General features: G+C 32.9%; 4 protein-coding genes across 5 annotated transcripts; 1 reads left to right on the top strand and 3 right to left on the bottom strand.

Moving 5' to 3' along the window:
• On the top strand, positions 40,184-47,229 carry LOC18586950 (probable disease resistance protein At4g27220). The gene is made up of 4 exons (XM_007010562.2): positions 40,184-42,087; positions 42,805-44,563; positions 45,050-45,793; positions 47,104-47,229. Exons 1-4 carry the CDS (start codon positions 40,184-40,186, stop codon positions 47,227-47,229), a joined length of 4,533 nt encoding a protein of 1,510 aa, XP_007010624.2.
• LOC18586952 (serine/arginine repetitive matrix protein 2) lies at positions 73,198-74,154 on the bottom strand. The gene is made up of 2 exons (XM_007010564.2): positions 73,620-74,154; positions 73,198-73,527 (listed from the first exon to the last, which is right to left on the bottom strand). Exons 1-2 carry the CDS (start codon positions 73,970-73,972, stop codon positions 73,404-73,406), a joined length of 477 nt encoding a protein of 158 aa, XP_007010626.1. The 5' UTR covers positions 73,973-74,154; the 3' UTR covers positions 73,198-73,403.
• LOC18586953 (serine/arginine repetitive matrix protein 2) lies at positions 88,646-91,638 on the bottom strand. Its single transcript, XM_007010565.2, has 3 exons — positions 91,110-91,638; positions 90,675-91,022; positions 88,646-89,232 (listed from the first exon to the last, which is right to left on the bottom strand). The coding sequence occupies exons 1-2, from the start codon at positions 91,460-91,462 to the stop codon at positions 90,899-90,901; spliced, it is 477 nt and encodes a 158-aa protein (XP_007010627.2). The 5' UTR covers positions 91,463-91,638; the 3' UTR covers positions 88,646-89,232; positions 90,675-90,898.
• LOC18586954 lies at positions 94,546-101,219 on the bottom strand. 2 transcript variants are annotated; one of them, XM_007010566.2, is made up of 7 exons: positions 100,800-101,219; positions 100,225-100,462; positions 99,997-100,142; positions 97,698-97,785; positions 97,461-97,607; positions 95,128-95,277; positions 94,546-95,049 (listed from the first exon to the last, which is right to left on the bottom strand). In XM_007010566.2, the coding sequence occupies exons 1-7, from the start codon at positions 101,045-101,047 to the stop codon at positions 94,966-94,968; spliced, it is 1,101 nt and encodes a 366-aa protein (XP_007010628.2). In that variant the 5' UTR covers positions 101,048-101,219; the 3' UTR covers positions 94,546-94,965. The 2 variants fall into 2 exon arrangements, with proteins under 2 accessions (XP_007010628.2, XP_017984891.1); XM_018129402.1 differs by having other exon boundaries at positions 97,698-97,788.

Here is a 144,179-nt window from a genome sequence, read left to right on the forward strand (position 1 = left end):
ATTCAGCTTAATTCATCAAATATATTCACATGCCAACATAGAGTATAAATCATAAGCAATGCTCAAATAAACTTAGTAGGTAACATTCATAAATGCATGTCAATCATAATCATTCAATAAACATTAGAATCACACATTGTGATGGTTTGACCTTTATTAACTTTGGATTGGCAATATAAAATCCTCATTGCACCTTAGGTCAGCAATGTATATTCCCTATTGCACTTTGGGTGTTTATGATTAATAATAGGAGTAAAGTCGTCATTTGCACCCCGTGAGAGTGGAATCAATCACACTCAATGAATTCTCGTACTCATAACATTTGGTATGCGGAATGTTCTTCATATACATGCTTACTCATCTCGTAAGATATATGGAATTTTACATCATATACACAACACATGGCATTTCTCATGCCTACTCAATCATTTTATGTAGTATGTGAAACATACATCATATACAAAATCTCATGACATTCATCATGCTTTCTCAATCATCTCATGTAGTATGTAGAATATACATCATATACATAACCTCATGGTATTTATCATGTTTTCTCAATCATTTCATGTAGCATATGGAATATACATCATATACATAAACATATCAATCTTAGATGAAAAAGAAACATTATTCAATCCATCGTGCATCACATGTTTCAACATAGCAAGCATTCACATCATAATGTTCATACACTACTATAAATGATTTTTGATACCCACACTAGTTCGAAAACTAGAATAATCGAGTGCTACAAATAATAAGGTACTTGTGCCCCATTGTTGAAAATTAATACATAATAACATATTTATATATAGTAGATTTCAAAGCTATTTTCAAAATGTTTTTCACATCCACAATCTCATTTTTTATTTCACAAATATTTGCAGAAAATCATATTGATGAATAAACCTCAAATTATGCTTCAACTTTACATATCAAAATAGTTTTGAAAATGGTGTATCCACTCACTTCGATCGAAGATTCAATCACAACCTTTTTCTGGTGATTTCCTTAGAGTTTTCAATCAATCCTATCACAATAATCATAGAAATCAATTTCTAAACTAAAAATCTAGGAATAATAATTCTAAAAATATTCAAAGGTTACTTGTTTTTGACTAAGTCTATTTTATCTAACTAAACCCATTCCAAAATTCATAAATCCACTAACCTTACCTTAGATGAGCTTAGCTAACTTGAAAAATCCCAAAAGCCTTAGCTTTGATGTTCCAACAAAATTTCTGGGCATATAAGCATAAATTTTAGAATCAAGAAGATGGGCTTTAAAGGTTTTAAAGCCTAAAAATGACATTTGTATCATTAAATCTCAAAACTAAGATCAAAATCATTGAAAGTAAAGATTTTTGACAAAAAAACAAGTTGAAAGGGTTTAGTAAAGGGGTTTGCCTTGGAAAAAACAATTGAGGGTTGAGAAACCCTTATTTATTGTGACATATTTATAGTTTGAAAAGTGAAAATACGTTTTTACCCTTTTTACTTTTGTGAAAATATATCATCTATTGATAAATTAGGGCTATTTATCAATAGATGGGCTTTAGAACCTTTTTCGAAATCTTTTTGGTTGCTATCTATCAAAAGATGGGAGCTATTTATTGATAAATTTGTCTATCTATGGATAGATCTGGTAATCTATACATAGATGTTCTTTAGGGCAGCTTTGAAACAAACCTTTTTGGATTGTATCTATCGATAGATGAATAACATCTATCGATGTATAAGCTCTAGCAAGCAAAAATAAACTTTAAAAACAAGTCTAATTGGACTGCTTTTAACACAAAACTTATTAAATCATCTCAATGCATCAAAACATGAATTTTCCAAGATTAAAACTTAGTTTTGAACGCTCTAAGCACAAAGTCATCTCAAACATTAAAACATTAAATTTTCTTAGTGTAAAACTAAATTTCAAGTGTTCAAAACACAAAATTTAACTTGCTCATCTAAGGATTTTCTAACTTAGAAATCCTACTTTAGAGTGGGATTTCACATTCTCCCTTTTTAAGAAAAATTCGTCTATGAATTTAACTAACGTATTAACCTTTACTAAACAAATGTGGGTATTGTATTCGCATGTTGTCCTCGACTTCCCAAGTGACCTCCTCGCTCATGTGGTTGTGACATTATAGCTTGACTAAAGCTACCTCATTGGACCGTAACTTCTTCACTTGCCTATCCACAATTGTTATCAGTACCTTATCATACCTCAAATCATCCTTTAGTTGCAAAGACTGATAACTTTATGGTATATAGTTATTTGGGCTTAATTTTGATAGTAATTTAGCTTAGTTCTTGTAGTAATGCATAGAAATTAGTAGGTTTTATTTAATTATTTTAAATTAGTTATTTTAGGTGAGTCAATCTAATCTTAGTTAATTTTATGCTTAATTTAGTGTTAAAGTAGTTAAAAGAGGTTGTTATTGATTTATTTGTGCTTTTGTAGGTGTTTGATGAAAGAAAAATTTTAATGGAAGAAGAAGAGTAATTTCAAGGTGCAAACCTCCACTACACATGTTTCGGTATTTTGGTCATAACTTTCTTTAAAAAGCTTCAAATGAAGAGATTCTTAGACCATTGGAAAGATAAGAGAAAAATACAACTTTTACATTTATCAATTTGCCTAGTTCGGCTTGAAAGATGGTCAAAAATCTTGTCAAAGTTGATGTACTGTAGCAGTCCTAGAGCAATTACGATTTCTATTAATTAATTGGGCAAGGTTGCGACCCAAGTAGTCTGATGAGGAAATCCTGATTAGAATTGACTTCTTTCTTCATCAAAATTGGCCTAACTTCAAAGCCTATAAAATAACCTTTCGGAGGACTTTTAAAAAAAGAAAAGGAGACACTAGAATGACAGTTGAGATTCGAGCCATAAAATTGTTGAAGAACAAGTCTCATTAAAGCTGAAAAGAAATTGAAGGATATTTGGAGATCAAGAATTTCACTTTTGGAGTTTCTTTATTCTTTATTTTTCTTGGCTTAAATTTCAAGGTTTAAACTTATTTTGATGATAATGTGTGACTTGATGAGGAATTAAATTGTTTATCTAAGATTATGATTGAACTCAATATGTAGTCTGATTTATTTATCTCTCTTTTACTTATATTTGATAGATTTAAGTTGTTTATTTTATTCTGTTCTTAATGCTTCTAGTTGCCTGATCACCAATTAGATTGAATTGGAAACCTAGGTTAAATCTTGACGAAAGAGATTTAAGTAGATGTTGAATAGAATAACGTATGATTGAATGCACTTAGTTGACTAAGTAGTTTGATTTGCATATAGGGTAGACATACACCTATAAGCCATACATAGCCAAAATTAGAGCACAAACTTAATGAATCTTTCTTCAATTTAATTTGCAAGGACATATAGTAAATTAATTGAGAGAGATATTTTTACGAGAAACTTGACAAAGACTTGTAAATAATTTAGGACTCTAGGTTAGCAACTTAATCCATTAAATTGAGTTAAGAGAGAAAGATAATAATCAGATGAAGTATTGAGGAATATCATAATCTTAGGTCTAGTAGTTAAGTGAGTTTTATTCACTATTTAATTTTAGTTTCAGTTTATTAGTTTTAATTTTTTTTATTTTAATTGTTTAGATAAAATTAAGGTGTTATAATTTTAGTAGTTAACAGTAGGAATTAAATAATTCTCTGTGGGAACGACACTCTTCTTCATTACTATATTACTTGTTAACGATACGTGTACTTATGTGAGAAATCAACAACAAAGACTCGTGCTGAATCACATGAAAAGGATTTCATTTGTACTTTTATAATATTGAAACGTGAAACACAGGGTGAACATTAGCAAGATTTGGTGGTAATGCCAGCCAATATGCTATCACTAAAACCTTCTCCAAAACTCAAATGGTCCAACAAACTCAGGCTCAAGTTGCCCTTTTTACTAAACCTCATAATGTCTTTGGCTGGAGAGACCTTAAAAAACACATGATCACAGACCTCAAACTCTAACTCTCATCGCCTATGGTCTGCATATGACTTTTATTGACTTTATGCTTTCAACATCCTCTTTCTAATCAATTGTATCTCATCGATGGTTTCTTAAACTATTTCTGATCCAAGCAATTTCCTCTCATAGAGCTCAAACTAAGATAAGGGCAATCTATATCTACGTTCGTATAAAGTCTCATAAGGTGCCATTTGAATGCTAGCTTGAAAATTGTTATTGTAGGAAAACTCAATTAATGGAAAGTATCAGTCCCAAAGAACTCCAAAGTCTATGACACATGCCCTCAACATGTCTTCCAGTGTCTGAATGGTTTTCTTAGACTGTCTATTTATCTTTGGGTGGAAAACAGTACTAGAATTTAACTTAGCCTAGAACTTCTTAAACTTTCCCCTAAAACCAACTGGTAAACTGTGTGCCTCTATCCGACATTATGGTTATTAAAACTCTGTGCAATTGCACTGTTTCATCAATGTATAACCTAGTGTATTATGCCATTCCATTAGTGGTCCTCACTTGTAGGAAATGTGCAAACTTAGTCAACGTATTTATAATCACCTAAATAGAGTCATATTCCTTACTTGTACGAGGTAGTCTTGTCACAAAGTCCATAGAGATGTGTTCCTAGTTCTACTCGCAAACAAGTAAGGGTTGTAATAATCTAGCAAGTCTTTGATGGTTTGCCTTAACCTGTTAGCACACTAGACACTTGGCTACAAGCTCTACCATATCCCTCTTAAAGCCTTCCTTTCTCAAGTGATGGTACATCTTGGTGGTGCTTGAATGAACAACATATGCAGTTATGTGTGCCTCCTCTAGAATTTTTCGTCTTAATTCATCAATATCTGGCACATGCACTCTAGATCCATAAATGAGTAATCCATCTATACCTCTAGTAAGCATCTGCCCATATGTTGCTTGAGGATCCTTTAAAACTTTAGCCACAAATTCATCTTTATCTTGAGTTTCCTTGATCCAATCCATCAACATCAATCTAACTCTAAAGTGGGCTAATAATGCATCAATATCATTAACCTCAAATTGAATTCCCATTTTACCCAACTCATGCATACATTAACATTTAAAGCATAGATTCAATTTGAGCTAAGCTCCCCATAGATTCTAGCTTAAAGCATCCGCCACCACATTAGCTTTACCGGGATGATATAATATGGTACAGTAATAATCTTTAAACAACTCCATCCATTAACGTTGCTTAAGGTTGAGATCTCTCTATTCAAAAATACACTTGAGACTCTTATGATCTGTATAAACCTCACAAGTCTCACCATACAAGTAATGTCTCTATATCTTCAAGGCAAAGATTTAGCGGCCATCTCCAAATCATGTGTGGGGTAATTTTGCTCATGTCTCTTAAGTTGTCGACACGTGTACACAATCACCTTGCCATGTTGCATCAAAACAAGCCCTAGTCCTACTCGAGATGCATGAAAACAAATTGTATAACCCTCTGAACCACATGGCAAACTCAACATTGGAGTTTTTGTAAGCAAACTCTTGAGCTTTTCAAAGCTCTCCTTACATGCGTTTGTCCGTATAAAATGGACACCTTTTTGTGTAAACTTAGTCGTAGGAGCTACGATATTGGAGAAATCCTTAACAAATTTCTTATAGTGCCTGACTAACCTTTGAAAACTCCGTATCTCAATCACTAAAGTAGGACTTGGCCATTTCTTTATTGCCTCAATCTTGTTTCAGTCTACCATTACCCCATCTTTAGATACTATGTGGCTCAAAAAGCGAACATTGTTAAGCCAAAACTCGCACTTGGAGAAGTTGGCATATAACTTGTGCTCCTTCAACATCTATGATAGAATCCTTAAGTATTATTCATGTTCATCATGACTCCTTGAATACACTAAGATATCATTGATGAACACGACCACAAACTTATCTAGATGTGGTCTAAATACCCTGTTCATCATATCTATAAAAGCTACAAGGCATTAGTTAATCCAAATGACATAACCAAGAACTCATAATGTTCATACCTTGTGTGGAACGTAGTCTTAGGTATGTCCACACCTCTAATCCTCAAATAGTGATACCTCGATCGTGGATCAATCTTAGAGAAACACTTGGCCCCTTGCAACTGATTAAACAAATCAGCAATACAGGGGTGGGGATACTTATTCTTGATGGTCACTTTGTTCAATTGCCTGTCGTAGATACAAAGACTTATTGAACCATCTTTCTTTTTTACAATAAATTCTGGCGCACTTCATGGCAAAACACTAGGGCGAATGAAGCCCTTATCTAATAAATCCTCCAATTGATCCTTGAGCTTAGCTAGTGCCATTCAGTATGGTTGTATAGAAATTGGACTGGTGTCTTGCACCAAGTCTACGTAAAACTCTATCTCTCGCTCTAAAAGCAATCCAAGTAACTCATTTAGGAATACATCTATGAACTCCCTCATAATAGGCACATATGCCACACTAATTGCCTCCACTTGGGTGTTTATCACCATAATTAAGAATCCTCGACATCCATGTCTCACCCAGTGACTAGGAGTCATAGCCGATATCATGCTACTTGAGGCCATGTTGTGATCTCTCTATAAATAGAAATATGTTTTTTGATATGGTCAAACCTAACTCTTTTATGGTGATAATCCACATTAGTGTAGTTGAGAGATAACCAACGTATCCTAAGAATCACATCAAACTCTATCATGTCCATCAACACTAGATTTTCTTGAGTGTCCCTCTCTTTAACTTAGACCACGCAAGCTCTATACTCATATTTTTCCAAAAATATCTCCTTTAATGGTGTGGGAACTACCAAGTCTTACTCTTTCTTGGAGTGCTTGATACCCAATCTAGATGCAAAGTATGGAGAAACAAAAGAGTGCGTCGCATTAAGGTCACACAACACACATGCATTAATATAGCAAATAGGTAAAATACTTGTAACAATGGCATTGGATGCTTGTGCATCCTATTAAGTCAAAGCATAAACTCTAGCTTATCCATGAACAGCAGTACCATGTGCTCCAAATCTAGATCTTGAAGCTCTACCATGAGTAACTGTACTAGTACCTCAGCCTTTACCTCATTTAGTGCCTCTAATAGGCTATGTAGTAACATGTCGAGTTAGGAAAGGTGCTAGTGCAAGCCCTTGAGTATTTCCTTGTGACAAACGACTCAAAAGGCACTATTTGGCAAAATATCCAAGTTATCCACTAATATAACATGAGGTGGAACCTTGCAAGCATTATCTTCTATGCTTGTTATTGCAAATGGAACATTGAGAGAAAGAAGAAGATAACTCTGCCTAGCACCTTATTAACCTTGAGGTAAAGCCACTCCATGATTTTTTCTAGCTCTACCCCCTTTTAGTACCTTTTTTCTGATGGGATTCTTGTGAACCCTAATGATGGCCCTAATAGCTTGAAGAATCTCTACGATTTTAGTAGTATCCAATCTTGGCTATTTTGGGCTTAAGTCCATTTGATCGACCTTCCACATGCTTAAGCTCCAATCTTTGAGCACAATTCATTATTTTAAAGTAACTAGTGAATTCATGTGATGCCCTATACAATGGGCATAACAATCCATACACAAACCTTTGAGTCCGTATAGCCTTTGTAATGGTCAAGTATGGAGCATACCTAGCCAACCCAGTGATCTTTATAATGTACTCTGCCATTAACATGCTTGGTGTTTGCATTAGAGTCTCAAACTCGTGTGTTTTAGCCTCTTGCACTCTATCCGGTAAAAAATGATCTAAAAATTCTATGCTCAACTCTTCCCAAGTCATCGAAGTAGCATCAATTGCCTTATCACTGCATAAAATCTCATACCACTTTTAGGCTACTTTGCCAAGTTTAAAGACGACAAATTGAACTAATTTGGTGCTTGTGTAACTTAAAGCATTACATATCACTAATATCTCATATAAAAACTCCTGAGCATCCTTTATCACATCAAATCCTGAAAATTGTGGAGGTCTTAGCCTCATAAACTTTTACAACAAAACCTCATATCCAGCTCTAGCAATCTCAGATTACTAGTTGTCTTCATGTTTCTGTGCCTCGGGAGAGGCTAGAACAGTAGGTTGGCCCTTGCTTTGTCTCCTCTGATTTAATATCTCCTGAGCTAATAACCATATAGTCTGATTGACTCCTTGTAAGCCAGCAGCTAGGTCCTTTAAGGTCACTGCTTAAGTAGGTGGTGTTGCAACCTCGAAAGCCTACCTCTCAACTGCTACCTCGAGACCTATTTGTGCACTAATGGGGGTGTCAATCTTCCTCGAATTGGTGGCCCTACCCTGTTTATCATTGCCTCTGGTAGTAAGTGTGCATGGTCTAACTGTAGTATCTACAGGAGCTTTGTGCTTTACCATATCTCTAGCACTAGCTCGTGTCCTAAGTAGCATATCTTACTTAGACAAGAGCAAATTATATAATAAAACTCAACACTATAAACTTATGACAATACTATACGTGTCTCTTCATTATAAAGGGGTTATATAGACAAGGAATTATATATGGGTCTCTCGTTCTCTGTTTGTGTCCAAGAACACAAAACAAAAATAAGATCCTTACACAGGACTCCAACATTCTATTGACAACCAAAAAAATTCTAGGACTCTATACCTAGTGCTCTGATACCAATTTTGTCACATTTCATTTCTTAGAAAGATTGTGATCAACGCGTGGACCTGAAAGAGCATAACACGCTAGGCCCAAGCAAACCTCTCATCATAAACATCATTAAGCATTCATCATTTAATACGAAAGCATCTTATAACATCCATTAACATACAATATCATCATGCAAGCATTCATAAACTCATTGCACAATTAAAGAACTTCTCAACTTAATTGTATGCATTGTAGAATTTATTTATATATATATATATATATATATATATATATATATTAACNTATTATTATATATATATATATATATATATATATATATATATTAACAAGTGTCACTGCCAAATGCTCAATAACTTTGAATGTCAACAACACCCTTGAGTGTCCATATAAGTTCTTAAGCCATCGTCATAATCTCATTCATAATATCATCAATGTAAAAATGCCCAAACATTGACAACATCAACATAAACATATTTATAGTCTATGAATATAAATTTAAAGTACGATCGACACATCAGTAGAATGTGACTAACTTTCTAGGCATCAAGTGGCTGCTAGACACTTAACAAAGAATGAAGACTAGACACTTGTATCCTCGACATTGGTTGTTATCAGAATACTATCATTCGTAACCATTGAAATATAAAGTTTGTGACAAATCAGGGGATAAAAGTGTTTTGTAAACATGCACTTATAATCTCATGCCATTCGTAACCATTGAAATATAAAGTTCATGAAACACGGTGTTTAAACACATTTTAAATAGCATTTGTGTGATAAACAAGTTGCATAACCTTTGGAAACCTTTTTACCTTTGAAAAACTTTTGAAATAAACCAATACATACAATTTTGTGACTCATCTATCAATAGAGTTGGGACATCTATCGATACATTTAAAGCAAAATGCTTTTTATTGCACTCTGTCTACTATCTATTGATAGATATTCTACATGTATTGATAGAAAGCCTTTGGAACTTTGTTTTCCAAGCAAAACTCTTCATTTTTGCCATTATTTAGGTTCCCTTATCTTTTAGGACTATTTGTAAAGTTTACTTCGTTTCACCAAATATATTCTCATACCAACATAGAGTATAAATCATAAGTAATGCTAAAATAAACTTAGTACGTAACGTTCATAAATGCATGTCAATCATAATCATTCGATAAACATTAGAATCACAAATTGCGATGGTTTGACCTTTATTAACCTTGGATTGGTAATATACAATCCTCATTGCACCTTAGGTCGGCAATGTATAATCCCCATTGCACCTTAGGCGTTTATGATGCATAGTAGGAGTGAAGTCATCACTTGCACCCTGTGAGAGTGGAATCAATCACACTCAATAAAGTCTCATACTCATAGCATTTGGTATGCGGAATGTTCTTCACATACATGCTTACTCATCTGATAAGGTATATGGAATTTACATCATATACATAGCTCATGGCGTTTTTGTCACGACCCAAATTTCAGGCCATGACCGGCACATGGATTCAATGGACATAGTCCACTAAGCCCAAGCAAGCCTATTTATAAAATCCTACTTATCTTTTTGTCAACTATTCTTACATTTACATCTCATAATCTCAACCCTTAAGTACTTTAATAGTAAGTTATAACAATCAAAAATTGCATTTATATTAATTCAAAATAACATTAACCACTGCCACTCATGGTGGCTTTATCAATCAAAATATACACATATGGTTTAAAGCATACATCTTAGTACTTTACACCACATGTACGTATTTACAAACATAAATGACTCTGGACTTCCAGCGGAGTGACCAAGGTGAAGGTGTGGCTACGAAATGCCAAGATACCTACCAAAGAGATGAAACTACGTGGACACCTCGACCTAGGTTCCAATTGCCTCCTGATCTGAAAACATGAAGTTGAAAACAGTGAGTACTAACTCAGTGAGTGAACATAAGAGGGAAACGAGCAATTGATAAGAAAAAGTTTAAGACATCATGATGCACTTATTTTCAAAACATTGCAATTTAGTTAATTTTTATTAAAAACCCTTCATTAAACCCTTAATTGGTTAATCACTTGATGATGAAGGATCCATACATAACAAAGAATTTGAAGAATGAAAGCTTTAGGAACATTCACGCAAGTCAAATGAAATTTGGGCTTAAATTATTAGCTGGACGAGGGTTTATCAACTAGTCGAGGGTTTCTCTCTAAAACCCCTCCTTTCAAACTTAATTAAATAATTTCCTTAATGTTGGGAGTCCATGATCAACTGTGGTGTTAATGAAATGGAAAATGGGGTAGCAACTAAACAAGGTAGTATGCATGACAGAAAGTTTCTCGCTTCAGCGAGAATAAATTCTTGCTGCAGTGAGATTCAGGCAGTAAAACAAAATGTTTCTCTAATTGGTAATTCAGGCGGCAAAACAGAATGTTATTTTGTTTTAAATTACTTTAGGAGTAGTATTGGTAATTTCGCTAATTGCTTGTGTAGGAAGTTTAATGAAAAAGGCTCATTTGATGAAAATCTGAGCAAGTATGGTGATGGCTTCATTCGTATATGTTGCTGTATTTTGACCATATCTCTATCTACGGAACTCTAAATTAATTGATTATTGAACCAATAGACTATAAGAAGAAGGGATACACTTTTATGTTTACCACTTCATCCAGTTTGGATTGTAACATGGTCAAAATATTTGTCTAAGTCGGAGCACTATAGCAGTACTTATTGATTAAACATGATGCAGTATTTGGAGCATATCTTTCAATCAACAAGTCCAATTGACATGATTCTTAATCCATTAGAAATTTAAAAGACAAGGTTACAACTTTTATGTTTCCCATTTTTTCGAGTTTGGACCAGATTAGGGAAAAAATCACATTCAAAGTTGATAAACTGCCACAGCACTAGGAGAACAAGGTTGCAGTGTTGGGGAAAGGAAGCTCACCATACAATTTTCCTAAGAGCTCAATGCTGCAGCGCTAGAGAAGTAGCGCTATAGTGAAACTATAGCAAAAAAACTAATGTTGCAGCACCAAGAAATCAAGGCTGCAATGCTGGGCGAGTTTCCAAAAATAAAAATTTGACGAGATTTTGAAAATTAGGTTACTTGGAGCCTATGTAAAAGACCTTTTTCAAAGGTTTAAAGAGTGAGGCAGCAACCAACTATTCTGGAGATTTGGAGCCAAATACAAAGCAAGAAAATAAGAGAAATTATGAGAGAATTGAGATTTCAAAGCTTTAACACTTAGTTTCTTTCTCTACTTTTGTGCTTCTTTTATTTTCTTTGACTTGGATTTATGGCTAAATTTCTTTGGATGTTATTTTTATTTGTTATTATGAGCTAACTTATCTTTCTGGAATTGTGGTGGATTTCAACATGTAGTTTGAATATTAGTTTCTTTTTTTTTTATTTATCATGAATGCGTGTAGTTTTGCTTATTCAAATATGTTCTTAATGCTTTTGATTACTTGGCCAACAATTAACTGATTTGTGAATCTAATCGAGACTCGATAGAGAAATTTTAAATTGGAATAAGGTTTGAATAATGTATGTTCACGTCACTGAGGTGATCTGTTCGTAATTCAGGTAGACATACGCAAATTGCCATACATAGCCATATTAGGACACTTGCTTAATGAACTTAATTTAATTGATTCCTATAGACATATAATGAACTAATTAAGATAGGTATTTGTACAAACAACTCGACGGAGACTTGTCCATAGCTTTGGATTCTAGGTTAGTAAAACCACCAAGAAAAGATAAATAACAAGAAAAGCTAGTCTCAAATGAAATGTTGAATGAACCCATAATCTTAGGTCTTTAATATATTACTTTTCTTAACTTATTTAGTTTGTTAGTTTATTTAGTGTTGTTTTTTAATTGTTTTTAATTAGTTTTTCTTTAGTTTTTGGATTGCTTAAATAAGATTAATATGTTTTATAATTTTAGTATTTAGTGAAACTTTAGAAACAAATGTCCATGGGAACGATACTATACTTCATCACCATGTTACTTGTTCGATACGTATACTTACGTGTGCAAAATCGACAACATCTATTTTAAGGCATAATCTTTAAAGTCTTTGTATAAATTACTTAAATAATTAAGTAATACACTGCAACTAAATCGTTAGTCTAGAATATCACATTTAATAAATTTGGCCTAAAACGCTTATAAATTTTAAATGCCTATTTCTTCGACATTCTGCAATGGAAGAAAATGTTTTAGGTATCCAAAGGATACCTTGTACAACCACCCACTTGCTAAGGAGTTTCGATGAAAAATTCTCTAACCATGTTTCCACCTTAGAAAACCATTTGTTAAGCCAACCACAACCTTTATCTTTGAGCTCTTTAAGTAGCTTCTTATCCTCAAAGGTTAACAGAAATTCTTTAGGAGACAAACTCCTCATAAGTAGCCCTAAAATGCCTTCCATTTTAAATAATGCCATTAAATCTACTAACTATGAAATACATTATGTTGTTACCCTAACACTTCTCTTCTGCCAAAGTATGTTTTCCATGCTCAAGTTATTATACACCTTTTAAGGCATTGAAGATCATTTTCTCTCTCTTCATTTGAAGCTCCACCTCTTTCAAAAGCACCCCTTCAATACTAGAGCATAAGACAGCTTAGTGAATAAGGCCAACTTCTGTCTTAATATTTGACTATAGGTTTTATTCCTATCGTCGTTAATGCTAAGTGCAAAAGAAGCTTTGTTTCTGCTTCCTCTTTCAAAAAGAATCATAGCTTCCATAGTTGGCTATATTGACCTTTAGCCTTTGGTTAAAAAGCCAAGCTCCATTGAAATTTTGGACTGGGCTTCTAGATTTATTAAAAGATCCAAATATGATAAAGCTATACCTCTTACCTCATTCGTTTCTGTTTCTCCTTATAAATATATTGACAATCTTTTCAAATTGATCAAAAATCTTTTAAAGCCATCTTCAATGGACTCTTGCAAGAATATAATTCACAAAAACTAAAAATACCCTAACATAATTATTATCGATGAGAAATGAGTAAGAGCTTGGATTATTGACTAGTGAATTAAGTACAAGCTTTTATTTAGTATGTGCAGAGGCAATTCAAATCTTTAATGATATTATAAGCAATAATCTTCAAAGTCTTTACTTAAATTACTTATATGATTGAGTAGTATACTAAAACCAAAAGGTTGGTTTAGAACATCACTTTTAGTGAATGATTCCATTACCTTTGACGAATTTTGATTTAAAATTGTTTATAAATTATAATGTCTATTTTTCTTTTTTCCTTGTAACATGAGGCATTAATACTTTTGTTTTACATTCTATTGCTTTAATTGTTTAAAAAGGCATCACAATTGCTTGAGGAAGATGTCATTGAAAGGTCTACCACTACTCAAAATGTATTTACATTAAGAACATATATTGGTGTAGCAGCATGAGGGGTATGCTACCACCTTACATGGAAGAATGATGAGATGATTTTAGGGGAAGCTGCAACGGCATATCTAAAAATAAATGATTAGGTTGATGTTGTCAACTAAATGATTTTGTGGGCTGTTATGGTAGAGTATGATTTTTGTAAGCCCAGTTTTTGATCAAGGGCATTGTTTAGAATGTTAATGATTTATGCTGCCAATATATTTATGGGCAACAGTGAACTGTTGTAATTGTTCAGGTTCTCAAAACCTATTGTTGAAACTCTATTAATCAAATAGCTTATCGAAGAATCAGTGAAAGAAAAATGAGTGATGAAGATGAATCTATTGTAATTCCATTCATCTTGAAAGTAATTACAAGCAGACTATTTATAATAATCTTGTAAGAGTAAAGTAAGTGTAACTACTAATTGATTGACTAAAGTAATAACTAAGGTAACTAACTAATTACCACATGAGTAAAAGTAAAGAAAGTAAAAGATAAAATATAACTATTCACAAAATAAGACTATTTACCATAAATAATCACATGATATGCACGTGGTCCTTTCCTTTACTAAACTTCAATCTTTACTGTGTCAATCATCAGCCTTCAGGAAGGGTTTAGCTACTCAATCAAGTCTAATACCCCCCTCAAGGTGAACTATGTATATTATGCACATTCATCTTGCTAAGGAGGCGTTGAAAATCCTTTGGTTACATAGCTTTAGTAAAGAAATTTACAAGCTGACACTCAATCGAAACATAGTCTAGTTGAACCAATCTTGTAAGTATTTTTTCTTTGATAAAATGATAATCTAGCTCTATGTGCTTCGTATGCTCATGAAACACAAGGTTTTTACTAATGTAAATGGCATATTGACTATTGCAATATAACTTCACTACATCTTTATGACAAATACCAAAGTTTGCCAATAAGGATTTCTGCCATATAACCTCACAAGATGTTGCTACTACCATGGAATGATATTCAACTTCAGCTGAACTACAGGCAAGAACAGATTTCTTTTATATCTCCAACTAACCATAGAATCACCAAGAAACAAAGCATATCCAGTAACATATTTTTTAGTGTTGGGACAACTTGTGTAATCACTATTGGAATAAGCATGAAGCTACATATTGGATTGTAAGTGCATCAAAATTCCTTGATTTGGTGCCCCGTTTAAGTTCTTCAAAACTTTAAAAACTGTAGATAAATGTTCATGTGAAGGATTATCCATAAACTGGAATAACACTTGAACAACATGACATATTTTGGTTTTGTGAATGTCAATTATATTAGCTTTCCAACCAACTGTTGATAAATTGTAGGATTTGACAATTTATTTTTTTTTGTAGCCTGCTGTAGTTTATGTTTATAATCCATAGGAGTATAAATAGGTTTGGTACATAATAAACCATATTCTTCAAGCATATCTAAAGCATATTTGCATTGACAAACTGATATTCCTTTAGGTGACCTAGAAATTTCTAATCCCAAGAAGTATTTGACTATCCCAAGATCTCTTAACTTGAAATGGGAACTCAAAAACTCCTTAACCTTTTCAACTAACTAATCAGATGTACTGCCAATAACTATATCATCAACATACACAAGTAATGCAACAAAATTTCCATTGTAGCAGTCATGGTGAATAAAGAGTAATCTGACAAGGATTGTTTGAATCCATATGTTGTGAGGAAACTAGTAAATTTGGCATTCCATTGCCTAAAAGTTTGCCTGATTCCATATAAGGACTTGTGTAGCTTACAAACAAGCTTTGCATCAGATGAATGTTACCTTGCACTGAATAACTTGGAGGTATTTCCATGTATACCTCTTATTCAAGATCCCCATAAAGAAAAGTATTGTTAATGTCAAGTTACCTTAAACACCACCTTTGTGCTATTGCAATGGCTATGAATACACTAACTAATGTCTGCTTAGCAACAAAGTTGAAAGTTTCTTGATAGTCAAAGCCCTCAAGTTGACTATAATTCTTAACTACTAAACATGCCTTATATCTTTCTAAACTACCATCAGCCTTCATCTTCACCTTGCACACCTATTGATAGCCAATAACATGATGATAACTCTATGATATAGAGTTATTTGGACTTAATTTAGATAGTAATTTAGCTTAGTTCTTGTAGTAATGCATAGAAATTAGTAAGTTTTATTTAAATTATTTTAAATTAGTTAATTTAGGTGAGTCAATCTAATCGTATTTAATTTTATGCTTAATTTGGTGTTAATGTGGTTAAGATAGGTTGTTATTGATTTATTTGTGTTTTTGTAGATGTTTAATGAAAGAAGCATTTTAGTGGAAGAAGAAGAGCAATTTCAAGGTGTAGACTTTCACTGCACATGTTTCGATATTTTCGCCATAACTCTCTCTACAAAGCTCCAAATGAGATGATTCTTAGACCATTGGAAAGATAAGAGAAAAATATACAACTTTCATGTTTATCACTTTACCAGCTCAGCTTGGAAAGTGGTCAAAAATCTTGTCAAAATTGACGCACTGTTAGAGCAATTACTATTTTTGTTAATTAATTGGGTAAGGTTGCGACCCACGTAATTTGATGAGGAAATCCTGATTGGAATTAACTTTTTTCTTCACCCAGCTTGGCCTAACTTTAAAGCCCTATAAAAATAACTTGTCGGAGGACTTTTGGGGAGAGAACAAAACACCAGATTGATAGCTAAGAGTCAAGCCATAGAGTCATTGAAGCTAAAAAGAATTTGAAGGATCCAAGGAGATTTGGAGATCAAGAATACAATTCTTAAGTTTTTCTATCTTTTTTATTCTCTTATTTTCTTGGTTTTGTTTTTAATGTGTAATATTTATTAAATGATGATGTGTGACTTGATGGGGAACTAAACTTTTTATCTAAGATTATGATTGAACTCAATATGTAATCTTATTTATTTATCTCTTTTTTGCTTATGTTTGATGGATTTAAGTCGTTTATTTTATTATGTTCTTAACGCTTCTAACTGCCTGATCTCCAATTAGATTGAATTGAAAACCTAGGTTAAACCTTAACGAAGGAGATTTAGGTAGACTTTGAGTAAAATAACGTATGATGGAATGCATTTAGTTGATTAGGTGGTTTGATTTGCATATAGGGTAGGCATACACCTATAAGCCATACATAACCTAAATTAGAGCACGAACTTAATGAATCTTTCTTCAATATAATTTGTATAGACATATAATAAATTAATTGGGAGATGTATTTTTATGAGAAACTCAACAAAAGCTTGTAAATAATTTAGGACTCTAGGTTAGCAACTTAATCCATTAAACTAAGTTAAAAGAAAGAGATAATAATCAAATGAAGTATTGAGGGACATCATAATCTTAGGTCTGGTAGTTAAGTGAGTTTTATAACAAATTTACCATTTAATTTTAGTTTCAGTTTATTAGTTTAATTTTTTTTAATAATTTTAAATTTAATTTTTTAGATAATATTAAGGAATTACAATTTTAGTAGTTAACAGTAAGAAGTAATTCAATTCTCTGTAGGATCGACACTCTACTCATTACTATATTATCATTGCGATATGTATACTTGCATGAGTAGAAAATTAAACAACACATGATAATGTGAGGGCATGTGCACCACTGACCATGTTTTATTGTCTTCTAAAGCTTGCAATTCAAGAGTCATGGCTTCTTTCCAATGAGAGTATTGCACAACATGATGATATGATGTAGGTTCATGTATTTGAGATTGAGTAGAAATGAAAGACTTATGTACATATGACAATTTATGAGAGACGGGTAATCTATTATATGATGTGAAGTAACACATGTTGAGCTCGAAGGCAAGTCAGTATGGTAGGCTTCTAAGTACTTAGGAACATGACCAATAACTCTTCTCATTTTCTAGTTAAAGAAGTGGCATTAGGTTGAATAGGAATAAGGCTAGTTCGAACATTGTCAACGGAAACAATAAATGTGTTTTGTGTGTAATCAAGTAATTCCGATATCAAATAATTTTCTGAAGAAATATCATGTGTATTTGACTGAGAAGTAACTTGTGGAATAGATGAATTGTCCAAAACGTCAAAATTAATATGAAAATGATCAAAGATAGGGGTCAGGTACACCAAATGTTTGACGAAATGTAGGAACTTCACTATTGTGTTTAACATACATGAAAGGAAAAATATTTTCATGAAAAACAACATTCTTTTATGAGCATCAATATCATATACCCTATACCCTTTGGCACCATTAGGATACCTCAAAAATACACATTTACTAGCTCTTTTATCAAAATTTTTTCTGTGTTAAGACAAGGTAGACATAAAGCATAGGCAGTCGAAAACTCTTAAGTGACTGTAATTAGGAAAAATATGATAAAGTAGCTCAAATGGTGTTTTATTGAGATGATTTTGGAAGGCATTCTATTTATAATGTGAATTGTAGTTAAGACAGAATCACCCCAAAATGATATAAGCTGAAGTGACTAATGCAACAAGATCTTGGCCACTATCCAAATGTTGGTGTTTCCTTTCAACCAACCTATTTTGTTCAAGTGTCTTATTGCAAGACAATTGATAAATGACTCTTGTTTTGACAAAAAAAACCACTTAACCTGAACTCCAAGCCATTATCTGATCTTCAAATTTTGATTGATGTCTGAAATTAGTTTTAAACTAAATTGTGAAAAGAAGGAATGGTGCTTGAATCATCTAATTTACATCTCATTAAAAATATCCATGTAAAACAACTAAAGTCATCAACTATAATGAGAAAATATTGTTGACCAGTCAAGGTGCGTGTTTCATAAGGCCCTCAATGTTTACATGAACAATGTCAAAAGGATGCTTTAAGCTTTGAGTATGTATAGGAAATGGAAGTTTTTTCTGTTTAGCCAAAGGACATATTTCACAAAGTAGGTTATTTGAACATTGAATATTAGAAAACTATTTATGTAACACATTTACCCTCTGTATAAGAGCATGACTTAGTCTAAGATGCCATAGGTCAAAAGTTTTTGCAATTGAAATACAATGATTACTTGAAAAAGTATTACAAGTAGTAATTGACGATACAATTGAAAAATCATTAAAAATTTCATAACTAAACTTTGATAAGTCTATTTCATCTTTGTCATCTTGCATGAGATAAAGGCCTAAATGATATAGACTTTATTAGTGAAAAACACAAAATTTGATGTGGAATTAGTGAGCTGAAAAACTGATATCAAAGCGAACTTGAAACTTGGCACATACAACACATTTTTCAAAGTAAGAAAAAGAGTTATTTTGATTTTGCCAATGTGTGGAACAGGGACTTTGGTGTTATTTGGAAGTTGAACATAGCAGTTATCAACAGGTTTGGCATAAATGAATTTTTCTAGAGTACAGGACACGTGATCCATTGCCCTTATGTATATAATCTAGGAACTTTGTTTAAGCATGAAAACATTCACATTTTTATACTTAACATGGAGGTTATTAGCTGCATTAAAACAAGAAATTCCAAAAATAATACCTACAAATGAAGAATTGCTTAGAGAATGCTTGGTTTAATAGTTGCTTATTGAAAGGATTGTTGAAGGACTTTTATCATCACTGATGTTCATACCACTCTCACTTAGAAGATCCATCAACTTATGAACTTGATACATAATTATAGACAAATGTGTCACAAAACCCGAAACTTCAGCTTCATCTTCTCGATCAAATTGTAAATATTCTACATTAGCTCCATTTCCAGCAAAAATATGATTCACAACAAACGTTCTTTTCTTATAAGCACTTCCTTTTCCTTTGGTGAACTTGAAATCATTAGGGAATTCGATCAATCTATAATAGCTTTCTTTGACATGGCCCTTCTTATTACAATGAGAGCAAGTAACATCTTTTTTAAATTTCTTTTTCCCTTTTAACACTGTACCCATAGCTGCTGAGGGCTCTAAAGTTGATTATGTTTGAACTAGTAAACTTCTCTGAGTTTCCTCCCTTAGAACTAAACTAAAAACTTTGTCCAAGGAAGGTATTGGATCCATTAAAATAATTTGAGACCTAATTCTCGAGAATAAATCATTCATAAATCTGAAAGTCATATCCTTTTCATATTACTCAAAGTACTTTTTGAAGCAATTTGGGTTACACTTCCCACATTCGCAATGTGGTAAGGGACGAAAATCCCTCATTTCTTCCCAAACTCCCTTCAATTTTATGAAGTAGGTGTTTATAGATCTAGTGCCCTAAGTTATATTGCCTAGTGTATAATTCAGGTTGCACACCCTAGTATCGTCTGGTTGTGCAAAATTCCATTTCAATGTGTTTCAAATTTTTGTAGCATTGTCCATATAAAAGATTGTTGAAGCTATAAATGTGGTCACAAACTCTAATAATTATACCATAATCAAGTCATTACACCTATTCTAAGAATCAAATAAAGGATCTACAAGCTCTAGTTTGAGCATATTACTATTGACGAAGCCAAGCTTATTTCTAACAAAAAGAGCAAGCATAAAGGATCTACACCGAGGCACATAGTTGTCTGTTGTCAATTTAAGGTTTATTACAAGTGATCTAGGATGATCACTATGATGTAGGTAAAATGGTAATTGGGGGTTTTCAATCAATGAAGCATTGGTCTCTGAATTTCCTAGATTTCTTGTTTAACAAACATTCAGAGGAAGAAGAATTTGATCTAATGCTCGTCATTCCAACCAAAAGATTTCACAAGAATCAACAAATAAGGATTAGAACAATCTTCGAGAGAAAAATCAACCATTGATTTGAAAAACAATAAGAGGAATTAACAACTGATTCGAAAAGTAAGAAGAGTAGAGTACTTGTTTGAACTGAACCAGAGATGATCACAACAGGATCATGGCTCTAATACCATGTCAAAACTTTGTTGATCAAGTAGCTTATCGAAGAATTAGTGAAAGAAAAATGAGTGATGAAGATGAATTTGTTGTAATTCTATTCATCATGAAAGCAATTACTAGTGGATTATTTATAGTAGTCTTGTAAAAGTAAAGTAAGTGTAACTACTAACTAACTAAAGTAATAGCTAAGCTAACTAACCAATTACCACACGGGTAAAAGTAAAGAAAGTAAAAAGTAAAAAATAACTATTTACAAAATTTGACTATTTACAATAAATAATCACATCATATGCATGTGGTCTTTCCGTTATTAAGCTTTAGTCTTTTCTCCAATCTCAAGGGGTTAAGGTCTGTTAAAGGAACCAGAACCTTGGGAGACATCTACAGCAGATGTAACACGGCTATGTCAGAACCTACCAGTTACATAGAAGCTGATGCAAACAGTTACTAGAAAGCTACTATGGACGCCGCTGAAATCAACATGATTAAGAAGAATAAAACCTGGATTCTGGTAAATAGACCAAACAACCACAACGTCATTGGAGTTAAATGGATTTTTAGAACTAAATTAAATCTAGATGGATCTGTCAACAAATACAAAGCCATATTAGTGGTTAAGGGCTTTGCACAAGTTTATGGAGTGGACTACATGGAGACTTTTCCACCTGTGACCAGACATGATACCATTAGGTTGCTGGCAGCTCTGTCTGCAAGAAAAGATTGGCAGATTTACCATTTGGACATTAAGTCTGCATTTCTAAATGGTTACTTAAAGGAAGATTTCTTTGTTAAGCAACCAGATGAATCTGTAGAAAAGGGTTCTAAAAACAAAGTTTGCAAACTTATCAAAGCTTTGTATGGTCTCAACAGGCATCTAGAACTTAGTATGAGAGGACGAATGAACATCTAAGGAACCAAGGATTTGACAGAAGCTCTACTAAAGCAACTCTTTATATAAGTCAAGCAATGCAGCTGAGCTTATTGTGGCCTTGTATGTAGATGATTTACTTATTACTGGTCTTGAGAATGACTGTTTGGCATAATTCAAACTGCAGATGCTGAAAGTTTTTTAGATGGCTAACTTAGGACTGATGTCTTATTTTCTTGGAATGGAATTTATTCAAACTACAGATCAGATTATTGTTCATAAGGCCAAATATTCTCATGCTTTATTAAAAAAGTTTCATAGGGATCACTGCAAAGCTATCAAAACTCCATTAGCTACAGAAAGCAAGTTTTGCAAAGATGATGGTTCTACGAAAGCAAATGGAACACTTTTCAAAAGCCATTGGCTCCCTACTATATCTTGCTACAACCAAACCAGACTTGATGTTTGCAACAAGTCTCTTATCTAGATTTATGCTAGCTCCTTGAGTACTGCATTTCACTACAGCAAAACGTATTCTCAGGTATGTTAGAGGTATAGCAAACTTTGGTTTAAAATGTCTGAAGGTTGAGAGTGATGAGCTTCAAGGCTTTACTGATAATGACTAAGCTGGCTCCATTGAAGACTCAAACAGCAAAGGTGGTTACTGTTTTTCTTTTGGAAGTGGGGTGCTTACCTGGGTTCAAAGAAGCAAGAAGTAGTGGCTCAGTCATCTGCTGCTGAAGCTGAGTACATTGCCACTGCTTCAACTGTTAACCAGGCACTGTGGTTAAGGAAGATTCTAGCTGAATTGGGATTTTCTCAAAACAAGGTATTTTGCTTAACGTGGATAATCAATCTACAATGGAAATTGCTACGAATCCAATGCGACACGGTCGTACAAAGCACATTAGGGTGATGTTTCATGCCCTAAGAAAAGCTATGAGAGAGGGTGAAGTGGTACTGGAATACTGTCAAACTGATGAACAAGTAGCAGATATATTCACCAAAGGTTTAAGTGTTAACATTTTTTGAATTTTTGAGAAACAAATTGGGTGTTTACCCAACTGGAATCAAGGAGGTGTGTTGAAGACTCAATGATTCCACCTGGTAGAAGAAGAATGTTTGAATTTGAATGCGTATCAACTGTTGGTCGAAGGAAGAAGAAGAAGGCTTGTACCGTGTCGTTTTTATCCTTACTTTATTAGATGCTGAAACGCGACTTTGTCCTATCGTTTGCTTGTGTTTCTTATGTTGGCTTAAACGCTGCTTTATCATGTCATTTTGTTTTCATTTCTTGTTCAGTCGCGTGGTTTTTCTTTTATTGTTTGGGCTCTCATAGCATTTGCTGGCACAAAATTCCATGTCGGGAAGACTGTGTTCAGCTATATTCTTTCAACGTGTTTGCTTTCCTCAATGCCGATTAACAAGGCAAAATTAGTTTTATGCCATATATACACTGAACTCAAAAATGAGAAAGTGAGCTGTTGATTCCTTTCAAATTTTCTATTCATCATCTTCTTTTCTTCTCTGTTTTCCTGGAAAAGTTGTTGAGTGTTCATATTCTCCTAAAAGTTCTACACGCTAAAAGTTCTATTCATCATGCCAATGGCTTCCACGTTTATTCAAACAAAGGGTATATTTAGATCTTCATAGCAGATCCCTCGATTGTAAATGTTGGATCTCCTTCAACTACCAAGCCTCATCACTTACTGTCCAAATTGACTTCTTCAATAGTTGAAGATTGTCTCAAGCTAACTATGACTTTTCCTGTCAATTACGGATTTTTCTTTATTTGCTATGTGTTACACTACTTGTTCTTTTATGTCCCACATTGTTTGGTTTTGAAGGCTCCCTGTAGGATAAAAAATGCTGCATCAGGAGAATCCAGGTACAGTTTAGCAAGAATGTAAAACTGAATTTTATTAGCTGCTGCTGCATGTAAGCAAATTAACAAGTATTCTCATTTCTTTCTTTCATCTTTAATTGTTAATTTTTGGGTGGTTCATTTGTATTGACATCCTAACCATCTTTACTATTTATATATCAATAAATAGGTGGTTGATCAAGCATTCAGTTTGGAGCCATTCATCCAATAGATTTGTCCATGTGACATGATATTTGCTGTCAATATCTTTCTGGATTAATAAGTTTTCGTTTCTTTTTTTATTTTATTTTATTTGGTTTTTGGAGTATTAATCTTCATAAAATATATTTATTCTTATACAAGGATATTTAGAATAATTTAAAGAACAATATTTTATACATTTTCAGTTTAGTTTCTAAACTACAAATTAGATTAAAATATTGTCACATATCATTTTATTTAGGCATAATACTTAAAAATGTCTTTAAACAATTCAAGAAAATTCAAATCATTAGTCTTTATTTTTTTATTACTTCAATTAAGTCTATAGATATTTATTTTGAGCCAGTTAAGCTCTTATTTTTTTTATTTTGAGTCAAATTAGCTTTTGTAATTAATGGTTGATTTAGTTAAAATATCACTTATCATTCTATATTACACAGCATTTACGTGACATACTCAAATATCATCATTAATGATAATGTGTTGAAAAATGAAAAGATTAAAAAAAAATATCCCTTGTTTTTTAAGCAGGGCATGACTCTGTAAAACTTTTGTATTTGGTGGAGAATTCATGTCCACCTGATTATCAATGATTGCAAACTTTTCAAAAAAAAATTGATAATCAATTGATTTCATTTTCACACTTTGTTTAAGAAGTAGTAGCCTAATCTCACCCATTTACATGAATGGAAATAAAATAAGGGCATTTACTTGGTCAATTGATTGTTAGCCAACTTGATGGAGAGTTTTGCATTTTCCTGAATATATTATTCTAGTCATTCTTTGATGATCTCTTCTTGGTGAACTGGTTGCTCAAAGAAATTACTCAACATGAAAAGAAGACAATTGGTAAGGCCCATGAATAAAGACTAATTAAACTAAGAAATCAATTACAAAGGAAATCACTCTTTACACATCAAAGGAAAGCGATTTTGATCAGTTAAAATTCATATTTCACTTTCTTTGAAATAATTAACTATATATCCTGGCATTAATTGCTATAAATTATTTTGCTGAGCAACCAGTTTACCAAGAAGAGATCAAAGGATGACTAAAATAATAATATATCCAGGTAAATGCAAAAGTCTCCATCAAGTTGGCCAACAATCAATTGACCAAGTAAATGCCTTGTTTTCTTAAACAAAGTGTGAAATGAAATCAATTTGATTATTAATAAAACAAAGTTATAGAAATAATGACGTTGTTCATCTGCCAAGCTTTTATTTTGTATTGAAGTTGTGAAATGAAAGGATCTCTAACAATGTTTTGGATCGTAGCTGGAAAACAATAAATAAAGCAAACTTTCTCTATGTATGCAAGTAGCTTTGGCATTGTAGCTTTCTCAATGGGATGACGTTGAGCCTAGTTGCCAATATTTTTCCATATGTCCTACATCTACTCTTATTAATAATCAATACGTTATTAATCACCAAGTTGCCAATATCTTTCCATTGTTTGTAATTTGAATATTAGTGTTCTAAATTTTCTATACATACTCTTACTACTTTGTCTTCATAGAATTTCCATTCAAGCATCTTCTTCTATCATCTCCACATCTGCAATACACTACCCCAAAGAGATTGTTTGAGTTCTGCCTTACTATCCCATTTCATTATCCTTTATTCTCCCACTTCTCTTTTAACTCAAAAAAGAAAAGCATCTCTGTTGGTTTATTTCCATTGGTTTCTACTTTCCTAATCTTCTTTTAACTCCAAAACAAAAAAAAACAAAACAACTGTTCTCTTGAGTTACTTTTCTTTGATCCCCGCTACTTTTCCTTTCTTTAGCTCCACAAAGGCCAAAAAAAGAAACCACCCAAAGCTGCTAGCTCTAGTATTTTGGTTTCTCTGCTTGCTATCTAAAAGCAAAAATCTTTGCTTTGGCCTGTATTTCTTCTTTTTAATAGGCTGGTCATGCAGCTTTAGAAGATCCATCCCAATTGAGGTAAGCTTCATTAAAACATATTATATTCTCCATATATAGTGTTCGCTATGCTCAATTTCTGTTATTATTATTATTATTTTGCTCAAACAATATGAATTTTTCATTAAAAAGGAGCTTAAACCAGCTCACACATTCCAAGTCTCCGGAATAGTACAAAAATAGGATCGACAGCACCCCCCCTACAATGATTCATGCTCTCAAAACTCATCCATACATCCCTGCAATCATCAGCTTAAAATAACAAAACCAGAATCATAAAATCATTGAAACAAAAACAGCTAAACTAGTTCTCATCACCAATGCAAAAACATAGTCCGTGAGAAATCAAGCAGCACCCCTTGTCCCTTATTTGTACATCACGTTTTTGTATCAGCATCATCAACTACCACACAGCCCAAAACATTTCCGCCTTCTCTAATCCCAGCCTTGCTAAAGCATCAGTAACACCATTAGCTTCTCTCTAGACATGTTTTAAACTAACTCCTCCAATGATCTCTACTAATCTGTCCACTTCTGCAAATGTCTTCCATTATGCCTGTCATAACGTGTGAGTCTGTAAAATCAACCATTCGACGTAAAAGAAGAGTTGCCACCAATCTTTTTTTGTTTATATGTGATTCGTCACCTAGGAGAATTTATACTTTTTAATGAGTTCTTAAACTTGCCTTAGGTTTATTTAAAAGGATAGGTTTCGGTCTATGAAATAAGCTAGCTTCATAAATACAGTTACATGTGAAGAAGGTGTTAGCACCCTCACAGCGCCCACTTAACGTGGTACCTAATTAATTATACCTTATCCTTTTAGCCTTAATAAATCAATTTCAAATTCGATATCCAATTTTATTTTTCTTAATTATTGTTATATTTTATTTTATCATTTTACAACAAAGAAAAATCCTTTCATATTGAAATTTCTTTTGAATACCCCAATATTTATGTCAGAATTTAAAAAAATTTCTCACTTACAAATTTTCTTGAAGTTAATACTTATAACCTTCTCGAAATTTCATCATTGGAGAATTTTTATTTACTCCGTTATTTGTTTTATTTATTTAATTTATATTTATATTTATGTGTTTCTTAAAATAAATAAAAATCTCTTGATATTGAAATGTCTCTTAAATATTCCAATACTTATGGCAGAATTCAAAATAAATTTCAATAGAAATTTTCAAGAAAATTATCCCTTATAACATTCTTAAAATTCCTTCATCGGAGAGTTTTTATTTACTTATATTAAACTTATTTTTCATGTTTATTTTAATTTTTTATTATTTTGAAATAAATAAAAATCCTTTAATATTGAAATTTCTCCTAAATTCCCCAACCCTTTTGGTAGAATTTAAGAAAAACTTTCTTACCTAGAATTTTCAAGAAGATTATCCGTTATAATATTCTTGAAGTTCCATCATCAAAGAGTTTTTATTTATTTATTTATTACTTTTTTAAGCTATGCCCACAAGTGAATATCATGGTAAAATTTCACATTACTAAATATCTCCACTATTTATTTAGTTATTGATGTTTTTATTTTTATATTTGTTGGTTTTATTATTACCATGAAAAATGAAATAATAAATAAAAAAAAACAAACAAACTAAGAATAAAATTAAAATAAATACCAAAATGAAATGATAAAGAAAAGAGAAAATGAGCTTATACCTTCTTTATGTGATCTAGGTCTACCCCCTTTTAGCACCTGTTACTTCAAATGGGCCACAAGCTAAAATTGGATTGAAATGGACCTCAATCAAAGCTAGTCAACACAAGTCAATGGTGCTACTTTGAACAGGCCATAGGTTAAGATTGGACTGAAATAGACCTCGATCAAAGCTAGTCAATGCAAGTCAATGATCAACACCAACCTCTTTAATATAAAAAATGGTGCTATTACTAAGGTTCAAACACAAGAAATCCCACTCATCAAACTACATTTCGACCAACCAACCAAGCTATGGCACCCACACAAAATTACATTCCAAGCAAGCAACCAAGCTATGGCACTGATTGATTATTATTTTTCTATTTTGATTCAGACAGTGTCATTTAACACTCTCACTATATAAACCCAAAATATAACCCTAACTCCATATTTACTCAAGCTTTTCTCTCTTTAGTGGCATAGCACTCTTTCTCTCTTCTTTCCCCTTCCTTGATTGGAAACCTTTAGATTTTCCCAAAAACATTCTCTCTTTCTCTCTCTCTCTCTCCATAAAAGCAAAGTTTTTGCTTGCCAAAAGGCTTTCTTTCTCTATCTTTTCCCTCCATGATTCTTGGCTAATGGATGGGTATTTATATCCTTTTTTGTTTTAATCTTAACCTGGATTGGGATTCTCTTTTTAAAATTGAATTTCGAAATTGGTAGATTAAGATCGCTTTCATTCAAAATTTTTTGCTTTTTTCTCTCTTTCTTTTATTTTTATCATTATTTTTTTAAAAAAATTATTTTATTTTTTTTTCAATTTTTTACTTATCTTTATTTTTGTTGGTGAGACACCTCGAACAAAATAGGGGTATCTATAGCTACCCCTCTTTGTGCATTTCTTGAGAATCAAGAATTGTGCAAAGATGTAAACACCATTTCGGTCAAGCATAGAAAAAACTCATCATCTTTAAACGAGCCTACACAATTTGGAAAACTTGCTCATCTTTAAACGAGGCTATGTAACTTTGAAAATAATTGGAAAAGCTCTTCATATCTAAATAAGGCTACACAACTTTGGAAAACACTCTTCATCTCTAAACGAGGCTATTGTTGTTGAATTTTAATGCAAATGCACGCTATCGTAAACAAGTAATATAGTGATGAAGTAGAGTATCGTTCCCATAGAGATTTGTTCCTAAATCTTTATTAAGTACTAAAATTATGACAAATTAATCTTATTTAAGTAATTAAAATTTTTAAAAAATTAATTAAAATAAAATTAAAATAAGCACTAAATTAACTAACAGAAATTAAAATCACTTGAAAAAGGCAATAGACTAAAACCTAGGATTATGGGTTCATTCAACACTTCATCTAATACCAGCTTCTTTTATTATTTACATTCATGGTATGTTTTATTAACCTAGAATCCAAAGCTATGTGCAAGTCTCCGTCAAGATGCTTGTACAAATACCTAACTTAGTTGAGTCACTATATGTCTATAGTAATCAATTAAATAAGATTCATTAAGCTAGTGTTCTAATTTGGCTATGTACTGCAATTGACATATGTCTACTTGAATCGCAAATTAGATCACTTGAGTGACGTGAACATACACTATTCAAACCTTAGTCCAATCTAAAATCTCTTTGTCAAGTCTCAATTAGATTTACAAATCAGTTAACTATTGGCCAAACAGTCAAAAACATTAAGAACATATTTGAATAAGCAAAACTATACCCATTCATAGTAAATAAAAGAGAAAGTAATATTCAGATTACATGCTGAAATCCACTACAATCCTAGAAAAATAGTTTAACTCATAATATCTAATAAAAACAATATCTAAAGAAATTTAACCATGAATCCGAGTCAAAGAAAATAAGTAAAACATAAAAATAGAGAAAGAAACTAATTGTTGAAGCTTTGCAATCTCATTTCTCTATCAAATTCTCTTGTTTTCTTGCTTTTTTCTTGGCTACTTTTCTCTAGAATAGTTGCTTGCTACCTTCTCTCTAATACCTATGAAAAAAAATCCCTTAAATAGGCTCCAAGTAACCTAATTTCCAAAATCCCATCAAATTTTTATTTTTGAAAAATCGTCCAACGTTGCGGCCATGATTTCTTGGCATCGTGGAGCTGCCTTTTTGGCTACAATAACACCGTGGCCTTCCTCTCTTGGCGCCACGGTGCTTTAGCCTCTGAAATTTGTATGGTGCCCTTCATTTCACCAGCACTGCAGCCTTATTCTCCTCAACGTTGCAACCTTGGCTTCCTCAGCACTGCAGTCTTGAGTAACTCAAGGCTGCGACCTTCCTCAACATGCTGCCTAGTGCAGAACTACAGCAGTTGATCAATGTCCAATGCTTTTCACCTCGATATGATCTGAACCAGATGAAGTGGCAAACATAAAAGTTTTACCCCTATCTCTTAGCTTTCCAATGGCTCAAGAATCATGTCAATGGGGCTCCTGGAGTAAAAGATATACTCCAAATACCGAATCATGTTCAGTCAATTCATACTACTGCAGTGCTCCGAAATAGAACTAGATATTTTAACCATCATCCAATCAGAACTGGATGAAATGTAAATATAAAAGTTGTAGCCCTTCCTCTTAGCATTCTAGTGGTTGAAGAACCATCTCATTTAGAGTTATGTAAAGAGAGATATGGTCAAAATATCACAACATATATGAATAAAGCCATCACCATACTTGCACAGATTTTCATCAATTTCTATAAAACCAATAAAAAAATTAATAATAACTACGCTTAAAGTAATTTAAAACAAAATAACATAAAATTAAACTAAAATAACTTAAATTAACTACTCAACATGTAATCAAACTTAAACTAAAAAAAAAACCTAAAATGCTAAAATCTAAACATAAAATCCTAAAGATCTATCTACTTAAGCCCCCAAAATATGTCAAAATAACTCTATGTAATAGAGTTATCAACTCCATAACTTTAAAAATAATTGTAAAAGCTCTTCATCTTTAAACAAGGCTAAAAACTCCTCATCTCTAAGTGAGGCTAAGTAATTTTAAAAATAATTAGAAACTTTTTTCATCTCTAAACGAGACTACACAACTTAAAATGGTTGGAAAAACTCATCATCTCTATACGAGACTACGTAACTTAAAATGGTTGGAAAAGCTCATCATTTTTAAATAAGGCTATGTAACTTAAAATGATTGAAAAAACTCTTCATTTTTAAATGAGGTGATACAACTTTGGAAAAAGCTCTTCATCTTTAAATAAGGCTATGTAAAATGATTGGAAAAGCTCATCATTTCTGAACGAGGCTACACAACTTTAAAATGATTTGAAAAGCTTCTCGTCTATAAATAAAGCTATGCAACTTTAAAATGATTGAAAAAGCTATTCATCTCTAAATGAGGCTATACAACTTTAAAAAGATTGGAAAAGCTCTTCATCTCTAAATGAAGCTACTCAACTTAAAATGATTGAGAATTTTCCTTTTTAATGCCTAAGGGAATATCATCCTTTGAATGCATGTGATGCAAACTATTATGATATGCAAATGCTTATCTTCTAAGATGATGTCATGCATCCATATTTTTCAAAGTTTTAGATTTCCATTATTTACAACCTTTTGTCATCTCTTTTTGACACATTATTCGATGATTTGATCTTCTCTTCAGTGCATCTATTCCATTTTTTTAATTTGGAAATCTCTGAACTCCTTCTGGATTTAATTTTGAACTCCTTACCAAGCTTAAATCATATTCAAAGTAATATGATAATCTTTTATGTTTGTTATGGTCTATTTAATTCGTTATCATTCAAAATTTCATGACAAATATGATGCACTACTATTAGTTAAAATTCTATTACACAAGTATACGTATCGAATAAATAGTATATGAGCAAGCAAAATATCGATCCCACAGAGAATTGATCTAAAATTTTACTAATTACTAAAATTAAAACAATTTAGTTTTATTCAAATAATTAAAATCTGAATTCTAATTAAACTAAAAATTACTCAACTAAAACTAATTTGATTAAAAATTAAAGCAACAAAATAATGGGGTAAAAAGAAAATTAAGTAAGCCTAAGACTACAATATCCCTCACACTTCATCTAAATTTTACCTCTGTTCCTTAACTTATTTTAATGGGTTGAATTGCTAACTTAGAGTCCTTAATTATTTATAAAGGTCTCCTGACTCATCTTATAAAAATATCTATTTCAACCAAAGCACTATATCCTTATGTGAATTGAAATTTAAATAGACCTATTAAGTTCAAGCTCTAATCTAGCTATATATGGCCTATAGATATATTCCTATCCTATATGCAAATCAATCAATATGATCATATACTATCTCAATTTTAGTCTACACAAAACTCCATTTCCCAAGTTTGTTTAGGTTCCTAAATCAATTTAATTGGTGATCAAGCAATTAAAAGCATTAAGAACAAATTGGAATTAAAAATTCAAATCCCATTAAAGATAAGCAGGAAAGATATTAAAAATTTAAATTACATGTGAGTTCAATTGCAATCCTAGAAAAATAAATTTAGCTCATAATATCTAATAAAAACTTCATCCAAAGCAAATTAGCTATTAATCCAAGTCAAAGAAAATAAGAAAAACACAAAAGTAGAGAGAGAAAACTAATAGTTGAAGCATTGTGATCTTGATTCTCCCTCCAATTCTCTTATTTTCTTGCGTTGTTTTTGGCTCCTTTCTCTAGAGAAATTACTTGTTGCCTCCCCCTAGAAACCTCTTAAAAAGGACCTTTAAATAGCCTCCAAAAGCCCTAGCTTCCAAAATCCCGTAAGCTTGTTATTTTTGAAAAATATGTTGAGCACTAGGGCTCTCGTTTCCTAGAGCTGCAACTCTCAAAGGTTCTGTCTCAATTCTATTCTTCTAGTGTAATGCTTTCATTTCGACAAAGATTTTGACCACATTCCGATCAAAATTGGGCTAAGTGGTATGTATAAAAGTTGTAACCCTGCCTCTTAGCTTTCTAATGGTCCAAAAATCATGTCATTTGAACTTTTGTAGTGAGAGATATGCTGAAAAAAACTGAAACATATGAAAACAAAACACCAGTCCATTATACACCTTTCTTCACCAATTGAAATTATTTTTGATCCTACTCCTACAAAAATAGAAAAATAAATACAAATAACATAAAAATAACATTATTATCTTAAAATAAATATTTAAACATAAATTAAACTAAACTAATAAAATAACTAAAAACACTTAAATCTAATCCTAAATCTAGTCTAACTTAGCCTAATTAGGTATTTAATCTCTCATTAAATATACGTATTTGATGCACACATCAATTGCAAATTTTGTTAGTTCATGAGACAAGGAACTTATAGGATTATTAAGAGCGGCATAATTTCATCCAACATAGTAGAAAAGTCCAAATGAAATAAAAAAAGGTTCAAGATTCTAACGAAGAATATAGTATCCAAGTCATGAATATAAAATCAATCATGAACAAGCTATCTCTAGAGGTCTTTCAAAGTAAAAACATTTGTTGATGTGCTTGATTCCTTTTAAACATTTCTAATTGGTCTTTACCCTTGTCTTGTGGCATTTGCACATCATGCTGCCCCCATGCTATCAAACTTTCTACCTAAATTGCCTTTTCAAGTTTTCAACTTGGATATCTCTTTTGGATTTAAACTGCACTTTTGAATTTTCACCTTGAACTTTCTTCTTCTTTTTTTTTTTAACTTTTTCTTCCTTCTTTTATTAGAATTTCATCGATTGTTCCATCATGCACTTGAAGAATTCAAAACTTTTCCAATCCGAAAGATAACTTTAGCAAGCAAAAAAGGCCAAAGCCATGATGGCTATTTGACAATTTTTTAAGAGAAAGCTTTTCAACATGAGTACCCATACTTGATCGAAATGGACTTTACAAGTACGTAATGTAAGCCAAGATTAGGGATTCTGAAAGAATGGATTAATATGCCCAAAATGTGTTTTTGAAGGTATTTAAACAAAGAATCATTTATTCTCATGTGAAGGATTCTCTCTAAGACATGAATCCATCTTGTTTTTTTCTCTTTTTTTATGTCACAGCTTCCCATTTTGATGGATTGAGTTCAAGATTTTTTTTATTTTTTATTTTTTGTAAAACTCAAATTACTTCACTTTTGCCCTTTTAATATAAGGCATTCTTTCTTTGTACTTGAAGCAAGACTAGATTCATGCCTTTTGAAGGTTTTCCTTTGTAATTGCCCCTTAATATAAAGGATGATCCTTTGTTAAGGTAGATTTTAAAAATAATTCATCAAGTTCAAAAGGGTCGTAAATCAACAAATTTTCATTTATGAAGGAAAAATGAAAGATGGTCATTTCTCATCTCAAACATGATTACTTACATTGAAAAGCAAACTCTAGAGGAGATAAATATGAAACAAAGGATGATTTTATTTCTTTTTCCTTTTTTTTCTTTTTTGCTTTTCTTTCTTTCTTTTTTTTGTTCTCTCTCTTTTTTTTTTCTTTTCATTCCTTACATCTTCCAAATCATTATAAGGTTATATCTATTTTCTTTTTACTCAACCAACCTTAGCAAGTCATGAGACAAGAGACAATTATCAATATTCTCTTCATTATCAAGCTCATCAACACATGTATTTTTTCCAAAATCAAGTCCAGAATTTTTGTCATTATTGTTCTCATATTCATTGGTTGGAAACTTGGAGATGGGTAAAATTTAAGGGATATAGGGGTATGGAAATTTATATTGAAGAGATACGAAAACAAAGAAATTAAAATTGAAATTAATGAACATAAGAAAAATTATAAGAATGCATCATATGTGTCATTTTTTATTTAAATGATATGGAATAAAATCCCACTGTTCAGAAAAACTTTCCTTAAGCTCTTAGACATAAGCATTAAGGATTTCAATCCATCACTTTGTAAGGGACTCAAGAGAGACAAGCAAGTCAATGACAATTTAATTATTCCACTTCAAGCTAAGGGGTCCTAGATATTCCAATGGCATTTCTCAACCATTTTTAGGTTGTTCTTTACCCACCATGTGCACAAAAAGTTTAGAGCGAATGGTTGTGCTTGATAGCATTTACAATAATTTCTCTTGAAATCACCACGTCAACGAAATTTTTGGTAGCATTGCCAATTAGCCTTTCATAGTATGGAGTATGCAAAGTATTGATAAACAATATTGTTGCCTCCTTGTCAATGAGAGGTGTTGGACCTAAACAGCCATATCTCTTTATTTCTGAGCATACTCCCTAAAACACTGTGGATTTCTTCTCCATGTTCTACAAAGATAGTTTATCTAAGGCCATGTCTTTGACGTTTCTATATTGAGTTATTAAAACTCTAGCAAGATCTTCCAAGACGGGATTCAATTTCTATCCAATTGACATACCATCTAGTTGCGAACCCTGTAAAACTATCTTGGAAGCAATGAACCAAGAGTTTATTTGTATTTGTCAACATTACATAATGATATGGACCATTGGACATTTCATCCCATCATAATTTTCAAAATCTAGGTTCTTGAATTTCGGTGGGATCACCACACTAGGCATTAATCATAACTCTGCAACATTAATACTAGTATAGAAATCCAAACCTTCAACAACTCTGAGACATTCCTCTAAATGGTCATACTTTTGTAGTGCCCCTGAAACTATTTTCAACTTTTCTTGCTCTGGGATCGTCCAAATCAAACACAGGGATTGGGTCATAAGAATTGGCACTTAAAGCTAGCATAATGTGTCCTTAAGCTTATGTTGACCTACAAGTGGTTGGAATTGATATGCCTCAATTGGTGGCCCTAGCATCTAATATTCCTGTTGGGGAACATGCATCTGAGCTCCCTTTTATCATCACTTGGAGCAAAAGGTTCTTCAACTACCCCTTTCCCTTTACAAGTGGTCATCAGTTCCATCAATCTTGCCATCTTTTCCATTATCACTTCTTGAGTTTTCTCAATCTTATCTATTTGACTCAAGTGTTCATCCGTCATTATCCTATTATGAAACTTGGTATGATACAAATAAAGAACAGGCTACCTCAAGGTTTTCGATGATCAAACTATTCTTTAACCTTCTTATTACCATAAACATGGATCAAAATGTGCTTATGCCATGAAAAGAGATTGCATTTTTTTACATTTTTTTTGCTCAGTCAAAATAAAATTTTATTATTCATCCCTTGTTGGGGAAAAACTGGTGGGAACAAATGTTAAATGAGTAGACTCAAGAAAGATCTGCCAGCCTCAGCATAGTCCCTATAAAAGTGATGCCTATATGATTGTTAATGCAAATATATACACCTAAAATCCAAGCCTACAAGCTTTACAATAAAACTAGCCAGGTTTTGCATCCTAATTATCGAAATGAACACAGCACATTTAAAAGTTGTCAATACAACAAAGCATCATTAAAAAGCAGTTACAATCAGCATCATTAAGCTAGTAGCTACAAGTCACACATAAGAGTCACCACCATGTCGAGAACCATGGTTTCTTTGTCCACACTGTACTAATGTGTTCGCAAATGAATTACCCTGCCTAAAACGTGCTGAAAAGTGACATCCCTAAAGTGTTAATCAATATTAAGTCATCGAAGGAGAAAAGGTCACAACTTTATAATACAATTCATGTGAAGTCCAAATCCCTTAAACTAGGATATATTTGTCCTTATCAACAATAACAATGCATTTTTTACAATTATTGAACTATTTACAAACACAAAATGAATATGCATGCATGCTTAGTGAATGATACATGAATGAATGCATTTCAAGATATTTATCACATATACCTAACTTTGGGTGCTTTTTTATGCAATGGGTTGGCAAGGCTCTAATTAGATTTGACTTTTTATATCCTACTTTATGTTGGGTAAGGTTTCACACATATCTAAAGGTTTCCAAATAGCTCCTTGCTGGCATCCATTCTAAACTAGTAAGACATCCTAATCCTCACCCATTACAAAACAACTAATGGAAGTGGTTCAATTTGAGTGGAAGTAATTTACGTGACCACAAAGAGGTTATCACCTCATGAAAATAGGGTACTCTACTTCTTCATAATAGGAAAGAGCCTAGGGTTAGGGCTCATGCTTGCATGAATAAGTGTAGTGTGTGCAAAAGGACATACAAATCGTAAATAATAAATATATACACAAGCAAAGTGGCTAAAATCAAAATTAAGAAAAACAAAATAGAATATTGAACTAATTAAGGCTTTAAGATATCACATAATTAATTATAGGCTTGACTCACGAATTCCTAAGTGGAGTCGCCAATCTATCATAACGTGTGAGTTCGTAAACTTAACTGTTCGACGTGAAAAGAGAGCCATCACCAATCTTTTTTTTGTTAAGTGTGATTGGTCACCTAGGTGAATCTATACTTTTTAATGAGGACTTAAGCTTGACTTAGGTTCATTTAAAAAGATAGGTTCCAATTTATGAAACAAGCTAGGTTTAGAAGTATAGTTACATGTAAGGAAAGTGTTAGCACCCTCACAACGCCTATTTAATGTGATGCCTAATTAATTATATGTTATCCTTTTAGCCTTAATAAATCAATTTTAAATTCGTTATTCAGTTTTATTTTTCTTAATTATTTTTATATTTTGTTATTTTATTTTATGATAAAATACTATCATCTCCTAACTTTTAATCATAATTTCAAATTGGTCCATAGTTTTAAAATGGACACTTCACTTCAAAAATGTAAACACCATTAATAGAAAATATAGAATAAATAAAATACCCTTGGCGCTCCCATTCGTCGACCAACCACCCCACAACATGTGCTCCCCAAATAAATGGAGCAATAATCAAGTGCTCCCCAAAAGAGGGGAGCACCTTTGGAAGCACTGATTGGAGGGAGCATCAGATTGGTGTTCTCTGTGCTCCCAAGGGAAGGGAGCACTAGATTTAGTGCTCCCTCCGATAGGTGCTCCCTTGAATTCTTTTTTTTTTTGTAAAAAAAATTATATAATAGTAACTTTTAAAATTAATAAAGGGTAAAATCATATTTTCAATATTGTCACATCATTAAACTAACGGACACACTAATGATTGGACTTGTGTGTCTAGCGAAAAATATTTTTTTAGGGCAGGTATCTATTTCGAAAACTAATTGACCTATATGGAATTATGACTAAAAATTAGGGGGTGATAGTATTTTACCCTTTATTTTATCATTTTACAACAAAGAATAATCCTTTGATATTGAAATTTCTTTTGAATACTCTAATTCTTATGGCAGAATTCAAGAAGAATTTCTCACCTAGAAATTTTCTTAAAGTTATTACTTCTGACCTTCTCGAAATTCCATTAGTGGAGAATTTTTATTTACTCCTTTATTTGTTTTATTTATTTAATTTATATTTATATTTATATGTTTCTCCAAATAAATAAAAATTTCTTGATATTGAAATGTGTCTTGAATACTCCAATACTTATGGTAGAATTCAAGAAAAATTTCTTATCTTCAAATTTTCAAGCAAATTATCCCATATAACATTCTTGAAATTCCGTCATCGGCGAGTTTTTATTTACTTATTTATTTATTTGCTTATGTTAAACTTATTTTACATGTTTATTTCAAATTTATTTTTTTATTATTTTGAAATTAATAAAAATCTTTTAATATTACAAATTCTCCTAAATTACCCAACCCTGTTGGTAGAATTTAAGAAAAACTTTCTCACCTAGAAGATTATCCCTTAAAATATTCTTGAAGTTCCATCATTGGAGAATTTTCATTTATTTATTTATTTATTATTTTTTAAGCTAAGCTCACAAGTGAATATCATGATACAGTTTTCAAATTATTAAATATTTCCACCATTTATTTATTTATTATTGTTTTTTATTTTTATATTTTTTGATGGTTTTATTATTACCATAAAAAATGAAATAATAAATAAAGAAAAACAAGAAAACAAAGAATAAAAATAAAAATAAATATCAAAATGAAATGATAAAGAAAACAGAAAATAAACCCGTACCTTTTTTATGTGAATTGGGTCTGCCTTTTTACTTCGAATGGGCCACTAACTAAGATGGGACTGAAATGGACCTTGGTCAAAGTTGGTCAACAAGAGTTAATGGTCAATGTCAACCTCTACTACTTCCAATGGGCACAAGCTAAGATTGAACTGAAATGGACCTCTATCAAAGTTAATTAATGATCAATGTCAATCTCTTTAATATAAAAAAAATAAAATATTTTTATTTTTCTAAATTTTTATCAAATTATATTAAAATTTATTAATTTTTTAAATAAATATTTTACCTTATGAGTGTAAACATAGTTAACAAAAATTAAAAAAAATTAAAATATTTTTTCTTTTTTTATTAATTTTAAAAATTATTATTATATTTTTTTAAAAAAATAAAAAAAATAGGCGGTGCTCCCCATGCACAAAAATCTGGCAGTCAGAAACATGAAAAGCTATAAAAAACTGAACCTATCCATCTAAAAATTAGATCAGATCCAAACATCATAAAAGCGAAAACCATAGACATCATCTGGTCAAGTGCATTCCAAGCAAAAACACAGGACACAAGACCCCTCGTAGAACATTGTCCGTCTGAGTCCCACCTCAAATGCAAGAAAAACAGCAATCCACTGAGCTAGCCTTGGTGACAACCGAACCATAAACATAGAAGCAATCTAACTGCCTTCATCCTGGTTGGCCCTTGATCCATTCCATCTCTCCAAGTCGGATGGGTCAGACGGATCCTTGGAAGAACCTGCCACGCTCAAAGAAAAAAGCAGCAAACCTAGGTTCAAGCCGATCAAAACACAGTAAACTCATTCCCTTGGCCGAGTCCCGAGGAGTCGTCAACACGTAGCAAAAACCAGTCCAAACAAACTCAAAGAAGTGCATCAGCAAAGAAGACTCAGAAAACAAATCCCTCCCTTTCCTTAGAGATCAATCAATCTCTTCCCCACTACCTCACCTTCAGGTTAACCTCTCTCGACCTTTTGCCCCTCTTTTTACACTTTTCTTTTCTTTTTTGGTTTTTTTTTTCTCTTTTCTCATTTTTCCATCATCTCTTTTTTCTTTTTCTATTTTTTTTGTTTTTCCTTGGCTTTTTTTCCTTTTTTCTTTTTTATTAATAATAAAAAACGATAAAAAGACAGAAAGAAATAAACGAACCAAAAGCAATGGAAAACTAATTCAAAGGGAACCGGCGCACACAAAAGGTGGCATCAAACAACATTACCCATGGTTCCAAAAAGAACAACATTGAGGTGCCAAAAACTAACCACAACAAGGTCCACATCAGCCCCTACCTATGTCAAACAAAGTCACAATAGCATCCTACTTCTTCATTTCTTCAATAGGCAAATGAAATTAGTTAATTTGTGCTTTACTTCTTTCCAACGATAGTCAAATAAAACAGGTAGTTATGAGGAAATAACTGAAATAAATAGATACTTCCAATTTTGAGAAAGAATCTTGTAGAATGATAACATTATGCTTTTACTCTAACAAGTGAGATATATTTCTAATTTATAATAAACGCATGACCAGTGAAAAGAACTTGTACATCTGCAGCATTTTCAATCTTCTTCAAGTTGGTAGGTCGACAATTTGTTCTCTTGTGACTCACATTTTCATAAAGGTATTGCTCAGAAGGTAAGGTACTTTGTAAAGATTTCGTCATTGTTTTTTGTCTCTCTGCAAAACTTTTTACTGATCGAAGCTGCTTTCCAATCTCAAATCATCAAAGAATGGCTGCTGAATTTGCTGCTGCTGCTGCTGCCAATACCATGGGGAACCTGGCAACAGAATACGCATCAACTTATCTCAGTTACTTTTTCCGTTTTGGCAAAATTGTTGATGATTTCAAGAATCGACGAACCGAACTTGAATTGAAAAAAGATCGGGTGAAAAATGATGTCGATGAAGCTCTAACACAAACTAAGGTGATTGAGAAGGATGTTGTAGACTGGCTAACAAGGGCAGAGAAAGAATTGGGAGAAGCTCAAAGTTTGCAAGATGAAATGGAACGTAAAAAGTGTTTCAATTGGTGTCCTAGTTGGGGTTGGCAATATTGCTTAAGTAAGAGAGTAGTGAAGAAGACACTTTATATCTCTCAACTTTTAGAGACTTGTAATTTTCAACGAATAGGTCATCGAGCTACTCTTCCAGGATTAGAATTCATTTCGTCTAAAGATTTCATGTCTTCTGAATCTTCGAATTCTGCTTTCAAAGAGATCATGGATGCTCTGAATAATTGTGATGTGAACATGATTGGACTATATGGGATGGGAGGAGTGGGCAAAACCACTTTGGCAAAAGAAGTGGGAAAGCAAGCCAAACAACTTTTCGATAAAGCTGTGATTGTAACCGTGTCCCAAGCTCCAAATGTCAGCAGTATCCAAGACAAAATTGCAGACTTCCTAGATTTAGTTCTTGAAAAGAAGACTATAGAAGGAAAAGCAGAACAATTGTGGTTGAGAATAAAAGACGTGAAGAACATCCTTATAATCCTTGATGATGTTTGGGAAGAACTTGACTTGAAGGCTATAGGAATTCCCTTCGGTGATGATCACAACGGTTGTAAAATTTTTCTAACCACGCGTCTTCAACAAGTTTGCACTCGAATGAACTGTCAAAAGGACGTTCAGCTCAACATCTTATCTGAACATGAAGCATGGGCTTTATTCAAAGATAATGCTGGGCTAAAAGATGTCCCTTCCCCCTTGAATGATGTAGCCAAGAAGGTTTCCGGAGAATGTAAGGGTTTGCCTCTTGCAATTGTTACTGTGGGAAGAGCTTTGAAAGATGAAACTCTAGACGGGTGGAAAGTAGTATATCAGCGATTGAAAGACTCTAGGCATATGGAGAATCAAGATGTTTGCGGAGGTATTTATAGTAGTCTTAAGATTAGTTATGATTATTTAAAAACAGATAGCAGTCGTTCATGTTTACTATTGTGTTCGCTTTTTTCAGAAGATCACGAGATTAGAATCGAGGAATTAATTGTTTATGGAATTGGACAAGGAATTTTCGACGGTGTTAACTTAATTGAAGATGCAAGGAGGGAAATGCGTGTAACAATAACAAACCTCCAAAAGTCAGGTTTGTTGTTGAAAGCCAATGATGAAAGGCTTGTGAAAATGCATGATGTGGTTCGTGATTTTGTTCATTGGATGACATCAGAAGGGGAAAACACATTCATGGTGAAAAGTGGGTTAAAGGAATGGCCTAAGAGTAGATGTTACACAGCAATCTCATTGAGTAAAATAAATATTTTTCCTGACAAATTGGAGTTTCCAAATCTCAAAACTCTCTTGTTAGATTGTGATTATGACAACGATAACGAGAGTTTAACAAGAGTTCCCAGTATGTTTTTCAAAGGAATGAAAGTCCTCAACGTTTTAGTTCTTAAAAGGGTCTTCTTATCATTAGAAGTACTTCAATTCTTAACAAACCTTCGAACTCTACACTTGGAAGGTTGTCATTTGGAGAATGCTTCTGCATTGGGAAATTTGAAAGAACTTGAAATTCTTGTTATTCGTTATTCTGATATCAATAAGCTACCCTACGAATTATGGGAATTGACTACTCTAAGATTGCTAGTTATATGGAACTATTCACCAGTTTTGATTCCCCGAAATTTGCAACCAAGGTGAGTAGTAGATGTGACTCTTAATTATAATCTTGCTTTTAAATATTATTTATTATTAATCTTATTAATTTTCCTACTATTATATTTTATGCAAATCTACCCATTTTTTATTCTTCCCTCAAAATTCCCACATTCTTTATCTGGATGCCTTACTAAATCCACTTTTTCTAATTGATGGAAAGAAATTAGTTCACGTAGATCTCAAACCAAATAGGTGCCCCCTTAGCCAAGAAATTTTAGTCACCCAAGGTTTTTTTTTTTTTTTAATCTTATTCTCACGGTTTGATCTCATGCTTTAGCCTACTCTGTTTGAGCCTTCAAAGGTGAGGCAATTACATGGAGTTTATTTCTTTAATTGTTGTAAAAACAATTGCAATGTTTAGTAACTTTATATTGTAAATCATTATCATTAAAGTATAATCATAAGACATTGAAGCATATTCATGTTCATATTTCCTTTTTCTATATTTTGGTTTTCAATCTTTTGTCTTAAGTGATTTGCTAGGTAGGGTTATTAATGATTTTTATTATTTGTATGTTTTATAACTTGGTTATATCATTGATAGTACAACTAAATATTCATATTGTATATCATATTTTCATAACTTTTCTTCTCATGGGAATTTACTTCATTATATATCTATTTGTATTATTCACTTCAGTTGTTATTAGTTGCTTCTGGTTTCTTAATTAGCCTATAGTTTTGTTTAATGTCAGGTTGGAGCGACTAGAAGAGCTACACCTTTATCCATGTATACAAAGGCGAGTCATTAGCTTATTAAAGCTGTGTTCATCACCCCACTTGACCTCGCTAACACTGACGGTTTCTTCTAGACGTATTCCAAAAAGTTTTGCTTTCCCTAGATTACAAAGCTTCATTATAATTGTAAACTTGGTAGCAGAAGATGTTTATAATGTGTATGAAACTAATTCTGTTGGGTATTTGACCTCAAGAAGAATCTTGGCAATCAGTGGATTCTCATTGAATGCATTCAAGAAGTTGTTTTGGAATGTGGAAGAGCTTACTCTTGATAACGTCATGGATTACAAAGATATTGTCCCAAGTGCAGATCAAGGGGGACTGAATGAATTAACTTCTTTCAATATTAGAGATTGCAAGGATTTGGAATACTTGATTGATACAACACAAGAGCAAGGGCCACACTCTGCTGCTGCATTCTGCAATTTGGTGATATTAACTTTGACCAACATGATTTGCTTGAAAGAGTTGTGCCATGGTCGGTTTCCGAATGGGTTCTTGCAGAAGTTAGAAATATTGACTATATCGGAATGCAATAATCTCATAGTTGCAATTCCGGGCCTGCCAAATATAAAAGAATTGAGTGTTGAAGATTGTGCGAGGTTGGAAGTGGTATTCCAAATAAATGGGCGTCTTCATGCCAATGAAGAAAATCAGACGTCAATGCTATCAAGTTTAACTAATTTGGAGTTAGATTCATTACCAGAATTGAAGCACATATGGACAGGACCTCCTCATCTTGTTAAACTCCAAAGTCTGGAGGTTATCAGAATAGCGTCTTGCGATAAACTGGCATCTCTCTTTCCTGCCACCATTGCTCAAAGTTTGGTGCATCTAGAAGAACTCCATATACACGATTGCAGTGAGTTGGAACATATCATCACAGAAGCAGAAACTGATAACAATGAAATAGTATTCGACACGCATCTCCATTCTCTGTGTTGGCCAAAATTGAAAACTGTCCATATAAGTTGTTGTCCAAAATTAGAATATATGTTTCCGAACACTTCGGCTCAAGGTCTTCCGTGCTTGGAATTGGTTGAGATAATTCATTCTCCTCAATTAAAGCAAGTCTTCAATATGGCAAGCTCCAAGGTATCTACCTATCACTTAAGCCTCCGAAAGCTGAGGCTTGTAGAAATAAGTAGTAAGACACTGGCATCTCTATTTCCGAAGTCCGTCGCAGAAAGTCTAGTGCAACTGGAAATACTACAGATAGATTGTTGCCCTTTGTTGGAGCAAATTTTCTCAGAAATGAAGGTGTCTACGCATCATGCAAATCCGCCCGGGCTAAAGGATTTAGAGGTGCGCAATTGCCACAGGCTGCCAATTCTTTTCTCAGTGCCCCTTACTCCTTGTCTGGTGCAATTAGAAAGACTTGAGCTAGAGAACTGCACTATATTGGAGCAAATTATCTCAAACAAGGGAGTCGGTGATGGCAAAGTACTAAAGAATCCTCTGTGCTTGTCCAAATTGACGACTCTTAAGATAATTGCTTGTCCTAGATTGGAATATATATTTCCAGGCTTTGTGGCTGAACGTCTCCCACAATTGAAAGTGCTTCACTTAGAGGATTTGGCACAAATAGAACAAGTCATCAGCCCGGCAGATGACAGGGATGGAGATGACATTCTGCTCAAGTTGCCAGCTTTGCAGACATTATCAGTGAAAAATTGTCCCCAGTTGACATCCTTCATTATCCAGGCTCAGATAAAGGTATTTTTTTTCTTTCTCATTTCTTTTTTATGGTTTTGGTCACCACCAAGTGTCGTGCAAAAGTATTGTGCTTTTTGATGGGCTGCAATGGCATAAATGCACATACTGTGATGAACTCTTTAGATGCAAAAAGGAAGTAGTAAACTCATTGGTGTCGTTAAAACCCATTTATGTTGTAGTGGACAGAACTAAAGTAGTGAACTCAATTGTTTTATCACATCTGATAAAACCATCTGCAGTTCACCATTTTCTCTTAGATAAAAATGTAAGAGCAATGACCTATGTTTTTGTTTTCCACTTTCAAAAAATTTGACGACATTTTTGGCTTTAAATTTTGAAACATAAGTGCTGCAACTAAAAATGTAGGATTTTCTATGAATTGACATCTAAAGGTATGAAGACTTACGAGTAACATTTGCTCAAGTATTCCCAATCAAACACAAAAGGAATTTATTTAGTTACATTTAGTGGTATCTGTATTTGCAGGAATTATATCTTTCTAAGTTGGGAAATAGCAACCAATTGTGTATTTCAGCCAATTGCAATCAAGACTATATAGCTGTTGGGAATTATGAAGAGGTATTTCAGGTTCATGGTGGGTATTCATTCTCAAGTATAAAAGAATTGCACCTGGAGCATTTATCTAAAGTGCATAATATATGGAGGAGCGATGTTGCTCAAGTTGTAACCCTTGAAAACCTTACAATTCTGCAGGTGAATGATTGCAAGAGGCTAAGATATATATTTTCACCTACGACTGCTCGAAGTTTATCACAGTTGGTCGATCTAAATATAACGAAATGTGATGAATTGGACCAAATTATTGCTGAAGATGAAGTTTGTTCATCATCAAATCGTTATCCCAACCCTATAAGCTTTCCTAATTTGACCACAATTTCTGTTAGATTTTGCAAAAAATTGAAAAGTCTCTCTCCACTCGGATCTGCTTGTTGTCTTTCAAAACTTCAAAGTTTAAGAGTTCAAGGGAACTCTAAATTGGAGCAAGTATTTGAACCAGAAGATGAAGAAGAAGCAATAGCTGAAAAGGAGATAAAGTTTGATCGATTAAGATTATTATCACTTGAAGAACTACCAAGCCTCATTGACTTCTGTCCAATGGGATATCATTTCGTATTATCGGATTTGAATTGTTTGATAGTAGAAGAGTGTCCCAAGCTGACTACAGGTTTCTTCATAGATTCAGAGAAATATGTGCACGCCAAAGCAAAGGTACACACCCTGAAAACTTTAATCCTATCTATTTTAAGGCATAATCTTCAAAGTCTTCATGTAAATTACTTAAATGATTAAGTGATACACTGCAACCAAATCGTTAGTCTAGAATATCACATTTAATAAATTTGGCCTAAAACGCTTATAAATTTTAATATGCCTATTTCTTCGACATTCTACAATGGAAGAAAATGTTTTAGGTGTCCGAAGGATACCTTGTACAATCACTCACTTGCTAAGGAGTTTTGATGAAAAATTCTCTAATCACGTTTCCACCTTAGTAAACCATTTGTTAAGCCAACCACAACCTTTATCTTTGCGCTCCTTAAGCAACTTCTTATCCTCAAGGGTAAGCAAAAATTCATTAGGAGACAAACTCCTCGCAAGTAGTCCTGAAATGCCTTTCATTTTAAATAATTCCATTAAATCTGCTAAATATGAAATACATTCTGTTGTTACCCCAACACTTCTCCTCTGCCAAAGTATGTTTTCCATGCTCAACTCATGATACACTTTTTAAGACATTGAATATCATCTTCTTTCTCTTCATTTGAAGCTCCACCTTTTTCAAAAGCACCCTTGCAATACCAGAGCATAAGATGACTTAGTGAATAAGGCCAGCTTCTGTCTCAAAATTCAACAGTAAGCTCCATTCCTATCTTCATTAATGCTAGGCGCATAAAAAGCTTCCTTTCCACTTCCTCCTTCAAAATAAATCTCGACTTCCATAGCTGGCTATATTAACCTCTAGCCTTTGGTTAAGAAGCCAAGCTCCATTGAAATTTTGGATTGCTCTTCGAGATTCATTAAAAGATCCAAATATGACAAAGCGATGCCGCTTAACGTATTCGTTTCTGTTTCTCCCTATAAATGTATTGACAACCTTTTCGAATTGATCAAAAATCTTTTGAAGCCATCTTCAATGGACTCTTGCAAGAATATTATTCACAAAAACTAAAAATACTCTAACATGATTATTATTGATGAATAATGAGTAAGAGCTTTGATTATTGACTAGTGAATTATGTACAAGCTTTTATTTGGTATGTGCAGAGGCAATTCGAGCCTTTAATTTATAAGGCATAATCTTCGAAGTCTTTACTTAAATTACTTAAATGATTGAGTAATACACTGCAATCAAAAAGTTGGTTTAGAATATCACTTTTAGTGAATGATTCCGTCACCTTTTATGAATTTTGGTCTAAACTTATTTATAAATTATTATATGTCTATTTCTTCGTTTTTCCTTGTCACATGCGATATTAATACTTTTGTTTTACATTCCATTGCTTTAATTGTTTTAAAAGGCACTACAATTGCTTCAAGAAGACCTCATCGGAGGGTCTACTAGTACTCCAAATGTATTTCATGCTGAGAACATATATTGGTTTAGCAGCATGAGTGGTGTGCTCCCACCTTACATGGAAGAATGATGAGATGATTTTAGGGGAAGTTGCAACGGCATATCTAAAAATAAACAATTAGGTTGAGGCTGTCAACTAAATGATTTTGTGGGCTATTATGGTAGAGTATGATCTTTGTAAACCCAGTTTTTGATCAAGGGCATTGTTTAGAATGTTGATGATTTATGCTGCCAATATATTTCTAGGCAACAGTGAACTTTTGTAATTGTTCAAGTTCTCAAAACCTATTGTTGAAACTCTGTTGATCAAGTAGCTTATCGAATAATCAGTGAAAGAAAAATAAGTGATGAAGATGTATCTGTTGTAATTCTATTCATCTTGAAAGTAATTACAAGATGAATCTGTTGTAATTCCATTCATCTTGAAAGTAATTACAAGCAAACTATTTATAATAGTATTGTAAGAGTAAAGTAAGTGTAACTACTAATTGACTGACTAAAGTAATAACTAAGCTAACTAACTAATTACCACATGAGTTAAAGTAAAGAAAGTAAAAGATAAAATATAACTATTCACAAAATAAGACTATTTACCATAAATAATCACATGATATGCACGTGGTCCTTTCCTTTATTAAACTTCAATCTTTACTGTGTCAATCATCAGCCTTCAGGAAAGGTTTAGCTACTCAATCAAGTCTAATACCCCCCTCAAGGTGAACTATGTATATTATGCACATTCATCTTGCTTAGGAGGCGTTGAAAATCCTTTGGTTACAGAGCTTTAGTAAAGAAATTTGCAAGCTGAGACTCAGTTGAAACATAAATTGGTTGAATCAATCTTGCAATATTTTTTCTTTGATAAAATAATAATCCAGCTCTATATGCTTTGTATGCTCATGAAACACAAGATTTTTACTAATGTAAATGGCAGATTGACTGTCACAATATAACTTCATTGCATCTTTATGACAAATACCAAAGTTTGCCAATAAAGATTTCAGCCATATACCCTCACAAGATGTTGCTGCCATTGAACAATATTCAACTTCAACTGGGCAACAACAGATTTCTTTTAGATCTCCAACTAACCATAGAATCATCAAGAAACAAATCATATCAAGTAACAAATTTTCTAGTGTTGGGATAACCTATCTAAACACTATTCGAATAAGCATGAAGCTACAGATTGGATTGTGAATGCATCAAAATTCCTTGCCTTAGTGCCCCTTTTAAGTACTTCAAAACTTTAAAAACTGCAAATAAATGTTCATGTGAAGGATTATCCATAAACTGGGATAACACTTGATCGGCATAACATATATTTGGTCTTGCGAATGTCAAATATATTAGCTTTCCAACTAGCTGTCAATAAATTGTAAGATCTGGTAATTTATTTTCTTCCGTAGCCTTTTGTAGTTTATGGTTATAATCCATAGAAGTAGAAATAGTTTTGGTACCTAATAAACCATACTTTTCAAGCATATCCAAAGCATATTTACATTGACAAACTAATATTCCTTCAGGTGACCTAGCAATTTCTAATCCCAAGAAGTATTTGACTACACCAAGACCTTTCAACTTGAAGTGGGAACTCAGAAACTCCTTAACCTTTTCAACCAACTAATCAGATGTACTGCCAATAACTATATCATCAACATACACAAGTAATACAACAAAATGTCCATTGTAACAATCATGGTGAATAAAGAGTAATTTGACAAGGATTGTTTGAATCCATGCGTTGTAAGGAAACTAGTAAATTTAGCATTCCATTACCTAGAAGTTTGCTTGAGTCCATATAAAGACTTGTGTAGCTTACAGACAAGCTTTACATCAGATGAATGTCACTTTACACTAAATAACCTAGAGGTATTTCCATGTATACTTCTTCTTCAAGATCCCCATAAAGAAAAGCATTGTTTACATCAAGCTACCTTAAATACCACGTTTGTGTTGTTTCAATGGCCATGGATACATTAACTGTTGTCTGCTTAGGAACAACGTTGAAAGTTTCTTGATAGTCAAAGTGCTCAAGTTGACTATAACATTTGGCTATTAAAAGTGCCTTATATCTTTCTACACTACTATCAGCCTTCATTTTCACTTTGTACACTACTTTATAACCAATAGCATGACAATATGAGGGCAAAGGCACTACTGACCATGTTTTATTGTCTTCTAAAGCTTGCAATTCAAGAACCATGGCATCTTTCTAATGAGAGTATAGCATGATGATATGATGTAAGTTCATGTATTTGAGATAGAGTAGAAATGAAAGACTTATGTATAGGTGACAGTTTATAAGTAGTTGGGTAATCTATTGTAGGATGTGAAGTAACACATGTTAAGCTTGAAGACAAGTCAGTATAGTAGGCTTCTAAGTATTTAGCAACATGCCTAATTTGATAGCATTTCTTAGTTAAAAAAATGTATCAAGGTGAACAGGAACAAGGCTAGTTTGAACATTGTCAATAGAAACAATAAATAAGTTTTGTGTGGAATCAAGTCATTTTGGTATCAAATGATTTTCTAATGAAATATCATGTGCATTTGACTAAGAAATAACTTGTGGAATAGATGAATTGTCCAAAATGTCAAAATTAATATGAAAATGATAAAAGATAGGGTCATGTACACCAGGTGTTTGATAAAATGTTCACTGTTGTGTTTAACATACATGAAAGGAAAAATATTTTCATGAAAAACAACATTCTTGTATGAGCATCAATATCATATACCCTATACTCTTTGGCACCATTAGGATACCCCAAAAATACACATTTACTAGCACTTTTATCAAATTTATTTTTGTGTTGAGACAACATAGACATAAAGCATAGGTAGCCAAAAACTCTTAAGTGATTGTAATTAGGCAAAGTATGATAAAGTAGCTTAAATGGTGTTTTTTTTTAGATGATTTTGGAAGGCATTCTAATTTATAATGTGAACTGTAGTTAAGACAAAATCAACCCAAAATGATATAGGCAAATGTGACTAATGCAACAAAAACTTGGCCATTGTCAAAATGTTGGTGTTTCTTTTCAACCAACCTATTTTGTTCAAGTGTCTTATTGCAGAACAATTGATGAATGACTCTTGTTTTGACATAAAAATCACTTAACCTGAACTCCAAACCATTATTTGATCTTAAAATTTTGATTGATGTCTAAAATTAGTTTTGAACTAAATTGAGAAAAAAAAGAATGGTGCTTGAAACATTTGATTTACATCTCTTAAAAAATATCCATGTAAAATGACTAAAGTCATCAACTATAGTGAGAAAATGTTGTTGACCGATCAAGGTGTGTGTTTCATAAGGCCCTCAGATGTCTACATGAACAATGTCAAAAAGATGTTTTGAGCTTTGAGTATGTATAAGAAATGAAAGTCTTTTTTGCTTAGCCAGAGGACATATTTCACAAAATAGGTTATTTGAACATTGAATATTAGAAATCTGTTTATGTAACACATTTATCCTCTCTATAAGAGCATGACTTAGTCTAAGATGCCATACGTCAAAAGTTTTTGAAGTTGAAATACAAAGATTGCTTGAAAAAGTATTATAAGCAATAATTGAAGATACAATTGAAAAATCAACAAAAATTTCTAAACTAAACTTTGATAAGTCCATTTCATCTTTGTCATCTTGCATGAGATAAAAGCTTGAATGATACAAACATTATCAGTGAAAAACACAAAATTTGATGTGGAATCAGTGAGCTAAGAAACTGATATCAAAGTGAACTTGAAACTAGGCACATACAACACATTTTTTACAGTAAGAAAAGAGTTATTTTGATTATGCCAATGTGTGAAATAAGGACTCTAGTGTTATTTGGAAGTTGGACATAGCAGTTATCAATAGTTTTGGCATAAACGAATTTTTCTAGAGTACAAGACACATGATCCATTACCCCTATGTTTATAATCTAGGAACTTTATTTAAACATGAAAACATTCACATATTTATACCTAACAATGAGGTTATTGGTTGTATTAAAACAAGAAATGCCAAAAATAATACTTGCAAATGAAAAATTGATTAGAGAATGCTTGGTCTGCTGGTTGCTTATTGAAGGAATTGTTAAAGGACTTTTATCATCATTAATGTTCATTCCACTTTTACTGAGAAAATCCATCAACTTATGAACTTGATTCATAATCATAGACAAATATGTCACAGAACTAGGAACTTCAACTTCATATTCTCGATCAAACTATAAATCTTCTACATTAGCTCTATTTTTAGCAAAAATATGATTCACAATAGGTTTCTTTTCTTATAAACACCTCATTTTCCTTTGGTGAACTTGAAATCATCAGGGAATTAGATCAATCTATAACAGCTCTCTTTGACATGGCCCTTCTCATTTCAATGTGAACAAGTAACAACTTTCTTAAACATATTCTTCCCTTCGAACATTGTAGCGATAGCTACTAAGGGCTGTAAAGCTAATTAAGTTTGAACTAGCAAACTCCTTAAGTTTTCTCCCTTAGAACTAAACTATAAACTTTGTCTAAGGAAGGTATTAAATCCTTTAAAATAATTTGAGACCTAATTCCCGAGATGAATCATTCAAAACTTTGAAAGTCATATCCTTTTGATACTACTCAAAGTACTATTTGAAGCAATTTATGTTACATTTCCCATATTTGCATTGTTGTAAGGAACAAAAATTCCTCATTTCTTCCCTAACTTTCTTCAATTCTATGAAGTAGGTGTCTACAGATCAAGTGCCCTGAGTTATATTGCCTAGTGTATATTGTAGGTTGCACACCCTAGTATCGTTTAGTTGTGCAAAATTCTATTTCAATGTGTTCCAAATTTCCATAGCATTGTCAATATAAAAGATTTTTGAAGCTATAGGTGTGGTCATAGACTCTAATAACCATGCCATAATCAAGTCATTACACCTATTCCAAGAATCAAATAAAGGATCCGTAGGCTTTGGCTTGAGTATATTACCATTGACAAAGCCAGGCTTATTTCTAACAAAAAGAGCAAGCAAAAAGGATCTACACCAAGGCACATAGTTGTTTGTTGTCAATTTAGGGTTTATCTCTAGTGATCCAGGATGATCATTATGATACAAGTAAAATGGTAATTGAGGGTTTTCAATAGATGAAGCATTGGTCTTTGAATTTCCTAGATTTCTTGTTGGCAAATGTTCAGAGGAAGTAGAATTTGATCTAATGTTTGTCATTCCAATCAAAAGAATTCACAAGAATTAACAAATAAGGATTACAACAATCTTCGAGAGAACAATCAACCGTTGATTCAAAAAGCAAGAAGAATAATCAACCACTGATTCAAAAAGTAAGAAGAATATAGTACTGGCTTGAACTGAACCAGAGGCAATCACAGCAAGATCATGACTCTAATACCATGTCGAAACTCTATTAATCAAGTAGCTTATCGAAGAATTAATGAAAGAAAAATGAGTGCTGAAGATGAATTTGTTGTAATTCTATTCATCTTGAAAGTAATTACAAGTAGATTATTTATAGTAGTCTTATAAGAGTAAAGTAAGTGTAACTATTAACTAACTAAAGTAATAACTAAGCTAACTAACCAATTACCACACGAGTAAAAGTAAAGACAGTAAAAGACAAAAAATAACTATTTACAAAATCTGGCTATTTACAATAAATAATCACATGATATGCATGTGGTCTTTCCCTTTATTAAGCTTCAATCTTGACTGTATCAATCATCAATCTTTAAGAAGGCTTTAATAGCTCAATCAAGTCTAACACCAATGTAAGAATTTTTATGTCATTTAAAGTCTTCAGCAAGTCATGCTAGAGACTTGAGGATGGCATAATGGTAAAGAAGGCTAATAAAATTAACATTTTTAAAAATAAAATACTAAACACAAGTTAAACAAAAGTTGCTTTCTATTTTCATTTTTATCTTTTGTTTGCCTAGTTGTAATCATATTTGGGTGGCTCACTTGTGCTAACCTTTATTATTTACATAAAAAAAAATAGGTGGTTGAAATGTTGGAATGAGCCTTAAACCCAAATGAGATTGGTTAAATGTTAGTTCTCGGCATGCAATTATATCATTCACATTGAATGATCAGAGGTTTTCATTCATCAATAAGACATCGATTATGAAGGTTATAAGTTTATTGGATGAAGTCTATGAGATTAATATGCCTTGCAAGGAAATTGTAATGGGTTACAAGTATGAGATCCCTATGCATCAAAGTATAATATCTGAATATTCCTAATCATGTATCATTAAGACTAGACATCAATAATGCTTAGAGACTGGTACATTCTATGTTCCTTACTTGGGAAGTAAACAACCGATCTCATAGGTTGAAGTATGGAAATACTTGGAAATAGAATGTAAGTGCTTGTTTCATGAACAAGTTCACTGAATATGACCCAACATGAGAAATTTATTTGGTATCTCACTTTAATGTCTATGAAAATATTTCTTATGTGTCAAATGTGTAAATACTCCTTAGACTTAAGACACCAAGTTGTCTTATATGTAGAGTGCTATATATTTGATCATATCCCTATGAGTCCTACGAAGGATACCAAAATAGGGTATGGTTGGTTGTAGCATGAAGCATGTGAAGGCAAATGCATGGTCAAGAAAGGAATCATCACCCCAACTGATTTAGGGGACATATCATTATAGTTCTTAGTTTATATTAGCTTGTTGAAGTCCTTGACCAAGGTGACTTAGAGATTATGAAAGAGTTTTATAAGTCTTTATAAAGCTAATGATCTAACTTCACGAACGAATATGGATATCAATAAGAATAGACACTGTACCATGATCTTATCATTTTCGGGATACATGATGAGAGAATGAATTACACTAACAAACTATACATTTAAAGGTTGTCAAAGAACCTTTTGACTTTCCTAACAATTGAGTGGCCATGATACATTGCTAGATGCCAATCTTGGTCTATGGAATTGAATTAATTAATTTAATAAAGATTATAATTTAATTCCATTTCTAACATGTAAGAAACCTAATGGGTCACACTTATTAAGTTGCATTAAGAATCAGAATGGGAGTGTGACGATTTAAGTTGGATTTAAATCATACACTATGGTTTTAACCTCTAAGGACTTAATTAAAATAGTTTAATTAAGTGTAAGGTCAATATTATAATCAACTATAATTAAAGTCGTAATTGCAAACAAATAAAGTAAATTAAATTTTATTTTTATGTACAATGACTTAATTAAAAAGATTTAGTTAAAGTGTTAGGCTAATATTATAAATGGTTATAATATTAAACCTTATATCCAATTTAAAAAGTTAATTAATATAAATATAATTTTCAACTACTCCTCATAAAAGAGAAAAAAGAAAAATACACAAATTAATTTTTTTTTTGAGTTGTCATAAACCTAACAAAAAAACCCTAGTCGCAACCTCTCTTGAGAAATTTTGGAAAAATAGTTTTCCAACTTTGTGATTCAGCTACGAGGAATGTGATTGTGTAGAGAGTACAAGTGGTTGTCCACCTTGCTAGCACAAAGGCATAGTTAAGAAAGTTCTCTTCTTGTGAAGGTTCAAGCGCAACCCTCGGAGGCCAAGCATTTAAATGACTTGGGCTCTTTGCTTCCTTTGTGTTATTCACAGGTTAGAAAAGAAAAAGGTACCATTGTGATAGCCACACTGTAAAACCCAACCCTATAAATACATGTCATGACATCCATGTACTGAGTAGCATGTTATTATGCTAGGAAAGCACATAAGAAAAGACGAAACCCGATATCGTACCTAACGGTATACTTGAGTTGATTTAACCTCGAACTAGTTCATATAGGAATTGTAGGATGAAATTTAATATTTAATAGTCCAGGAATGACTAAAAATTATTTTTCGGAGTTCGAGGGTTCATTTGGGGTAAAATTGAAAATTTTGATATTCAAGGGCAAAACGTCATTTTGCCACCTAGAGATAATAATTTGATCATGGAGTGAAATTTTTTTCCAAGATTAACTATTTGGAGTATAATTTAATGATAGGAAGTGAAAAAGTTTAATTCTGGTGATTTTTGGGAGTGTAGGGGTAAAATCATAATTTTGCCCACTCGCAGACAAAATTTTGAGATTTTGAGAGAAGTTTAGATCAAATTTGACAATTTTGAGAATGGTAAGAGTATAAGGGATGAAAAATATGTCTATGGGCAATTTTTCAATTTTTGGGGCAAAAATGTAATTTTTGACTTTTACGGGGGCAAAAGTGTAAATTTCAAAAATTACTCCACCGAGACTTTGGATGAGTCTGAGAATTTTATCTAAGCTATGAATATATGAGACAAGTGTATGGTGAAAATTTGGAAACAAATGGATGAAATTTTAAAAATGGGCCAATGGGAAAGTGACATGTGGCATTTTTTAATGATATAATATTATTTTAATGAAAAGTCAGCCCATTTAAACCCAAATTTTAAGTGCTGGCCGGCCATAAGGAAGAACAAGAGAGGAAATAGAGAGGAAAGGAAGAAAAAAAGAAAAACCAAAGAGAAACAAGAAAATTCAAAGGGAAATTCGCGGTTTTCGACCGTTTACGCGTCTAACGGTAAGATTTTTCGATTTTAGCTTGATTTCTACCTTTCCTATGCCTTTATTTCCATTTAGCATGCTTGAGGAGAGAGATCAAAAAGTGATATCAAGGGCTGGACGAAATTCTAGGGGAGAGAAATTGAAATTTTTAGGTTTTGATTTTTAGTTAAATTGATAGTTTTAGTTAGTTAAATGTGTTTAGAAATTAAATTGGGCAAGAAATCATTAAATTTTCACAATACCCACTCTTGGCTGGATGCTCAATGCTGTACAATGATGATGAATTGATTTTATTCTAAGGGAAATGAAGAGAAAATGATGAAAAACGATTAAACGTGATAGAAAAACAAAGTAGAAAATTAACCGAGTTAATGTCCCATTTTTGGCCGAATTTTCCAAGGAAGGGAGTGAGCTGATTTTGTTGTTTTTAGAAGGTTATTGGCTGATATTTAATGGTTAGAAATGTTGGAGAGAGAATGGGATGATTTAGAGCTAAAATGGAGCGCGTTAGCAATTTATCGGGCAAAGTGCCAAAAATAGGTTAATACCGCGTTTAAGCCGTTTTAGGCTATTGCATTTCATACCATGCATTAGTATAGGATTTAAGTTAATTATATAGTGATTTAGCATCAATGTGATGAATTGTGTAAATTTTTGTAATGTGTCTAGGAGGAGAGCCTTCCGGAAAAGGCAAAGAAGTCGTACCCGACGAGTAGTGATCGGGGCGCTTAGAAAGCTTTTAGTTTGTACAAACGGTGAGTAAACTTATTATTATTGTAAATTATCTAGAGTTTATTTTAAATGCCCTTTATGTATTTTATGAAATGAGAACGAGATTAAAACGGGATTTTTGATGTTTTAGGAATAAATGTGACAAATAAAAATATATTGTATTGATTATGAAATTGAGTAATTGGAGGCTACAAATTGACTTGAAAAATATATATTTTCCTAGGAATGGCTTATGAGAAATGAGTATATGTGGCTATATTTTGTGAATGCATTGGGAAATTTATGTAAGTTGTTTTACTATGCAGGCTGGATAAATAAATAAAAGCCACGTTATACTGTCGAAATTTTATTAAAATTGGTGGGTTAGTCACTGCAGTGACGGGTTTCCGTGGACTGCCTATTAGAGGGGCACGGTAAACCCAGTTATATAGTTACTCCGGTTGTAGAGGCGAGGAGGGTAACTCCCGGGGTAGTATTAGAGCTCACTTCACGTCGAACCCCCACGTGAATGTGTAACTCGGCCAACGCCAAGGAACGGCTGGTTTTAAAAATAAAAATGTGTTTCACGTGTGAATATTTTAACACCCTTGGCGGACTCGGTTAGATGCCTCGGCCAAGGTATCCCCGAGGATTAGTTTTGGCTTGAGCCTTGTTTTAATAAAAGACATAAGCCTTAACAACTGTTTTGGTAAATTACAAATATTTTATGGTTTAAGAAATAAATTGAAAACATTATGAAATGGGTTGAAATTTGTTGTTTAAACTTGCCTCCATTTTACTCGCCTTTAGATATTTATGATAATGTCTGTTTACTCATTGGGATTGCAAAATCTCACCCAACTCCTTTCCACCCATTTCAGGTTCAGTATAGACTGTAGATAGCTGATCTCATCGAGGACTACCATTGGATCTGCATTTTCCAAACCGTAGGTTCACAGTCCTCTTTACTTTTGTTTATTCGGGGGCCCTCTTGTTATTGTAAATTAAATTAAATATTTTGGCTTACTGTATTTCAGTATGTATAAATTTATTTAGCTTTTACGCTATAAAAATTATTCACGTATAACTCTATAAATATTGTTTTATAAGAAAATAGAATATTTCCCTTAATATTTCTTTTATTTTCTTATTTTATTCAAATAATCGTAATTTCGTTTTAAATGAAGATTTTAGACTTTTAAACTCATTTTGAATATGAATTATGTATTTTGTACTTGTATATTACGTTTTAGCCAGTTTTGAAATTTTTGAAAAAAAATGACCAAAATACCCCTGTGTGGCGAAAATTTTATTTTCATTGTTTTTGATCTAAATTAGTATATATTCTCTAAAAACTCGATATTTAACAATGATTGCTCACAGGAAAGGAAAGAAACTGATATGTAAGTCTTGCGGGGTTTCGGTTGGCATTTCGGATAATGAGTGTCAATCGGGACGTCGCGACGATTGTCATGGGCCTGAGGGAGGTTCCGGGTCGTGACACACATCACCTGGCAAAGGTAATTTTATTTTTCTGATTACTCTTCTCTTCTGGTTTTGTTTGTATTAAAACCACTAAGGTGATCCATGTATGGTGGCATGGGATTTTGTTTAGATTTTTTGTTTTCCGTTGCATAAAACATAACTATTACGTATGATCTTTTCCATGACGCTTGATACCCAACAGAAGTATTAGAGCTTCCCTTGGTTTATTTTAACACAAAACTATGTCTCATTGTTTGTTACCTCAATGCTTATAATGGGTTTGAGGTGTTCGAGTTCAAGTTGGTAAGGATTTAAAATTTTTCAAATCTATTTTTGAATTGTTTAAATTTTTTAGGCAAATTCAATTTGTAAATTTTAAATCTTGGTTTTGAATATTGTAATATGATTTTTAGTGTCTTAATTTTGAAGATTTATGTCTACATCAGATGCACACAAAAAATTGGAAAAGTCATATTTGATTTCATGGCAATATGATGCGGTTTTGGTGATAAAATTGGATATTGTGCTGCTTTACTAGTGGTCTGGTTTACAGCTTTTAAAAAGGGTTTATTGAAAAAAATTTGGAGCAATGCACATTGGAATAGTTCCAAGAGCACTGTCAACCAACAACAAACGATAGTGGAAAGATCATAAAACCATGGTTGAAACTGCTGTTACTAGCAGGTCATGGTTTTATCTAAGTAAGACAACTTAAAAGAGGTCTAATTTTGTGCAATTTGTTACAGTTATTGGCTGACTTTTAGAATTTGAAACGAGTTCAAAAGTTTCCTGATAAGATGACTAAAATTAAGGGATTAAATCCCTAAATTTGTGCCACTATAAAGCCACACAAGCAGTTGAAATCATGCCTATGTCCAATAGACATAGGTCACATTTTTTTGGATGTTTTAGGCAGCTAATTTGCATACAAAAATCAAGAAAATTTAATATGGAAAGGTTCCATATGTTATTTGACCATAAATAAATATTGGAGATTTAATTCCTTGATTTAGAGCCATTTTAAAATCAAATACCATAGTTGCACCACTATTGCTAGAAATAGCAATAAGGCGATGATTTTTTTGTGATTTGGCCAATCAATTTGCATTCAAAAATATGAAAATTTGATATGGAATAGTTCCATATGTTGGCTATCCAGAAAATAAATTAGGGATTAAAATTCGTAGATTTAAAGCCCCATAAAACCACATAACCATGGCTACACCAATGTTACCAGCAACTGATCAATGCCATGGTTTTGACATTAAGACTTGCCTAAATTGCATCCTTAATTGGTGCAATTTAAATTACAAATTGACTATCTAAATATTTATGGAAAAGTTCCATAAAAGGGATAATTTTGACACAAGGAAATAAGAAATACGATTCCTAAAACCCTAGCTATCAAACTTGAGATAATTAACATCCATAAACTAAGGAATTTGATTCTTAAAATTATGGCACTCAAAATCATTCATTGGCTGATTATAAATTGTAGAAGTAGTTTCATAAAGATAATAAATTTTGATATGATAAATTAGGGAATCTAATTCCTTAATTCAAGGATGTTAGAAAATTTATTTGCAGACACCATAAATTAAGGAATTTGATTTCTAGAATTATGGAAGTTAAAACAAATAAAGGTGAGTCTTCTTGTCACGACCCGGAACTCCCCATCGAACCCGTGATAACCGTCGTGAGGCCTCGACAAACATTCTTCACCCCGAATGTCGATCAAAACCACGCAAGGCTCTCGTATCAGCTTCCGCACTTCCCCGGTGAGCAATAGTTATCAAATATCAAAATTCGAAGGATTACAAATCATTTCCAAATCAGAACATAACATATTATTTTTTGGCTCACAAGGGCATTTTCGTCTTTTTCTTTTGAAAATCTCAAAACTTGCTAAAAATGTAGTAGGTAAGCAGAAAATATATATTTAATGATTTAAAAATAAATTAAGTATCTAAAACGTTCATTTGAAGTGAAAATTTGACCATTTGAATATAATAAAAATATTCAATAAAATAAACTATTTTCTTGTAAAATAATTTTCATAAAACTATCGGTACATAATTCTTATAGCATAAAAGTTAATTATATTCATATATACTATAGAGCAAATAACCAAAGCATAAATTTTTTTTTACAGTGACACATGGGCCCACATATATCCAAAATGCATCGGAAGCTGGAAACCTACAACTTTTACCGATTCGAGTCCAAATGAAGATCCTTGTCAAAGTCAGCTAACTATGGAATTCCCCGAGCCTGAAATGTGAGGAAATAAGGGTGGTGAGATTATAAAATCCCAGTGAGTAAACAAATACCATCTAAACTATCTAAAGTCGAGTAAATAGAGACAATTAAAATAAGTCATCATACTGTAATGTCATTACCTTTCAACTCATTTCAACCAAAAAAAATCAATCCATATAAATCGAGAAATCAACTTGGCTTATGAATTTCTTAAAACTTTGGCTCGTGCCAAAACTCATATTCGGTGATACCTTGCGTAGAGCATCCAACCGAGTCCGCCAAGGCTGTTAAAATTTTTGTATACACTTAAAATATATTTTTAGTTTGAGAAAAATACAGTCGTTCCTTGGCGTTGGCTGAGTTCCCCTTCACGTGGTGGTTTGGCGTGAAGTGAACCCTAAGCTTTACCCCAGGAAATACCCTACGCGCCTCTCCGTTCGAGGTAAGAATATAATGGAGTTTACCGTGCCCCTCTAATAGGCTGGTCCATGGAACCCCCTCTGTAGTGAATAATTAATATATAATCCACTAATCAATAAAATTCATTTTAGCATGACATGACAATTTATCGCAACCTAGCCTCTAAAGGTTGAATACACAGTTAAATCATTCTAGCACCAAAATCAGTTTAGCCATTCATGGTCATTTATTATCATAAGCCATTCAATTTAAAACCATAAATTTACAACACAAGTAGGCAGTCTCCAATTACTCTATTTTCAAAACTAGTATTCGATTTTTCAGAAAATTTATAAAATCATTTTATAAAATCACAATTTCTCTTAAAACATAGCAATTTACCATTTAAACTCATTTTTCATAAAACCACATAATTGTATAAAACTACTCTAGATAATTAAGACGATAATAAGTTCACTCACAGTTCTAGGAGTCGATGTACTCCTAATCCCAGTCTCCAAGCACAATCTCTGTACTTTTACCAGTGTACTTTGCTCACCACCTGTCCATAATGTACAATACATAATTCACCACATCAATGCATGACCATTATAAAATCGATTCAGGCTAGGTATATATGCATGATATGATATATAACTTATCTGACTACCGCTTAAATGCGGTGCTGACCTAATTCGGCCTATTATCTCCAATTTAACTCCAAATCAATTCTCCTCACTTTCTACACTCCAATTATACCTAAATTACCTTAATGACTATGAATGAGATTCAATTTATCAGTCTCGATAGCAAATTACGAAAATACCCCTAATGGGTAAAAATTCGTATTTTTGCTCTTAAAATTTTCATTATTTTTTTAGGCTCATAATTCATCATTTCTTAACCAATTCTCCTAGAATGAAAATCAAATTCATCCTCACTCAACACATGGTAAATTCGGCCATTAAGGGTTGTGGGAGAAAATAAATTCTTTTCTTGTTGTTTTGTTTCTAAATATGCTAAACTAACTTAAAACACTAACATAACTTAAAATCAAATTAGTCTAACAACTTTCTCTCTCCTAACCCATTTTTCAGAATTGAATTCATCATAATAACTTAATATTCAACCATGGAAATCAAGAACAAAAGCATGGGTAAGCTAGGTATCAAGGAGAATTAAAGAAATTCTAACTTACCTAGCTTGTTTCCTTGATTTCTTCACTTTTTCTTTGAATTTTCACCTAGGTTTTCTTGTTTTTCCCTTTGTTCTTCCTCTCTTTCTCTCTCTTCCTTGCTTGGCCGGCCATATGAAGAAAATGGGCTGATTTTATGCCTTTTTATAAAGAAACAATAAAATAATAAAGGTATGACACATGGCATTTTCTTATTGGTCCATTTTTAAAATTTTAAAATTTTAATCCTTTTTATCTCCACCACACAATTAGTCAATGGTCAAAATGAGGATAAAGGAAGACCATGTGCTGGAAAAATGTCCTGGTGGTGGAAAATTACAATTTTGCCCCTGGGGTGGCAAAATTACCATTTTACCCTTTTACTCCAAATTATACCGAAATTAAAATTTTTCACTTCTAAACCTCAAATCTTACTCCAATAAGTCAAATTATACTCCAATAAGTCAAATGGGGCCAAAAAAATCTTTTCTAAAATTCCCATTTTGTCCCCAGGTGGCAAATGACCATTTTGCCCCTAGATAGCGAAAATTCCGGTTTGACTCCAAATTGATCCTCGAACTCCGAATCACCATATTAAACCATTCTGGGACTTTAAAATTCTTAATTTCATCGTAAATTCTCTATTTGATCTAGTTCGAGGCTTAAATCAACTTTATTGTACCTCTAGGTACAATACCGACTTTTGTAAATTTTTCGGGACTCTCCTAGCATGCAAACATGCTATCCATCACATGTATGTCATGATAAATATTTTTATAGAGTCGGGCTTGTCATCTTCTCCCCCACTTGGATCAACCATATGATCCTTCTTCTTGATTGACTTCGACATCCGGCTAAATATTAATATTTTAATATTATTTTATTAATAAAATATTATTTTATTCTAAAAATTTTATCTTGTCTCCTTGGTACCCAAAATACCTTATTATGCCTCACTTGACTTCCAAATCGCCTTTTATCTCACAAATTCTCCTCCGATAAAATTATTATTATTTTATTATTATTTTCTCACTTGCGAAATATTTTATCCTAAACTACTCCTTTCGTCTTTTATCACTTCTAAACATTTTAATTGACCTCAATTTGCATTCGATCAACTTTATTTATCACCATATCAAAGTATGGGGGATTTCACTTTTATTATGAATAAATTTCCTTTAATTAAGGAAGGAAATTTGAATAAGACACCAAGACTAATTAAAGATTATCTTATCTTAGATTTTGATCTAAACAACCTAATAAGGTTAGGTAAGACATGCAATCTTTAATTAGATTTGATTAGTAAAATAAGCTACCTAAAATGTTTGGGAGAAAAATTGAAAAATTATTTGAACTTGTAAGATTAATTACAATTATTATTATCTTAGATCTTAATTACCTAATGAGAATAGGTGATAGACGACATACAATTTTAATTAAATTGATTATTTAAAGTGTTTAAGAATGCAAATTAAAATTGTTTAAATTTGTTATGGAAATTCTAATCATAATAAGATTAAGAAGGGATAAGTTGTAACTTTGATTAGTAATACTTTCAGTATAGAAAAAAGGTTTCGTGTGTACAATTAATTAGTTAATCGAAATTTTGAAATTGGCAAATTTAAATATCGAAAAATTATTAATCTTAAATACCTCATATAATTAACAATTTTACTGAGACATATCTTTAAATTTTATTCATATTGATGAATGTATGTGGATGACTATGGACTTAGGCCCAATATAATTGTATTTTGATTGAATGTAAATTCTTGGTATTTTTTAAATATGGCCTGCGTGTCATACCTTAACTCTTTATCTTGGTTTGTAAAATTTTTTCCTCATCATACTCCCCTCGAATGCAACTTGAGGTTTCTACATTCATATGTAATTAAAATTAGGACAGATTAGGAATTGAATTTTTGTAAAATCAAAGATGAAGAACCAAGGCAACAAGAAAGACAAGGAGATTACAAGTAGACTTTAAGGATGTTGTATGTAATCCTTTAGGTTTGACAAAGCTAATTTCCTTTGATGGCTCAAAGAAATTAGTATAGTTAAAGTCCACAATCATCTAAAGTAGTTTGCATGTGATAGATTTATTTTATATGATTTAATTAATGCTATGCAATGCAAAGTAGTATACATGTGATAGATTTATTTTATGCGATTTGATAAATGCTATGCATGCAAAGATGAGACCTTAATAAATAAAAAAATAAAATCTATTGTGGAAATATTGAGTCTAATGTGTGCATCAAATACGTTTATTTAATGAGAGATTAAATATCTAATTAGGCTAAGTTAAACTAGATCTAAGTTAATAAACCATCCATGAATGTAAATAATAAGAGAAGCTGGTATTAAATGAAATGTTGAATGAACTCATAATCTTAGGTTTTAATCTATTACCTTTTTCAATTGAATTTTTAGTTTCTATCAATTAGTTTGGTGTTTGATTTAATTTAGTTTTAATTAATTCTATACAAAATTGAGTTATTTGAATAAGATTAGTTTTTCATAATTTTGGTTCTTAGTGAAATAATTAAGAACAAATCTCTGTGGGATATAATTCTAGACTTACTGTCTATATTACTAATTCGATACGTATACTTACATGTACAAAATCGACAACACGTATTTGATGCTGTTACTAGGGATTTGTGTTTCCTATTTATTTTTCTAATACTAATATTCAAAGATTAATCATAATTTGAGTTTTTCTTTCTTTATTTTTCAAGTACTTTTGGTTAAGGTGATGAATTATTAAAACTTCTAGTGGTCATCTGAACAATTTGTGCCTAAGAGGGTTGCTAGTGATTATGAATTGACTATAAGTGCTTTAACCGTCCAAGTAAATGCTTTGTCTCAAAGAATTGACACTTGGAGTGTTAATATTTTTTAGATTCCTTTTGTGACGTGCGAAATTTGTGGAGATGAGCATTCAAGTGATTGTTATCCAGCTTATTATGAGTTAATGCAATTTGATGGAAACTTCAATGGACAGCAAAACAATTTACACTCCAACAGTTACAACTTAGGGTGGAATCACCCAAATTCTTCATGGAGTAATGATCAAGGTCATACATATTCATCATAGCCTATTTTCCATCATGATTTTCAGTCACAAGTTAGAGTCCCTAAACCTGAGAAGAAGTTAACTTTGGAAAAGAGGTTTATGCAATACATGGCAAATATAGATGCAGTCATTCAAAGTCAAGAAGCTTCATTAAGAAATATTAAGACACATGTGAGTTAACTTAGTAATGACATGAATAATAAGCCTCAAGAAACTTTACCAATTCACATAATCTATCCTCCTTGTTGACCGATAATGCATAACGTCTAGGAAACTCCCTTTGAAGGAACATTTTGTTAAGCCATTCATCTTTCTAGAAGGACACTGATTTTCCATCTCTGATAATAGTTCACATGTTGGATGAAACTTGCAAAAAGAACTTATCAATAGGCAAAAAAGGAGATATAATATTTTGCCAAATATTAAATCATTTACCATTGACACTAAGTTGGTAACAAGGCACGCGGATCGTAATCATTTTTAGCTGTCACAATCTCCTTCCATAAGTTGTCCCACTCATTTCCAAACCTCCATAGCCATTTAATGCTCCCTATTTTTAATCTCTAGATCAATTAACCCCAACCCACTATTCTCTTCATAATCATAAACTCTGTCCTATCTAAAATAATGAATTCCACCACTTTGCTTGTTTCCTATCCAGAGAAATTCTCTTTGAATTTTCTCCAATTCATGTTAAATCCATTGAGGTGTTTTAAATAAAGACATGTAGAATATTGGCGGACTACTCAGCACAAATTTCAATAAAGTAACTTTACCACTTAAAGACAACAGTTTATACTTCCAATTATCAAGTTTTACCTCAAATCTCTCCACAATCAATCTCCATATTTTCGGCGAATCTTAATTGGCACCCAAAGGTAATCCCAAGTATGTAGAAGGTAAAACCCTTACCTCACAATGTATTTTAGTAGCTCATATATCCATATTCAATGAATTAACTCCAACACCTATGAGACTACTTTTTTGAAACTTTATTTTCAAACTTCAGATAATCTGGAAACGTCATAGTACCCTCTTCATATTAAATAGGGACTCCAAATTGAGTTGGAAAATAATAAGGTATCATCTGCATATTGGAGATGGGATAACAACATACCTTGCTTTCCTACAAGGATACCACCACATATAAGTTCCTCTTTTGCTCTTTTCATCAAGCAATTGAAAACCTCTGCAACTATATTAAACAAAAATGTGGATAGTGAACACCCTTTTCTTAGTTTTATATACATCCTTATTTGTAGGAGGCCCATTAATCAAAACTGCTATCGATGCCTTTGAGACACTCCATAATCCAACTTTGCCATGTCAACCAAAAACCCATTTTCTCCTTTGTCAACTCTAGAAAACCTCAACTCATATTATCATATGCCTTTTCAAAATCCACCTTTAATAGCAATCCTTCAATTTGATTTTTTTTTTTTTTTGCATTAGATCTACCATTTCGTTAGCAATAAAAGCACAATCTAGTATTTATCTTCCTTTCACAAAAGCGACTTGATATTCACCTATGACTTCACCAATTATTTTCTTTAGATGATTCGCTAAAACCTTGACAATGATTTTGTAAACACTTTGTATAAATATTTAATTTTTATATCTCTTACTGTTATAGATTTCTTTACTGATTACATTCGCAATTTTGTCTTCTTTTTTATTTTTTCAAAAAAATTGTCATAGAAGTAAAGAAGAAAATTCTCCTATCTTCTTGGCAACTACCCATTGTTATTGATTTTCTTCATGCATGAATTTTTCTTTTTTATAAGTTGATGTGGTTTTTGGGTTAATTTCCCAAAATGTGATTGATTAGTATTACCCTTTTTTTAATAATCTTGCTTTTTACAAGTTGAAGTTGAATTCCAAATATAATTATTTCAAGTACTTTAAATATCATTTCTATTTTTTTTTTCATGATTTTTTGTTTAAAAGCTTTTATTATTTGGGTTATTTATTATTTTTATTTTTATAACGTTATTACTTCTTCACAAAAACCAGAAGCCTTTCATGCAAGTTTCTAAGTTTACTTTCTTTGGATTTTATCACATTTAATTAGGCGTGTGGTTATACTTTCTATTGTGTACGATAATCTACTTGCACCTTTGTTGATGCCATATATATTATTGACTTCTTTTACATGTTATCTTATCTCATAGGTGTCATATAAGTTTAGGTTTCCTTTATTTATTAATTTCAGTTATCTTTTGAGTAAGGATATGTCCATTATTAGAAATATACATGTTTGTCATTATTATTTTTGCAGTATGTTTATCCTTCAACTCATTGGACATTTTTGTTGGAATTCAATTTTGATTATTCAAGAATGTCATAGGCTAATGTATTTTATAAAATTATTAGTCAACCATTCACTTTATAATTGTATATTATTGAAACCATATTGATAAAATAATATGAAGCTTTGGGTGACCCTTTGAATTGGTATATAGAAATTCATTGATTCTCAAATGTAATTGACACATTAATTGTTTGGAGTACTTGAGGAAGCATTTTAGTGTATGCTGGCATTTCTGCTTAAATTCAATTGACTCCTTAGTCATGGGCACTCCGTTGATTTAAAGTCTTTAACTCTCTTTTAGTGCTAAAAATGACCAATGAACTAAATATGTTTTTATGCGAAAAATTGATGTAATGTAAAAAATTTATATTTTTTTATAAGATGGGATAAAATATAATCTAACTACATCATTCTAAGCCATAAAACACTCAAAATGTCTGCAAATAAAAGTGACCTCATACTAGTTGAAGGAGAGTCAAATTGTGTAACCCAAGGGTTAAGTCTTTATGGTATGTGACCATCTAATCGGTGCATTGATTAGCTTCACAATGAACATGAGATATGGTGCAGTCCTAAGGCTGTTAGAGTAGTTCTCTTATACACTTGAGAAGATGAGCATTCGGGGTCTAACGGAGAACTCTGGTTGGTTAACTTTTGGATAGCTAGCAAAGAGTCCAATTCCACTTGTACTTTCCTGAATCCCCTAGTCCAGCATAGCTTTAATCCCAAGTATAACACCCAAAGTTATGTTATTAAGGAAAAAGAGATGTCTATTTTAAATGCAAATCCCAGCAACCAATTTCCATTTTCATCTCTAATTACCCCACTTGCTGCTGCCATGCCTGGTTGCCCTTTTGCACTTCCATCAACGTTGAGTTTGACAAAAGGATATTTCGGCTTTTTCAAGATATCATGACTCCCTTCTTTATTCTGAAATGTTTTCTACCTAAATTGTCCCAAGCATCTTTTGCTTTGGTCCAAATTTGTTGCCATGCATTATGAGGTCAAACAAAGTAAGCATCAAAGAGAGTTAAGTTTCTCTAATACCATAACAGCCACACAATATGAACAAACATTGTGCCCCATGGTATTCTATTCAAGGTTTCATTACATGACATGTTTTCCGTCATCCAATGTTGTAGGTCACGATGAAAAAAATTACCTTAAGTTGAATCTGGGTCTATCTGCAACCAAACATTTCTTGAAGGTTCACAACCCCTTATTGCATGAAGTATGGTTTTTATTTGATTTCCACATTGCAGACAAGATGTTGATATCCCCATGTTTCTTCTCGACAACCATTCTGTACTTGGCAACGAATCATGTAGTGCTCACCAAATGAATACTCGCACTTTCCTTGAGCTTGGAATTTTCCATACTTGCTGCTAGTAACTTGTCTTTGGACCGTTGCACGTTTTGGTAGCTCATAGGCCAACCGAACTCAAAAATTCCCATAACTTGTTAGAAGCCATAAGCCCACGTCTTCTTCCTCACTACAAGGATCTATCATTACTGCAACAATCATCAATGTGGTGTGTTAGGGAAGAACTTGTTTAATTTGATCTCAATTCCAATTACCAAATTCATGACAATAACTAGTTACAAGTAAATCCGTTTCAATCTCTGGCAGATTTATGGTTGCAAGACTGATTAGTGGTCCACAACTAAGCCAAACGTCTGTCAAAAACTTTGTTTGGTGTCCATTGGCGACATTTCTCCCTAGTCCCTTCTCTAAAACTGTTCTGCTTTTCAGAATACTCTTCCATACGTGAGAATAATAGGACTTAGCTTCCACCATCATAAAATCTTTGTTTCGAAGAAATTTCACCTTCAGGATGTCCACCTAGAAGCTTTTTTTATTCTGCCATATATTCCAACCAAGTTTCACAAATAATGCCAGATTATATTTCCTGGAATCTCGAATTTGCAAACCCCATCTTCTTTTGATGCACAAAGCCTGTTCCAACTTAATGCATGTATTTTCCTAGAACTTCCAACATGACCCTATATGAAATTTCGGTTCAGTCGATCAATTTCCTGAATAGCTTTTCAGGGATAAGGATGTCTGCATTAAATAGGATGTCCTGGTGCTAGTCACAGACTGTACTAAAGAGATTCTTCTTGCCATTGAGAGGTTCTTATTGTTCTATTTTTCCAGCTTTTGTCTGACCTTGAAAACTAGTTCTGAATAAGTTTCCCTTGTGATTCTTCCATGGATCATAGATGTGCCAAGATACTTCCCAGAATCCATTGTCAAAGGGATCTTGGAAGCATTACTTAGTAAATTCATTATTGCACTGCACACAATAGAAGAAAACAGTATTCTTGATTTAGCGAGGCTAACCTTTTGTCCCGAAGCCTTGCAAAATTGGTCTAGAATCTGCATCATAACATTCACTTGTTTTATTGAGGCAGCTCCAAACAACATTAGATCATCTACAAAACAAACATGAGAGAGAGTAAGGCCTCTTCTAGTTAATTGGAGCAGTTTCCATCTCCCCATATTTACAGCATTTTCAATAAGATGAGATAGCTTCTCCAAGCAGCAAACGAAAATATAAGGTGAGAGTGGATCACTTGTTGGATTCCTCTCGCTGGAGTGAAAACACTTGTTGATTTACTGTTCCAAATAATAGAGAAAGTGGGCGTTTTAACAATGAACATTATAAGTTTCACCCAAGCAGATGGGAGACCAATTTCTTCCAGTACTTCTTGTAAAAAAATTCCATTTCAAGCGGTTGAAGGCTTCTTCCTAGTCTATTTTTATTGCAGGTGCTCCTTCCTTACTTTTCTTCCATCTCATTGTTTGGATTGCTTCCTCGACAATGATTATATTATCTGTTGCTTGTGTGCCAAGGATAAAACTGCATTGATTCTTGCTAACAATGTCATTCAATAGAGGTCTCGGACGGTTCACTAAGATCTTACTAATTTTCTTCAAAGCAATCGGTAGACTAATGCGACGGAACTGGGAGATCTTTCCAGGCTTTTCTACCTTTGGTATAACTATTTTTTCCAATTTTCTTGAAAAAAAAGCCGCTGGAAATCCATCACTACTCGGACATTTATTTGGGTTCATATCGAACAAAGCCTTCGTAACCTCTTCATCAATGATAGGCTTAGAAATATCTGTTGATTCGTTGTCATCCAGTCTCCAATGTGACCTTTTTGGTAAGGATTCAGGAATACCATCATCCCTATATAGCTCTCGAAAAAATTGCAATGCCATGGCTTCTATTTCGATTTGATCATAACACCCAGGTCTCATCCTCTTTTTTGAGAGCTGCAATGTGCTTTCTCCGTCTTTTTCCTTTTGACTATAGTATGGTAAAATTTGGAGTTGGCATCACCATGTTGTAGCCACTCAATCTTTGCCTTCTGCTGCCACATGGTTTCCTCTTGATATAGTATCGAGTTGTATTCTTCTACCAACACAATCTCAAGGTTTTGCAAGAAATCATTCAGACCTTTATCCAGTTTAGCTTGAATGCCTTTAAGCCTTGCTAACACATTTACATATAACAATTTAAGTAACTTTTGGAGGGATGAAAATGATAGACATTTACATAAAACAATTTATATCATTGTTGCCATCTTGGTGTGTTTTAAATTTATAACTGTAACTTTTTAAGTTTCAATGAATTTTTTTCCCTTGGTGGTTTTTTTTTTTTTTCAAAGTTAGTAATTTTTTATTTAATATGTCATTTTCTATAGTTGCTTTTGGGATTTTACATTGATATTTTTTAATTGGTTGACCTTTTAAAAAAAAAAAAGTCTCCACACACATTACAGATCAAATAATTTATTATTCCTCTTTATGGTAATTCCTCATCGTTATCTTTCTCTTAACAAGTGACAAGTTTTGAATTTGCTACACTATTTTTCATTGCTAGAAAGAAAAGTATGAAATTCTATATCTTACGATGTCTTTCTTGAATTGTGCTATACATATTGGAATTAAATTGATTTTTTAATTATATTACAACTTTCTTTTTTATTACAATGCAAGGAAACAACAACAAAAAAAAAAAATTGAAAACGCATCATATAGACCTACTACTGATACTATTTGTAACCAACTCAACATGAAGTATATCACTCAAGCAACTTAAGCAGAAAGAAAGATTTAGCAGATAAAATGTAAAGCATGATTGTCTATCACTCGTGTTCCAAGGACTACCTAAAATATTCACAACTCTGGCACAACATAATCTTCCATGGATCATCTCTTCCTAAACTGAATTCACTACGTGGCAACCTTAAGCTTGTCTATGTACAGAAACCGGCTCCTTTATGAAGTTCACAGGTTTTAATTGAGGAGGCACTGAACTCACGGTTGCCTCTGATTGTTTCTCAGCGGGTTGTGTTTTGAGGAATTCCAGCACTGAAAGACGCTGCAAGTGAAATGCAGATGAGGAACCACTTTCCAGGAGATAAACTAGCCTCATAGCTATATCAAAGAAAGCTCTAGACCAGGTTCTTCAGATTTCAAAGTCAAAGATTCTAACAACTTTATGGCTTCTTAAACTCCATCAACAGCCACATCCTCTTTTCCAAGAGTTCTGTCCGCATCTGCAACTAAACAGCTACATCCAGAATCTGCAATACAAAATCAACAGGACAAAAACAATGCTAAACTCTTCAATACCAACAGAAGCATCTGTATCAGAAACACAACAGTGTTGCTCCAGCAGTACAATGAATTTCAATTGTACATCCACCACTGAAAATAAAAGGCAAAAAAAGAAAAAGAATACAGTAATGCTGCCTGCTTTAAAGCAACCCAACACAATGCAATACTTTTTTTTTTTGTTAGTGAAACAGATAGGGTAAAAGAATACAGTCCAATTTGATGCATAGAAAGGTCAAGTATTATGTGTAAGAAACTAAGCTAAATGTTTGGCTTACTACATAAATCTATCAGATGAGTTTGACTTAATTACAACATTTAATTTTATAGAAAAATATATATAAATAACCAAGTAAAACATTCTTTATCACTCGCATATCTAATCAATGAAACAAACTAGTAAAAGATATACACTTAGACCATTTATCTGTTGATCAACTGAACTACAGTCAATATTGAAGTCCAACAATCAGCATCCAAAAGGTGAAAAACATCTATATACTTATGTTCTCTCCAAAACAGCCATCAGTAACACATCACATACAAATTTAGCCACTGTCTAAAATCTCCTGACACCACCTCCTAATGTCAAATAAAAAGAATATGGCCAAAAGTCCTGAACCGGGTTCCTAAGCATAATAGGATAAACAGATATAGCAGCAACAAAGGCCCATATTAAACTAGACGATTTGCAGTGAACAAGCCTGATTAACAATTTTTCTTGACCCTCAGAAATAAACTCATGCACCAACGAATATAAACTATCAAAATAGCATAAAAGACGACATCAGAATCCAACAAAAAGTAAGACTCAAAAGAAATCTACTATGCGCACACAGTTCTCGATTCAAAACTTTATTACTTCTCTGAAGCGCTGCAAAAAGTACCCTAGAGTGGTCTGAACAGCAGCACTACAACTTTGTAATATTACTACTATAAAAAGGCCAAATCTCTCCTATCTCAATCTGAAAGAAAAATGAACAAATGCAGCCAATGCTGCTAGAGCAATCTGAAACAAACTTTCTAAAATTAACAGCAATTCTATGGAGAAGGATTGGCATGACTCCTCTTTCTATATATCCTCAAACAAATGTTAAACCCCTCAAAAGAAACCCTCACTAGCTTGTGCACTGCTTTCATATTTTCTTAGAACCCAATCTAAAACGTGCTGCCAAAACTCTTACAGCCAATCTCTGATTCAGAAAAATCATGTGGCAAAACTCAATCTACCACCTAATCTTTAAGAAACTGACATAAACAATAAGTTGCCAACCTCATGCATCGGAATAATTTCCATAAAAACTTCCATTAAAGGTATTAAAAATATAATATGATGCAAGAATAAATAATAAACCAAAAATCAATTTCTGCAAATTACCCTATCCGAAAACAAGTGGAGAGTTTTGAAAGAAACCAATACCGTATTCAGACCAATAATAAGACGTTGTTAGGCATCTGAGAGTTAATTATTCCCAAAATCAACCTCCTCTGAATTCTTGTATGATTGTGATAAATTTTGTTTATCAGACAAGGATCAAAACTTACACTTTATATATTTGTAAAAAGAATTATATATGGAATCCTAATTTTCTTCCCTCAGACCTGTACTCTATACATAATATTATCAGTTTTACAGGGAATATCTATCCAGAAAGGCAAGGAGCAGCAGATTCAGAAAGTCCAATCCCAATCCCGAGAGCAGCCCTCAAGGTCTCCATCTGCTTCTCCTTCCTCGCAGCAACTTGGTGAGTCTGGGTATCCGAAACCCTGAGCCACCAAAAAAAAGAACAAATAAATAAATAAATAAAAATCCATAAGTAATTAACGGAAAAGAAAAGAAAATTAACATGATTATTTACTTTTTCTGATGTGTAGGGGTGGGTATAACTTCTCCTTCTTCCTCATCTTGAGCTTCGAGAGCCTTCCTAGCCTGGACGAGCTTATCAGCGATCTCAGAGTCGGTGTAGCCTTGTTCAGTGAGTTTGTCTTCTAAAATCACAAGCTTGAGCTCAATCTGACGTTTGCGATCGTGCTCGAGGATGTCTTTGTCGGGCTTCTTGGTGGTGAGGCCGGCGGTGCCTTGACCAGCCTCGAAAGGCCGGGTAGTGACGGTTAGCCGATTCGTCTTCGGCTTTACAAACAACTTGTTGCCCTGGACATAGCCGTTAGAGCCCGACCCCCGAGGGGTGGTCAGTCCGATTCCGTTGTACATTCAAAACCCTAACTTCGATTAAGATGATATACCAAAGGAAACGTAAAAACAGATACGAATCGCTACTGCCTTCGACTCGAAGGGAGAGAAATCCCAAATCACAAAAACAAAATCCCTAGAAAACGACAAAAACGGAAACCACAATCAGCCAAACAAAAGAATCGGAGCAAAAACCAATGGAAAGGGTTTGCTTTAGTTTAAATAGTTAAGGGTTGGCGGGAGAGCCTTATCACACGGTGCCGTTTAATAGAGAGACAAGAAAAAAATATATAAATAAAAAGAAAAAGAAAAGGTGCTGAGGAAGACAGGCGGCCCAAGCCCGTGGTGGTCAGCCAGCCAAAGTCCAAGAAGTTGTTAGGCTTCTACCCAGCCCACTGGAGATAAGCCTTTGGACGCCTTTTGTATTTTGAGCCCATTTTATTTTCTTTATGTTTTTATTAGTGTATTTTGCACCAAATAAGTTAATTAATTATGATAATTAGAGTTAATCTCAATTATAGGAACTTGCTTGGAATGTGTAAAGACACAATTCAAAAGTACAGTCAAACTTCTATAAATTAATACTCAATAAATTAATAACTTTGATTAAATAATATTTTTAGACGCCTTACTTAGAACCAACATGGTAAATTAATAATTCTCTAAATTAATAAGATAATACATTTTAAAAAAATAAACCTAAGTCTCACTTCATATATAAATTAATAATCTTCTAATACATCAAAATTATATATGTACATGACTCAATTAAAAGATTTTTATAAAATATAACTCCAGCATTATTTGTTTCCTATTGAAACTGACGTATTCTTGGATCTCATCTATAATTTTTCTTAATGTATTAAGAAGCTCTGGTATAGTGCTCTCATATTGTAAGAAAAAATTATCTAATGTGATTATTATTTTGAGTTTATTTTTGTGTGAGACAAGTTCCATTACAGAACTATTATCTTTAACTTGATTTTCTTCATCATTTCCCATGGCATTCTCAATAATTTTCTCATCACTCAACAACTTTGAAATTGCCTCATTTTCTCTTGGGTAGTTCAAAAGGTACTCAATATCCATTGTATCACGATACTTCAACTCTTTGATTAAAACATGCAATTGTTAAACGACTCTATCATCTAGATCAATGAAGCCACGTTATCCATAGACCTAACTTTATAATGTCAAAAATAATTTGCCATTGTTCTTGTTTCAACATCTATTGTCCAAGCCGAGATTGCAAGATCTATTACATCTGAAACATTTTTCTTCTCTAGATTTGGGATCTCGATTTTATAACCCTCAAAAAGATTTTGATAAAATCAATGACAATAATGCATCTTGAAAGCTGGTATGATCCCCACATCATAAGGTTGAATCTTTGATGTTGTGTTGGTTGGCAAGAAAAACAATTCAATATTTTTCAAACCTTCAATAGTTTTTGGATGAGTGGAACAATTATCAACAAGCAAGAGAACCTTTTTACCATCCATTTTGCTATCAAGTTGGCAAACATATTCTTGGAATAAAATTCCAATCATCCATGCTCGTTGTTGGCATGATACTCACAATACATATTGCTAAAATTCACATTCTTGAAACATCGTGGTTTAGTATACTTGCCAATGAACTGTAAAGAAATTTTCTCATAACCATCCTCGTTACAGCAAATAACAAATGGAAGTCTTTCCTTGTCTTGTTTCTTACCTTCAAGTTGCTTTGTTGCAATAGAAGGATCTAGTTGTGGCCTATAAAACAATCCTATTTCATCCATACTAAAAACATCTTTTATGGCAAATTGATCCAGTTTCTTTATTATGCATTGCAAATTGCTCACCATGAGCTTCATATTGACTGATCCACATACTTCGAAAATTAGACAATATTCGTATAATCACAATACAAAATACATGTATTAAATTAAATGTTTTGGAAACAAAAATAAAGACCTGGATAAATTAATTTTTTATTAATTAATGTATAAATTAATAAATTATTAATTTATTGATTAAATAATATCTTAATTAATTAATAAATTTTCATGATCCCAGGGATATTAAATTATAGAGGTTTTATAGTAATTTTCTTAGAGTGAGACATAAATTAGGATCCCACTAGAGAGTTAGGGAGGTCATTAAAATTTTATCTCAATAATCGAATTAGTAAATTAAATCATTATTTAAAGTTATAATAAAAAATAAAGAAACAAAAGGATGTAAAGAAAATGATAAAAATAAATAATGAATAATTCACATAATAAACAATAAAATGATTAAATTATGAATGATAAAAAAATAAGTGATGATAAAGATAATAATAGAATAATAAATTATTAAAAAATGATAATAAAGTTTTCAAAGGTATTAAAAATATAATAAAATGAAAGAATAAATAATAAACAAGAAATCAGTTTCTTAGTTGAGAGTTTTGAAAGAAACTCGTATGATATTCAAACTAATATTACGACGTTATTAGCCATCTGAGTTTTTTTTTTTTTTTACTTGAAAGTTAATTCTTCGCCAAATGAACCTAGTCTAAATTTTTGTATGATTGTGATAATTTTGTTTATTAGACAAGGATCAAAACTTATGCTTTATATAAAATTTACAATACAAAACTTTATATAAATAGATACATATATTATAAATTTTACAAAGCAAATTATGTATCGAATCCTCGTCTTCTTCATTCAGACCTCTACTCTGTAGATATTTATAAATATAGATATTATATTTTATAGAAAAATCTCAATCTAAGTTTGATTCTTGACCAAGGAATAGATAAAGAAAAAAACTCTATCTGTAATAGTTCGGAGAAACAAATTTTATAGAAGTAGATGTAAAGGGATATAAATTTTGCAAATTCTATGTTAGTAAGTGATTCTTGTCAATTAAATAAAATGATAAAAAAAATTACTAAAATGGGGACAAAATTTTAGAGTTTATTCAATAGTCTTTCCTTTTTTTGGGTAGAAATGATGTTATAGGATTTGTTCATCGCATGAGAAAGGAGTTACTAAGTTCAAAAAAATGGTTAAAACTTATAACTTTGAGATTTTGAGAAAAAAGAGCTATCTCATGTACATGTAAAAGAAAAAATTCAGATGGAATACGAAAAAATTTTTGCACTCAAACTTGGTATCCTTTGGATATTTTTTTCATACTCTGCCTTTTTTCCTAAGTTTGACTTTTTAACTTTGATTTTGGCAGCACATCATTTTATTCATCATCAAACTTTGTCTTGCCCTTCATCATTTCTTTTTCATTCTTTGATTTCTACAATCTCTTTGATCTATCAGTCTCATTTAGGGTTCTTCCCATTGTCTTATCATTCTTGGCTACATTAGATGCAAACTCCTCCTCTTTTTGACTATATTTATGAATACCGCTATCACCACAATTGTTTGCATCAACCCTATACCCTTTTTCATCTTTGTCAACGGCATTTTTCTTGCTAATTATTTTCTGCTTTTGATTACTATTGTAAGATTTCTCAACATTAGAACTTATATAACTATCATCTATCAAAGAGACCAATCTTTGAGTAACCTTTCGTTTTGGTGCAATAGCCTTACCAGTCTCCTATCTTAGAATCTTCATCATCATTAGAATCATGTCTTCTACCTCTTACCCTACTCTTTTTTACCTTTTCATCACTTGCGATATCAAAATTGCTGTCGTCTTTTGTATCATCTATGATGACCTTTCTTAAAATTTTCTTTTTTACCCTAGCTTGTTCTATTTGGAATCGGAATGAAATTCACTACCCATGTTGTTCTTTTTCTGTTGTTTTGACTTGTTCATGTCATCTCCAACTACTTTGCCTTTTTTTGTTGTTTGCCTTCCTTACCTTTAGGCCATCCACACCCGTAGTAGTAACAACAACTAAAAAAAGATCTCAATCCATAAAGGTGTGCTTGTGCTTATCATCATAATTATTCTTTCAACTATTCATCATTGTTCTTTCGATTAATAATAATTAATAAACCATTAATCATAAAACTTATTTGACTTGAAATAGAAATACAAAAATTTGATTCAATGCAATAGATGAGTGAAATTTTGTTTAAACTTTCTTAAATAGTTCGAACACTTTTTAAAACATTATTCATCTACTTTCATTTTCTTGGCAATTACCATAAAAAGGAAATTAAAAAAAGAATAAAGCTTCCACTTATGTAAAAGATGTCAAAATGACAACATTTATAACTATATAAGTTGTCTTCATATAGAGCAATTGGTTGACACTTGGATATGCCAATTTAGTGACATGTGTATGGGTCAATTTCTTGACATGTGGTATAGCTAGCTGTTCATACGTAAGGCATTTTCAATTTGATGAGCGTATTTTGTGAAATTTCAATATCTATTATTAAACTTGGTGAGGGTATTTTGAGTTTTCATTTAATTATGGGTATATATATTTTTTATATATAATAGGCATTTTTTATGGATATTGTTAGAAGGTGTTAGCTCATTAAGTAAGTCACAAGAATGTCAAGAAAATGGGTGAATTAGACTCTAAAAATTTTTCTAAGAAATTTAAAAATCTTGAGATGATAAGAATGTTTTAGTTAAAATTCTACTACGCAAGTATACGTATCGAATAGATAGTATATAAACAAGTAAAGTATCGATGCCACAGAGAATTGATTTAAAATTTTACTAAGTACAAAAATTATAACAATTTAGTTTTATTCAAATAATTAAAATCTGAATTCTAATTAAACTAAAAATTATTCAACTAAAACTAATTTAATTAAAAAGTAAAGCAACAAGATAAGTGGGTAAACAGCAAATCAAACAAGCCTAGGATTACAATATCCCTCACACTTCATCTAAATCTTGCCTCTCTTCTTTAACTTATTTCAATGGGTCGAATTGCTAACCTAGAGTCCTAAATTATTTATAAGGTTCTCCGGACTCATCTTATAAAAATATTTATTTTAACCAAAACACTATATCCCTATGTGAGTTGAAATTAAAATAAGACTCATTAAGTTCAAGCTTTAATCTGGCTACATAAAGTTTATAGGTATATCTCTATCTTATACGCAAATCAATTAATATGATCATATGCTATCCTAATTTTGATCTATACTAAACTCCCTTTCTCAAGTTTGTTTAGGTTCCTAAATCAATTTAATTGGAGATTAGGCAATTAAAAGCATTCAGAACAAATTAGAATAAACAATTCAAATCCCATTAAAGATAAGCAAGAAAGAGATTAAAAATTCAAATTGCATGTAAGTTCAATTGCAATCCTAGAAAAATAGTTTAGTTCATAATATCTAATAAAAACTTCATCAAAAAAAAATTAGCCATTAATCCAAGTAAAAGAAAATAAGAAAAACACAAAAGTAGAAAGAGAAAACTAATAGTTGAAACTTTATGATCTTGATTCTCCCTCTAATTCTCTTGCTTTCTTACTTTGTTTTTGGCTTTTTTTCTTCAGAGAAATTGCTTGCTGCCTCCTCCCAAAAACCTTTGAAAAAGGCCCCTTAAGTAGCCTCTAAAAGCCCTAACTTCCAAAATCCCGTAAGCTTGTTATTTTTGAAAAATACGGTGAGCGTCGCAGCTCTCATTTTCCAGAGCCGCAGCTCTCAAAGCTTCTGCTCACTTTTGTTCTTTTGGTGCAGTACTTTCAATTTGACAAAATTTTTGATAACCTTCTGATCAAAAGTGAGCAAAGTGGTAAATATCAAAGTTGTAGCCCTGCCTCTTAGCTTTCTAATGGTCTAAAAATCATATCATTTGGACTTTTGTGGTAGGAGATATGATTGAAAAACTAAAATATATGCAAACAAAGCACCAGTCCATTATGCACCTTTCTTCACCAATTGAAATTATTTTTTATCCTACTCCTACAAAAACATAAAAATAAATATAAATAATATAAAACTAACATTATTAGCTTAAAATAAATATTTAAATATAAATTAAACTAAACTAATAAAATAAATAAAAAACACCTAAATTCGACCCTAAATTTAGTATATCTTAGACCAATTGATATTGCTATCTACAGTCTAACTAATTAAGTTAAAGTATAATCCTTCTCACGTGCAAACTATCTTCTCTTTTCCTTTGTAGCTACTATCATTCATGACTTCTTTATAAATCTGTTGAGGTGATGTACTTCTTGATTTCTTTACTCTTTTGTTTTTCTATGTCCAATTTCCTTTTTGTTTTTTTTTAATTCTTAATGTGATAGAAATTGGGATTTGGCTTCTCTTTTTTATTTTTTTTGTTTCATTTATTTTTTTTTTTTTTCTTTGATCTTTAATCTTTTGAGGTTTAGTATATTTGGTTGTTTTACCTTATCTTGAAAACTGGCACGAAATTCCAATATTAGCTTGCAGTTTCAATTATTGATGCTTGCTAACAATATTTTGGAGTTGGGATAGGTTGATTTCAATTATTTGGTTGGTAGAAAACAAATTTTTAGTGCCCGTTAATTGCTTTGAACTTTTTCAAATTATAGTTTAGCTGATAATGGTGACTGGTGAGAGGTAAAGAAATTCCTGACATTGAAAGTTTTCTTTTTGTTCTTTGAGTCATAATTTTGTAATGACATTTTTAAAATTAAAATTTATGTATGAAAAATTTTATATTTATATATTTATGTATTGTAAAAGACAATACCTCTTTTACCTTTTTTATATGTTCCCTTGAACTACCCATTGTTATTTTTTTTTCTGTATGAATTTTTCTGTTTTTTAAGTTGATGTGCTTCATATTGTTGTACAATCTTGTTTTTTTACAGGTTTAATATGGCATCTAATTATAATTATCTCATATTTTTTGAATATCATTCTTACTTTATTTCTTAATTTCAAGATTTTTTATTCATTCAAACCTTTATTATTTGGGTTGAGAGAAAAAAAAACAGTGGGGAGTATGATTTAACCGTCAGGAAAACAGAGGAAAAAGAAAAATTGGAATAAAAATGGATGAGTATTTTTTTTAGTGAGTTTTGAGATTGAATTCTTTGTTTAGCTTTTCTCTCTTCAATGTTTTATTATTCTTTCTCTTAATGTTTAATTTTTTTACTAATTGCATTTACAATTTTATTTTATTTTTTTCAGAAAAATTGCCATACAAGTAAACATGAAATACTCATTGTTGTTAATTTTTTTTATGCATCAATTTTCATGTTTTTTAAGTTGATGTGCTTTATTTTGTTGTACAATCTTGTTTTTTACAGGTTTAAGATGGCTTCCAATTATATAATTATTTCAAGTACTAAATATCGTTCTTACTTTATTTTTAATTTCATGATTTTCTATTTATTAAAGCTTTTATTATTTGAATTTCTTGTTATTTTTATTTTTATATAATAAATTTCCAAGATAATTGCTGGTGAATAGGACAAATATCATGAAGACATGTCATATATTAAGACATATGCTATATAGTTCAACCAATCCAAATAGGAAAAGATAGTGAAAGCATTGAAAAAATCAAATGCAACAGTCATCAAACAGGGTATAAATTATGCAATAAATATTGAACAGAAAGCTACAATTGATTACAGCACTGTATGGACTATGTAGACTAACAATGTGTGATTGAAGAATTTCAATTTGTTGCAATAACATCTCAAGTGTAGAACAAAATTCAATGCTCAATTCAGCATTCTTCTTTTTCCATATATATCAAACTTGGCCAACTCTCACAAGCTATCTAGCATCTCCGAATTTAGTTTAGAACTTGAATTAAGTCAACAATTCTTTGAATGCCCTCCCTTCACAATTATCTTCTTGTAGTACATGTGTTATTTTTATTGACAATTTTTTTTTTTGTAAACTTTCCCTTTTTACACTCCATTTCCTATACCTACATGGAGCCCCTTCTGGATGATTAGACCATAAAACTACATTTAATAAATCACTTTTAATCCATAACTTGTATTGGTTATCTTTCATGTAATTAGATAAGATAAAAAATGCTTCTCTTATTACCAACAATTCAACTAAATTAGAATCCTCTATTCTGATAAACTTCTAGAATAGAATTTTAATCACACCATCACTTTCTCTTAACATCCCTTTATACTTACTTCACCCGAATTCCCTGATGACACACCATCACCATTGAATTTAACCCATCCATCCGATGGTCTTTGGTCTATTTACTTTGGCAGCTTAAATCCTTGGTAAATTCTTTAAACACCAAATTACATCCCTCTATTGCATTAGTAAGGTGTGGCCACTTGGCTTTTGCCCACACTGCCACCCTCAACCTAATAAGATCATGCAGTTGAGTTGCATCCCAAACTTTTATATTCATTATGGAATTTTCATGAAGACCATGTAATAGTGTAAAAAGCTAGCACCCAAACATTTTCATGTACGCTATATGAGATTAAAGAACACCGATATCACAAAAATCATTTGTGGATTGTTTGAAGTAACCCAACTAATATTCCAATTTGCACATCACATGTTTCAGATCTTTCAAGATTTATCACAAGTAAAGAACAAATGTCAAACTGTTTCTCGACTTTTGTGACATAACATACACTTTGTTTGATCATCACCAACTAAACCCCTTTTAGCAAGTTCATCCTTAATAGAAACTTTCTCTCACATTGATTTCCATACAAAAACCTTAACTCTATAAGGTGCCAATCCCGTGCAAACCTTTTTTCCATAGCTCACTATTATCTCCATGAGAATTGAGTGCAAGCTGACAAAAGGATTTAAAGGAACACATAACACTCATTGTCACTTTCTAGATTTTCCCATATTGTAGTCTGTCGCTTACAGTATGATGTTTGAAAAAACTCCAGAGTCTCGTCCAGTATTGATACTCCCATCTAAACCATTTTCGTCCTAGTTCAATTTTCTATTGCCATTCATGATTAGACCATTCTCCAAATTCACGCAGTCTACCTGTTGATCGATAATGCATAAAGTCTAGAAAACTCCTTTTGAAGGAACATTATATTAAGTTATTCATCTTTCTAGAAGGATACTAATTCTCCATCTCCTACAATAATTCCCATGTTAAATGAAACCTACAAAAAGAACTTATTAGTAGGCAAAAAAGGAGATAATATTTTGTCAAATATTAGACCATTTACGAGTTACACCAGAGTTGGGCAACAAGGCATGCGGATCATAATCATTTTTAACTGTCAAAATCTTCCTCCATAAGGTACCAATTGGAAGCCCTTGGCCTTTAGGTGCATATAAATTGGAATCTAATCATTAAGCACTCAACAAAACAAAAATGACATTGATAAAAAGAAAACTTTTATGCCAAATTAATGAAAAAATATTAGTCACAGGTTGCATTTGTCCAATAGAATTCCATGTACTCTTCTTGGTAATGAAGTTACCATTAGGAGAGTATATCCAGAGAACCACATCCTCAGCATTACATTCTATTGGAATATCCAATATATCCTTCACTAGCAACTCAGGCAAACAAGATATCAATTTGTATATATTATGCAATAAATATTGAACAGAAAGTTACAACTGATTGTAGCACTGTATGGATTATGTAGACTAACAATATTTGACTGAAGAATTTCAATGTGTTGCAATAACATCTCAAGTTTGGAATTATTGAGGAATTTATTTTACTAATCAATACTTATTGTGAGGCTTTTTTTTTTTTTTTTAAATTTATGCTTTATTAAAGCTAAATGTCAATGGCCTAAAATTAGCCATGGCACTTATAAAGTATAATGACATAACAAATGGAAATAACCCCATTATAATGTATAGCTTTAGGCTACGAGGATACCTAAAGCCATCCACAATACACCCGAAAACGTGCATTAAGATATCCAAGACTTAGACACATGATTAATACCCAAATGTCTTGGATGTCCGCATGTATGTGATAGCAGCATGGTATAATCAGAACTCTCCCTAGCTTGGAGTCGTACTTCATACTTGGCGTACAACTCTTCCTAGCTTGGAATCAAATTCAATGTCACTAAATCACCAATTAAACGCCTTTTAGCAAGTTCATCCTCAACAAGAACTTTCTCCCACATTAATTGCCAAACAAAAACGTCAACTCTATAAGGTGCCAATCCCATCCAAACCTTTTTTCCATAGCTCACTAATATCTCCGTGAAAATTGAGTACAAGTCGACAAAAAGATTTAGAGTAATACATACTACTTGTTGTCGCTTTCTAGATTATCCCATCTTGAAGTCTTTCACTTAAAGTATAATGTCTGAAAAAACTCCATAATCTCGTCCAATACTGATATTCCCATCCAAACAATTGTTGACATAGTTCACTTTTCCATTACCATTCATGATTAGACCATTCTCCAAATTCACACAATCTACCCTCATTGTTATCCGATAATGCATAAAATCTAGGAATTTGAAGGAACATTCCATTAAGCCATTCATCTTCCCAGAAGGATACTGATTTTCCATCTCTTACAATATTTACCATGTTAGATGAAACCTATAAAAAGAATTTATTAGGAGGCAGAAGTGGAGATATAATATTTTGCAAAATATTAGAACATTTATGAGTGCCACTAGAGTTAGGCAACAGGGCATGCAGATCGTAATCATTTTTAGCTATCACAATCCCTTCATAAGCTATCCCACTCATTCCCAAACTTCCATAGCCATTTAGTGCTCTATATTTTTAATCTTTAGATCAATCAACCCCAACCCACTTTTTTCTTTATAATCACAAACTCTGTCCTATCTAAAATAGTGAATTCCCCCATTTTGCTTGTTTCCAGACCAAAGAAATCATCTTTGAATTTTCTCCAATTCATGCTAAATCGATTGATGCATTTTAAATAAAGACATGTAGAATATTGGCAGACTACTCATCATAGATTTCAATAAAGTAACTCTATCACGCAAAGATAACAATTTAGACTACCAATTATCTAGTTTTACCTCAAACCTCTCCACAGCTGGTCTCCATATTTTCTGCAAGGCTTGATTGGCACACAAAGGTAATCCCAAGTATGTAGAAGGTAAGACCTTTACCTTGCAATTTTTTTTAGTTGCCCATCTATCCATATTCAACGAATTAACTCCAACACCTATGAGATTGCTTTCTAAAAATTTATTTTCAAACCTCAGACAATCTGGAAACGTCATAATACCCTCTTCATATTAAGTAGGGACTCCAAATTAGGTTGGCAAATAATAAGGTATCATCTACATATTCGAAATGGAATAACAACATACATTGCTTTCTTATAGGGATACCACTACATATACGCTTCTCCTTTGCTCTTTTCATTAAGCAACTGAAAACCTCTATAACCATATTAAACAGAAATGAGGATAGCTGACACCCTTGTCTTAGTCCTCTCTACATCTTTATTTGTAGGAGACCTATGAATCAAAACTGCTATCGATGCCTTTGAGACACATTCCATAATCCAACTTTGCCATTTCACCCAAAAACTCATTTTCTCCATTGTCAATTCCAGAAAACCTCAACTCACACTATCCAATGCCTTTCAAAATCTACCCTTAATAGCAATCCTCCAATTTGATTTTTTCGCATTACATCTACCATTTGGTTGGCAATAAGAGCGCAATCTAGTATTTGTCTTCTTTTCACAAAAGCAAATTGATATTCACTTATGACTTCACCAACTATTTTCTTCAGACGATTCGCTAAGACCTTGACAATGATTTTGTAAACATCTTGGTATTAATATTTAATTTTCATATCACTTACTGTTATAGATTTATTTACTGATTACATTCGCAATTTTGTCTTCTTTTTCATTTTTTCAAAAAAATTGTCATACAAATAAAGAAGAAAATTCTCTTATCTTTATGGCAACTACCCATTGTTATTGATTTTTTTCATGCATGAATTTTTCTATTTGATAAGTTGATGTGGTTTTTGGATTAATTTCCTAAAATGTGATTGATTAGTATTACCTTTTTTTTACCACCTTGCTTTTTTTTCAAGTTTAAGTTGACTTTCAAATATAATTATTGCAAGTATTTTAATTATTGTTTTTAAATTATTTCTTTATTTCATGATTTTTTGTTTAAAAGCTTTTATTATTAATTTGGGTTATTCATTATTTTTATTTTTATAACATTACTATTTCTTTACAAAAACCAGAAGCCTTTCATGTAAGTTTATAAGTTTACTTTCTTTGAGTTTTATCGCATTTAATTAGGTGAGTGGTTATACTTTTCTATGGTATACAATAATCTAATTGCATCTTTGCTAATGCTATATAAATTATTGACTTCTTTTACATGTTATCGTATCTCATATGCATCATATAAGCTTCAAATTTCTTTTATTTCTTAATTTCAATTATCTTTTGAGTAAAGATAAGTCCATTATTAGAAATAAACATGTTTGTCATTATTATTTTTTTGTAGTATGTTTATCTTTCAACTCATTTGACATTTTTGCTGTAATTACCTTTTGATTCTTCAAGAATGTTATAGGTAAGTGTATTTTACAAAATTTATTTATCAACCATTCACTTTATAATTGTATATTATTGTAACCATATTGATAAAGCTAATATGAAGCTTTGGTTGACACTTTGAATTGGTAAATAGAAATTCATAGATTCTCAAATGCAATGGACACATTGTTTGAAGTACTAGAGGAAGCATTTTAATGTACGCTGGCATTTCTGTTTGAATTCAATTGACTCCTTAGTCATGGATACTCCTTTGATTTAAAGTCTTTAACTCCCTTTTTATGCTAAAAATACCAATGAACTAAATACCTTTTTATGCGAAAAATTGATATAATGTAAAAAATGTATAATTAAGTAACTTTTGGAGGGATGAAGATGATAGACATTTACATATAACAATTTATATCATTGTTGCCATTTTGACATATTTTAAATTTGTAACTGTAATTTTTTAAGTTTCAATGAATTTTTTTCCCTTAGAGGGTTTTTTTTTTTTTGTAGTTAGTAGTTTTTATGCAATATGTCATTTTTCTATCGTTGCTTTTGAGATTTTACATTGATATTTTTTTTATGGATTTATATTTGATGCACTGACAGTGTATAATTTTTACACACTATCAGCTCCCCAAAATATGCCACTTCATTAATGAGGTAAAATAAAAAAATTTTAAAAACTTAAAATTAAATATTAAAATTTTATATTGATTAATTAAATAAAAAATAAAATATTTTCGCTTTTCAATCTCTTTCAATCCTTCTTTTTCTTATTCTCCTCTTTTCTATATCTCTTTAACTCTATCATCTTCTTTTTCTCTTCTTCTTCCATTAAAATTAGGTTTTGCAAAATTTTGTTACTTCAAGACTAATTTTTAGTTTCTTTTTTTATTCTTTAGAGATTGAGAAAACAAAATTCAAATAAATAAATCTTATTAGTATAAATTATTTAGTCAATAATTTTACTTATAAATAACACATTAAGTCCAAAATTGTTCTTTTTCCACAAGCATTAGGTTTTTTTTTTTCCTTAGAATGCACTTATAAAACTCCAAATCATTATCAAAACTAAAATTCTTTTGAGGTATTACTTTACCATTTTACTAAAACCCAAAATACTAATAAATTAAAACCTAAGATGTTAAACTAAATCACATGTTTTTTGGTATTTAAACCAAAATCATTGTTCATATGATATATATGTTATACAAACATTTTAATTTTAACCTTTTAAATGAAAATTAGCTATATTTGATGGGATGTTACTAACCATTTTACAAGGGTTTCAAAATCAATTACTTGAGTGAAAGTGAATTTCCCTTTGCAATACCATGAGGAAGGTGTGATATGGCTTCTAAGAAAAGAACAATTTTTTGCTTAATCTTGTTAATTAGAAGCAAAATTGTTAACTTAATAAAATTTTGCTTATAAGATTTACATATTTAAATCTTGTTTTCTCATTTTTTTTAAGATATGTTTTCTCAATATGTTTAAAAAAGAATAAGAAAAGAATCTAAAAAATATAAGAAAAAAATCTAAAAATTACTCTTTGAAGTTGTAGAATATTGCAAAACTTAATTTTAATGGAAGAAGAGGAGAAGAAGTTGATGGTGTTGGAGAGATAATGGACAAAGAGGAGAAAAAGATGATGGAGTTGGAGAGAGATAAAAGATGAGAACAAGAAAAAGAATAACTGAGAGAAATAAAAAAGTGAAAATATTTTTTTTGTTTAATTAATTATTATGAATCTTTTAATATTTAATTTTTAGTCTTTAAAAATTGTTTATTTTCACTCATTAATGAAATGTCATATTTTAGTGAACAGTGTATAGAAGTGCATCAAATATTAACCTTTTTTTATTTGTTTGACCTTTTAAGAAAGAAGTCTCCAGGCACATTACAGATCAAATAATTTATCTCCACTTTATGGTAATTCCTCATCATAAATTGATCTTTATGGTAATGACCTTTTATATACAATTATCTTTATTATTGATGTAAATTAATCTTATATTCTATTCATACATAAAAAGATTGTAACCTGAAGCAGCTGCTACAATATTTATTGTGACACTAGCGTTAATACATTACAACGCTAAATTTGTCTGAGCCCTGAAACTGGCTTTAAAATTTTTTTATAAAACTAAAAGAATAAACATATTTATTATACATTCAAGAATTAGATTTGTTAATATATAAAATACAGTTGTTTCTACATATGCTTATTACAATATTCTACACAATCTTCCTATCCATGTTTAACAGTTAGAAAGAACTGGGAAAAAACAAAAAACAGAGAAAATTTGACTTGTGCTAAAAGGTGGTGCTGTCTGCCTCTTATTTTTAAGATTACATATAGGTGTAGAGAGAAAGGCAACTCAAGCAGAAAGTAAGATTTAGCAGATAAAATGTAAAGCATGGTTGTCTATCACTTGTGTTCCAAGGACTACCTAAAATATTCACACTCTGGCACATCATAATCCTCCAAGGATCTTCTCTTCCTAAACTGAATTCATTACTTGGCAACCTTAAGCTTTTCTATGTACACAAACTGGCTCCTTTATGAAGTTCACAGTTTTTCATTGAGGGGGCACTGAACTCACAGTTGCCTCCGATTGTTTCTCAGCCAGTTGAGTTTTGAGGAATTCCAGCACTGAAAGACGCTGCAAGTGAAATGCAGATGAGGAACCACTTTCCAAGAGATTAACTAGCCTCGTAGCTACATCAAAGAAAGCTCGAGACCAGCTTCTTCAGATTTCAAAGTCAAAGATTCTAACAACTTTATGGCTTCTTAAACTCCATCAACAGCCACATCCTCTTTTCCAAGAGTTCTGCCCACATCTGCAACTAAACAGCTACATCCAGAATCTGCAATACAAAATCAACAGGACGAAAACAATGCTAAACTCTTCAATACCAACAAAAGCATCTGTATTAGAAACACAACAGAGTTTCTCCAGCAGTACAATGAATTTCAATTGTACATCCACCACTGAAAATAAAAGGCAAAAAAGGAAAAAGAATGCAGTAACACTGCCTGATTTAAAGCAACCGAACACAATGCAATACTTTTTTTTGTTAGTGAAACAGATAGAGCAAAAGAATACAGCCCAGTTTGATGTACAGAAAGGTTAAGTATTATGTGTAAGAAACTAAGCTAAATGTTTGGCTTACTACATAAATCATCAGATGAGTTTGACTTAATTACAACATTTAATTTTATAGAAAAATATATATAAATAACCAAGTAAAACATTCTTTATCACTCACATATCTAATCCATGAAACAAACTAGTAAAAGATATACACTTAGACCATTTATCTGTTGATCAACTGAACTACAGTCAATATTGAAGTCCAACAATCAATATCCAAAAGGTGAGAAACATCTATATACTTATGTTCTCTCTAAAACAGCCATCAGTAACACATCACATCCAAATTTAACCACTGTCTAAAATCTCCTGACACCACTTCCTAATTTCAAGTAAAAAGAATATGGCCAAAGTCCTAAACCGGGTTCCTTAGCATAATTGGATAAACAGATAGCAGCAATAAAAGCCCATATAAAACTGGACGATTCTCTGTGACCAATCCTGATTAACAATTTTTCTTGACCCTCGGAAATAAATTCATACACCAACAAATATAAACTATCAAAATAGCATAAAGACGACATCAGAATCCAACAAAAAGTAAGACTCAAAAGAAATCTACTATGCGCACACAGTTTTTGATTCAAAACTTTAATACTTCTCTGAAGTGCTGCAAACAGTACCCTAGAGTGGTCTGAACAGCAGCACTACATCTTTGTAATATTACTACTATAAAGAGGCCAAATCTCTCCTATCTCAATCTGAAAGAAAAATGCACAAATGGAGCCAATGCTGCTAGAGTAATCTGAAACAAACTTTCTAAAATTAACAGCAATTCCATGGAGAAGGATCGGCATGACTCCTCTTTCTATATATCCTCACAAACGTTAAACCCCTCAAAAAGAAACCCTCACTAGCTTGTGCAATGCTTTCATCTTTTCTTAGAACCCAATCTAAAACATGCTGCCAAAACACTTACTGCCCATCTCTGATTCAGAAAAATGATTTGGCAAAACTCAATCCACCACCTAATCTTTAAGAAACTGACACATACAATAAGGTGCCAGCCTCATGCATCGGAATAATTTCCATAAAAACTTCCATTAAAGGTATTAAAAATGTAATATAATGCAAGAATAAATAATAAACAAGAAATCGATTTCTGCAAAATACCCTATCTGAAAACAAGTGGAGAGTTTTGAAAGAAACCCATACCGTATTCAGACCAATAATAAGAAGTTGTTAGGCATCTGCGAGTTAATTATTGCCAAGATGAACCTCCTCTGAATTCTTGTATGATTGTGATAAATTTTGTTTATCAGACAAGGATCAAAACTTACACTTTATATATATGTAAAAAAGAATTATATATGGAATCCTAATTTTCTTCACTCAGACCTGTACTCTATACATAATATTATCAGTTTTACAGGGAATATCTATCCAGAAAGGCAAGGAGCAGCAGATTCAGAAAGTCCAATCTCAATCCCGAGAGCAGCCCTCAAGGTCTCCATCTGCTTCTCCTTCCTCACAGCAACTTGGTGAGTCTGGGTATCCGAAACCCTGAGCCACAAAAAAAAGAACAAATAAATAAATAAAAATCCATAAGTAATTAACAGAAAAGAAAAGAAAATTAACATGATTATTTACTTTTTCTGATGAGCAGGGGTGGGTATAACTTCTCCTTCTTCCTCATCTTGAGCTTCGAGAGCCTTCCTAGCCTGGACGAGCTTATCAGCGATCTCAGAGTTGGTGTAGCGTTGTTCAGTGAGTTTGTCTTCTAAAATCACAAGCTTGAGCTCAATCTGACGTTTGCGATCGTGCTCGAGGATGTCCTTGTCGGGCTTCTTGGTGGTGAGGCCGGCGGTGCCTTGACCAGCCTCGAAAGGCCGGGTAGTGTCGGTTAGCCGATTCGTCTTCGGCTTTACAAAGAACTTGTTGCTCTGGACATAGCCGTTGGAGCCCGACCCCCGAGGGGTGGTGAGTCCGATTCCGTTGTACATTCAAAACCCTAACTTCGATTAAGATGATATACCAAAGGAAACGTAAAAACAGATACGAATCGTTACTGCCTTCGACTCGAAGGGAGAGAATCCCAAATCACAAGAGCAAAATCCCTAGAAAACGACAAAAACCTAAACCACAATCAGCCAAACAAAAGAATCGGAGCAAATACAGAGGGAAAGGGTTTGCTTTAATTTAAATAGTTAAGGGTTGGCGGGTGCAGCATCAAACGGTGCCGTTTAATAGAGAGAAAAGAAAAATATATGTAAATAAAAAGGAAAGAACCAGAGGTAGAGGAGCGGCTCAAGCCCTTGGAGTCCACCAGACAAAGTCCAATGAGTTATTTCTACCAGCCTACTGGAGATAAGCCTTTGGACTTTTTTATATTTTCTTTATATTTTTATTAGTGTATTTTGCACCAAATAAGTTACCTAATTATGATAAATTAGAGTTAATCTAAATTATAGAAAATTCTTGGAATGTGTAAAGGCACGATTCCAAAGTAATTTTCTTAGAGTGAGACATAAATAATGACAAAATTAATCAATTAATCATTATTTAAAATTATAATAAAAATAAAGAAATAAAAAAGGGATAATAATAAATAATGAATCATTCAGATAATAAGCTATAAAATGATTGAATTTTGAATGATAAAAAAATAAGTGATGATAATGATAATAATAGAATAAAAAATTATTAAAAAATGATAATAAACCTTTGAAAGGTTTTAAAAATGTAATATAATGAAAGAATAAATAATGAACAAGAAATCAATTTCTACAAATCAACCTATCTCAAAATTAGTCAAAAGCTTTGATAGAAAACTTGTACCATATTCAAACCAGTAATACGACGGCGTTAGCCATATGAGATTTTTTTTCTTTTAACTTGAGAGTTAGTTCTTCTCAATATGAACTTACTAGATTCTTTATGTATAAATTAAGATCCCATCAAAGTGTTGAGAGGTTCATAAAATTTTCTCTCAATTCAATTAACCATCATTTTAAATCATAATAATAAAAAAATAAAAAACTAAAATGGAAGTAAAAAAGGAAAATAAATAAATAATGAGTCATTCAAGTAATAAACAATAAAATGATTGAATTATGAAATAATGAAAAAAAAAGCAATGATAATGATAATATTAGAATAATAAATTATTAAAAAATGATAATAAAGTTTTGAAAGGTTTATAAATAACAAACAAGAAATTGATTTTCTGCAAATTACCCTATCTGAAAATAAATCGAGAGTCTTGAAAGAAACTCGTACCATATTCAAACCAATAATACGATGTCCTTAGCTATCTGAGTTTTTTTTTTTTTAGGTTGAAAGTTAATTCTTCCTGAAATGAACTTATTAGATTCTTTATGTATAAAAAAGAAATCTTCTAAATTCTCATATCATTGTGATAATTTTGTTTATCAAACAAGGATCAAAACTTATACTTTATACAAAATTTACACATAACGCTCAAATAATCACAAGATAATAAACCAAGCTAATTAATCAAAACGAAAAATAAAATAACTGATATCACAAGTATCAATATAAAAATAAGGGTAAAATACCCTTATCTCTCTAAGTTTTGATCGAAAGTACAAATCCATTAATTTTAAAAAAAAATATTCCGTCTCATAAATCTAACCGTTAGTCAACTGTTGTGTTTTCATCAATTTGATGACGTAACAAGAGTAAAAAAATAATTGTACCCTTAATTAATTTTTTAAAATTATTATTATATAATTTTATTAATTAAAAAAAAGCTCCTTATCTAGGGATCACCAAAGCTCCCTTGGGGAGCCCAATTTGGTGTTCCCCTCCCTTCGGAGCATCGGTTGGTGCTCCCTTTTCTTAGGGCTTTGGGGAGCACTGACCAGTGCTTTTTTATTTTTGTAATTTTTTTTAAAAATATATAATAATAATTTTTTAAATTAATAAAAAAAGAAAGAGCATTCTAATCCTTTCATAATCTCTGTTAATGGTAAGAGTGTTTACTTCAAAAACTAATGGATTCACTTAAAATTCTAATTCAAACTTAGGAAAATGGAGATACTTTACCCTAAAAATAAAGGTATAATATTAAAAAAAATCTTTAAATTATTCAAGAGAATTCAAATAAAGTTTTATTTTTTTATTAGATTCAATCAAATCTTTATATTTTTATTTTGAATCAAATAAACCTTTATGACTGATGATTGACTAATTAACATTGATCAAAATATCACTTGTCATTTTATATCCATGTGGCATGTTATCATGTCAAATTAATATATTATGTCGTTAACAATTATAATATATCAACATGCTATATTATTATCAATTATAATATGTTAATATGTCAAGTTAACATTACACGACATAAAATGACATTTTAATTAAATCAATAATTAATAATAAAAACTTAATTGACTTAATAATAAAAGTATAAGAACTTGAATAAACGTAATAAAATTATAAAGACTTATTTAAATTTTTTAAGATAATTTAAAAACTTTTTTAAATATTATACTTAAAACTTACCATAATAAATTTTTTATTAATAGATATAGGTATTGTAAATTTTACAAAAAATTATTATATACCGAATCTTCGTCTTCTTCGCTAGACCTCTACTTTATAAATAGAAATAAATATAAATATTATAAATTTAACAAAAAAAACCTCAATCCAAGTTTTGATTCTTGACCAATAAATAGATAAAGAAAAGAAAAACCTCCTATCTATATTAGTTTGGAGTAAAAGCAGCAAGTGACTCTTGTGGAGTAAATAAAGTTATGAAAATCTACCAAAATGAGAACAAAATTTTAAAGTTTATTCAATACTAATGTGTGCAAATAAAACCACCTATTGTCTTTGTTACTTATGGTCAAGTAAGTATAAAATGATAAATTAAAATTTTTGTTAATAACAATTAATCAACCCTTAATCATAAAAATTTATTTTATTTGATTTAAAATAAAAATGAATGTAATAGTAAAATAAAAATTTATTTGAATTTTCTTAAATAATTCCAAAACTTTTTAAGACAATATAATATATTTTTTTAATTTTATAAGCAAGTACCATAAAAAATAAATTAAAAAAGAAAGAAAAAAGCTTGCATTTATGTAGAAGATGTTAAAATGTCCGCATTATAACTAAAATCTAATAGCTAATTGGTATGACATTATCCCATCATGGTCACATCCTTATTAATACATTTAAAAGGAACTGGGAAAAACACAAAGAAAAAAGTGAAAACTTGACTTGTGCTAAAAAGTGATGCTGTCTGCCTCTTATTTTAAGATTACATATAGCTGTCGGGTGAAGATTTTGCAGATAAACGTAAAGCATGATTGTCTACCACTCGTGTCCCAAGGACTTAACCAAAATATTCACAACTCTGGCACATCTTAATCCTCCATGGATCATCTCTTCCTAAACTGAATTCATTACCTGGCAACCTGAAGCTTGTGTATGTACAGAAACAGGCTCCTTTGTTACAGTTCACATTTTTTCATTGAGGGGGCACCGAACTCACAGTTGCCTCTGATTGTTTCTCAGCGAGTTGAGTTTTTAGGAATTCCAGCACCGAATGACGCTGCAAGTGAAAAGAAAATGAGAAATCATTTTCCAAGAGATAAAACTAGCATCATAGCTATATCGAAGGAAAACTTACCCGAGCCTGGAGACCAGTTTCTTCAGATTTCAAAGTCAAAGATTCTAACATCGTTATGGCTTCTTGAAATCCATCAACAGCCACATCCTCTTTTCCGAGAGTTCTGTCCACATCTGCAACTTTAGCGAGAGAAACAGCTACATCCAGAATCTGAAATACAAAATCAACAGAACAAAAACAATGCTACACTCTTCAATACCAACAGAAGCATCTATATCGGAAGAACAACAAAGCTTCTCCAGCACTTCTCCAGCACTAGAATGGATTTCAATTGTAAACACATAGCATTCTGATCTAGTTTCATATTTAATAAGAACTATCTACTCTATTTTGTTTCACAAGCATTGGGTGTCACAAAAACTTTAACAAAGTTTAACTCATTCAGATTTGTTTTCCTTTCTCAGGTTACATTTAGACCAGCAAGAAGAAAAGGGTGAGGGGACAACCCTGAGCGAAGCATCTGTTAATTCATTTTGAATCCTTAGGCTCAACATTTACAAATTAATTAGTATGCATCCTCTGCCCTAAATGCAACTGGCAACAGGTCAGCAGACACAGCGAAAGCCACCTTAACGGCATTTGTTTCACAAGCATTGATTGTCACAAAAACTTTAACAAAGTTTAACTCATTCGGATTTGTTTTCCTTTCTCAGATTAGACCAGCAAGAAAGAAAAGGGTGAGGGGACAACCCTGAGCGAAGCCTCTGTTAATTCATTTTGAATCCTTAGGCCCAACATTTACAAATTAATTATTAGTATGCGTCCTCTGCCCTAAATGCAACTGGCAACAGGTCAGCAGACACAGCTAAAGCCACCTTAACGGCAAGCCAACACACCAGCCATATATCAGGTATATGCACAAGGAAGGTTCTTATACCACGACTCTTGGCAATATTTTGTTAATATGTTGTCTTTCAGGAAACATTAAAAAAAATGTAAAAAAGAAACTGCATATTTCTCACAGATCCCGTGGAGGCATAACCTGCTCTCTTTTACCAATCCCTGCACCTCACGACCTGCTAATAACCATTACAATCACCAATCACCCATAAATCACACTAAAGATGAGTTTATGCAGACATATAACGTCATCTAAGAGTTGCTCTTTTTCAGAATGTCAAGGGTTCTATAATCTCAAACATAATGCAACAATCTGCACACTTCACTAGTTGTAAATTTTGGGAACAACAAAAAAAAGGGATTTTAAGAGTTTATGATTATGAAGAGGGGTTTAGTGTTAATTGTTGCATTACAGTTTAATTTGATAGGAATCTATTAGCAGAACAGTGGGTGAAACTGTATAATGTGAGAAATTCCTGTGTGGCACCAAGAAGTAATGAAGCTGGAGGATTTGATTGACAGGAACTGACAGAAACTATGGAGGGTCCAAGATTTATATCTTACAAAGAGAAAGTTTGATGTAAGTAACAATGAAGCTAATAAATAGGTATTGTGTCACACGTAAATAGGCATTGGTTAACAACCAAGCATGTCAGCAGCCCAAGCAGGCTATCCAACTAGCTGAACAGACAGGAGGCCCAACCAGATTGCATATCAAGGGGTGAAAATTTTAGCACACCTTTTTTAAAGTGTAGATAGGCTGATTTATTTTCAATGTGAACATTCAAATTTTAAAGTGTAGATAGGCTGATTGGTAAAAGTAGCAAGAAATTACAAAGCTATCCCTCCAAATGGAACTTCTATAATTGCTAATCACAAAACTATATATGCAATTTTCTTTTTCGTACACAACTGTGGTACAAAAAGAGAATAAGAATACTTAATCCACCATGGCTGCAATATAATGTCCCTACTACTCAGGAAACATCCCTAAGAATTCCTGCCGACAATTATAGAACGTAAGCTAAAACCTTCAAGAAATTAGTGGACCAGTTCAATTGATCCACCTGATTAACTGTCACTTGAAAGCGCAATTTAGATCTATACAAATACTGCATGTCGCAAGCATCTCATTGAATACCATTTTGATAGCACTACAATGCCAAGATACAATCGTAGACCTCACTGGATAAACTTGAGAGAATCCATAAGAGACCAGGAAAGTACACTTTTTGCTATCAATGTCTTTGATTCGATTAAGTTGTACATATCCAAATGCAATATTCCAGATCAACAAAGGGGTTAAATTTTAGTCGGTTTTGAATATGGTGAAAACTGAAATTCAAATATTAATGCTAAAAGATACATGTCATTAGAAGACATAATATGATTCACGCATAAACACATTCATAACAGAGACCGTGATGATAATATCAAGCTAAGCTAAAAAGTTGTAAAAAAATGGGGAGGAAAAGAAAAACCAAATTGCTAACCTGAGAAGAAACGCGAGGATTGTGCTTGATAACATCACGGCGGACACCCAAAGAGCGAAAGTAGTAAGACCTTGCAGCTTGCAGATCTCCGTCATAATACTTAAGATCTCCAATTTTATTAAGTGAAACAGATAGTGTATGTGTGATCTGTAAAAAGTAGGTTCGAAATGATCATGGTGACTCATTAGTGAAGAATATAAAGGCAATATCACAAAGCAAAGTTTACAGTGGAATAACCTCCAAATCATCTGTTGGCAATTTTGTAAGGAACTCAACGCTTTCCTCAAAATAATTGATTGCAGCACCAGCATCTCCCATTGCTCGACTGCTAGAACCTTAAATGCTTAGATTTACTCAAACATTTGCATCACAATTACAAAGAGTTCTTGTTCCCAATAAGGTTATTTCACTGATTCTTCTCCTCTAAGTTTTCCACATCATGTTTTAAATGAGACCAATCTTCACATCAAAGATCCGTTTGTTTTTTCTCTTCATAAACAAGATTATAATAAAAATAGCAAACTAATATAACTTCGATTACTTATTTCAAGGAAATGATAACAACTTAAAACTTACACAAACAAAAAATCCTACCAGATAACTAATCCAGTATAAATAAAACTATAACACAGATGGAAACTCCAAACTCTTACAAAAGCTCAAACACTTCAACCAACTTGTCCACTAAATTATTATTTTTTAGAGCTGAATGCAATTCTCAGGACAAGAACAATATCCCTGTCTGCATTGTAGCCCAAGGAAATTTGTGTTATTAATCTTTTATTACTAGTTCTTTAATTAGTTCATTGGTTATGTTTCTAAAATGAGGCAAAGCTCAAAAACATAAAAAGAGAAATAGGAAATAAAGAAACCCAGACCAAATCAGGCACAACCAGCATTATCTTATGCGTTTAAGACTGCAGAAGCTTCAGCTGCAATTTAACAGCAGTATTGCAACAGCACACATGATCCTATCTTAAACAATACTCATTTCTAACATCTATACCAGGAGTTATGTTGCTCTGACTATTCATTTTCCAAGAAGTACTCGTGTTGACACATCCATTGGAAGTGGGTATGAAGGTCCAACCCTCCAAATATAAGGAAGAACTTAGAAAAAATTGAATATATCCATAATGGACACATACCGTATCCAACAGTCACTACTGAGTCCAACAGACTGGGAGTAGCCATGGACTTTGCAGCAAATAACAGTTAAATTGTTGAATCATGGCCCATATATCATTGTTGCCAATTGGGCCCATGTAGAACATTTAATCCGTTGATCAACTGGACTACAGTGCAATATTGAAGTCCAACAATCAACATCCAAATGGTTTACCAGATTTGACGAAAAACATCTATATACTTATGTTCTCTAAAACAACCATCAGTAACACATCACATGCAGATTTAGCCACTGTCTAAAATCTCCTGATACCACTTCCTAATGTCAAATAAAAAGAATATGGCCAAAAGTCCTAAACCAGGTTCCTTAGCATAATTGGATAAACAGATATAGCAGTAATAAAAGCCCATATTAAACGATTGGATAAACTTAGACAATTCTCGGTGAACAATCCTGATTAACAATTTTTCTTGACCCTCGGAAATAAACTGATGCACCAATGATTATAAACTATCAACATAGAATACAGACGCCATAAGAATCCAAAAAAAAGTAAGACTCAAAAGAAATCTAGTATGCGCACACAGTTCTTGATTCAAAACATAAATGCTTCTCTGAAGTGCTGCAAACAGTACCCTAGAGTGGTCTGAACAGCATTATTACAACTAAAGACCTGCTAGAACAGATTAGGCTATAACTAATACACCTCTTGAAAACCAATCTCAAAGGTCTAACTTAGTCCCCAAACCAAAGCCAAGCTCACTCCAGCTCAACCTTAAAGGTCTCACAAACGCAACAAAATTTTAAAACAACTAGGTCTCGAAGAAGAAGAACAGAAGTGTACTACCAAACCAAGCTTATCCCTTAAAATGAAAATGCATACCTAACCTAAGGGCTTGACCCAAACCACAATCCTCTAGCCCATATTTATTCAAAACTTGGCAGTGCATTCTTGCCCCTTAACATTTTCAGCCACAAATTGCAAGCTCATAGCTGACGTGCATTGTCTACCACCTTACACCCCTTTACAACCTTTATAAAAGTCTATGATCTACCCTTTTCCCTTAACAATAGGGTGTTATCTTTTAAATCACATTGGCACAGCTCAAAAATCTTAAAACCTTAAATGCACATTTAGTAACAGAAATTTTCAATCTTGCAATTCTAGATGAAAAAAGTTAAAAACAAACATTGATGCTAATATAACCTCAAAAATTCCAAAATAATTTAGCTAACCATTAAACACTTAATAAAACCTGATTGTGCTCTTGTTGTCTATCAAAATTAAAAACCTACAGTCTATGCAGACAACATCATCTAAATTGAGTGCAACATGTGTCTACATACAGGCGAGTGCAAATAAATATATACAATCAAGAGAAGAGAGGAGTGCGTGTGGAAACATACCAGCAATCACCAAGCATACCAAGGACTGCCCCAAGCTGTGAGCACAACTCTGATGTGTTGCCCACTTTATCTAATTGATCTCGGATGTCTTCCGCACACATACTGAGTCTAGATTTAGCACTTTCTATATTTTGAGCACGAAATGCCTATACAAAGCAAGCAGAAACTTATTTCACAACCAAATAGCTACTAGAAATGAGGAAATAAAGCAAGGAGCAGGTAACTTACCCTCATGGCCTGTTGCACCAAGAAAGCACCTCTGTCCAACGAAACATCCTCATAAATTACTTTTTTATCCTCATTCAGAACTTGCTCTCCTTCTCCATTGGTGTCAACATGAGCCCTCTTGATCCTAGCATGTCCTTCGATAAACCGATCCACTATGCTTTGAAGATTGGTGTCAGGTTCCAATTTCTCTATGTCAGCTCCACATAATGGGCAATCCTTAAACCGTGATATACACACTCTAAAAAGGATAAAAATTTAACACAAATAAGCAAAAAAGGGTCAATAACGCCAAGCACATAAAACGATTTATTACCATAAAAAAGGGGTCAAATAAGAAAAAAAACCCACAAAAAACAGTCAAACAAGAAAAATGCATCGATGAATTAAAATGAAAAAAAAAAGCAGCAAAAAAGGCCATCAAATAAGAAAACCCATCAAGGATAAAGAGGCAGCATAAAACAGGCGATTAAGAAAACCCCATTAAAGAATTATCATCGAAAACAGAAAAAAAAACCGTGAAGTAATAAATACCCAAAATTTTTAGAGAAAGCAACAAGGGGAAAATTGATTATTACTTGCAAAAGAGATGAGAACAAGGGATACATTTGGTGGAGTCAAAGAGAAGAGCTTGGCAGATCATACAACTGAGAGGACCAAGCTTGAAGTTGTTGGAATCGTAACCAAAGGGACATTTGGGAGACACGGTAGCGGTGTCGCCGGAGTCTTTCCTTGCCGCTTCGCTGCCGCCGGTGGCGGCTTTTTTGGCAGAACCAGCGTCGTCGGGTCGAGCCGCTTTGACGAATGGGCAAACCGGGGTGGTCATCCTCTCTCTATAAGAAGAAAGAATGGAAGTCAGGGGACGAAGGAGCTTCGAAGGCTAAATATATTTGGATTGGAGACGAAAATGACGTCGTTTTTGATCCTTGCTTTGTTTCTATGGCTCACTTTTGCTTCTGCAACGCGTATTCACCTCAACGGCTCATCCTCTTGGGAACAGAAACGATCTATATTTATTTTATATAGTTTATATTTTCCTTTATCTAACATTTTCTCTTATTTTTAGAAAACCCCATGAAGTTTTCTCTCTCTCGGGGACACGATATTGATATTTCTTTTAAATTTTATGAATAAATATGTGAATATCTATTATATTATGACCCAAGAAGTATAGATCAAGTCAAACAGCCTAAAAGGTAAGATATAAGAAATGTAATATGATTTGAACTCTTAAATAGAATTAGATTAGGATTATGATTCAAGGGTTTATTAACCTATAAATAGACTCATTCACTTCATTTGTAAAAGATATACACTTCAATAAGATCTCTTTTCTCTCCCTAAATACTCTCTTTCTTCTCTTTAATTGTTCTTTTAGTTATCTTTATTTGTTCTTTTAAGATTTATTTCATAATACGTTATTAGCACCATCCTCTTTGATCTCTTAAGTTTTGGAATTATTTTGTTTTCATCATCTTCAAACTTCAAAAGGATTTCAACGATTCGGTTTTGATTTATAGTTTTAGCAAATCAGGTAAGTGAGGCTATTATTTTGTTTTCATCATCTCCAAGCTTTGAAAGAATTTCAATGGTTGATCTTTAATTGTTTTGGTTGTAATAAATCAAGTAAGTGACTTGATATCTCTTTAATATTTTCATTCTCTAAAAATCAACTTTAATATAAATTACTATCATATAGTATATATATATTCTGTCCCTTGATTGAAAAGTGAATTTGCTATTATATAGCTATTAATGAAAAATCATAATGTCCATTCCCTAAAGTAAATGTGACAAACGAGCTACTAATATAAAAAATTATAAATTTGTTCATTCCCTAAAGTGAATGCGACATCATTTAATACTTATGGTCATGGTCATGAATCTATCTATTCCCTAAAGTGAATGCCATATTATTTAATAATTATGATCATGGATATGGAAGAGGTCGTTATAATAATTTATACTATTACTATTTTAATTCTAATTATAATTTTATCACAAGAAGTGGATAATAATTTTACTATTAGAATCTAAGGATAATTTTGCCACCAGAAGTGGATAGATAATTTTGCCACCAATAATAGATGGGTAATTTTACCACCAAAAGTGGATGAATACCGTAATTTACTATTCATCAGAAATGAATAACCCATCAAAAAGTGGATGGATACTTTCAACCTACCAGAAGTGGATGAATAATGAAAATACAAAAATAAAAAGAAAAAAAAGGAGGAATATAGAAAACATATTGTAATTGATGTGGCATGAAAGACCATTGGTTACGTATCTGTTGTACATCTTGAATTGTATCAAGCATCACTGAAAACTATAACATCTTGTGATGATTTTAATCATGGCCAAGTTGATATACATCAAGATATTTATCCACCCTAAAGAGGAATTGATTAAAATATTTTTTGAGTTTAAATTTTAGATTATCAAAATTGAGTTGTTTAAAGTAAATATAATAACTAATCTTCACTCATTTATTATTTCTTCAATAAAAGATCAGTAAATTAATTGGTTGAGCGACTTAAAAAATTAATTATTTGAGATTTTTTTATTTTAGATTCAATTGTCTTTTAATTTAAATATTAATTTATTTGTTATTAATTTATATTTAAGTTAGAATTTAAAATAAAACACACACACACATACACATATATATACACTTACCATTTTCATATCAGTTTCATCAATCAATTAGATTTGATTATATGTTCACTTTTTAAATGGCACACAATTTTAGAATTGTGATATTCTATTTTTTAACTTTGCAAATTTTATTTTAAAGTGATATAAAAGCTAAAGAATTACATCTAAAATTAATATTTTAATAAAATACAAATATTAAAATATTATTATGGAAATATGAACATATCACACCACATTCAATCAATTCAAATTAGAGTAAATTTGATAAATGATAAATGTATTATCCACATTCTAAATATTTCAATATTCATCTACATGTGGATATTATCTAAGTGATAAAATAGGATTTATCAAGTAGATAATGTAATTTAAAGATGTATCTTAGTGCTTGTTTAACTTGGTTTTTTTTTTTTCAGCTTATCTACCTCTTAAAAGTAAAAGTCAGACCAAACATAAATTTTGAAAAGCTCTTAAAAAAAAGTAACTTTTTTTTAAAGAATAAAATTTTGAAAAAAAGAGCTTCAGGAAAAGCTCCTATGAAGAGCTTTTTCTTCTCTTCTTTTAAAAATGCAAGAGAATTTTTATTTTTGTTTCAAAAATATCCTCATCTGTTAAATATAATTACAATACTACCATTTCAAAAAAAAAAATACCCTTTATGATAATTTTAACCAAAATTATAACTTATAAAAAAAAACTTATAAAAAGAAATTTACCAAACAACTTTAGCTTAATTTTAAAAGTTATTATTTTTTATAAGAGCTTCATAATAACTTTTAAGTTAGAAAAAAGTCTGGCCAAATAGGCTCTTAGTAGAAGATTGTTATAGCTATTGATTTGTAAAGGGCTTCAACTATAAATAGGGTCACTCAATCCTCATTTGTATCACAGTTATTTTTCATTTCAAGTATTGCTTCAATAATACATAAAAAGCATTCTCTCAATATCTCTCTTTTCTTTCTGTTTCTATTATTTCTTTTACAACATGTTATCAGCACGAGTCTTTTCTTCTTTTTTATATTATTTCTTTTACAACTATTATTTCTTTTACAACATATTATCAGCACGAGGACTTCCCAAGAGGTCACCCATTTTAGTATTACTTTTGCCCAAATCCTTATGATGGCACCCTAAGTAAGAATTATACCATTAGACCAAGTGCGCACTTGCATATCGACGATGCATTGCTAAATAATATATCGAAAAGGAATCTACTTAACTTCAAAGAAGTATGTTGTAATGAGTACCATTTTAGGACAATTTATGAGCAAAATAAGGAATGTATCTACATCACCTTTTATAAAATGGGCTATAACACCATCCATGAGAAGCTGGAAGCTTTACTATTAGAGCTGTTGAATCTTACACTACCATGTCCTGAAGACTAATAAATCCTGATAAGCTTGGAGTTTGGCATGATCATTTAGGTCACCCGAGAGCTACGATAATGCGTAGGATAATTCAAAATACTAGAAAACACCCTTTAGAGGATCAAAAGGTTTTGTTGTCCAAGGATTATACTTATGAAACTTGTTTACAAGGAAAGCTCATTACTAAACCTTCTATAACAAAGGCTGATCTCAAATCCCCTTCATTCTTGCAAAGTATTAAGGGTTATATTTGTGGACCAATACAATAGGCAAGTGAGCTGTTTCGATATTTTATTATATTAATAGATGCATCCTGCGGATGGTCTCATGTTTGCCTGTTATCTACGTGCAATGTTGCCTTTGCACATTTACTTGCGCAGCTTATAAAGCCTTGGGCACGTTTCCTTGATTATCTAATTAAGAGCATAAGGATGGATAATACTAGTGAATTTACGTCAAAGAGCTTTGATACGTATTGCGCTTCACTAGGAATCGAGGTTGAGCACTCAGTTCCACATATTCAGTCTTAAAACAGATTGGCAAAATCCTTGATTAAACGCATCCAAGTTATCGCTTGTACTCTTTTATTAAGGACAAATCTCAATTATTCAGTGTGGGGTCATGTTGTTTTGCATGCTCTGGCACTAATTAGATTGCACCCCACCATTAACCTCATGCAATCTCCCATGTAATTGGTTCTAGGCTATGAACCAGACATTTCACATTTACATACCTTTAATTACGCTATACAGGTGCCTGTAGACCAAAAAGGATTAAAATGGGCCTTTAACGCCGTTTAGGCATTTATGTTGGGTTTGATTCACCATCCATTATTAGGTTCTTGGAACTAATGATGGGTGATCTTTTTATCGCTAGATTCGCTGATTGCCATTTCGATGAGATAGTGTTTCCATCAATTAGGTTACCTAAGGCTTCCATGGTTGAGAAGCATAAACTAGTTAAGAATTTTTCTTGGAATGAAAAAAATTTATCCCATTTAGAACCAAGAATTCCTAAATATGAAAATGAGGTGCAACATATAATCCATTTACAAGCTATTGCTAATAGATTTCTTGACACATTTAATGATACTACCAAGGTCATGAAGTCTCATATTTCCATTGTGAATGCTCCAGCTAGGATTATTATTCCTAAAAGACATGTTGGAATTGCTGGTCCCAATTATATGTGCTAGAGGGGGTGAATAGCACAAATCGGCTCTTGACAAGATGAAGAACTAATTTTCAGCACAAAGAACATAAAAATAGAGTAAACAATGCACATCAATTTAGAGTGGTTCGGTCCAAGACCTACATCCACTACCTTGATTATTCAACCAAGGATTTTCCCAACAAATCCACTATGAACCGCTGAAATTTACAAGCTTTCACCAAGCTTTACAATGGCTTTTACCAGGCTTAGCAAAAACTTTTCATAATAGTTTTTACCGGGATCAACTAAAACCCAAAGTGGTTTTTCAAAGGCTCAACCACAACCTGTCACAATGGTTTTTCACGGGCTCAACCAAAAATCAAAGTGGTTTTTCAAAGGCTCAACCACAACCTACAACAATGGTTTTTCACTAGACTAACCAAAACCCAACAACTAACTTTTCAAGGCTAAGTTAGAACCTATACAGTCAATCAAGCAATCCTAGCTTGAAACAAACACTTAGAGTGACTCCCTCACTCTAAGAATATAAAGAGAAGTAAAAGAAAGTACCTATGATCACAAGTTGATCTAAATGTTACAAGGTTGAGTGCAGAGTACAAATACAAGAGATTGGCATTTGAGTGCAGCAAGGTGTAGAGAAGATTTTATGATTTTTTAGCTCTATATGGCTCAAATCTCCTTCAAAACTTTTAAAAACTTGTTTCTAATTATTGGAGGACCCTTTTATACTTGGAGAAGCAACTCTGATGGCAGTTTGATAGTTTTATGTCCGTTGGAAACAGTTTAAGATGAGTTCTAGCCGTTAATCTGTCTTGTAGTGCTCTGGTTCAAATTGCAGACAAAGAGCTCTTAGTCGATTGACTTGGTCAACTAAGTTGGTTCTGTTTCAGGTTGTAGATTCTGACAGAGAGCAGTTAGTCGACTGACTTGGTCGACTAAGTTAGTTCTGTTTCTCAAACTCTTCAACCAGCCATTCCTCCGATTTGAAACTTGGTCAACCAACATTCTTCCTTATTTCACCAATAAGCTTCCTTTTTGTTGATCAATCGTTTTTCTTTATTTTCATGGTCTTTGATATGCACAATTGGAAGATTGATTTATTATTTTCATATGACTTTTTGTTCTGCACACTTAGCTAGAAATGTTAGACACAAATGAATGGGAATATTTTGCTATCATAAAAAACAGAGAAAATTGTGAGAAAAAAACCTCGTGATAAGGTGATTTCAGAAATAACCACTTATATAAAGTTATCTATTTCCAGCTAAAAATAAACATAAGTAGACCAAAATACCCTTAAAAATATCGTTTTAAATAAATGCTCAGTTGTTTGAGTTATCTGCCTCTCGCTTGAGAGAAAATGAAAAACATTAAAAATAAATGCGAGCAGCTGTTTGGGCTCGGTCATCTTTCTCTGTCTCAACTCTAGCAAGTCTCTGTTGAGCACCATCGTTGTCAGCTCTCTCAGATCTCTGAACTGTATGAGCTTTGTCAACTCTTTGTTGAGCATCATCGTCATCGGGCTGTGGTCTATCTCTCGGCATCTAGCGATATTGTCGTAGATTAACACACCCTATAGCAGAGATGACATCAAGGTACCTGTTATTGGGTTTATTTCTGCAACACACTTAAATTTTTGAAACATTTGGTATAAATGATAAGATGGATTAGAAACATTGCCCAGAGTTGTTACACGCCATGCATCGATAACATGAGTTAGAGTTATTTTAGCGTGTCACGACTATTCTTGGTGTGTTGTGGGTTAACTAATTATTTGGGTTGTTAGCGTATCACGGCTGTTCTTAGGGTGTGCTGGGTTAATTGAATTTATGGGTTTTTGGCGTGTCACGGCTGTTCCTGGTGTGTCGTGGGTTAACTGATTTTTTGGGTTTTTAGTGTGTCACGACTGTTGGTGTAACCAGTTAGTAATTACAGTGATTGACGTGTCACGACAGTGATGCATGGCGTGTAACAATACTGATGCATGGCGTGTCACGACATTTGACTTGATATGCATGGCGTGTTACAACATTTTATGTTATATGCATGGCATGTAACAACACGACTGACAAATTTTTGATCACGGCATGTATTGTGTAAAATGATTGACAATATTTTTTTTTTCAAAATTTTAGTGGGGTTTCAATTGTGCGACTTGTGATAAGACACGGTGGTCAGTGGGTGGATGGCATTTACAAGGGTGGTGAGTCACGAATGAGGGGAGTTAGGAGTGATTTGTCATTTGTGGGCTTGATGAAGCTGGTTGAAGATGTTGTTGAGGTAAACTCAGAAATTGACGAGATTGAGTTACATGCATTGATCAGTACACCCGGAGAGCTATCACGGCCAATTATCAAGGACGATGAGGATGTTGCATTAATTTTACTAGAACAGAGGAATGTTCCGGCTGTGTATGTCAGCATTAAGGGATGCCAAACAAATGTTATGTCACATGGAGAAGTTGGACAACATGGTAATCAGCTCAATCAAAATGAGATTTACAATGCTTCACATATACTATAGTATTCGGTCTATAACCCACAACAATGGCAGTTGAGGTATTCACAAGAGTTAGTGCAGCCCGATAGACGGACGACATTCACAGAACAGTTGGCTGCACAATTTCGATCAGGATGTGCATTAAACCAATTTCTTGCTTCTTTTGAACAAATGCAACGATCGGGTGAAACTGTAGAGTGTGTAATGCCATTGTCAAATGAGAATACGATAGTTGAGGACAACAATGTGAGGTTGGAGGGTGACACTGTGACGTTGGAGTATAATATTGTATTTGATGAGGGAAATGAGGATTTGTTTGTTGCCGATGAAGATAGATTTGATCACACTTTAGATGATGAGCTTGAACAATCGCAAGATGACAGTTCAAACGATGACTGCCTTTATGACAGTGACATTCCAATTTGCAATAATGTTGAAGGCAAAACGGAACCTGTTGGAGGTGTTGATGTAGGAGATGTTCAGTGTGATGACCCCATATACAATAACCCCATTGTTGGTGAGAACGAGATTCGTTCCCTTGATACATTGCTCAATGACAGTGATCAGGAAAGGGAAAATGCAGGGATATCTTATACGTGGGTAATTGTAGGTACAGAAAGATTCTCCTTCCAAACAATTACCACTGAAGAGTCGACATGTGCCGAAGATCGCTTATACAAAGGAAGAATGTTTTCGTCGAAGGTCGAGTTGAAACGAGTTTTGAACATGTTGGTTATAAAAGAGAAGTTTGCGATAAGAGTAAAAAGGTCATGTAAAGCTCATTATAAGGTTGGTTGTAAGGACAAGGCATGCAAGTTCAGTGTTCGTGCAATGAAGTTACTTGATAGAGGAGAATATTGGAAAGTTCGAACATTCCACAAAGTACACACATGTACCATTGATGGTTTGCAAGGGCGGTTTCTAACTACTAGTGCGAAGAGGATTGGTGAACTTATGTCACACAAGATTTGGGCTAATGGAGTAGCATTGAGACCTAAGGACATAATTTGTGAGATGAGGGTTCAGTGGGGATTGGAATGCTTGTATGGTAAGGCTTGGCAAGCGAAAAAGTATGCGGAGAGGCTTGTTTTCGATCCATCGGAGGAGTCATTTCAACTACTACCATTGTATTTTTATATGTTGGAACAAGAAATCCTGGCACAGTGATTGTAGTGGCTACTGATGAGGAAGAGAGATTCAAATATTGTTTCTAGTCATACGGGGCTTGTATTCGGGGGTTTAGGGATGTAATGCATCCTACGGTTGCAATTGATGCGACACATCTGAAAGGCAGGTTCAAGGGTGTTCTGTTTGTCGCTGTATGCAAAGATACGAACGAGTGCGTATATCCAGTTACGTTTGGCATCGGCCATGTTGAGGATGAAGACTCGTGGACGTGGTTTCTTAGCAAGCTGCGTGATGCGATTGGTTATCCTGAAAGCACTATGCTCATTTCTGATCAGCATCTCGGCATTAAGAAAGTAATCCAAAATGTATACCCAGAAGCGCACCATGGTTTATGCGGTTACCATTTGAAAAAAAACTTTAAAAACAAGTTCAAGCGCAACGATGTTTGTATGCTTTTCACCTTGACTCAAGAATGCTATAAGGTGGCCGATTTCAACAGACATATGAACCAGATACAGTAGATTCACTTGGGAGCCCACACGGACCTTATGAGAATAGGGCCTGAGAAATGGGCACGTGCATGTTCACAGGCAAGGCGATACCAAATGATGACATCCAATATTTCGAAATGTGTTAACTCATGCTTGAAGTATGCAAGACAAATGTCGATCACTGTTTTGATCGAGTTCATCAGATACATGTTCTAGCGTTGGTTCCATGAACGGTATGAGGAGGCCGTCAAGGTGACCACGCCCTTCAGCCCTTGGGTTGCTAAGCAGTTGAGTAAAAGGTTCAATGATGCACATCACTTTCTAGTTAAGCCTATCAATCGAGTGGAGTTTGAAGTTAAAGACGGAAAGATGGATGGACTTGTAAACCTGTCCAAGAAGACGTGTTCATGTTGTGAGTTCCAAACAGATTTACTGCCATGCAGCCATGCCATTGCAGCAATAAGGTCAAAATATCTTTATTTCTTATTTGAACCATAATTGACATAGCATTTACATTATGCTTGAAGATTGCGTTTTTAGTGTTTTTTAGTAAATGCAATCGTGAAGCCATTGAATTCTGTGCTGACTACTACAAGACAACTGTTTTCGTGGAGGGTTATTCAGGATCCATTAGGCCGGTAAGGCATCCTAGTGAGTGGGACATCCCCCCTCATGTGAAACAAATTATCGTCTTGCCCCCACCTTGGCGAGGCCAAGTAGGAAGACCTAGGAGGAGAAGGATTCCATCAGCTGGTGAAGGCAGTCGAGCACGGAGATGTTCGCAATATAAGAGGTACGGGCATAACAGACAAAACTGCCCATCCCCAATTACAGTTCCATCCATAAATTCGGCACCATCTTCAAGTCAATCGGTGACTCCAAGATTGCGCCGACCCAAAGCATGTTCAAGTTGTAGACAAACCGGTCACACACACAATAATTGTCCAATATGAAGGACAATGTTTGAAAATGTAGGGTGTGTTGTGAATGAAGACAGCTTGACTGCCTAACTAAATGTGTCTAAAAATTGTAGTTGAATTCGTTTTGCTTTACGAATTTGTCTGTTCGGTCATTCTATGAGGCACTTTTAGTTACGGACTTTGTTGCCAAACATTTCAAGTAGATAAGCCTGTCAAGGCCTCTGTGTGATCAAGATCGTGTTAAAGTAAATTCTCACATTGTTTGTAAAAATGTTTCTGATTACAATCTCCATCAGACAGGAGCCATGTATTTGTTTATCTGCCTGAAATGTTTGGCAACAAAGTCTGTAACTAAAAGTGGCTCATAGAATGACCGAGTAGACAAAATGTCAAGATCCTTATACTGTATGCGTTGGATTTGCAAAACATGGCACAAATGCACCAGTGAGTTAAGCCATAATGTGCAACAAGGTATATAGAAGAAATAAATAAGGAATAAATGTGAGACACGCCATGCATAACAAGTAAAATGTTGTGACACGCCGTGCATATCAAATAAAATATTTGGACACGCCATGCATAAGAAGAAAAATTTTATGACACGCCGTGCATAACAAGTAAAATGTTGTGACACGCCATGTATAACAAGTAAATTGTGCTGACACGCCATGCATAACAAGTTCTGGTGTGTAAATTTAGACGTACTATTTTATAATGGCAGGATATAATTTTGGTCTGGAAACAACTGAAAAAATAAGGGAGAATGGATACAGAACAATTTCATACTGGAAGCAATTAGATGGATGGAAAAATCTATATATTCAATGTTAATCAATGTAATGTTGGGCTGGTGCAGTCGGCGTGCCTGGAAGAGAAAGATGACGAACTTGAAAATTAATTAATGCCAATTTGGGTTGAGTGCAGAGACCATCGGAGTGACCAGGGGATAATTACAAGTTACCAATTCTGATCAATGGGAATTATATATGTCACCGTCAGAATCAGATTCGCCTAAAGTGATCCTGACGCCTTTGTTTATGGTTTTTACAATATATAATAAGTGTTTAAAATGAAAATTGGCCTTAGCATATTCCCATTTAGTTGTTTAGGGTTTAGGAATTAATTCAGTTGAAGTCGAAATGATTTTTTTTTAAAACTTCAGTGGAATTCGAAACGGTTACCATGGCGTGTCAACTGTTGAAGCAATAGCGTGTCACAGTCTTCTCACATATTCTAACCGTGGTGTGTCATAAATTCTTAACCTTGCTGTTTCACAGTCGTGACCCGATGAGTGCAAGCAGATTTATGGCGTTACACGGCAGACTCGATGCAGTATCGTGGGGTCACACGCGACGGCCCAATCTTTATGACACGTCGACTGAAAGCAGATTAATGGCGTCACACGCTGAGTATCTGGAGATTTATGGCATGACACGGCACGACCCAATTGTTCTGACACGCTGAGTTTAAGCAGATTTATCGGTTGACACGCTGAGTGTTAGTGGATTTACGGCGTCACACACTAACTTATTGCAGATTTTTAGAGTGACACGCTGAGTGCAAGCAAATGTATGTGGGGACACGCTGAGTGGTATCATGTTTATGGCGTCACACGTTGACTTCTTGCGATTGTGTATCAAATTAAATATATTGTATATAGAAAAGGAAAAAAATTCTTGGTATCAAATTAATTGTGTATAGGCAAAAAAATTAATTATGTATAAAATAATTGTACAAAGTATATTGTGTATACAGAAAGAATTATATCTGTTTACAATGAATTGTATACAATAAACTGTGTATACAAAAAATGTGTATAAAATGAATTGTATATAAAAATTTCTGTATACCAAAAAAATTGTACAGACAAGGGCCTATATGTTCAGGGTTCGCTCTCAAAACTGTTGGAAAAAATTTCCAGAGCATATTGCGGACGCATTTTTGCAATCATATTCTTCTTAATTTTGATCTTTTCTGATTGCAAAATATGCTCCATGTACCCTATCATGAACATACCGTAATTGACACTATCATTCTACCAATGCACTTTAGGTTTTGGTAAATGAGTATCAAATGGCATGGTGTCAAATCCCATCTCTTCCGACGTATGTTGTTGAAATAACCGACTTGGTGGCAGATGAATGGCATCATTGTCGTCAAGGGTGTCATCTGACCCGCACGAACTCCGTTATCCTTAGCATCCAAAGTTCTTGCTGAGTCCACCACCTTGATCATCCACCTCACCAAGTCGATCTTCGTAACCACCCAATGCCCACCAACATTGCAAGGCGCGAGGATGAAATCCACATCTTTCCATTTTTTGGCGTACGTTGGCCTTTCACCCTCCACATAGCCCCGCAACCCATTTGGAATTTGCATTGTGGCTTGGGCATTTTCTGTTGGAAATTTGGTGTGTAGCATACATATGGTGTCCTGTGAAACATGTAAACATTAGCTTACACTTACACTTCATGCAATCAAAAACTTAATATTTATAAAATTGAACAATTTTCAAATAAACTTACGAAGAATATCGTGTCAACCATGCATGCATGGGTAGTTTACAACTTTGACTTCAGCCCTGTCATTCGCTTGCAGAGTAGGTTGAGGCATGCGTCGATATGTTCACTTGTCATTTCCTCATTAGGATCCTCTAAGGTTGTGAAAAAGTCAGCCTCTTGATCCCCTAAGATGTCGACATTACGCCTGCATATGTAACATAAAGAATTTCATAAGTCTTGGTAGATAACTGTTTCATTAAAAAACAATATTTGCAATTTTATTTACGAGCTTACCTTGCGGACTCCTCTTTCTTGAGAGCTTCGTAGTCTTCTACTATTTTATCCCTCACATCTCGACGGGTCACTAAGGGGTCGACGAATGGGCTTGCCATGTATTTGCTCACCATTTTCAGCCGTGCTCGCTCAGTTGGGTCTGAAATTTCTGCTGCACCATGATGGACAACAGATGACTCTGGTGACGACGACCGTATCTCAACTACATCAGGAGTGCTCCCACAATAAAGAACGATAGCTCCTGCTGCTGCGTCGAGGAATGCATCGGCCGGAGGAAGATGCTCTCCTTCAGCATCATCTGACTGAAGGGTGACATCCATTGCCACAGTTTATTCGACGACATCATCGACATGAGTTACGTGCTCTCTGTCAGCACCAAGAACGTCATAGTCAATGTCAACACCAGGTTCATGATGTTGTCCATCATCAGCATCATCGTGCTCCAGACCAGCATCGTGAGATGGATCGCCCTACAAAATTGGAAAAATTGTTAGTTAGCTCTTAATATACCACAAACCATAGATAGTAAAATGTTGTGACACGCAGTGCATACCAAGTAAAATGTTGTCACACGCCATGCAAAACAAGTAAAATGTCGTGACACGCCATGCATAACAAGATAAACTTGGTGACACGCCAAGGATAACGAGGAAAATGTTGTGACACTCCATGCAAAATAAGTAAAATGTTGTGACACGCCATGCATAACAAGATAAACTTGGTGACACGTCAAGGATAACAAGCAAAATGTTTTGACACGCCATGCATGTCAAATCAAACGTTGTGACACGCCATGAATAACAAGTAAAATATTGTGACATGCTAAAGCTGACACGGCAATAACTAACTATAATACAAATGTCCTGACCCGCTAATGACCAAAAACCAGTTAAACCACTACCACTTAACCCAAAAAACCATCAAACCATCAAGAAAACAAGTTTAAACAGTTGTTAAACGTAAACCATCAAAATACAAGCAAAGATAGAATAACGTACTTGTGATTTAAGGCCGTCAAGAATCCGACCAATGATACAGTCCTTAAACGTTTGCATTGCTACACTTAATGACTGAATTGAAGCCTTCAGCTCCAACATCTCTTTTTCATGCTTGCGCATGATCCGTCAGAGCTGGCAGATTGTGACTGCTCCGTTATTGACTGTTCTCGACTAGGTCAACTACAATAACATATATAACTGTGTTATTCAATAATCATATATGGAATTGATGAACATTAACCGTTATAACTTTAATATCCTAACCGACGGCTCGTTAGCAGTTTGTGGTGGAGCTGGACCGATCGGTGCTTGAAGACCTGTCGTCACTTCCGCATGCTGCAATTAGATATATAACTGTGTTATTCAATAATCATGTATGGAATTGTTGAACATGAACCGTTACAACTTTAATATCCTTACCACCTACTCGTTAGCTGTCTGCGGTGGAGTCGGACCGATCGGTGCTTGTGGACCTGTCGTCACTTTTGCACCGACAGGTCATTTCCACTCTGCGTCTGAGGAGGACCGGTGGGTGGTTCTGGAGCTGCAGGCCTATGGTCCAACTGCAAACACAGAAATATTATTCGATAATCACAAATGGAATTGGAGAACACAAAACTGTTACAATTGTCCTTACCGGCTGTTCACTACCTTGACCATGCTCGTCCCCTTCATCCATCAACTCATCAACTAAAGCAGCGGAGGCGTGCATCCGTTTCGTGCCACCAGAGGCTCTTTTTTCCTTCAAGCTTCTCCTTTTTTGCCTCGCACCTAAGCCCTAATCCGACTGATCCTCCATGTGCCTTATTGGCACGTACTCGTGGCCCTTCGATAACGGGACATCAAGGTCCACAAAATACTCTCGAAAGGCCTCATCCGTGGTGGGTTCCAACGTCTCTAGTGCCCACAACTGCAAATAAACAAATAAAATGTTGTCATTATCGAATAGGGAAAATTATTTTACAAATATAACGTAAAAATTAGCAGCTGTTCACTCACTTGGTTAGATGACTCTAACTTCTGAATTGCCTTGTAGAAGTCTTTTGGCTTCTGAATGCAAACCCATCTGTACATTCGTGGGTAGACGTTGTCCTTCGGACTAAAGAGGGCAACTATTTTTTTGAGGGTCAAAATTGCCTCAATTGCCCAGAACTGCATGTCAAATGTAACCATTATTAGACCGTTAATCATAAACGACTGCACCCATAAATTTTTTGTTCGAAAGAATACTGAAAAATGTTACGTTATAGTACCTGTATCACCCATGCGAATCCGTAAATGTTGTAGCGTAACCGAGTTTCCTTTGTCACGCTCAAGTCAAGAACTTTGAACCCCTTCAAAAGGTAGTCCAAGGTCAGCTTCCAAACATAGTGCCCCCATGGTAAGACATTCCAAACGTCGATGTCCTCCACCAATGATAGCAACCAAGGCATCACCCGTCTACGGTAGTCTTGATCAAATAAAATGTTATTCGCGATCAAGATGAATGCCATCTTGGTCGCGTCTCCTGGTCGCTGAAAGTTACCCCCGCGAAAGGTATTAAGCAAAGCCTGTAGCTTAACGCTGTCCTGCCCATTCCAGTATCTTGCATGAATTCCCTCCGCAACAACCTCGTACAGTCGTCTGAACACATCGGGCATTGGACCAAACTTCAGCCCAGTGATGAGGCAGAACTCTTGCTTTGATAGTCGCGCCTTACTCTTGCCAATGGCAAACCATAGCTCATGGTCCATTGACTGGCTCTCAGTATTTGGCGAATCATGATGTTGTGCAAGAGACCGATGCAAAAGTACCCTTGTGGATAGACGTCTAGGAGCATTTCGAAGCAGGTACGCTTAACTGGATCGTACTCCCCCTTCTGTTGGAGAGTTTTTGTGATGTAATGCAGCTGCGACCACTTACAGTGGGTGTTAATTGAGACGTTGAACGCCCACTTCTCCTTCGGCATGATCAACAAACTGTCAAGATTCTCATATTGTCTGCGTTGGATCTGCAAAACATGACACACATGCACTAGTGAGTTAAGCAGTCATGTGCAATAAGGTACACTGAAGATATAAATAAGGAATAAATGTTGTGACATGCCATGCATTGCAATCAAAATGTTGTGACACGCCATGTATAACAAGTAAAATGTTGTGACACGCCATGAATAACAAGTTAAACGTTATGACACGCCATGCATATCAAGTAAAATGCTGTCACACGCCATGCATAACAAGTAAAATTCTATGACATGACATGCATATCAAGTAAAATGCTGTCACACACCATGCATATCAAGTAAAATGCTGTCACACGCTATGCATATCAAGTAAAATGTTGTCACACGCCAATAACTAACTATAATAACAATGGCGTCACATGGTAAACACCCAAAACCCCTAAAACCACTACGGCTTAACCACAACAACCATCAAACCAGCAAGAAAACACAATCGAAACATTTGCAAAGAAAAACAAAAAACCCAAACATATCAAACAAACCTAGGAAAAAATAAAAAATTAATGAACATAAGAATGTTGAGAATTTGAGACTCACTGATCTCTTTATTCATGGCCGACATTTTTGCTGGTGCTGTGGTTTCGTTCCACTTGCAAAGAGCCTTCTCGAACACTCCAGTACCGACGGGAATGAGAAATGAATCACACAGACGTTACGAATTCTGAATAATAACTGTTTAAAATGAAAAATGGCCTTATAATATTCTTATTTATTCTGAAAAAAGGGAATTAATTCAGTGGAAGTCCAAATGATTACCACGTTAACTGCTCGTTTTTTTTCCTCTCTCTATTTCAAACCATGACGTGTCAGCTGCTCAAGCACTGTCGTGTCACACACTCTAAACCATGACCATGGCGTATCAGCTTTTCAAGCAATGCCGTGTCACACACTCTAAACATGATCATGGGTTGTCACCAACTCTGAACTCTGGCGTGTCACAGATTCCCTCCATGTAGTCTCACCAACTTTGAACGCTGACGTGTCACAGATTCTCTCCATGGTGTGTCACCAACTCTTAACTCTAGCATCTCACAGATTCAATCCATGGCGTTTCACCAACTTTGAACGCTTGAGTGTCACAGGTTCCCTCCATGCCGTGTCACCAACTCTTAATTTGGCGTGTCACAGATTCCCTCCATGGCGTCTCACTAACTCTGAACGCTGCTGTGTCACAGATTCCCACCATGGCATGTCACCAACTCTGAACTCTGGTGTCTCACAGATTCCCTCCATGGCGTCTCACCAACTTTGAGTGGTGTCGTGTCACACATTCCCAACATGACGTTTCACAAACTCTAAACCCTACCCTGCGACAGCCATCTAACATATGGCCTGCTATAGCAGGACCATTTCCTGCTTGGATTCACATCTTTCTCCTTTCAATTCACCACCGTATCAAGGATTTCTAGTTTCACATCATTAGCTAAGCTTTCCATTCATGATGACCTCGTTCGATTTAATATATCTCTTATCCTATTATCTGAATGCCATGTCTCAAATCTCTGAAAACCTATATCATGCAACATTATTTTGTTTTGCACAACCTTCGAAAAAAAAATTTGGGTATTTTGCACAACCAATCTTTGCATATTTATTTATTTTCTCTCATTTTCACCTGTTTGAGAGTGCACACTAACGAAGACGGCTCATTAAGGGCATTTTTATCCCAAAATCTTTTCTGGTGGCTAAAAAAGTTAAAAGTATCCCGACTGTTATTTACAAAAACACGTTATTTATAAAGGCTAAAAAAAAAATCCCCTAAAAAACATATAGAGTCAACATTCTCTATCTCTTATTTTTTATGATCACAAAACACTCCAAGATTAATAATGCAATGTCTATGTTCAATATGAATGTTTCAAATCTTTATGCATAATGAGGTGCTCCCCCTTAGTCAATGCATCTACTTTTCTTTACATAATATTCAACNTATCTCTTATTTTTGATGATCACAAAACACTCCAAGATTAATAATGCAATGTCTATGTTCAATATGAATGTTTCAAATCTTTATGCATAATGAGGTGCTCCCCCTTAGTCAATGCATCTACTTTTCTTTACATAATATTCAACAAAACCAAAATTGAGCATCACACACATAAATTAAACATGAAGACCTATTTAACTTAGTCTTTCTTATCTCTTTTTCTTTTTCATCATTAAACAAGATATTCAAAACTCCCCCTTAATGAGTGCATCAAGATTTTCCTTTAATCTTTAAATCAACTTTAATGAATGAGAATTATAAGCGTTTATACACCTAAGTCATACAAGCTTATAGATATAGTTCAATAACTACAAGAGTCAAGCTTGTGTCTATGTAAGAACAAATGTATGGGAGTTAAATCATTTCAAGAATTTGTCAAAGATTACTCAAATAGTGTTCAAGAAAATTTGATCATTTTGTCATAATCAAAACTATAATAATTTGAAAGCTAACAATCTCCCCCTTTTTGATATGACAAAACTATGAGCATAATTTGCCTTTGAAATGATTTTAAAATCTCCCCCTCAACATATGCATAAAATTAAATTTGCTCATAAACTTTCTCCCCCTTTTTGTTATATCAAAAAGAGTAAAAAGAGTGAGCATTAAACACTTAAGCTCAAGAAATAATGGTTAGCAAAATCCATCAAGAGTATAAGCATTAAGACCATGAATATGTAACCATATAGTCACCAAGTCATCGTATATATGTACTTAACCGCTTGAATATATACTATAAGCAAAATGTGCGCATAACAATTATGAAGTCTAACAAAGATGATCATAAAGATGTTAAATAAGCACATAACCCATGTTTGAACTCCAATACCAAGTGTTAAAGCTCAATATACCAATTGATAGATATAAGTAAAATCTCCCCTTTTGTAAAAACATAATATCAATTATGAGAGATGGAATCGTTTTAAAGCTCATTATATCAATCGGTAAAGCACTAGTCAAGACTTCCCATATCACTAAGCATTTCAAGCATATCAACTTCAAGGTTCAAAACATTTAAGAAAGATATGTTCAATTTAAAGCTCAAGAGAGAAGAGACAATTATAAAGCTTGATGCTAATTTTAAAGCTAGATACCAATTGAGAAAACTTAAGGCTTGATACCAATTATGCATTTCAACATTCAAGTTTGTGTGAGGGGCGATATAAGGCACAATATCTATTTTGGTGTTTAGAAAGATGTTATTGGTAGTGAAGAACACCAAATGTTGAACCTCACCAAACCTTGTTGTTGAAGATCTTAATTCCTTATGATATCAAGGACAATGATTGACTCCTCCTTAAGAAATCATAAGCTCAACACAAATTGTTAAAGATTCTCAATAAATCAAGTATTAGGAGAGAAATCATGAGCTTAGAATGAATAAGCATTCAAATGGATATTCAAATATTTCCCTAATACTCAAGTATTTATGGAACTAAAAAGTATGAGCATTTGAATGGATGTTCAACATATGCATCAAATACTCATATTTTCAAGAAGTATTTGCAAAGTAGTTCCTAAGCATTTCTAAGGTATCATTAGTCTTCAAGTATCATTCTCAATTATCATCAAGTATTATCAATCATCAACAAACATTCATTGTTTATTCTTAATATCAATTAGCCAAGAAGTATCACTCAAGCATTTCTAAGAAATTCCCTAATTCATATATGAAAATAGCAACTCAAGGAGAAAAAAAATATCATCATTAAGCATTTTTAGTGAGTATTCTTCCAAATTACGTTCAAGTGTTCATTCATCCAAGTCATTTTAAAGCAAGCATTGCAAGATGTATTCTCCAAATTATATATGAAATTGTCAATGCAAGGAGAACTTAAAAAAGAAAAGGCATATCATTATTAATGAAGCATGACTAAGGCATTTTTCATTTATTGCAATCATGTATAAGAGTTATCATCAAATAAGCACAAACATGGTTACAAGAAATAACATGGCTATCTTCCTTAATCATGATTCCAATTTTGTTCATCAAAATGCAAGCATGAGTTCAATACAGACATATACCCATTGAAAAAATATGCAACCATTAAAGTTCAAGGTACATGCAATTTCTCAATAATTCATAATTCATGAGTGATATCAATTGTTATAAAATATTGAAAGTAAAGCACTCAACTCATTAATATTTTCAAAGTGAACATTCAATCATCAATGAATACAAATTATCAAGATTCAAGAAAAAAATATTAAATCAAAGCACATTAGGCATTCACTGCTAACTAAAGCTATAGGCCATATTTTATTTGACATGTCAAGTTGTTTATGGTGACCTATAAGCTAAAGTTGGTTGCACACAAAATCTTTAGATCATGTAAACGTTAAGGCTCAATGAAGACATAGTTAACATTTAAATGCATATTCAAAATAAATTTCAACTATATCAACTCACAATATATGCCATGATCAAACTTGACAATTAAATTCATATTCAAATGCATAGCTCAAGTCAAGTTTTAGATTTCAAACCTTAAGGTCAAGCATAAAGAAAAATCATATAAGCATGTGTCTTGACCAATATAGTAGATGAACCAAGAATATTTTCATTAAGTTTCATGAGTTCATCTTAATCAAGTTTGTATGCATAATCAAGAAATCAATTTTGAAACAATCATTTAAGCACAAACGTAAAATATATTTCAAGAATTGTTCCTAGATTAGCATTTGAACATTTCAATTTTCATGAGAAGATATTTTCTATATAAGCACATGAAAATCCAATCGAATTAACAAATTCAAGAATTTATGAACAATTTCTCATATTTCTATTTTGTCATTGCAACTACATGAGAATTTATGGAATCAATATGAGTGTCATGCTTGGGAATAGATAGATTTATTTCATCAAAAAGGATTTCCCATTTTTCAGCAAGTTTTGCAATTTCAAGAACATGTACTTGCACCAAATGATCATGAGAGTATTCATGTTGCATGTTTTTAAGAGTCAAGAATCATCTTTGAAAAAGGAAATATAGGGAAGAAAATATTGTAATGGACAAGATGTAAAGTAAAAAGACATTTTGGGACTCAAAACCTGTCCATTTTGGCCTTAGAGCACTCAAGAGTCAACTACATATCCCTTGGGTCCAGCAGCATTGTTTGCATTTTGTTCTACAATAGTCTACTAGCAATGCTGAAGAGTCAATTATGCTTGATTCCTACATATTGAAAATCCAAAGAAAGGTGCAAAACATGCAATATTCTAAGGTATAATGATCTCAAAACATGGATTTGTGTGAGAACAATTTAGAATTTCATTTCAACCATGTTAAAACATCATTTTAGATATGTATGATCAAAGATTCTTCAAGAAAAACATGTGAACTCAAATTTTGGCTTTTATTGCTCATTGTTCACAAGTGTAAAAAGTTGAAATGCTCATTTGAAGAATCATGCCTTTAATATGCTCAAACATATTCAATTTACATCATGATACGTGACTATGACTTAGAACATGTATAACAAGTATTTAAACAATGTTTAAGCATAATAAGCATCAAATTTAGCATTTTCTACAGTTTTCCAGCATATGGACAAAAAATGCCCTTGAGGTTATTCAAGCAATCATTTGTAACAAGATCAAGTTATAATAGCATTTTCAACATAAGGCACACTTGATCAAGTTTTATATCATTGAAATCATTATAGCCTCAAGCATTACAAGAAGATTTGTTCCTTTGCTTGAAAAATGCCATCAATGCCAAATTATCACACTCAAAATCATGCTTAAGAAATCCCTTTCAATCAATTTCACCAATCATGAGAGAAATACCAACCAAAATAGGATTTATGCAATTCATGTATCAAATCAATTTTGCTCAACCATTCTATATCATTAAAAATAAAGAATTAATAAATCATTTTCAATCAAGAAGGATAAAAAGATTTTGCAAGAAAATTAATTGATAAAGATTTAATCTTTCTTTGCAAACTTTTCAACTTGAAACATTCAAGATTAGACATGCTTTGTGAAAAATAATGATCTCAATATCACTCAATTTTGTTCAATTATACTTTAAATGATTTATGAAATGTGTAATGACCATAATGAATCATGTTTAGGCATGTCAAGGGTCATTTGCAAATATCTCATAATTATGTTCTAAAAATGCACTTATGACCATTCAAGCTTACAAGCAAACATGCACATCCAATAAGAACAAGTCATAAGTATTTTTCATTATGAAACAAACTTGTTCAATTCATATATCATTCTAAACTTAAAGGATGGCAACGTTTTTCTCATGTAAGATCATTTTGCTGTAAAAGTACCAATCAAAGTAGTCAAAACTTTCAAGCTCATTATCAACCATCTTGAACTATTCAAGTAAGTTCTAGAATGTAAATCAAGATTGTTCAAATGGTCAACCTATGTTAGGCACAAGGAAATCAAGGATAATTTATTTTTAACTCAATTTTTCTCGTTTTAGGCTACTTGAATAGGTGTGAGTGTAAGTCATCAAGTATGCTCATATTTCTATCACATTATCCAACCTTTATGTTTCAAAACTATGCTCCAAAATCATTTTTCCTCAAAGAAGTAGTATGGAAACAATTTCATAATTCATGAGGAAATTTTATAGAAATAATTTTCCATAATCAATCAATCTTAATAAAACAATTTTCTCAAAATAAGGATGATGACATATTCAAAATCAAATATAAGTACATACTCCATCTTTAGATTCATACTTCCTTGCAACTTATAGCATGTATCATATCAAATCAAGTTACATAACCAAGATTTATTAATAAAGCTCAAAGAATTTTGCACTTAATATTCAAGCAAGAATAGGCAACCAAAGTTTTCAATTAAGAAGAGCAAAAAATTTTAGAAATTGAGCTAAATCAATGAAACATTCAATAAATAAGCAATCAAAAATCTCATTTAAACAAACAAAAGAGTTTTAGAATAGAGATCACCCATTTTCCTTTATGTGTGGCTCAAGAGCATTCATTCTTCAAGAATTGTTTCTCTTTGCTCTAGCACACCTACAAGAGACATTTTTCATTTAATCTTTGGTATCCAAATTGCTTTGGATCCTTGAAAGTTAGTCTCGTTGCATAAAGTTCCTTTTGGAACCCAAATTTTTCTAATTTTCTGCACATTTCTTTTCCTAAAGCAATCATAGGATAAATGTCTAGTTTTATCACATACAAAGCATCTAGGGAGAAATCATTAGCATTTCTTATGAAATTTTTGCTCTTTCTTGATGATTCTTTTCTTAAATTCTTAAGAGCAGTATTTTTAGCAACTGCAGCTTGTAAAGCATCTGTTCTATTTTTCAACTCCAATTGTACATTTTCAAAATCTGTTTTTGAACGTTCTAATTCAATTTGTAAAAAATTTCTTTGCTCAAAAACAGAGTTGAAATCATATTTTATCTTTTCCAAATCATTTTCAAGAGATGCAACTTTTCTTTTCAAAGTATTATATTTTGATGCAAGCTTTTCAAACTCATCATAGAGACATTCATATTCATCTTGCAGCTCATCAATTAAAATACCACAAGAGGTAGAAGACACCTCGGATTCATCATCTCTGGCCATCAAGCACAAGTTTGATCTTTCTTCCACTTTCTCATTTAATAAATCTTCAAATTTTATTTTCATGTCAAAATTTCCTTTTCCCAAAAAATCAATTTGCTCTTGGTAAGCTTTAAAATCCTTTTCCAAATTTTTATTTTCTTTTTCCAAAGTAATTTTTGTTTTCATCAAAAATTCATTTTCAACATCGAGTGTGGAAATGATTTTCTTGTTATTTATATTCATTTTCTCAAACTCAAAAGCTAAATCCTCAAAAGCATCATGTAATTCATTAAAGGCACATGAATTAAGTTCACATGATGAAGAAGTTACCTTTAACTCTTCAAAAGCCATGAAGCATAATTCAATTCGATTTGAGGATACATTTTCACTTGATTCCTTGTCTCCATTTGTCATGTTGCTTGTTGAGCATTGATTCTCGCAAGAGTTGTCTTCCAATTCCTTTTCCATATTTATTTTTTCATGTAACTCTCCTAATTTTTGTCAAATTTCCTTGGCACTTTTACATATGAACACTTTATCATATTCTCTATAATCAAGTGCACAAATAAGACTATGCATGGCCTTAGAGTTGATTTGAACTTTCCTTATTTCAGCTTCTGTCCACCTACTTTTATGTTTGGGAGTTTTCTCACTATTTACCGAATTGTTAATCATTGGAATGAAAGGACCATCGGTAATGACATCCCATATCTCATAGTCAGTTACCCTAATGTATATTGACATCCAATTACTCCAATATGAGTAATTTGAGCCATCAAACAGAGATGGTCTATTTGTTAATTGTCCCTCAGCAACTATGAATTTTTGGAGAGTTATTTGGATCCTTTCAAAGGGTGTTAGACCTTAAAAATAAGAAATTAGCTCTGATACCACTTATTAGTCCCAATTATATGTGCTAGAGGGGGGTGAATAGCACAAATCGACTCTTGACAAGATGAGAAACTAATTTCTAGTACAAAGAAAATAAAAAAAGAGTAAACAATGCACAACAATTTAGAGTGGTTCGGTCCAAGACCTACATCCACTACCTTGATTATTCAACCAAGGATTTTCACAACAAATCCATTATGAACCAGTGAAATTCACAAGCTTTCACCAAGCTTTACAATGGCTTTTACTAGACTTAGCCAAAACCTTTCACAATAGTTTTTATCGGGATCAACTAAAACCCAAAGTGGTTTTTCAAAAGTTCAACCACAACCTTTCATAATAGTTTTTCACGGGCTCAACCAAAACCCAAAGTGGTTTTTCAAAGGCTCAACCACAACCTACACTAACTTTTCAAGGCTAAGTTAGAACCTATACACTCAATCAAGCAATCCTAGCTTGAAACAAACACTTAGAGTGACTCCCTCACTCTAAAAATATAAAGAGAAGTAAAAGAAAGTACCTATGATCACAAGTTGATCTAAATGGTACAAGGTTGAGTGTAGAGTACAAATACAAGAGATTGACGTTTGAATGCAGCAAGGTGTAGAGAAGATTTTCTGGTTTTTTAGCTCATATGGCTCAAATCTCCTCCAAAACTTCTAAAAACTTGTTTCTAATTATTGGAACACCCTTTTATACTTGGAGAAGCAACTCTGATGGCAGTTTGGCAGTTTTATGTTCATTGGAAACAGTTGAGGATGAGTTCTAGCCGTTCATCTATCTTGTAGTGCTCAGATTCAAATTGTAGACAGAGAGCTCTTAGTCGACTAACTTGGTCGACTAAGTTGGTTCTGTTTCAGGTTACAGATTTTGGCAGAAAGCAGTTAGTCAACTAACTTGGTCGATTAAGTTGGTTTTGTTTCTCAAACTCTTCAGCTCGCCATTCTTCCAATTTAAAACTTGGTTAGCCAACATTTTTCCTTGTTTCACCAATAAGCTTCATTTTTATTAATCAATTATTTTTCTTTATTTTCATGGTCTTTGATGTGCATAATTGGAAGATATATTTATTATTTCCATATGACTTTTTGTCTTGCACACTTAGGTAGAAATGTTAGACACAAATGAATGAGAATATTTTGCTATTATAAAAAACATATAGAGTCAACATTCTCTATTTCTTATTTTTGATGATCACAAAACACTCCAAGATTAATAATGCAATGTCTATGTTCAATATGAATGCTTCAAATCTTTATGCATAATGAGGTGCTCCCCCTTAGTCAATGCATCTACTTTTCTTTACATAATATTCAACAAAACCAAAACTGATCATCACACACATAAATTAAACATGAAGACCTTTTTAACTTAGTTTTCCTTCTCTCACTGTTCTTTTTCATCATTAAACAAGATATTCAAAACTCCTCCTTAATGAGTGCATCAAGATTTTCTTTTAATCTTTAAATCAAACTTTAATGAATGAGAATCATAAGCACTCATACACTTAAGTTATACAAGCTTATAGATATAGTTCAATAACTTCAAGATTCAAGTTTGTGTCTATGTAAGAACAAATGTATGAGAGTGAAATCATTTCAAGAATTTGTCAAAGATTACTCAAATAATGTTCAAGCAAATTTGATCATTTTGTCATAATCAAAACTATAATAATTTTAAAGCTAATAGGAATGGATCAAAATGGCCCACGCTTGAAGCGTAGAAGACTGATAAGATCACAAGACATTACCTTTCGAAAACAAAGAGGTAGAAGTCAAGAAACTGCTTCAGAAGAGTTCGGTATTAAGCTTGCTTCAGAAGAGCCTATTGCCCTTGAAAGGTTTTAAACCCATGAAAAGATCACCGACTTTAGGAATATTGAGATTTCCTTTACACATTGTAACGTGATTTGGGATAAAATTGAGATAATCATCGATGATGCTTTTGCACTCTCAGTGGCTCATGAGATTATGAACGATGATTATAAACTGCGATCTATTATCAAATGTCATCAAAAGGCAAGATTGGCCTAAATGGGAGGAAGTAATCTAGGCTAAATTAGCTTCCTTAGCTAAATAAGAGGTTTTCAAACATATAGCTTGAACTCTTGACAATGTCAATCTTGTTGGATACAAGGGGGTTTTTGTCCAAAAACGAGATAAAAAAAAAGAGTTTGTGAGGTATAAAGTTCAACTTGCAACCCAAGGCTTCTCTTAGAGACCTAGGATTAATTATAATGAGATGTACTCATTTGTGATGGATACGATTACTTTTCATTCTTTTATTAGCCTAGCTATTTTTGAAAAACTAGAAATGTGTCTTATGGACATTGTGGCAGCATATCTATATGGTTCATTAGACTCTGATATTTATATAAAAATTCCCGAAGGGTTCAAAATGCCTGAAGCATACGCTCTTCGCAACTTATTCTTAATAAAGTTACAAAGATCTTTATACAAGTTAAAGTAATCTGGTCACATATGGTATCAACACTTAAGCGACTACCTAATTAAGTAAGTGTACAAGAATGATCCTATCTACCCATGCATGTTTATTAAGAAATCAAAAATTGAATTTGCTATGATAGCAATTTATGCCGATGATATGAATTTGATTGGGACTCTAGAAAAGTCGTCTAAAACTGCTAAATATTTAAAAAAGGAGCTTGAAGTTAAAGATTTAGGCAAAACCAAACTTTGTCTTAGTCTAGAGCTTTAGCACAAAGCCAATAGAATACTTGTCCATCAGTTAGCATACATTGAGAGATTGCTTAGACGTTTTAACAAGGACAAGGCTCCCCCATTGAACACCCTTATGGTTATGAGGTCCCTTGATCCCCGAAAAGACTTGTTTTGTCTTAGAGAACCTAATTAGGAGATAATTTGTCCTGAAGTACCATATCTCAATGCAATTAGGGCTTTGATATACTTGGCACAATGTACAAGACCAAATATCACTTTTACAATAAATTTGTTGGCATGTTTTAGTTCTAAGCCAACCTAGAGACACTGAAATGAGATAAAACATATCTTTCGTTATCTTTGAGGAATCATAGATTTGGGGTTATGTTATTTTAAGGATTCCACTAACTTTAGTTTAGTTGGATGTGTTGATGCAAGATATAAATCTAATCCGCACAAGGCTTACTTTCAAATCGATTATTTATTTTGCTATAATGGCATTGCCGTTTCTTGGTGTTCTACTAAGCAAACACTAGTAGCTACATCCTCTAATCATTCCAAGATTATCACTTTATATGAAGTTGGAACAGAGAGTGTTTGGTTGAGATCCGTTATAACGTATATTCATAATTCTTATTGTTTAACATTGATTACAAATTCTCCCACCATAATTTATGAAGATAATGTTGCTTGTGTTGCACAAGTCAAGGGAAGATATATTAAAGATGATAGGACCAAGCACATCTCGTCGAAATTTTTCTATACTCACGAACTCCAGGAAAGTCGACAAGTTGACGTTAAACAGATTCACTCCACCAATAATCTTGCAGATCTTTTTACCAAGTCATTACCAACGTCAACATTTGAGAAATTAGTATGTTGTATTAGAATGTGGCAAAAGATTGATTTACCCTTGGAGTGGAAAAATATCAATTACCTCAAAAGTGGTAGGCCTTAGAAGCTATAGACCCTAGAAGTGGCAATATAGCTCAATTGAGGGGGAGTAATTATGGACTTAGTACACTATACTCTTTTCCCTTTTTTGAATTTTTGTCCCACTGGGTTTTTCCTACTTAAAGCTTTTAACAAGGTAGTAATAGCACGTCCAATTAGGCCACCATAATAGTGTTCCGTCCAAAGGGGAGTGTTATGGAATATGGACATATCACACCATATTAGATCAATTTAAATTAGAGTAAATCTGATAAATGATAAATGTATTATCCACATTTTAGATATTCAAGATTCATCTACATATGGATATTATCTAGGTGATAATGTGGGATTTATCAAAAAGATAATGTAATTTAGAAATGTATCTCAATAAGAGATTGTGATAGCCATTGATCTATAAAGGGTTTCAACTATAAATAGGGAGTCACCCCACCTCCATTTATATCACAATTATTTTCCATTCCAAGTATTGTTTCATTAGTGCATAAAGAGCATTCTTTCAATATCTCTTTTCTTCCTGTTTCTATTATTTCTTTTACAACAAATATATATATTTTATTCTGAAACATCTTAAAATAGTAAAATAGACATTTCAATTGAAATAAAGGGGAATAACACTAAGAAAAGGGATAGCTACAAAATCATCCAAAAACTTGAGATACTTTGTGTTTGTTTGGCTTAACTTTTTTTCAACTTATTTACCTCTTAAAGGTAGAAAAAGAAGATCTAGCAACAGTGAAACTTAGGATTTTTTTTTTGTTTTTACAAAGATTAAGAGAGAAGAAGATCCAAAATTCAAAACTGCATTTAGGTATTTCTCTTGAATATTAAAAATTCTTAAGTAATTTTTTTATGGTTTATTTGGATTTCAATATGTATGTCAATAAATGATGCTCTTGATCCATGTTCAAGGCTTGAAATACTCTCTTTTTTTGAATATTAATATCCAATATTTATGTTTTTATATATATATATATNAAATATTTATAAGTTTTATATATATATATATATATATATTCATGTACTATAGTACATCTTTTCAATTAGGGTTTTTTATGTGTTCTTAATTTTTGGTTTTGGTTTTGATTTTGGTTTGTGTGAATTTTTATACGTTTATTTCCTTGTTGAACCTTATATTTAAGTAGAAAACTAAGAGACTTAAAGTTTGTGTGAGATTTTGTAAAGGGTTTTGTAAAGGAATTAATAAAAAAAAATATACAAAGCATGATTTTGTAAGGTGCATCTTCGCTTGTTTTTGCTCTTGGGGTTGTCATACCATTGCTTGGTGCTGCATTTATATGGAACTATATGGTGAGGTTAACAGTGGTGCTGGTGGTTGTGAGCTTAGCCCTATAGGTTTGGTGCATTAGGAGCATTATTGAGTGGTGCATCGATGCTGAAGTCATCATTAAAGGTCATTGTGGGAGGATGGTTAGCCATGGAAATAACTTTTGGGTCTTTTGTAAGGTAGGATTTTGTAAAAGGTTCTAGATTTAAGATCTATTTTTTTTTTCAATACAAAAATTAAAGTTTTGCATTGATTAGTAGACATATACATGTATTAGAAAGATAAACTATCCAAGTAAGATTATTTCCATTTTTACTAGAGATTTTAAATGCTGCTTGTAAGCAACCTTTGGTGCATTGTTGTAGCTATTGCTCCATTAGTTTTTGATGAGAATAAAGCATTTTCACTCATTTATGTCTAACTATACTACTTGAGTGTGCAAGATGAAAATGTATGCCAATAATAAATTAATCACTAAAAAGCTAATATCAAATCTCGTAAGAATGAGGAGCTACAATTGAGTCACAAAACAGAAGCCACTTAGTCGGATAAAAATGGGAGTTAGTCAACTAAAATTCAAAAATGAAGTTGGCGGGTTCAGAAACAGAGACAACTTAATCGACTAAAAAACATAGTTAGTCGACTAAAAGCTTACTGCTAGAAACTAGGTTCAAAGACAGAGACGACTTAATCGACTCAGAAGCATTGTTAGTCAACTAAGAGCTCACTGTCTAAAACTGGGGTAAGAAGATAGAATCAACTTAATCGATTAAGAAGTATGTTAGTAAACTAAGAGCCCTCTGTCTGCCACCTTGAACTTGAATGCTAGAAGTCAGATTAATGGCTAGAACTGACTTCAAACTGTTTCCAACAATCAGCAACTACCAAACATCCATCAGAGTTGATTTTCCACATATATAACGCACTCTCAACGACTAAGAAATAGATCCAAGGCTTCCAAGATAAAAAATAGCTCAAAAAATAGCAAAAACTTTCTGCATTCTTTCTGCACTTCACTCCTATCCATTAAGATCAGGTTAGTGATCATAGATACTATTTTATTTCTTTTCTCCTTGAATACTTAGAGTGAACGAGTCACTATAAGGGGTTTATTCAAGCTTGAATTGCTTGATTGGGTGTATAAGTTCTAACTTAGCCTAGAAAAGTTAGTTTGGGTTTGGGTTGATCTCGAAAAAAACCATTGTTAAAGGTTGTGGCTGAGCCTGTGAAAAGCCATTGTAAAAGCTTGGTGGGAGTTTGAGAATTCCATCATTTTTAGTGATTTGATTTGAAAAATCCTTGGTTAAACAATCAAGGTAGTGGATGTAGGTATTTGACCAAACCACTTCAAATTGTTGAGTATTATCTGCTCTGTTTTAATTTTTTTTCATTCCTTCTTAAATCATTCCTTCATTTTGCATCGAACCAGTCATTATTGATCTTAAACTTGGGCTCAATTTAAAGCTAATTTTAGTAAGATCTAAAAGGTGCTATTCACCCCCCCTCTAGCACAGTTATATGGGATCAACAAGTGGTATCAAAGCCTATCCCTATTTCTCAAAGCTTAACATCCTAAGGGAGATCTTAATGGCTCTTCAAAAATTAGTAGTTGTTGAAGGATAGTCCACAAACAGACCACTTTTATTTGATGGCTTAAATTACCCCTATTAGAGTACTAGAATGTTAATCTATATAAAGGCAATAGACTAGGAGATATGGGATGTCATCACTGATAGACCCTTTATTCATTCAACCTTATACGTAATGACCAATGAAATGATTCCTAAGCCAAGGTCTGAATGGACTGAGGCTGAAACCAAAAAGGCCCAGATAAATTTTAAGACAATAAACACTTTGCATTTTGCTTTAACTCTCACTAAATTTAACAAAGTGTCAAGCTATACCACAATTAAACAAGTGTGGGACAAACTTAAGATTATTCATGAAAGGACTTCTCAAGTTAAGGAGTCCAAAATAGCCCTTCTAACCTATAATTATGAGATATTTAAGATGGAACCTGGAGAAGATATCACCAGCATGCTAGCCAGATTCACCAACATCATTAACAAATTTAGTTAGCTAGGCAAACCAATTCCCGAACATGAAATTATCAAAAAACTTTTTAGAAACCTATCAAAAAATTGGAAGTTAAAGGTGACTGCCATTCGTGAAGCTAAGGACTTAAATGTCATCACCCTCGATGAAATATGTGGATCTCTACTCACTCACGAGCTGGAACTTAAGGAAGAGGAAGAAGAAGATAAGAAATAAGCTAAAGAAAAGAAGAAAAGCATTGCTTTAAAAGCAAGTATCCTTGAAGAAGAATTGGATAGTCTATCTTGTGATGATGATGAGGAACTGGCTATCGTTGCAAGAAGATTCAGAAAGCTCATGGGCAAAGAGATAGGAGATTAGCTAAGAAAGGGTACAGAAGAGATCAAGGTCGTTCATGGAGAACCAGAAATAAAAATGAGTCAAACAAAAAGGAAGAAGTTATATACTTCGAATGTAAAAAGCATGGACATTTCAGGTCAAAATGTTCCTTGCTAAAGGAAGAAACGCCCGAGAAAAATAAAAAATCAAAGAAGGCAATGGTGGCCGTAACCTGGTCAGACAGTGATGTTTCAAGCTCAAATGTTGAAGAAGAAAAAGTTGAAGAAAAAGCAAATTTATGTCTGATGGCAAGAGAAGATGAATCTAAGGTATGTTCAGTTCTTTGTGATATCTCTATTGATGAACTCAAAGAAGAGTATGAATGTCTTTATGACGAATTCGAAAAACATGCTTCAAAATACAAGATTTTAAAGAGAAATGTTGTATCTCCTGAGACAGATTTAGAAAAGATAAGACTTGATTTTAATTTTGTTTTTGAACAAAGAAATTTTCTTCAAACGAAACTAGAACATTCAAAAATAGATTTTGAGACTCTAAAATTGGAATTGGAAAGTAGAACTAAGGCTTTACAAAAAGCAATTGAAGAAAATGCTACTCTTAAGAGTGTGAGAAAAGAAACTTCAAGAAGAAACATATACTTTAAGAAAAATTCTAATAATGCCTCATTTAGATGTTATAATTGTGATAGAATTCATCATCTATCTTATGACTACAATAAAAAAAGAAGCGTGTAGAAAACAAGAAAGATTTGGGTTTCAAAAGGATCCTATATTGCAGCTAACCTTTAAGGACCCATCAAGGTATGGGTACTTGTTAAGAAAAACTAAAAATCTAATTTACAGGTTGAGCCAAACCTTAAAAACACATGTTCAAAAGCTCAACTGAAGGAGAAGTGTAATGACCACACTTGGATCGTTATCGACGTCCGAGATCTCTGGAAGAGAGACCCACCAAGTCTCGAACAAGCCTTAATAGAAATACCCTTTAATCACTATAAATTTGTGTCATGGTTTGAACCATAGGCATAATGGATCAATATATCCTCAACTCATATAACAATAAGCATATACATTGAAATCAAAGTCTCCCAAATTGTCATTTATATCAAAACCAATCTCGATTTACATATCAATAACAAAGTGTTACGACTCGACCTTTAACAATGGAGGGACTCAGAATAGAAGGCTAAGAGGTGCAATTACCTACGTTGTAGTAAGTATTGGTGTGCTGAACAGTGCACATGAGCGATTTACTTATCTGTAAAAAGAAATAAGAGGGTGAGTCTCACAGACTCAGTGATCATAGACTCCGTGAGTATAGTGTAGATGGGAAACAAGCATAAAGCAGATAAGTTTGAACATTAAAGATGCAAGATTACATAAACAATTTAATTCAAAGGAAGTTTGTGCCTTATGGGAAAAAAATCGAGAGTTTATTATGCGTTGTAATCTTTTAAAGTAGTATATTAAATCAGGGTAGGCAAAAAGTTTCCACATCGAAACAAGTAATAACCTTATTCAAATCAACTCATCTGAAGTATCACATTAAAACCAGTGTATGTAAAAGATTTTTACGGTTGAAATCATTTGACGTTTTACTCAAATCGAATAAATAAAATCGAATAAGCTCCCACGAAATCAAATATTTTTCAAGCTTATATACAAGTCACAAATTGTTTCGTACACAAGGAGTTAAATTCATACCATCATATAAATAGGGGAGCTGTAGAAAATCTTATAGTTTTCACCATCAAAAGAAATACGAGTTTAAAATCCCAAAGAGATGCCACTCTCGAGTAAGAAATAGAAATAAAGCTTGTGGTCCCGCTACCACGTAATAATATCCAAAAGCATTACTTTCACCAGATTCCCACATGCCATGGTAGTCTCGATGATGTTGGCCGACATCGGAGAAATCAAGTAGTCGCAACCGCGAATATCACTAGTGGCCTAGCCACGTATATATATCACAGGCCGTAGCCCCTGCCATGCCTAACTGCCTGTCAGTGACCTAAAGTTTCTCTAACTAGAGCTCACTCGTGCATGAGGGTCACACTTAACCGAAGTGACAGCCGGCTTACTCACGAATCTCTTAGCTTAATAAAACCATTTTAAAAATCCAGTGCGTTTTTTCAAAGGATCATTTCCAATCATTTTCAAAATGCCGATCACAGTATCATGATAAACTCCCTTTTTATTAAACTTTATACTATAAACACTTGCATGAGATTTTAATATCGAAATAACATGGTGAATATGTGATTAAATCCATGAATGCATATCACACAAACATTAAGGCACTTTTTGGATATAAATCGTATCGAACAACTTGTTTCCCGATTTAAAACACTTTATGTATATAGCTTATACATATATACATGATCAAAACATTTTCAAAGGTTTACGCCTCCATAAACACCTAAGATTATACCAGCTCATGCTTTCCATAATTTGCATTTAAAGTAAATCAACACATTGTATCGCAATTATATATATATAGTATGAAAGTTTTAAAATTGACACCCCCTACTCGCTTTTCAATGGCAGGATATTACTTCGCCACTTATTTAGTTACGTTTTCTCCTTTAGTTGATCACCACAGTGTCCCTTTTCCACTTGCACACTTCCTAGCAATAAACCAAACCTAATAATCTTAGTGTTTATCATTTCCATTTTCCTCCTTATTTAAACATTACCATCATGTTAATAACTCATACTATGCTAGGATCACCACTCTTCCTCACTTAACCTTGCATATTCATATAAATCTTGACACATTGCTCACTAAAGGAAATTTATATCTCTTACTTGCGTAATACTTTACATTATATGTACTAGCAACTTATTTATATCATTAAGTGCCCATTTAACCCTTTCCAAGCAATCCTCATTGAAATCCATCTTATATTTTTCTATAACTTTAACCATATACATGGCAGCAACAATTGTTCCCATTTTACTCAATTATTTGCAAGTTTACATGTATCACCTAGCTTATTAGATCCTTTTAACAACCATTAATCATGCATACGGCAGCAACTATAAACCTATTTCCACCAAGCAATTTCTAAGCATATGTACAACACTATTCATATTTACATGCCGCCACTAAGCACAACATAAATTTTCATTCATGCACACCACTTTCTTAACCCTTTAAGCTTTTCACAACAACTCACGTCCACACATTTATGTTTCAAGCTTTTCAACCAATATAATTGCTTTCTAACCGTACATAAGGCATCACATAAACACTACACATTGTTTGCCTTACCTTTATGGTGGATTTGCTCTTGCATGCAACCTTAATGTTCTTCCAATACTCCTCTTACCAAGTTGCCAACATTTTACACAATCATTACCTCACAATATATAACCAACCATAGGTCTCAAATTATGGTATTATACTTACCATTTCTTTTCTACTTTGAATCCATCTTGCACCCATGATTTTGATAGCTTGCATGTCTCTAAATCTTTTCTAATCAAGCCAATCTTTACTGTCATAAGACATTTCATATGGTTACCAACCTATTTTCAAGAAATGTGCAAGCTAAAACCAAAGTTCCTACCTTAACTTGCTGAAATCACAAAACCGAGCTTCACACTTCCTTCCAAACTCCACGGCTTCTCTCTTGAGTATTAGAGACTCCTTGAGTGATGAATCAACTTAACCCTTCAAGATGAGGGAGAAAAACCTCACTGTTCTTCTTGGTTTTGGGCACACTCGTACTTTTCAATTATTTTTTCTGTTTCTTTTTTTTTCTTCTTCCTCTCGGGTGTAAACTCTCCAAGACCTTCTTTTCTTTCTTTTTCTTCCTTTCTCATTCTTCCAAGCCAACTCTCCCCTTTCTTCTCAATGATGGGGCTTTATTGCAAGTAAAAAAAAAAAAATCATTTTGATATTTCTTGGTGTGGGGGCTGACATCACAAGTATGGCTTTTGTCAAATCTTTTTTTTCTTTGCTTTCTTCACATATGGCTAGAACCCCCCCCCCCCCTCACAATAACGAGCCTTAAAAATTGACTTTCACTTCTCCTTTATCCAAACATGGGTGGCTTGTCTAAATCATGATTTCTTTTTCTCTTTTTTTTTCTATTATTTCTTTCCTTTTTCTCTTTACTTTCCTCTTATGGCAATTTGCCCAAGACTTGATCATTTGTCATTTTTCTTTTTCTTTCATGTGATCACAATTACAAGTCAAAAGGCTTTTTGACCCTTTCAGTCACACGTCACCTTTCATTCTTTCTCTTTTTACTTCTTTATTCCTTGATTTCTTTTCTTTTCATTTCTTTATTCCATCCTCCAAGTACAACTTATATTTTATTTAATCATTCTTTGACCCATTCAAATCACATGTCTATCTCATATTCCACATAATTCAACATTCCTTGGTTAGTAAATTCCAATTTAACTTCAAATATTAAAATTTACACATAAATCCTCAAACTTTTTTTTATTTACTGTGTGGCCCTCCAAACTTTCATCCTTAATAATTTGGTCCTTCCAACATTTATTAAATTCCAATTCCGTTTTATTTTTCTTCCTTTACACGTGTACAAAGAAAATATAAAGTTTGCACTTCAACGCGGTATCGTCATAATATTTAAATATTTATTTACCCGCTCTAACTCTACTTAATAAAGACACGCGGGCACAACTATCGTCGTTTTTCTTTGAAATTCTTTCTTATTTTTTCTCCACAACTTAGATTAGTCATATAATCCTTTTTTATGACTAATTTCGATAACAGATAAAATATTAGTATTTTAATATTATTTTATTCATAAAATATTATTTTATGTCAAAATTCTCCATTTATCTTATGGAGACCCAAAATGTCTCATTTTGTCCCAGTTCACTTTCGAATCACCTTTTAACTCGCTAATTCATCTTCGATAAAAATGTTATTATTTAATTACTATTTTTTCACGTGTAGAATATTTTACTCCACACTATTCTTTTCACGCGTCACTGCTTTTTAACACTTAAATTTACAGCAATTGCCCCTTCGTCTTATCGATACAGTTATGTTAACTATTATACGGGGTTACGGAGTGTTACAGTCTCCCCCACTTAAATAGAATTCGTCCTTAAATTCATGTCAGCATCAAGTTACTAATGTCACTTTATGATCATACTTCACTTCCTTTTTCATAGGGATTTTAATCTACCGACCTCATTTACTTTTGAGTTCAATTGGAACATATTAGTTAGGACTCTTATCATCTTAGGACTCAAAACCACGATACCCTTCACAATCGTCTTCTCTTATCACCATGATCTTGAGTATGCTCTAAACTTCGTTATTAATTTTAAACATATTTCCATCTCAATCATGCTGATTAGATCACAATCATGCTTACTTATGTATGCCTAATCATCATATCCTTACTTCATTTCGTGCCAAGCTTTTCGGCATTCATTCATCTTGTTCCTATATATTAGTACATAACTTAAAACATTAGAAACAAGCCATTTTTATTCTTATACATATCTTCAACACTGGGGAAAGGTTTAAGCCTTCAATTATTCCCACATACTTCATGTTTATCTTGGTTCCAGGCATTTCAAATCTTCTTAATATTTCCATTACATTGCGCGTTCCAAGATTCACACTTTTACATCATTCTTAATTTAATGCAGTTCAAGTCGTGCGAAAAAATAACCCTCTTGCAAATCTTTATTTTTAATGGTACTCCATCCATTCACCATCAAATTCTTTTCATTAATTCTAGTCCTTCATGTCTTAAAATATATCATCAATATTATGGCTTAAAACTTTTTGACCATCCTTGATAAAATTAAATTTTATCTTCCTTACTGAATTCCTCCAAATACTCACATTATAATACTATCACCGTTTATTTTCCATTTGTGGCTCTAGTGCCTCATAGAGAGTTTAGCATAACTATGAAATAACACTTCATTTATTCTTACATCTCGATCATATTAATCCATCTTAATTATTAGTCTGAAACTCTCCTTATATCCGCATAGCTCAATTTCTAATGGTATCTCTTATCATTGTGCCATATACGCAACTCATCAAGCATAGTGTATTCAATTCTCAAATCACTAAGCTTTACTCTTCACTTCCACTGGTTACATAAGCGACTCCACATATACATATATACATTCTAGGAACGGCATGATTAGAGCATCAACTCAGCGGAATAAAAAAGGGTTGAAATAAAATAAAACCATGCCTCCTACCTTTGGGTCACCATGGTTGTTTAATGCAAAGTTATGTACCACATAAAATCAGAAAAAAATGCACTTTCCAAGTGATATCGTAATCAAATGGATTCCTTTTGGTGACAAAACATGAACACCTTTGGTGTGAAAAAATCCCAGCCACCCAATCGCTTGGCCTCTAATGATGCACACACGATTGCAACGGATCCTTCTCAAGGAGAGAGCTTTATGCCACAGGCTTGTGCTAGCAAGTGGACAACGATTTGTCCTCTTTTCTTCTTTGATTTCCAGCAACGAATCAAATGAGAAGTTTTTAAAAGAAAATAAACGTCTCAAGAGTGGCAGCACTCAAGAGAAAAATCCTTCTCCACAAAAAAAGAGTGGCTATAATGTGATATTTATATCTAGGTTTAACTTATTAAAATTTGCAAAATAAGTCCTTAATATTATAACAATTATAATATTTAACCAATACCTAATTAAACTCTTTTAATTAGGTCCTTAATAGTTAAAACCTAGAATTTGAGTTAAGTCTAACGTAAATCATCACACTCTCAATTTAATCCAAATTACAACCTTTGTGTGTGTGTTGGTCCTGATAATATGTGCTAGAAGGGGGGGTGAATAGCACAATTTGGCTCTTGACAAGATTGGAAACTAATTTCCAGAACTTAAGAAAAACAAAAACAGAGTATAAAATGCACAACAATTTAGAGTGGTTCGGTCCAAGACCTACATCCACTACCTTGATTATCCAACCAAGGATTTTTCCACAAATCCACTATGGATCGGTGAAATTCACAAGCTTTCACCAAGTTTTACAATGGCTTTTACCAAGCTCAACTAAAAACCTTTTACACTAGTTTTTCACGGGCTCAACTAAAACCCAATGTGGTTTTCCAAGGCTCAACCACAACCTTTAACAATCAAGCTATTCCAAGCTTGAACAACCCCTTAGAGTGACTCCCTCACTCTAAGAATACAAGAAAAGTAGTAAAAGAAAGTACCTATGATCACTTGTTGATCTGATTGCTACAAGATTGAGTGATAAATACAAATGCAAAGAGTAGGCGTTTAAGTGTAGACAAGTGCAGTGAAGCTTTTATGGTTTTTCTTCTTTCTATAGCTCAAATCTCATTCAAGGCTTAAAAAAACTTGTTTCTCTTTGTTGGAAGACTATTTTATACTTGGAGATGCAACTCTGATGGCAGTTTGGCAGTTTATATCCGTTGGAAATAGTTGAGGATGAGTTCTAGCCGTTAATCTGTCTTGTACTGCTCTGGTTCAAATTGCAGACAGAGAGCTCTTAGTCGACTAACTTGGTTGACTAAGTTGGTTCTGTTTCTGGTTTGCAGATTCTGGCAGAGAGCACTAAGTCGACTGACTTGGTTGACTAATTGATTCTGTTTCTCAAACTCTTCAGCCCATCATTTCTCCAATTTGAATTTTGGTCAACCAATGTTCTTCCTTGTTTCACCAATAAGCTTCCTCCTTGTTATTTAGTTACATCTTGATGATTTTATCCCTCTTTTTATTTCAAAAATACTCTTTGAAGAGTCAAGAAATTAATTTCCTGCACACTCAAGTAAAGGTATTAGACACAAATAAATGGAAATGTTTTATTATCATCAAAAATTGATGGAGACAACAGTGTGACCCATTAGGTTCCTAACATGTTGGCAATGGAATTGAATTATAATTGTCACGACCCAAATTTCGAGCCATGACAAGCGCATGGGCCCAATGGACGTAGTCCACTAAGCCCAAGCAAGCCTATTAATATAACCTTTTCACCATTCCATTAAAAGTTGCTAAGTCACATTTTATGACTTTGAATCAAAATAATACTAAACATTGCCATTTCATAGTGGCATACCAATCAAAGAGTACATATATTATCTAAACATAATTTAATAATTTACATCGGTTTGTCTATACACAACAAAAGAGTACTCGACTTCCAACGGAGAGACTCGGACGAATGTACAGCTACTGAATGCCGAGACACCTACCAAGGGTTGAATATACGAAGACACTTCGACCTAGTTACCAGCTGCCTCATGATCTGAAAACATGAAGTTGAAACCGGTGAGTATAAACCTAGTGAGTGAACAACAAGGGAACAAGCATACCATAAGGAATGTTTAACAAAATCATGATGCACTCATTTTTCAAAACAATGCAATTTATTTTAGTTCTTATCAAACCCCTCATGTAAACCCCACATGAGTAAATCACTTTATGAAAAGGATCCATGCTCAACAAAGGATTTGAAGAGTGAAAACTTTAAGAGCATTCATGTGAATCAGGTTAAATAAACGACGGGTCTTCGCTGTAGTGACACTTCACTTAAATTATCAACTAGCCGAGGGTTTCTCACCAAACCTCCTCATTTTAAACTCAATTCATTTATTCCTTAATGTTAGAAGTCCATGCTCAATTATGGTATCAAAGAAATGGAAAATAGGGTAGCAACCAAACCAAATTAGAAGCAAAACAGAAAGTTTTTGGCTGCAACAAGATTGAATCTTGCTGCAGCGAAATTTTTGGTCACAAAACAGAAAGTTTCTCACTGCAGCGAGATTTTTGACCAGCCCTTACCCCTCAAACCCAAGAGTTTCTCGCTGCAGCTAGATTCATTCTCGTTGCAACGAGAAACAGAGTAGTGAGAAAAAAAGTTTCCTTCCTTTCAAGAAAAAGCCATCCTGCTGAAATGACAAAATTAACATAAAACACATAAAGGTTTCCAAAGTTCAACATGCCAAATTCATATGCATTTCATTACAACCATATACCATATATGTATATATATATATCAATCATCATACACACCCTCCCATCATCATCAGCTCATATGCATCGGCTTATGCGCACTCCCACTCACACATAGTCGGGTCAGCATCGACTTATACACACTCCCACTCGCACATAGCCGGGTCAGCATCGACTTATGCACACTCCTACTCGCACATAGCCGGGTCAATATCATTACACAATATTATTCATATATATATATATATAAACATAATGTAGTAATACAACAATCCATAACAACCACACGTCACACAAAGAGACAATTTATCAAAGGCTTATTCCCAGGCACTCGTTTTTAAGAAAGATTGAATAAGTCATTTACATTCCCAAAACTATTTTGAAATGCAAGTTCACTCACCGGTATTTTTTGAATCCTTTAGTCGACTCTAACTTTTCTAATTGTCCAAATTGGGCGATGTGGCTTCGTTGGAACCTTAATAGCTTTGTAGCTTTGAAATTCTTTCCAACAATTCTCTAAACTATTGTAAAGCTTCCTCTTTCTCTCTCTAAAACACCTAACTAGTGAGAGAGAGTATGAAAACAAAATTTTTCAAGGGTTTTAAAGTGAGAGAATGGAAGAGCACTAGGGTTTATGGAAAGGGTGCACAAAAAGCATGAAATTTGGACTTATTTGAGGAAGGTTATAGAGCTTTCTTATCAAGCTTTCATGGAGGTTGGGAAGCAACGTGAAAGAGAAGAAGAAGAAGAAGAAGAGCTGTTGGAGAATGTAGAAGTTGCTGGAAGAAAGAGATATTTATAGCCCAAGCTTATCCACTCCACTTAAATTACCAAAATGCCCTTTCACAAATTAGCTTATTCTTCTCTAATCTTTTATGAAATCTTTTACTCTTTTGACACTGGGACAAGGTCCATAATAGTCTAAAAATGCTTGGGTTCATGAAACTTAAACATTTTTACTCGAGGTGAAAAATGACCATTTTGCCCCTGTTGTGAAAATTATTGAAACTTCTAGTTTTCTTTGTGTTTTCATCATTACACATCATTTATGCGGTCTTATGCCTATTTAGACCTTAAAATATAATAAAAATTTCTTTTGGGAGCTTATTAGAGGAATGATGAAACTACCCCTAACCCGTGTTATGGCGTCTATGTCTAGTTACAAGCCTATAGAGGTTGAGGTCTCACAATAATAATATTAATTAATTAATTAATTTAAATGAATCATATTCAATTTTAAATTAACTAATTCAATTCCATAGACCATGATTGGCATCTAGCAATGCATCATGGCCACCCAATTGTTAGGAGAGTCAATGTCACGACCCGGTACTCCCCTCGAGCTCGTGACAATGTCGCGGTGTCCCCGATCGACACTCATTACTTGGAATGTCAATAGAAACCCCGCAAGGCTTTAATAACAGTTTCTCATTTCCCCTGTGAGTAACCATTGCCAAATATCATGTTCTAAAAGATTTTAAGCTATTTCCAACTTAAATTAATAAAAAAATGATTTCTGTCTCATAAGGGCATTTTGGTAATTTTTTTTCAAAAATCTCGAAACCAGCTAAAAATGTAGTATGTAAGTGAAAAACACATATTTCATAATCAAAATAAGTTTAGATATCTAAAACATTCATTTAAAGTGAAATTATAACTATTTGAATATAATAAAAATATTCAATAAAATATACTATTTTCTTATAAAATAATATTTATAGAGTTACCGGTAAATAATTTTTATAGCGTAAAAGCTCAATAAATTCATACATACTGTAATACAGATAGCCAAAGAATAAGATTTAATTTACAGTGACACGTGGGCTCACGAACGACCAAAAGTATCAAAAACGGTAAATCTACAATTTTTGAGGATGCAAGTCCAACTGTAGCCCTCAACAAAATAAGCTATTTACCGACTATCTTGAGCTTGAAATGGGTGGAAAGGAGGGTGGTGAGATTATATAATCCCAGTGAGTAAACAAATACCATCTAAAATATCTAAAGCTGAGTAAATGGAGACAGATAAAATAGATTAGCATAAAAATGATTCACAACATTTCGAACTCATTTTAATAAGATAAAATAGATTCATTTAACCCAAATAAATAACAAGGCTTATGATTTCCTGACAAGCTTGGCTCGTGCCAAAATCATTCTCATACTCAGTTGTCAAGGATACCTTGGCTTGGGGCTATCCCAAACCGAGTCCGCCAAGGCTGTTAAAAAGTCATGTACGCATAAATAATGTTTTTATTTTGAAAACATAGCCGTTCCTTGACGTTGGTTGAGTTCACCCTCACGTGGTGGTTTGGCGTGAAGTGAACTCTAAAGTTTTAACCTCAGGAGTTATCCAACCGCGCCTCTCATACTGAGGTATGAATATAATAGGGTTACCGTGCCCCTCTAATAGGCTGGTCCATGGAACCCGTCCACTGCAGTGACTAATTTATAACCCACCAATTCAATAAAATTCAACAGCATGACATGGTAATTATTTTATTTTTACAGCCTCTCAAGGCAAATCAACAGTTCATACTTTTTCAGCACATTTACCAAATCCAACCATTCATGTCAATATTATCATAAGCCATTCAATTCAAACCATGATTTATAACACAACAATTAGTCTCCAATTACTCCATTTTCAAAACCATCTTTCAATTTCAAGACAATTTTACAAAATCATTTCATTTAATCACATTTTGTTTATAAAACATAAAGATTTACCATTTAAACTCATTTTTCTATCAAATCAAAAAAATGAATAAAAACTACTTTAGATAATTAAGACGATAGTAAAGTTACTCACTATTTCGGGAGTCGAATTCCGAGTACTCCGATTCTTGATCCTCGGCTACTATCTCTTTACTTTTGCCAAAATGCTCACCACCTAGACATAATGCACAATAAACCATTTACTACATTTGTGCTAAATTGTTATAAAACCAATTCAAGCTCTATACTAATGCATGAAATGGGATGTGAAATACTCGGGTAACTATCTAAATACTGTGTTCAATATAAATTCAATTATGTACCTAAATAAAACGGTATTGGCCTAATTTGATCTATCAACCGATTAATTGGCCAATACATCCAATTCAACTCCAAATAATTCCATTTTTCTCCCAACATTCCAAATCATCAAACACAAATTAAATAACTTGCAATATGGCAAAATCATCCTCACATTTTCTCTTGGAAAAT

This window comes from Theobroma cacao, chromosome 10 (assembly GCF_000208745.1).
Source record: "Theobroma cacao cultivar B97-61/B2 chromosome 10, Criollo_cocoa_genome_V2, whole genome shotgun sequence".
Lineage (NCBI taxonomy): Eukaryota > Viridiplantae > Streptophyta > Magnoliopsida > Malvales > Malvaceae > Theobroma > Theobroma cacao.

What these genes read in the sequence shown, in the direction of transcription:
- LOC18586952 (XM_007010564.2), bottom strand. Translation starts at nt 73,972, where the DNA reads ATGTACAACGGAATCGGACTGACCACCCCTCGGGGGTCGGGCTCTAAC. An exon ending in ACCCCTACACATCAGAAAAA is followed by an intron (nt 73,528 to 73,619) that starts GTAAATAATCAT and finishes TTGGTGGCTCAG; the next exon opens with GGTTTCGGATACCCAGACTC.
- LOC18586953 (XM_007010565.2), bottom strand. Translation starts at nt 91,462, where the DNA reads ATGTACAACGGAATCGGACTCACCACCCCTCGGGGGTCGGGCTCCAAC. An exon ending in ACCCCTGCTCATCAGAAAAA is followed by an intron (nt 91,023 to 91,109) that starts GTAAATAATCAT and finishes TTTGTGGCTCAG; the next exon opens with GGTTTCGGATACCCAGACTC.
- LOC18586950 (XM_007010562.2), top strand. Translation starts at nt 40,184, where the DNA reads ATGGCTGCTGAATTTGCTGCTGCTGCTGCTGCCAATACCATGGGGAAC. An exon ending in CCCCGAAATTTGCAACCAAG is followed by an intron (nt 42,088 to 42,804) that starts GTGAGTAGTAGA and finishes GTTTAATGTCAG; the next exon opens with GTTGGAGCGACTAGAAGAGC. An exon ending in ATGTGCACGCCAAAGCAAAG is followed by an intron (nt 45,794 to 47,103) that starts GTACACACCCTG and finishes TTGTTTTAAAAG; the next exon opens with GCACTACAATTGCTTCAAGA.
- LOC18586954 (XM_018129402.1), bottom strand. Translation starts at nt 101,047, where the DNA reads ATGACCACCCCGGTTTGCCCATTCGTCAAAGCGGCTCGACCCGACGAC. An exon ending in TGTTCTCATCTCTTTTGCAA is followed by an intron (nt 100,463 to 100,799) that starts GTAATAATCAAT and finishes TATCCTTTTTAG; the next exon opens with AGTGTGTATATCACGGTTTA. An exon ending in TGCCAACAGATGATTTGGAG is followed by an intron (nt 97,608 to 97,697) that starts GTTATTCCACTG and finishes TACTTTTTACAG; the next exon opens with ATCACACATACACTATCTGT.